The sequence below is a fragment of the Meriones unguiculatus genome, chromosome 11, assembly GCF_030254825.1.
Source record: "Meriones unguiculatus strain TT.TT164.6M chromosome 11, Bangor_MerUng_6.1, whole genome shotgun sequence".
Lineage (NCBI taxonomy): Eukaryota > Metazoa > Chordata > Mammalia > Rodentia > Muridae > Meriones > Meriones unguiculatus.
Genome location: NC_083359.1, coordinates 97,417,725 through 97,539,620, shown reverse-complemented (window position 1 = coordinate 97,539,620; position 121,896 = coordinate 97,417,725). Strand labels below are relative to the sequence as shown.

General features: G+C 44.6%; 2 protein-coding genes and 1 long non-coding RNA gene across 3 annotated transcripts; 2 read left to right on the top strand and 1 right to left on the bottom strand.

The window, feature by feature from the left end:
• The first annotated feature begins 1,788 nt into the window (after positions 1-1,788).
• On the top strand, positions 1,789-35,009 carry Adss2 (adenylosuccinate synthase 2). The gene is made up of 13 exons (XM_021643858.2): positions 1,789-2,246; positions 13,068-13,170; positions 13,871-13,939; positions 16,102-16,152; positions 21,691-21,757; positions 22,036-22,143; positions 23,221-23,302; positions 24,947-25,073; positions 26,476-26,630; positions 27,500-27,624; positions 29,311-29,408; positions 31,587-31,736; positions 33,891-35,009. Exons 1-13 carry the CDS (start codon positions 2,064-2,066, stop codon positions 33,941-33,943), a joined length of 1,371 nt encoding a protein of 456 aa, XP_021499533.1. The 5' UTR covers positions 1,789-2,063; the 3' UTR covers positions 33,944-35,009.
• A 6,637-nt stretch (positions 35,010-41,646) lies between these two features.
• On the bottom strand, positions 41,647-54,627 carry Spmip3 (sperm microtubule inner protein 3). The gene is made up of 4 exons (XM_021643855.2): positions 54,564-54,627; positions 48,189-48,284; positions 45,095-45,264; positions 41,647-41,822 (listed from the first exon to the last, which is right to left on the bottom strand). Exons 1-4 carry the CDS (start codon positions 54,617-54,619, stop codon positions 41,707-41,709), a joined length of 438 nt encoding a protein of 145 aa, XP_021499530.1. The 5' UTR covers positions 54,620-54,627; the 3' UTR covers positions 41,647-41,706.
• On the top strand, positions 50,105-63,338 carry LOC132646505 (uncharacterized). Its single transcript, XR_009584803.1, has 3 exons — positions 50,105-50,246; positions 51,158-51,275; positions 63,084-63,338. It is a non-coding gene; the product is annotated as an uncharacterized LOC132646505 (long non-coding RNA).
• Positions 63,339-121,896: the final 58,558 nt, after the last annotated feature.

The following is a 121,896-nucleotide window of genomic DNA, read 5'->3' as shown; positions in this document are numbered from 1 at the left end:
AACATTAGATCAGGTTGGAGAAGTGGCTCACGGCAGTTAAGAGCACTTGCTGCTCTTTCAGAGGATCTGGATTCCTTTCTCAGCGCCTTATCTCAGTGGGTCTCAACCTTCCTAGTGCTGTGACTTTTTAATACAGTTCTTCAGGTTGTTGTGACCTCCAACCATAAAATTATTTCGTTGTTACTTCATCACTGTAATTTTGTGCTGTTATGAATAGTAATGCAGATATCTGACAGGCAGGGTATCTGATATGTGACCCCTGTGAAAGGACTGATTGACTCCCAAAGGGGACCCACAGGGTAAGAACAGCTGTATTACCAGATGGCTCCCCAGGGATCGGAAGCCCTCTGCTGGCCTTCATGAACATGTGCACACATCACATTCACACCCCCTCCCCACACACGCACTCATGCGCCATGCATGGCCCCCCTAATATATATAAATAAGAGATAAGCCCACATTATATAGACAATAAGTTGCTGTGCAAGATTCACAAGACCCCAAAAGGCCCCAGGAGTCAAGTCTGTTGCAAAACACACGAGAATCTTTCTATTACAAACTATAGCTTGGGCTCACACACTTTTACCGCCATGGCGGTTGAGAGCAGAGAGCCTTGCGCTCAGGTTAGGTGGGTGATTTAAAGATTCCGGTCCCCTCCCAGAGTGCCAAAGCAGGGAAATTCCTGCCTGGCAGGCATCTATTAGATGAAACAGAAAAGGGAATGTTGCATTTTCAACTGACTGGCTATAGGAAGGTCCCCAAACTGTTAATGGTCTGGCTTCCCTTGTTTGTCCGTCCTAGGGGTAAAGGGGCTATCTGGGCCAGTTTCCTAGCAACTATATCCCTAGTGGGCAGGAAAAGAATGCAGTGAGGTTGTTTCCTCCTCATAGGTGGCTGGGCGTGTCTCCATGTGTCTGGCCTTTGTTCAAGCTTGTGCTTTAAATCAATACCCCCCCCCCAAAAAAAACAAATTTTTTATTCTTTGGTCTCTCAAGGCATTCTCTGGAACTACTGAGAACAGAACATACAGAAAGCACATTGGCTTACTCAGTCTGCAGAGACTGCCTGAGGTACCATTTCAACTCTCACGAGAAAAGTTGAACTCTATTAGTCTGAAGGTCTAGGCGGAAGAACTCAGTGGTAGAGTATTTGAACTCCTTAAATTACAAGGTTCTGATGATCTCCAATGCTTTAAGAAAGAAAAAACGAAAGGGGTAGAAGAAGAGGAATTCTTTTATAGAAACAATGTATATTATAAAATGCAGTAAGATTGTGGGGATCAAATAACCCAGGCGCATGACGTAGGCAACTGACTCATCCTCTGCGTCTCAGGTACTGCAAAAATGATATCTACATCTCTAGATGTCTTAACGTCCTCCACTTCTACTGGTTTTGAGTTTGCACTTTAAGCTCTTTTTCACTTCCAAATGTATTTGGCTCCATCCCAGCTTTCATATATAAATTCCAGTTTGCGTTTTGTAAGGACATTTCATTCCTTAACAAAACCAAGTCTTTAGACACAGAAAACAAAATTGGCTTTTAGACACCGAAACCCAGCCGACCACGACACCATGGCACTGCTCCTTGGCCGCAGAGCACTGCATGCTGGGAGTTGTAGTCCTACACCCCCCCACGCCCCTCACGGCTCTCACGCCCTTCCGCGCCTCTTGAGTTTGAAAGCACCAAAAGAGGCTGATGGGCGGGACACCGAGGGCGGAGCTCTCCCTAGGCCACGCCTCCTCCCGCTCTCGCGCGGTTCTGCGCTGAGCAGCGCGCCAGGCCGGGGAGAAGGGGTGTGGCCTCGGCCCTGGGGTGGCGGCCGTTGAGGCCGTGGCGCCTGCGGGCGGTGCTGCGGCTCCGGCCTGCGCGAAGTGGTCCCGCCCTGAGCGGGTAGCGGAGCGCGGGGCGGGGCCTGGCGAGAGGGTGGCGGCCCGCAGGGCGGGGGCGGGGCCGGCCTCTGCCTCCTTCTTCCTCCGCATGTGGCTGGCGGCCGCGCAGCAGTTAGGTTCACGCTCTGTTCTCCCGCCGCGTCTCCTCAAGGCTCCTCTGGCCTGACGGGAGCCATGTCGATCTCCGAGAGCAACCCGGCGACCGCCTCCCTGCCCAACGGGGACTGCGGCCGCCCCAGGGCGCGGCCCGGAGGGAACCGGGTGACGGTGGTGCTGGGCGCGCAGTGGGGCGACGAGGGCAAAGGGAAGGTGGTGGATCTGCTCGCGCAGGACGCCGACATCGTGTGCCGCTGCCAGGTGAGGGAAGCCGGGCCCTGGCCGGGGACGCCCGGCGCGGTGAGGTGTCACCTTGAGCCGCGCCCCTCGGGCTGCGAGCCGCGGGGGACCCCTGTCCCGGAGTCTCGGGTGATGCTCGGGTGGCTCCGGAGCAACCTGGAAGATGCGCGATGCTCGAGCTGCATTTCGGGGTCCGGGGACCCGGCTGGCGGTGCGCTGCGAGCGGAGTTGAGGGAGCTACCGCCCGAGGCCTGCTCGGGGCCCCGGCTGTGACCCGGTGAGGACCCAGCGAGACCCGCCCGCCGGGGCGGCCAGGGCCAAGGGAGGGTCCTTTTTTCCGAAATTCCCTGAAATCCAGATTCACCACTGCCCCACCTGCAGGCCTAGGGCATGCAGGACCTCGCCTCCCTCGGTCCACTTTGTTGACATCAGAAGCCGCTGCGGGGCTTTGGGACTGTTTGGTCCTCTGTTGTTTGTTTGTTTTACCCCGGATTCCATAAATTAATATTTAGGGGAGAGCTGTTTTTACTCATCGGTTCTTAAAGAAGGGATCCCCACCAAGTTGAAAAGTGAGCGTGAGGCAAGTAGATACAGAAATTTCTAATCGGATATTTAGAAATATTTGTTTCGGTAACATAAAAAGTTGACTTTCAGGAAATCGAGTGTTTCCTACCCGGAGACACGTGGTTTTTAGTGTTGGCTTTTTTTTTTTTTCTATTAGTCGTTTGCTTTGAAGCAGCCTAGAGGCTAGGCCTTTGTAAAAGCTCTCAGAAAACTGTCTCTCACTTTCAGAATTTAAAATAGATGAGCAATACCCACATTCAAAACAAGGTGCAGTGTTCGAAGTTAATGGCGGCATGTTTAGGTTGTAAGAATAGTTCTTTTTCCTGAAGGTACATGGTTTTGTGTGTTGATGCCTCGCGGTAGGTGGTGTAGGTTAGTCGTGGGACTTGAAGAAGCTTTCTACCTAAAATTGAATCCCATGCAGAAACCGGTCTGTAGAAAGGTGGATGCTTTGACTTGGGCTAGCTTCCTTTTTTAGTGCGGAAACCGATCCTGTCTGTTTCTTAGCTGAGCTAGCTATTGCACCACTACCGCCTTACCACCAATTCTTCTTTTCTGTTTATGTTTCTGGAGCTTGTCTGGCAACATGCATATTTAATGGTGCTCTCACAGGTGTTGGCAAGGAATCCTGACTCACAATGCAGCAGGAAGTGCTGCAACGTCCAGCCTGTACCTTTTCAGTCTTAAAATCAGATCTGGTATGCTGAGCTAGAAAAGCACGGCAAACTCTTGCTGAAAATAAGGATGGGCTTGAGGCCTGCTTGTCTTTTTACTTGGAAATGTCCACAGGTCCAGCTACATTGTAGGTTCTAAGGTTGTAGCCATTGTGGCATTTATCTAAATAGTTTTCAATATGATAAACCCTTTAAAAGTTATAGAATCAGGAGGAGGGCGAGACCGAGAGGAGATGAGGGAGGGGGATACAATCGGGATACAAAATGAATAAATAGTAAAAAAAAAAAAAAAAGTTACTGAATCAGTTTGTAGACTAAAGGTGTTACTATGTTACCAAGAAAGTGTTCTTAAGGGAGGTCATGTATCAGTCCAATCTGCTGCCTTGGAATTTCCAGAGAAATGATTGGGGAGAAGCCAGGCTTCCAAGTGTTAGCCGGGAAAATAAGTGACCAGACTTCCCACACTTATAAACTTTTTACTTACTGCTTAAATAATGCTTACATTTTAAAGAGCCCATCATTAGGATTCTTACTAGACTCATTAGCTGCAAGGAAGTAAAGAATAGACTTAAGCATTTCTCTCTCTTTTTTGGTTTAGTTTAGTTTTTTCGAGACAGGGGTTTTCTGTGTAGTCCTGACTGTCCTGTAACTCACTCTGTAGACCAGGGTGGCCTAAGGCCCACCTGCTTCTGCCTCCCAAGTGCCCTGTGTCACTCTTGACCCTGTAGCATTTCTTTTCTGTGGTGATTCATCTTTGTAATGATTTGACCCTCATTAGTAACCCAGCATCTATTTAATGATGTTCTCCTAGGTTATAACACTGAAGACAGTGTATAGAGTGGAGAAAGCCAATGGTAGGAAAGGAATTTTGAGCTTGGAATGATTTGAGTTTATTTGATAAGTGGAGTTTTAGCTATAAAGAACAAAATTATGTCCCTTTATAGGGAAATGGAGTTGGAGAACACTATGCTATTATTTTTTCATCCAAAGGGAAAATTAAAAAGGACATGAAAGTAGAACTGTCTGGGAAGAGAAAGGGGATTGGAGCAGAGAGGGTAATGAATGTGATCAGAGTACATGATATTCTGTATGAAAGTGTCATAATGAAATCTACCATTTTGTACAATTACTATATGCTAATTAATTATACATTCATACACTTTATATTAATAAAATATATTCTGTTATAGTTTATACACCACCATTTCTCCAGTGTCTGTCTTCTTTCTTTCTTTATATGTATCTGTCTGTCTATCTATCTATCTATCTTATCCACATTTCAAATAGAATCACAAAATAATTCCCTCATAAAATATAGATTGAAATGTAGTTTTAAAGGGGGCAGAGGGATGTTTCCTGTAATTATTATACATTTTAATAAGTATGATACTGGACTGAGAGATGGCTCAGCAGTTAAGAGCACTGTCTGCTCTTCCAGAGGTTCTGAGTTCAGTTCCTAGCAACCACATGGTGTCTCACAACCATCTATAGTGAGATGGTTTACATGCAGATAGAATACTTACATACATAGTAGGTAGGTAGATAGATACCTTTTGGGGAAAAGTAAGTGCAAAACTAATGGCATTTTCATTATTGGAGCACATAAGCCTGTCTTCCGATTCAGGATCATGAACAGTTATATATAAATGTATAGGTACTCCAGATTCATAAATAGGTATGTAGAAGTTGAATCAAAGGGTGGCCATTACTGCTTTGCTGCTTTTAGTTTTAAATCTTTTTTTTTTAACGGAAAGAAGAATAAGTAGAGAACCAGAAGCAGACTGATGATTCATCCAGGAAACACCTATTTTGTATCTGCAGGACAACACTTAGCTGTGCAGTGGAAAACCAGAAAGGCTGAGCCTGTGTCTACAAGAAACTCCTAGTCTAGGAAACCACTGCTGTGTAAACGGATTTGTTGCCAGGGCAGGGCTGAGGAAGGCCAGAGTGTGTGGGAACAGGACAGCACAGAGATACCTTGTTAGGAAACCTTTTACTGTTCCCACTTTCTCCCAGTAAAATACTGTTCTGTTTTGTTTCTTTTATTTTATTAAATAGAAACTACAGAGGTGAGCAGACAGTAGTAGTTTGTATGAGCCCTATTTAGTATTCTTAGGGAATGCAAGGGTGGGGAGCCTGGTTACCATGGAGACATGATTTGCCTATGATCAGGTAAAACTAGATACTGGAATTTGATACTTAGGGTCCAAAGCTTCTTAACTGCGATCCTTAAAGGCAATGCTGTTTCCTACTTTAATTGTGAGTTATTTCATAATGGAAATTTAAGGTATGAGACAAAACCCGAGACTGTCATTCTTTCCACATTTGTGTGTCTGAAACTGAAAGCAACCATAATGGTGAAAGGCTAAGTGGATGTTTTTAATCTTCCAAAGATTTCTTGAACACTTGGGCATCTTTGCTAAAAAGTAATGCAGATGCCTGCATGGTTTTTTGTTTCCCCCTCTCTAGTATGTCCGGTTATGTTGACTAGTTTAATCAATATACTAGTAGAAACTTAAAACAGTCAACTTTGGAATTACAAGCTAATTGAAACCAGTGCTTAAAATGGTGCTTATTGTTGTGAGTTGACAGGTGCATTAGATTTGGTAAAACAGTTCATCTGGAAAAGTGAATATTTGGTACCAAGAAAGTATCATTTGCAGTAAGCATTGACTCAAATTGCCAGGTTCTTGAGTTTGAACACTAGACAAGAAATAGCATTCTTTTTGTTTTTTGCTCTATTCCATAATGAGAAGAACCCCACTCCTTCATCCATTTTGAGCTCTGTTGATTATCGTCATGTCCAGGTATTCAAACAAAGACAAAGAGAAACAGACTATTTTAGAGCCCTAAGGGGTCTGAGAAGTGCCTCTGGGACTTGTGCATTAAATTGTTAGTCCTTGGTACTTGGTCTCTTGCTGTTGTAAAAGAAGATACAATTGTTTTGTGTTCATAACACCGCCAAGAGGTTGCCTTCATCTCTGTCACAGCAGGAACTCACTTAAAGACTTAAAAAGAGAGGAGTAATTTGAAGAAATAGAAAGGCCTAATAGCAAACTAAACTAAGAATGGAGTCATTTTTGCAGACTGATTTCATTTCCTCTCAGCTCCCCCTACCCCTCACCTTTTAAACTTCTCTAGGACCTTTACAGCTTCAGAATTAGAAACCTAGACATGCCAACAGTATTGGATCTGAACTTCTAGTGTCAAGTTTTCCTTGGTGGCTTCTGGTTTCGGAGAGCACAGAAAGAAGAAATATCCAAAGCATTTGTCTTCTGACTTTTTAAAGATCCAATTAGGAAGAAAGGGCTATTCATGGAAAGTCTGAGAACAGTTACAAGATGACTAAGGATTGTTATTGTATCCCTGTATCCTCTAGTGCAGTGCTATTGTCCTGGACACCATAGAAATGTTATTGAAATTCAGCATTTAATCTTATTATGTTTTTATCATTAGAGCAAGATATGAACTCCAAGAGCAAGGGTGTATACTTACTATCTTGTAATGAGCTTGCTTCCTGAATCACATGCATTCTCTGTTACAGATAATGGAAAGAAACTGTAACAAGCAAAGGGAGGTTTTGTCTGGTGGTGACCAGAGCTGCTTCTGGGATCTATCTCAGGAGCGTTTCATAGATTTTAGTACTTCAAATCCCAGCTCTCTGAGGTTGATTGGCTCAGGTTCAGTTACTGTACTTGTCTGGATCTAGCACTGTGGCCAGAGGCATGGTTACTGCAGTTTTGTAAAGGGGGAAGGGGAGAGCTGAACATACTCGCAAAGCTAACCTGGAGTTAACTTCATATGGAATACAAGATAGAAGAAAACATCCAGAAAATTCAGGATTGTTCTTGTTCATAAAATATTTTTTCAACAGTCTCCATAGATCCCTTTTTTGGAACAAATAGTTTTTGCAACCAAATTATTTTGTTATTTCACTTCTAAGGAAAATAAACAGCGAAATTTAGCTATGTATTTTTGTAAAGGCTTAAAAGGATTCATTAGAAACTTGGCTTTTTTACTTTGAGAACAGTTTCTGTTCTGGGTGTTTTTGTTTGTTTATGTTATAATGTTTAGTTATTCCATAGCTCTATGATGTGATACCCAAGTTACTAAGAAGCTCAATTTTTGAAAAAGTTTATTCTTGCTTGTTTTTTGAGTCAGAGCTTCAATCTGTGGCCCAGGCTTTAATTTATCTATCCTTTTGTCTCAGCCTCCTGAATGCTAGAATTGCAGGTTTTTGTCATAATGCTTGACTAAGATATGATTTTATTATTTTTCTGTTTACTTCATGAATATACATATGTATGGTGTGTACTATCTGTGTGCCTGGTACCTGCGAAGGTCAGGCATTGGATCCCTGAGAACTGGAGTTCTATAGGTTGTGAGCTGCCATGTGGGTACTAAGAACCAAGCCAGGTCCTCTTCAAGAATAAGTCCTCTTAACTTTTGAGCCACCTCTGCAGCTGCCTCAGTTACTTTTATCACGGTGACAAAACACCATGACTACTTAGGCAACTTATAAGAGAAAGCATTTAATTTGGCTTATGGTTTCAGAGTCTTTCCTTTTCAATTTAGCCTTAGGCAAATTCTTAGGACAAGGATAAAAGCAGCCACATTCTTTGCCAAAATCTCACAAGAACGCTGTCTAGCCCAGTTGCTGTTATTGTTTGCCCCTGGAACATATTGAGCTGGGCCTCCACACAGTCTGTATAGCTCTCAGCAGTACTCTCTTCCAGTACCCTTCCCATCCTTAATAGGTTAGCTCGTTAAGCTCTGCTCACACCATACATCTGCTTTCCTAGTCCAGAGTCTAAATATCTTCTACATTCTTTCAAAAAGCCACATGGTCAGGTCACAGTAGGCTAGTTCCTGGTATCAATTTCTGTTTTCATTACTTTTTTATCGCCATTACTACCCCATGACCAAAGCAACTTAAAAAAAAAAAAAGAGAGAGAATGTTTAATTTTTTGTATGGTTTTAGAGAGTTAATGTCCTTAATGTCAGAGTGAAGGACTAGCTGAGAGCTCACACTTGATCCTCAACCATGAGGCAGAGTCATGGGGATCTGCCGGATCCTGCCAGCAGAGTCTAACGGTTCCTGAGTGGAGAGTGAGGATTGAAATAATTAAAGCAAGTCACACTATATACAATCGCCTGGAGAGGGCTGTCAGTAAGACTGCAGCGCCAGTTTACTCCACAATTTCCTTTTTATAGGCAAAGCAAAAACAAGTCACATCAATACAAGAATAAAGTATGTTGGGGCTCAGACTTTTTGTTTCTTAATTTTTTGGAGGGAGTGTAGTTATTTCAGACATGCTAGGTTATGTTCAGGTTGGTATGGCCATGGACAAGTTTGTGTATTTTAAATTAAATCTAGGTTAAAAGTGAGGCCATCTGAGGCTTGTCTGGTCATGGAACAGTGGAGTTGTGTTGGAAGTGGCTCCGTGGCCTCTGATAGTTTGCCAGTGAGAGGAGAGGCCATGCTTGGGCAGTGGTACTCCCTTTCAGAACCTCTTTGTTTTGCTGTCTGCTGATGTATGTAGCCTCTCCTTGGATCATCACTATCTGTGTTTAAGGACAGTTGCCTGAGCTCTCAAGGTGAATTTTGCATTTTACATACAATCTATAAATACTTTAGGATAGCATCCAAATAGGCACTTCAGATCTGAATCTTCATCTGTATTTTGTGACTGTGACCTTGTACTGGAACTTATTTCACAGATTACCTCATTAAGAAGCCTCTTATGTGTAAGCTCACCTTACTGTGTTTTAAGATTTTTGTGTCTCAACCCTCTTAAATGGCACTTAGTAAGGAAATTCAAGATTATTCCTGATATTGTTACCATATTCCACATTCAGATAAATTTAAATAATTTACTGAACTGGTTATTTAAAATGGAAGTTAGTATTTCAGTGAGCAAGCTTTGCAGCAAAATGCAATTTAGTCTTTTATAATTGAGCTTTTCCAGCCCAAACTACATATTAACTTGGATGAATTTAGGGAGTAATCTAATTTATCTCCCTGAAATTATTATTCATAACCATCTGCCTTTAAAAAAAATATATATGCCAGTTTTCCTTTCTTGATTGTGGTTGATGTTATCATTACTACCTGTCATGGTAAAATATTAGCTAAGAGAGTAGGCATTTGGCACACAGCATGAACATTTTTATGTAATAATTATAATAATGTGTTTCTTTAAACAAATCATTGACTGAGTGGGGATACTTTTGAGACAGAGTCTTATGTAATATAGCCCAAGCTAGCCTCAGACTCACTACTGTAGATGAGGATGACTCAAATTCTTCTTGCTCTTCCTGCATCGACCTTTGGTTGAGATTGCTGGAGTGCACCACCAGCGGATGATGGATTTTTTTCCCCCATTTGTAAACATTTGTTCTCCTGAGGTGAAAAAGGCTTGCACCCACACATTGTACAGTTTTGCAAAATTACACAGAATTTGAAAATAAGGCTCTTTGTTCATAAATGCAATGGATCTTTGATAACCAGTAATCTGCTGTAAACAATGAAAACAAATTTAAACCACTTAAGAAGATTTTAGAACTCAGCAAATGCATTTCCTTAGGCGACAAAACATCGGAAGAGGAGACTACAGATAAGTGACATTTAGTTATTGGAAGGACACTTAAAAAATAAGTGGAAGGATTCTCCTGCCTACGATGGCTCCTGTCTTTTAATCTAAGTGTTTTAAGAGGTATTGAGATATAATTTACTTTACACTTAATGTCTGGATTTCTAATTGAGGTTCCTGCATTCACAATGTTTGTGACCCAGAGAGTTTCAAATTTCCGGCTTTTAGTTTGTGTCTGAAATGGAAGCTTCGTGGTGTGGAATTTTTCACTAATGGTATCATGCCAGCACATAGAACTTCAGGCTTGGGGGCTTTTGGGATTCAGAATGCATATGCAATCTAGAATAAATAACTGATTGCTTGTCTCAAAATTACCAATACATAGAACATGCAGTAAATATTTATTAAATAATTTAGAATTATTTTAGTAATTAGACAATTTTAGTAATGACAAATTAGCATTTTCTTGGGGATTTAGAAATTTTAATGTGCTTCCTTTTTTAAGAGATTTTTCTTGAAAATTTGAGACATGTTTTTTGAACCATAAGAATCATGATTTTTAGAAAGGCTTGTTGTCCTGTGGGCTAAAGAGATAAAAGTAGAAATAAAAGTTGTGTTATTTCAAAAAGACTAATTTATGATAAATAATGTTCTTTTGGAAATGTAATGTATGTCTTGGGATTCTACCAGAATGGTGACGAATTGTCCTGAGTGTGAAATAATATATACCAGGAAGTTTATGGTAATATTGTTTATAATGACAGGAAACTGGAAACAACTCAAATGCTTTTCATTGTGGGACCAGTTTAATTATCGGGTGTACAGATATAAAAGAATGGAATGTTTTTATTTGCAAGGTTATGGAATGGTCGTTAACAAAACGAAATAAACAAATGTAGTTACCTGTCAATAGATATTTTATTCATCCATAAAGAAGAATGACAAGATTTGCATATACATACATATAGTAATTGTTTTAAATATATGAGAAATAGGAGAATTGACAATTTGGAGAAAGGAACTGAGTTGGGGGAGAAAGTAGGGGAATGAATATAGTCAAAATACATGGTTTGCTGGAAACCCAGTGCTTTTGTTCAGTGAGTATGCAGTAATAAAGAAATTTAAAAGAATAAAGTGTCTGTGTGTGTCCATTAAGTTACTGTGGAGGCCCTGGGTTTGAGTCCTTACACCACAAAACAGCAACAAAACAAAATATATTTTTTTGTTTCTATGTATTTTTAATTCTTTATAATTCTTAATTAATTACAATTTATTTACTTTGTATCTAGGCTGTGGTCCCCTCCCTCTTCTCCTCTCAGTCCTACCCACCCTCCCTCTTCTCCCCCTCTGTCCCTTCCCTAGTCAGCTGATAGAGGAGGTCCTCCTCCCTTCTGTCTGACCCTAGCCTATCAGGTCTCATCAGGACTGGCTGCATCATCTTCCTCTGTGGCCTGGTAAGGCTGCACCCCCAGGGGGAGCTGATCAGAGAGCCAACCACTGAGTTCATGTCAGGGACAGCCCTTGCTCTTATTAAGGAACCCGCTTGGAGACTGAGCAGCTTATAAAAACTTGTGACTGCGTGTCAAGCAGTATATGAGAAAGGCTTCACAATTTTGTTGTGCGTGTGTGTGTGTGTGTGTGTGTGTGTGTGTGTGTTTGCATGCATGCTTGCTTGGTTATATGTTGTTGTTTCCTGTTAAAAAATATGTAATTTTTTGGTTATTAAGTTCACTTTTAGATGTTCTGAAAGCACACTAGAAAACAATGTGGCTGAGATTTGCTTTTTGAAGGTTTAGATTAGGTCATATTTCTTGGTTTGTTGTGGACTTATTGATAACAGTTCAGCAAAAAGTTATATATATATATATATATATATATATATAATATTTTATAATATATAAAATATTTTCTCTTTTTCCTCTTTTGAGACAGGATTTCACTACATAGCCCTGGCTGGTCCTATAACTCATTCTGTAGACCAGACTAACATCGAACTCACAGAGCTCCAACTGCCTTTGCCTCCCAAGTGCTGGCATTAAAGGAATGCGCCACTACCATCCTACCCAAGCAGCCTTGCGATCAGGTTCTCAGGCGGTAGTCCAGTTAAGCATTTAAAAATGTTACACGGTAGTGCTGCTATCTGTTGTAGTCTCTTTGCTGTTTATTCTTCAAAGTTTGTTGTACAATCAAATCAGTTGCTTTGTATTTCCTTGTCTTTTTAATCTGAAAGTTGGATAAATTATGTGGTCACTTAATATTCAGTCTTAATATCTAACTTTTGCAATTCAATATTTGACATGTTACTGTTTATTGACCGTACAGGCATAAACTTTAGAGTAGGAATTTGTCCTTAGCTTTTGACGTAATTCTAAGCATTAAGGAGTCCTCGATACAATGTCTTATAGACAAAGAAGGTTGTACGGATCTGGCACTAATTAAATGTTTAAGATTGATTTCTAAACTAGAGTCTTAGGACAGCCAGTACTGGGAGTTGATTCGGGGCACATCCTAGTTTAAATCCATCTCAGAATACAAATTCCAGATCCAGAATTGCTTGACACACTCAAAGGAGTTAGCTGAGTATTTATATCAATTTACAATAACTACCTCTCACTGTAGATTGTGTGTCTGTGTGTGTGTGTGTGTGTGTGTGTGTGTGTGTGTGTAAAGTATCATGAGTAATTAGATCGATACATGTCCTATATAGGGCCAAACACAGCCTAACAAATTAAATTAGTTGTGCTTTTTCTACCCTTTCTTTCTTAAAAAGGAATATGACTTTGAATTCCCCAAATTCTTGATACTTTCAGAGTAATCACTCAAGTATACTATAGTGGGGAAAGAAAAGAACCAAACAGTTATAATTTTTAGTAAATTAATATATATGACAAACATTTGGGTTTCCTTGGCTTGTATTGACATTTCAGCAAGAGTTAATTAACTCACTTTAGAAAGTTAAGCTATTTACCATATTTATTATCAAGCTCAATTTCCCCATTTTTCTCTTTCAGGGAGGGAATAATGCTGGCCACACGGTTGTTGTAGATTCTGTGGAATATGACTTTCACCTTTTACCTAGTGGAATAATTAACCCAAATGTTACTGCCTTCATCGGTAAGTGTTTAAACTAAACTGTTCATGGACAACCTGGTAGTTTTTCATTATCAAAACTGACTTCACTGACCAGATGATGGTTCCTTGATACCTCACTTATGGCCACGATACCTTATAGGACAGACCTGCTTATCACTTTCTCAGGTCTTTTGCAGAAGTGGGTCCCAGGATATGTACTTTGCAAGCACCTTTGAGAGCATTGTAGCCTTCATTCCATGCAGAAGCGCTGACCGTCCGTCAGTATTTCAAAGACTTTGAACTCTGACTCATTATAGAAATATTCATTCCAAACCCTTACACAATCTGATGATCTGAATTCTTTTGTTTTTAAAATACTCATGACACACTAAATTAATTTTGTGATCACTTGCAGAGTGTGATTCTGAAAGACATTGGTCTAGACCATAACCAGCTGAACCCTTAGCTTTTTTCAGAACATGATTCATTTGTTTCAAAGAAATTCTAAGATATTTTGAATGTAATTTTAGAGTTCTATATACCTTACCATTTATCCATATTATAAACTGTGAATAATTTCTATGGCAATTCCTTAATAAAATGCAATGGCCTGTTAATGAATGTAACGTGTTCTTCTGTTCAAAATTGATGGTTATTATAGATGTCTACATTTTAACATTTATATGTATGTCTATATTATAATTACAGGTGTTTAAGGTGGAGGATTATTTGTTTCTTTTAGGAAATGGAGTGGTAATTCATCTTCCTGGATTGTTCGAAGAAGCGGAGAAAAATGTTCAAAAGGGGAAAGGTACGGATGAATCAGTCTAACTATGATGAGTGTTTTATACAGTTTCATTAAGAGCTCATGCCAGATAAACTGAGTATTTGTCATGTACTTAGAATTTTCAGATTATTATAGTACACATTTTTAGTTTAAATTTCATTCCTTATAGTTACTATGTTTGTTTGTTTGTTTGTTTCCAGTTTTTTCAGACAGGTTTCTCTGTGTAGCCTTGGCTGTCCTGGACTTGCTTTGTAGACCAGGCTGGCCTTGAACTCAGAGATCCACTTGCCTCTATCTTTTGAATGCTGGGATTAAAGGTGTGCAATGTCTATAGTTACTACTTCTAAAACAAGGAAAACTTCCTCAAAATAAATCCTTGTGAAGGTACCAAGTCTTTGATGTGTTCATCACTTACACACTTGATCTTAAGGTAGCTAGAGTGACAATGTGCTTACTACCAGCTCTTGGAGTGCCAGAACGTTTTCTGGACCATATTTCTGCAGATTTGAGGAGAATTTTCTTTTTTCCTCCTAGCAAAGGAATGCTTTTCCTATTTGCACTGACCTGAAAAGAAACATCCATGAGTCCTGCTTTAACTGTCTATCAGTGGGTGTGCTCATTAGGGTGGGAGGGAATCAACAAGGCAAGTAATACAAAGTTAAGGAAAATCCTTACTACAGTTTCCCTCAAGATGAGCTCAGATTTAAAAGCTCTTTTTATCTTGTTTGAGATGTTGTTGAGTTCTAAACAGTCTTGTCCTTGTGTTCCTAGATTACAGTGTCTGGAACTCTGGCCCCCACTGCCTCTGTTGCCGACCCTCCCCTTTTTTAATCCATGTTCCAATCCCTAATCCTTGCTATCCTAATTCTCGAACTGTTCTTCATCTCATTGACTGATCTTGCCATGCCTGCTTATCACACCGAGTGATAATGAGATAGATATCTGCACCTCACTTGGTGAACCCACTTTTTTTTTTAAGTTTCTTTGTAATGTTTTTCTTATAATGTCCCCTATACCAGGGGTTCTCACCTGTGGGTTACAACCCTTTTTGGGGGGTCCGATGACACTTTCACAGGGGTCACTTTTAAGAAAACAGAGATATTTACACTACAGTGTATAACAGCAAAATTATAGTTATGAAGCAACAAAAATAATTTTGTGGTTTGGGGATACCTGCAACTTGAGGAATTGTATTAAAGGGTCACAGCATTAGGAAGGTTGAGAACCACTACAGCCAACTGAGAATACATGTTTACACATCGAAAGCAACTGCAGGGGAGCTTCTAGTTCTGGTTGGTCCTGAGCCCGTCACCTCTGGTACAGTACCTGCGGTGGTCCACTGCAGATGCCAGCCTTTAATCTATGCAGAATCGGATGGTGGCTGTTGTCAAAGGTAACGAGTGATTTTGAATATTTTGAAAACAATGTTTGAAACCTGATTTTTTTGTGCTGGAGACTGAAGCTAGATGCTTGCACATGACAGGCAAAGGCAGTATCATTGGGGTAGTTTCTTAGCTCTTGCACCTGATTTTAATGTCCACGTGTCAGTTTTGAAAGCATTTTATCCTAAGAACACATAATGTATTAATGTACTAGTATAACAAAAACTACTTTTGAATGTGTCAATTCCTCCACCAGCCATTTCCCCCTAATTTACTAGATGGTGAGACCCAGGCACGAAAGTTCACAGCCCCTGCTCTTGGTAGCTTATGGTTTCGTGGGGAGATGCATCTATCTCATTACTACTCAGGGTGCTAAGTGTAGTGATCTACAATACTTTGGAGAAATAATAAGTTTCATTATTTTGTCTAGTCAGATTTCATGACTCTTTTGGTAAGGGTGCCATTACTAGAACCAACTTCCTTTTAAATTTCCCCCTTGTACATACTGATCCCTCTACCTATGTCCTGCTGTTTTCTTTTGGGGGTTCTCAGGAGTATTTTATTGAATGTAACTGCCTTGAGACAGAAACCATTTAGAACAAAGCATCTGGAGATAAGAGCATGAATGAGCTGTGTGTTAAGAAGACCAGTGGCGGACTTGATAAGCTTGATGCTTCCCGTGCAGAAGAAAAGATACAAGCATGATTGCTTCAGTAAAAATGGTCTTAGAAGTTCCGTTCATAAAGAAATTAAGTCTTAAAAATTGTTACACCAAATTTGATAAAGTGTATCTTTTTTTCCTAGGTCTGGATGGCTGGGAAAAGAGGCTTATCATATCGGACAGAGCGCATATTGGTATGGAGGCCATGCTGCATTTATTTATTTATTTATTTATTTGTTTATTCATCCATTTATTTATTTATTTATTTAATAATTATTTTATTTTACTTACATTGGTTTTCTGCCTTCATGTCATATCTGTGTGAGGGTGTCAGATCCCCTTGAACTGGAATTATAGACAGTTATGAGCTGCCATGTGGGTACTGGGATTTGAACCTGAGTCCTTTGGAAGAGCAGCCAGCCAGTGCTCTTAACCACTGAGCCACCTCTTCAGCCCCTTGTATTTATAACTGCCTTTTAATCAAATGTATTAAGTGAAAACATTTAGTAGTGGATTATGTCTTATTTGTTTATGGATTGTAGTTGAAGTTAAAATACATAAGATCTCGATTTTTTGTTGTTGTTTTGACAAGGACTAGATTGAAATATAACTATTTCTGAAGACAATGGTAGCTAAGAGAATGAGTAACATTAGTATTCTGTGATAGCTTTAATCATTAAAGAATAAATCATATCAAAATACAAAGCATTTATTTGTATGTGTCAACATTCCTGTAAGAGGGCATTTGCTGTTTGACAAGTTTTTGGAATGACTGAAGATGTGATGAATCCTTCAGACTAGTCTTCTTAAGAGCGGTGGCTATAGACCAAGAGAGAGCTTTGGTACAGAACTGAAGCTGTTAAAATATTTTTATATGCTGAGAGAGTAGCTAAAATTTTAGCATTTTGTTTTTGTTCTCTCTCTTTCTCTTTCTCTGTTTCTCTTGTCTCTCTGTTTTTTGTTTAGTCTAGTCTGACCTGGAACTCACACTATAGACCAGGCCGGCCTCAAATTCAGAGATTCTTCTGCCTCTGCCTCCCAAATGCTGGGATTAAAGGCAGGTGCCCCCACCCTCTGGCTCATTGTTCCCTTTTTAAAAGGTCTCAAAGTGGAAATCAAGTGGTAGTGTCACTGCAGAACAGCCTTGTATTTCAGCCTTGTGCGTCACCTCAGTAACTCAGTAAAATAATGGTGAAACTGCTCAGCCAGTAAAAGTGTTTGCCTCGTAAGCCTGTGACCTGAGTTCCTTGGAATATGTGCCAATTCATGCATATTACACAAACATTAATAAAGTGAAAATAAAATAACTTTTTGATGAAAAACTATACTGAAGTAACATGAAGTTTTTATATGAAAAATATCATCTTTCCCATTATATTGTTCACCAAGGACTTTTTAATGTATAAAATCTAAAAAGAGCAAATTTGTGCTACTATTGTAAAGCATTTTATATCAATAGTATCCTGTATGTTTTTGAATGGGGCTCTTCTCACTATTCTGTATTTGAGACTTAAATAGCTCTTGGTATGACTAGTGCAACATTTCAATTACTTTGCTATTTTCAAAAGCTCAAGGTCGGGTTCTCTGCACAAAGCTTTAAGTTCATCACGTTGTCTGAGAGTGCAATGTGCATATTTAGTAAGTTACTTTAGTGCTTTAGACTGCCAGAAAAAAGTGGGGCTGGAAGAATGGTGCGAAGGTATCAGAGGTCCCTTCTTTTTGGCTTTGAATCAAAGTCTTGCTAAGTTTCCAGGTTGGCCTGGAACTCACTGTATTTTTCAATCCGGCCTCAAATATGTGCTCCTCCAATCCTTTTCTCTCACCCTTCTGTCCTAACACAATTTGCCATCAGATGAAATCTCAGGCTGTTCCGCTAGCATGCTTCCATTGGTTTGTCCAGGCTCTCCTGCTGTTGCCGTTCATGTCAACATTACACTATAAGCTGAATACAGAGTCAGCATTTTGCTTTTGAATAGTATATTTTTTTTCAAAGAATTTTGAAACTCTTTGAAAAATTTTAAAATGATGAAGATGCTATGCAGTTCTAAAAATACTGAAGCAGGGGCTGACGAGATGACCCAGTGGCTAAAGAGTGTTCATTGCTAAGAACCTGGGTCTGAATCTCAGCCCCCACATGGTTCAGAACTGTTTGGACCTTCCAGGGGAGTTGATGCTGTCTTCTAACCTTTGGGCACTAAGCATACACGCAGGCAAAACACACATTAAAATAAAATCACCAAATAATAATAAAAAAGTCAAGCAACTGAATGCAGAATTTTTTACATCATACTGACGTAGTTATTAATAAGAAAGATGCTTATTACAGAGTGGCCTGAGAAATGGCTAGATGACTTAAATATTATAGGCATCTGAAATCCAGATTTGTTGGTTTGTTTGTCCTTTTATTCATGTATTGAGTACCTATGTTGTGCTAGACATGATAGCAGGCGCTGAACACTCAAGAGTGTTAGAAAAGACAATATTTAAAAAACTTTTTAGTGGAGATTATAGTACAGTAGCGAACACAATGTATAGGATAAATATGTACTGAATGTGCTGTGGCAGAGTACTGAGTGAAGCCTTGTATCAGAAAAGCAGTTGGCAGTTGGGGAGCGGCAGTAGGAACAGGTTACTTTTAGATAAAGTACCTGGGAGATGAGGCGCGAGAACGCAAGCAGGCTGGATTTCAAGTTACACCGAATACGTTCTATCACTAAGTGTGTTGATAAAGCTTAATATAAGGCTGGGGGGTAGTTCAGTGGTAGAAGGTGCTGAGTAATTGATAGTATCAAATGCTTACATAAGAAAAACTCAACCAAATTTGTAACAATTCTTTTACAGTGGTGCTAATGAAGCTGCTAAGGATGTACAGCTAGTCTTTCATCTTAAAAAGTAGACTAAATTCTCAAGGTCATTTTTTTCTTTAATGTCTAGAACCATAGAAAACGGAAGCAATATTCAAAACAATTTCAGAGAGAGTAATCAAAAGTAATTGGAAACCATAAAGGTTCTACACCATGAAAGTAATCTAATTACACCAATAGCTTGGGCCTAGTTGCCTTTTTAACTTGTCTGATAATGGAAAATAAATATTTAAATGCAAATGCTTTTTTTTTGTTGCTTGTTTTGTTTTTTTGAGACAGGGTTTCTCGTGATCCTCCTGCCTCTGCCTCCTTCAGCAAATCCTACCGGTGTGCGCCACCACAACCGGCTGAGACAGGTTTCTCTATGTAACCTTGGCTGTCCTGGACTCCCTTTGTAGATCAGGCTGGCCTTGAACTCACAGAGATCCACCTGCCTCTGCCTCCCAGAGTGCTGGGATTACAGGCGTGCACCACCTGGCACAAATGCTTTTTTATGCAGAAGATATTGTAAGGCGTACTCGTAATACCTCAGTCATATTATAACTGATTTGCAAAATTGGGGTTTAATGAAACAACTCTTAGAAATAATTCTGGCAGGGCTGGAGAGATAGCTCAGGAGTTAAGAGCACTAGCCCTTCTTCCAGAGGTCCTGAGTTCAATTCCCAGCAACCACATGGTGTGGCTCACAACCCTCTATAATGAGATCTGGTGCCCTCTTCTGGCGTGCTGGTGTACATGCAGGCAGAACATTGAATACATAATAAGTAAATCTTTAATAATTTTGGCTCCTGAAATAACTTAGAAAGGCTATTGTTTGGGCAACAGGACAGGAACATGGTAATAAACTAATCATATGTTAGCAGTTTGAAGTACAATATAATATACACAGAAATTCACAGAAAACATATATAATATGCTCAATCACTATAGACTTTGAAATATAGAGGCTCCTAAGTGCCTGTAAAAATTGCTCTGATGATTTTTCTGAGTCATTATATGTTCCCATTGATGAAAGTGACCCCAGCTTTTACATCTCTTACTGATTAATTCTGACATTCGATATAAACCTGACTTTATTTTAAATTATAGTCTGTACTATCTTTTGCATCTGGTTGCCACTGAAGAGTCTGCCTGTTATGTTACAATTCTATTGTTATTACTTCTTGAAGTAAAAGTTTTCCTTTAAAAAATAATTGTTCCCTAGAATCCTATTATGAATATACAAAAACTTAATCCCCTTTACTATTGATGAACATTGAGTTTTTCTAGTATTGGCCTATTGAAAATAGCATTACTGTGACATTCTTACAGCTATCATTTACTATGCAATAGTCCAGTATAATTTTTAAGGATGCTCTGTGGTACTGAGACATGTATTTATTCACACTGCAAATTCAGCATCTGTGATATAACTCCTGTATAAAAAATTGTCAAAACTCACTTACTAAGCTTTCCAGAGAAAACTGGAAAACTCATACAAAGCTCTAAATTTACCTTGCCAAGCAGGCCCACAGGTCGGGCTACCCTTGCAGCTGTGCTTGTCTCAAGCAGGGATTAGGAGAACAACACTTCCTGCATAGCTTGGAGGCTCAGGCTAGTGAGAGGGCAGTTTCAGTCCAGGTTTTTATCAAAATTTTCTAGTTTCTATAACTAACGTGTATCTTCTCTTCTTTTGTTTTTTTTTTTTTCGAGTTAGGGTTTCTCTGGGTAACAGCCCTGGCTTACTGGAGCTCACTCTGGGACTAAGCTGGCCCGGAACTCACAAATATCTGCCCGCCTCTGTCTCCCAAGTGCTGGATTAAAGACATGCACCACCACTGCCCAGCTAATATTTATCTTCTGCTGCTTTTAAGTTGTTCTTTTACAAATGCTTTCCCTGATTCTGAAAACTCAATCATTGTAACATTTACATATTTTAACTTATTTATTTTGGAATAATAGTATAGTTGGTAGTAAGAAATAGAGGCATGATATGCTAAAATCTTCAAATTGTATACCTAAAACTGACGACTTTTATAGTCTGTTAATTATAAAGTTGTTTAAAAAAACAAAAACCAAGTAAATAAACTTGAGTCAGAAGTTCAGAGAGCAAAACCCTCCCTAGGCTTGCCAGTCTATAAGCTGCTTATACGGTCAGTTAGTAAATCTTTGAGCACTGTGCTGGTACAGACATGAACTGCAAACTGACACTGTCCTGCTCAGGGAGGGCGAGTGCGTGTGTAGGCGTAGTTAGAGGCACACTGCATGGGAAGCTTAGAGTTGTCAGGGACTGCTGGTGTCAGCACAAGAGTGTTTCCACGTAAGGACTTCTTAAGAATTTCGAAGACAAGGGAGCGGTGGCTTGTTTGTCTTGACAAGACATTTTTGGATGCATTTAAAGAATTTGGATTCCATGTCCAAGAGTGGAAAGAGGCATGCAGAACAGAGTGTGGTTTTAGTGAGAGGTGATGGGAAGAGGGGGTATCACAGTGTACCTTAGGCTCCTAGAGTCCAGAGTGGAAAGGTGTAGAGCGTGGCGGTGGCAATCTTTGTAGATTGGACTTTATTGAATTTTAGGTTAGGGTGTTCTAAAATTAGCCTATTTTCTTTTTCTTCTTTTTTACTTTCTTCATACACTTAGTAATCCAGGCTGGCCTGGGTCTTACCACATAGCCCAGGCTGGCCTCAAACTTGTTGAAGTCCTCCTGCCACAGCCTGTTTAGTGCTGAAGTAACAAGTATAAGCTGACATTACTGAGTTTAGAAACATATCTATAATTTGTCATAAGCAAGGTTGGAAGGACCTCTAATCTCAGTAATTTGGAGTGGAATGTTTTTCCTTGCATGTTATCTTTGTTTCAGTAACAACTGTGGTTTGATTTCTCCTCAGTGTTTGACTTCCACCAAGCAGCTGATGGCATCCAGGAACAGCAGAGACAAGAGCAAGCAGGAAAAAAGTATGATTGATAGAATATATGTTTTTATATCGTTTGAGTAAATCTACATCCTTATATATAAATTCTGAGCCAGAAATAAACAAAATAACACAAAAACCCGTATAAGAATATTTTGCTCAGGTATCAAAGAAAAACAGCTAAATTATGCAAATAAACTTGCAGGAAATTGCTCAAATAGGAAACAATCATTTGTAATTTTCTTCTTTGGAAAGATCACAAGACCACAAGACTTACATCTTCCTTGTGTAACTTGAAGCTTGTTCTGGTTTATTTTTAAGTTTGGGCACCACGAAAAAGGGCATTGGCCCAGTGTATTCCTCCAAAGCTGCTCGGAGTGGACTCCGAATGTGTGATCTTGTTTCTGACTTCGATGGCTTCTCTGAGAGGTAAAAGATTTTTCAAAATTACAAACAAACCCCAGAATTTTAAAACCCAGAGTATGAAATTGTAGCATCAGTATTTCAGATTTACCTCCCGAAAAACACCCTGATGATTGTGTTGGAATGGTACCCTAAGGAGCATGTGAGGACTGACATGTGAACTGGACTCCTGTGAAAGGAGATGTCACCAGTGTGCCATTCCTGATGTGCTCACCACGTGCTGGGGTCTCATCCCTGGCATTTCAGGTTCAGGGGCGCCAGTATGTCTCCACCCAGAAGTAATTAGCCTTCCAGGTCCTGGGAAATTTTTTGGATACATCTTTTAAAGTAGAAATGCTATACTGACATATTCTTTATAGAATGATTTTCATGGAAAATGTAGTTGTTTATTTGCACTGACAGGCCATGACACTGGAGAGTCTTAGGCATAATCGCTGCTGTCTAATGTCGTGTAGACTACTCGCTTTCATTTTCTTATACAGCAGGGTGTAATTCGAGTCTTTTGTATTTTCAGATCACACTTATTCTTTCCTTTTTTTCTCCCAACTATACACATCACCCTGATTATATTTTCTTTTATATGTGAAAATGTATCTTGAGTGTATAATTTATTCATGTTTATCTCCTTCATTAAAAAAATATATTTTTAAATATATTTTCAAAACCCTGTCTCTAAAAGCCAATATATATGTTTATATACATATATGTGTGTTTTTGAAACTCAAAAAGCCAAAATATACATACACACACACACACATATGGATATATATATGTATGTATATATACACATGTTTTTAAGACAGGGTTTCTCTATGTAATAGCCCTGGTTATCCTAGACTTTGTAGACCAGGCTGGTCTCGAACTCACAGAGATCCGCCTGCCTCTGCTTCCTGAGTACTGGGATTAAAGGTGTGAGCCATCATACCCTGCTCTGCCGTCAAATTTTATTTCTTCGAAAGTAACTTGTTTCACAACTAATTTGCTTTTAATGCCATTTCTAAGGCACAGACATCACTTACCTTGGATGATATTGTTTGAAGTATTCCTTAACATAGTTAATGCCATGATCTGTTTATTTCTCAGGTTCAAAGTTCTAGCTAACCAGTACAAATCTATATATCCTACTTTGGAAATAGACATTGAAGGTGAATTACAGAAACTCAAGGTAATGCTTTTTTAGCTAAGTGATGTGCCTGCCAAACTGAAGCTTGGGTTTTTCATATTTTGTGTATTAACTAGTGGCAAGTGATTCTTGGACATAGCATGTTTGGGTGATTTCACACAGTTTGATCTACTGGAATACGGGGTGGGGAAAGGAATGGTATGTGAAAATAGCCAGATCGTGGATCTCAGATGCACTTGCAGGAAACGTAGCTTTTGTTCAGGAGACCATGGAAAGATGTTGGAGAATTCTGAACATAAGAAAGCCGAGATCTGCATTATGAAGACACCATGCATGGCTACTGACATGTCGATCAGCAGAGAAAGGGACAGTGCAGTGACAGTGAAGTCACTCCACTTAGGATTGATAACGGTTTCTTTAGCATTTGTTTCTGAGACAAATAACTTGACTGGCCACAAGAGAAGCCCACCAGTGGTAACTATTAGAGCTAGTGGTGCCCAAGTTAGCAGAAACTTCTCAGTCATTGGTAATCTCATGTTTCCTATATGCTTGGTGATTACTTCTTTAAAAGTGCTCATTTTATTTCTAGAAATGAGTAAGACTCTACACAGCATATGTCATTCTGGAATAGTTGTAGAGGTTAGGTGTTTATGATTTTATCAGTAGGATATGGTGTCCTGTGTTTGTACTCCTAGCACTTGGGAGGTAGAAGCAGAAAGGTCAGAAGTTCAGGTTCATCCTCATCATACTGAGGTGGAACCCAGCCTGGCTTACATGAGTTCAGTCTTGAGGGGAAAAAAAGGAAAAAGAAGACAAACAAGATTTTCATAAGTGACCTGTATTGAACCAGGGCCTTAGAGAGGAGATTTTTTTTTTTTTTTTAGCCACATAGAAAGGACTGAAATATAAATAAACAAGAGAGTAAAGACAAGCACCAAAGAGGGGCTAGACAGACTTTCATTAGTGAGTGCAGTGTGTGGGTTTCTGGTAAGCAGCTTCTGGAATCACCATTCCTGGTGTCCATAGTCGAAACCAAGCTTTATGGCAGCTGTACTACAGTCCTCAGGGAAACTCACTTTTATTTTTTCCTTCAATTCTGAAGTTAAACATTAATAGCATCTCATGTTGGTATTTGATACTATTGACTGGTGGCATATTACAGTGTTATATTAAAGAAGAATGACAACATTCGGTCACTAACATTTGCATGCTTGGCAGGGTAGTTTGTGTCTTTTCCACAGTTTTGGTGTCACTGATTTGTAGATTGTTGGTTACATGGATTATAAATGCAGCTTTTCAAATACCTTTAAAATACCAGAAGTGCCGTCTAATATAAACAGATAGCTCTCTTTATTCTTCTTGAAAGCTAGTTTATGAAGCGAGCATTTGCTCCGTTCCACTGAAGTTGATATAGAACTTTTAAATGTTATAGTGTATATGTGTTGCTCAGGACCTCGCGTGTGCTAGGTAAGTACCCTGTCGCTGTGCCGCATCTCCAGCCGAGCTCTGCTATAATTACTCTTCAGAGACCAGAGCTAATCCAAATGTTGCACTAGGATGAACCTGTCACTAGCGCCTTTCTGCTCGAATTTGTCAGTTTCCACTGTGGAAGGCCAGGTAGTTTACACTTTGACTGGTGTTACAATTTATTAGTGCACATGGAAACTGGTTTTTGTCTTTGTGTAGGGTTATATGGAAAGGATTAAACCGATGGTGAGAGATGGAGTTTATTTCCTATATGAGGCCCTCCATGGACCACCCAAGAAAATCTTGGTAGAAGGTGCAAACGCAGCATTGTTAGATATTGATTTTGGTAAGTGAGATATGATTCATAGGGAGTTTGACTGAGCCCAAAGTACTTAGATATAAATATTAATGTTAGTGTTAAGGAGGTTATAAATAGTGCGTTTAGCTTGTGTATTCAGGAATGAGATAGCTTGTCATCTTATGGCAAGGCTTTTTTTTTGTTTTTGTTTTGTTTTTTAAGAATATCATGGCAAGCACAATACAAGTCTTACACTTCATTAGAAAAATGGAATCGTTTGGATTCTTTGGGTTTGGAGTTCTGCAGATTGTGAATTTCATTAGTTGGTTCATGATGTATTCAACTACTATTTCTCTGGAGCTATAAAATGATAAGATCAATTTAGGAAGAATCTTCCCCTTTAAGTCCTTTAAAATATAGCAATTGGATTAAACATTTATTCAATGATCTAGGAACACCTGTTTATGCTAACTCTCTGTTTATGAGACTTTCTGGTAGGCTCGGCATTACTTCCATCCTATGGTTAAGCCAAACTTATTCAGATGACCATCTCATTAGTCTGTTGGTGGTGGTTTCTAAATATATTTTCTTATGCTGTTAACAGTTCTGTCTGACATTTTTAAAAAATTGCTTATTTTTATTTTATGGTTGAGTGTATTGCCTGCATTTATGTTTGTACACCAGGTGGACGAAGAGGCCTTGGCCAGAAGTCATTGGATCCCCTGGAAGTAGAGTTATAGATGGCTGTGAGCCACCATGTGGGGGCTGGGAATCAAAGTGGGTCCTCTGGAAGAGCAGCCAGTGCTCATAATTTCTGAGCCATCCCTTCAGCCTCTTAACATCTTCTTGGCTTTGGATTCTAATGAATCTTTTTGGATTGAGAAGAAATATAGGATAAAAGGATAAATATACTAATTATAGACAAATATATTCTAAAGGATAAATATATATATTGTGGACAAATATAATCAGGGTGAGTGGTTAAACATGAAGGGGAGGAAAATGCACCCTTATAATTGTTCCTGGAATTTGAGGATTGCTCCAAATAGAGTTCTAAAGCTGGGAAAATGTTAAACATTACAAAATTACTGTTGCCCCAGGGAGTCATTTGTCTGGAATTAACAGGAGTCTGTCAAGATACATAGGTGGTTTCTACATAAAATTCTTCTGGAACTATTGAGTACATACTATCAAGAGCCGAGTAACCAGCTGCACATATGCTGGGGTTCTCTGTAGTTAAAATGCTCAGTGAAAGCTCTAACATTTTTAATTGTATTTTAACATTATGGACAAAGAGAAGCACTGAGCCCTTGAGAGAGGGCAGTGACAGTTATGTTCAAGTCTGTCATACCTGGAGTAAATTAATTTGCATGGTTCTAATGGTAATTCTGTTTTACAGTATATGTGTACACATGTTCATCTCAGTGGTTTTTTTCTTACTATTTTGTAGGAACTTACCCTTTTGTAACCTCTTCAAACTGTACTGTTGGAGGTGTCTGCACAGGTTTGGGTATGCCCCCTCAAAATGTTGGAGAGGTGTATGGAGTTGTGAAAGCTTATACCACCAGAGTTGGTATTGGTGCCTTTCCCACAGAGCAAGACAATGTAAGTCATTTCTCAGTAAGGAAATCATGTTCCCCTGACCTTAACCTTAACCTTAACCTCTGCCTCTCTGTTCATTTGCAAGGATCATTTGACTTTCAGCAAAACTATAAAGCTTTAGTTCTTGGAATGACTGGCCAGGTTTATCTGTTTAAATAAATATTAGTGACTTATTTGTTTATGAAATTTTCCTTTGTTGTAAAAATTATGTGAGAAATTTAAAAGATGTATTTTTGTTGTTCATGGTTTCAGTCCGTGGTTGCTCTGGTCTGTGTTTCTGGGCCAGTAGTAAGTACACTGTGGCAGAAGGGCATGGTGTAGGTAAGCTAATTACCTCACTCATGGCAGTTGGGACGCAGCAAGTGAGAGCAGTGTGCAAGGACTAGGCTGACCCTCAAAAACACACTCCAGGAACTTCTGTCCTCCAGCCAGCCCCTGCCTCCTCATAGTGCATGCAGCTGTGAGCTCATCAGTAGATGAGTCCCCTGATAACATTAGTGGCCTCGTGGTCACGTCAGCTGCTGAGGGCCAAGCCTTCAAAATGTGAGCCTTTTTGTGGGGCACATCTAGACCATAACAACTTATTCTTAATTGACATTTAACTGTTTTGTTTTCTGTCAATCTACCCTTGACCTATATATAACATTGTAAAAATTGCTAGCTTAAAAATTGTTAAATGAAATCAAAACAGAGTATTCCAAGTAATGTCATTTCTATGGAATTTTTGTCTTCATATTATTTCCCAAGATGTTTATCAAAAGAGACACTGTTTTATATATATTATATGTAAGACAATTATATATATATATAGCTATATATAATTCCCTAGATATATAGCTCTGATATTCTAACTCATAAATTCTATTATCCAGGAAATTGGAGAATTATTACAAACACGGGGTAGAGAATTTGGAGTAACTACTGGAAGGAAAAGAAGATGTGGCTGGTTGGACCTTGTTTTACTCAAATACGCTCATATGATCAATGGATTTACTGCGTGAGTGTTCTTCAGAAACATTTATTTCAGGAAATGGTAGACAGTTGATGACCACAAGTTTGATTTTGTAGAAAGTAAACTTGAGAGTTCCCTAATAGAAAAGCTTCACTCCTTTGCATCCAGAATAAAATCATAATCTCAGAAGTGGAATGAGATATAAGAGAAAGGACGCAGGAAGATAAACCCAACCTATACTGGGTACCCAATGTTTTAGTAAACCATGATCACTTTGTGAGTGTAAATGCACAGAGGGGAGTAAGGGAGGTAGGCAGGGAGGAGGGCGAGTGTATGCCTTGCTGGGTGGAGAGCGTGAACATAGTGTGCATATTCAGAAAGAAGGCGATGGCACGTGGAATAACCAGTGTGGGAGCAGATTTAGTATCTGACTTCCTGGGTTCAAATATCTGCTCCTGTGTTATGCTGATGTGACTGGATGTACTCGCCTTTCTGAGTCTCAGTTTCATCATCTTTAAATGGAGGTAATATTGTTGCCCTCGCAATTTGTTTCCGTATCATGGGACGTTTTGGAAGAGGAGGTGAGATGTGGACACGCTGTCCAGCTCATTGAAAACATGCTCTACAACAGAACCAAAATATCTGGGCCCAGGGGTCTTTTCTGAGACTGATACTCCAACCAAGGACCATTCATGGAGATAACCTAGAACCCCTGCACAGAGGTAGCTCATGGCAGCTCAGTCTCCCAAGTAGGTTCCCTACTAAGGGGACCAGGGACTGTCTCTGACATGAACTCAGTGGCTGGCTCTTTGACCCCCCCCCAGGGGGGTGCAGCTTTGCCAGGCCACACAGGAAGGCAGTGAAGCCAGTCCTGAAGAGACCTGATAGGTTAGGATGAGAGGGAAGGGGAGGAGGACCTCCCCTATCAGTGGACTTGGAGAGGGGAATGGGAGGAGATGAGGGAGGGAGTGTGAGATTGGGAGGGAATGAGGAAGGGGGCCACAGCTGGGATACAAAGTGAATAAACTGTAATTAATATAAAAAAATTAAAAAAGAACATACTCTAAAGTTACTGGCCTTTTGTAGTAAGTGTTTATCTTTATTAGGCTGAGCTTCTAACAAGTAAAAGGAGTTTTTATTTTTTAAAACAACAAAGACAAGATTTGTGGACCAAAATCCAAAACCTAGTGTTTTATTTAATTTCCACAGATTTTCTCTTAAAATCCTGTTTTCCAGTCAGTTTTCGGGAAACTTTGATGTATCATGAAGAGGTCGTTTCCTCACTCTGTCAGTTTCTGACCAGAAGGGTGGAGGTGATGTGAACCAGAGTGAAGAGCTGGGTGGTAGCATGTGTGGAGCTGTTGTTAATATCCTGTGATTATGTGGAACAGTGCGTTCTGCTGTGTCCCTCAGGCACAAAGTGCTTCCTTAACTCCAGGCAGCCTCCCACAGCCACTATTCATAAGACAGCTGAGCAAGTGTGAAGCCACCAGTGAAAATGTGTTGTAATTACTAGAAAGTAACTTTGGTGTATTATGAAGACTATACGTCAGTGTAGTGTCCTCATCAATGTGGTGTTTTATGTGTGGCACGCATTCAAGTACAATCCTAACCAGTTTTCAGAATTGCTTTGGAACTTTGAGCTTTGCATGAATTTCCCCTTAATTCTGCATCAATCAGACTGCAGTCAGAAGTCTGCTGTTTCAACAATGTCTTTTCTTTCAAAATTAGGTTGGCCCTTACCAAGTTGGATATTTTGGATATGTTTACAGAAATCAAAGTTGGAGTTGCTTACAAATTAGATGGGGAAATTATACCTCACTTCCCAGGTCTGTGCCTAAAGTTTATAAGATTGTTAATATTACTATTTAACTATACATTATGTATGATATATAATTGCTACTTATTTATAAGGTTATGCATCCTTCACAGGCTTGATTTTTACTAATAGTGCAGATATACTCAGCATTTTGTTGAAAACTGGTATTCACTTCAATGCTGAGTCACAAGCATGTGCTTAAACTCATAATGATTGGACCATGCTTCTTCAGGATTTCATCTTTTAAAATTTATAATAATTGACACAAGCTAAGTATGGTGGTGAGTGCTTGTAGCCCAGCTACTTAGGCCAATTGAGCTCAGGAGTTCAGAGATAGTCTGGGCAATAGCCAGACCATTCTCTAGAGCAATATCAATGTGGGGGAGGAAAAAAAATTTTTTTAAGTGAATGATTTCTATGGAGGGGTTCTTCTCTCTTCCTTGGGAATAAAGAGGTAAAAGAGAAGATCCTTGTGTCTTGTGGTGTCCTCTTTCTCAGTACAGTAACTTACTTCATCCTCTAAGCCCTGTGAGAGAGTTTCTCTAACCTCTCTGTCTGAAGTTCACAGGTGAAAGAGATGCTTACTTGAGGCAGAACAGGTTTTGAAGACTGTCTTAAGTCACAGAATTTCCTTACTTACTCAAGAGTTCAGCAAATGCTTTTACCTTTAGAAATGGAAATTGCTGGGTTTTCAGTTTTCTTAAACACCAAGGAAATGCCAGTTGAAGGAATGTTTACAGCTTTCATGAAACTTGGCAGGCTGAGAAGTTTTTATGACCCTAAGACTGGACATTTATGGAGAAAAACTTTCTGTCATTTTCCAATTTCTCTTACAGAAAAACAGGCATCTGTTAACATTTTAGGGTACAGTTACCTGGAAAACTGATTATTTAAGTATATATTATGTCCTGGTCATTAATGCTACCTCAAAGCTGTTTTAAGAGTTCTAATATAGCTTAAGTACCAAAGAAAATATATAATTGAATATAGTGACACTTGGCAAGGAGTATCATCAGTCATATAGCAAATTTCTTTAATTAAAATATTAAAAACTCATAAACACAAAACTTGTCATTTATGTTTTATTGTTTTAGTTTTTTTAAGCTTACTTGGGCCAGATTTCTCCAGAAATACTCCAAGAGGGAGATTTTCATCCAAGAAGTGTTTTGTAGGATGTTCTCAGAAACATTACTTACGATGAGAGCCTTGGTACACGGAGTGCAGCTGATTGCTGTTCCTGTTCCTCATGGCTTCCCTTGAGTATCACACATTACAGAAAGTAGATTAGAGAGACTCAAATGCTGTTGTCGTCCTCTGAGTACTACAGATTGTTACTTTAGGGGATCATTGAATTGATGGTTATCTTGAACTTGTATCCTTTGGTTTTCCATTTTGTTAATGTACTGTGGAAAGCCCAGTGTGTTTCCACAAACCTTTTTAGCTGGTATGTGGTATAAGTTATTCTTGAGACACTCCACTCTGGAGAGAAGCCTGACCATTGAACCACACTGTAGTGTGTGATCTGCAGCCTGAGAATCTGCTCATCAGTTGTAGTGCACATGCAGATTCCAGCAGGGAGATTAGAGAAAGTCATCAGGTGGCATAATAAAGAAAATTCCCGTCCCGCAGTAGATTTGTCAGAGGATTGAAGGTGTACCAGCCTTCTGTGAAGCTGATGTTGTAGACACAGAAATAATAGTATAGAAATTCAAAGTGCTCCAGCAACAGATGCTTGAAGTTTGGCCTAACTCATTTACTATGACTGTTAACTGATGTTATAACCATGTGATTTTTCCACTTACAGTGTATAGTCATGTTACTGAAGAGATGTTGACTTATAAAATACCAACCTAGATTGTGTGTGTGTGTGTGTGTGTGTGTGTGTGTGTGTGTGAGGGAGCACATGCTGGTTTTTTACCTTTCTAAAGGTCTGAAAATTCTAAATTCTGACACGCATCTGGTGTTGAGGATTTTGATAAGAGCCCTTGAACCTTATTTTGTTAGAGTTATTTGAACTGGGCACGCTTATAATCCCAGAATATGGATGGGCTGAAAGGAGGAGTATTGCCAAGAGTACAATACCAGCCTGGAAAGAAGAGAAACCATCTCTAAAAAAAAAAAAAAAAAAAATAACGGCATTTGACAACAGCCAGTGTTCCATAAACACACATACTTTCTTAACTTTTAGCAAACCAAGAGGTCTTAAACAAAGTGGAAGTTCAGTATAAGACTCTCCCAGGATGGAACACAGACATATCTAATGCAAGAACATTTAAGGAGCTGCCTGTCAATGCACAAAATTATGTTCGGTTTATTGAAGATGAACTTCAAATACCAGGTAAACACTTTATGAGCTGCTGTCTTTAATTTTCTGTTATTCTGTGGGTCTCCCCCCCTTCCCCCCCAGGACATTGACTCTTGTTATTTTTCTTGATAAATAATTTTTTCTGGCTTTCACTCTCATCAGAAAATGTTTTTTTGTTGTGGTGATGGTTGTTATTTTCACTTGGCCTAAGCTGCTCTTAAGAGTTGGAATCTTGGATAAACGTTAGGAATCGATGGAGTATAAAAACAGACATGTCCTATTAGGGTTTCTATTGCTGTAGTGAAGCACCCATGACCAAAGCAACTTGAGGAGGAAAGGGCTTATTTGGCTTACTCTTTCACATCACTGTTCATCATTGATATTCATTCAGGGCAGAAATTTAAACAGGGCAGGAACCTGGGAGGCAGGAGCTGCAGAGGCCATGGAGGATGCTGCTTACTGGCTTGTTTTGGATGGCTGAGAGCACTTGTCCATGGCTGGCACTGCCCACAATGGACTGCCCCTCCACCCCCAAGCACTGATTAGGAAGATGCCCTACATGCTTGCCTGCAGCCCAATCTTATGGAGGCATTTTCTCAACTGAGGACCTCCCTCCTCTCTAGTGACTCTAGCTTGTGTCAAGTTGACATAAAACTAGCCAGCGCACTTCATTAGCAAAAGATATAAAGCAATAATAAAGAATTGGTTTACTCATGTAGTCCTTGCTCATGGGAGGCAGAGGCAGGAGGATTGCTAGGAGTGCTAGGTTAGACAGGGCTATATAATAAACCCTGTCTCGATAAAACAAAAAACCCGAACAAACAAAAGAATGAAAAATGGATGTAACTCATATATCAAACAATTAAAACAAGATGACCAGGGTAGGGCATAATGAAGTTAGGTGGGCTTTCTTTTACATGATTGCTTTCTCCTTTATCCTGTTGTTTACATTGATGGGAACTAGAGACAGGAAAAAGTAGGTAAGGAGGTATTTTTTACATACAACAGTGTGTGCTTAACCCTCTCTCTGTGTGCTTCCTTTTCATTGATGCTGCATTTCAGACATGGTTCTTGTTTCTAGATTGCTGGGTCCCGCCCAATCAATGTCAAATTTAGCGGACATATTTGCTAATGGTTATTTTTTGTTGTTGCTATTCTTTTATTTGTTATCCTTGTTTGTTTGTTTGTTTGTTTTTCCCCGAGACAGGGTTTCTCTGTGTAGCCTTGGCTGTTCTGGACTTGCTTTGTGACTAGGCTGGCCTCAAACTCATAGACATCCATCTGTCTCCCTGAGTGCTGGCATTACAGGTGTGTGTCACCACACCCGACTTAGTTCATTATTATTATTATTACCAATATATGACAAATCTTACAGAAGAAAACTCTGAAGCAGAAATATTTACAACTTAATTTTATAATGTCTTAAAAAATCAAATCACTTCTTCAAATCACTGTGTCTAAAGATGACAGTTTTCCTGTATATTTTTGTCACATTTAGAAAACACGAAAGCACTCTAACACAGTGTATAGTTTTTCAATTTTAAACAGCTTTCATAACATTAAGGGTAACAAATAATGTTTATGTTTTAATATGCTAAAATCATATTACATGGAAGAACTCTTTTTAAGGTTTATTATTTTTGTATGTGTGCCTACACATATGTGTGTGCACCACATTTGTGCTTTGCCCACAGAGCTGGGAGAGGGCACTGTGGATCCTCAGGATCTGTGAATGTTTTGATTCTGTGCTAGGAACTGAACCAGTGTCCTCTGCAGGAGCAGCAAGTACTCTCAGCCACCAAGCCATCTTTCCAGAAACTCCTTTTGATGCTTAAAATCTACATTAATGCATATTTCTTAACCTGATTTAAAAGGTTTCTGTTATATACTAAATTATGGAATAACACCTACAGTTCTGCTTTGTTTTTGAGATTGAAGTATTCAGTATTTGTTATTACTGCCTTTAAGAAGTAATATTAACTTTTAAAAATTCATGCTAAATTACTGAGTACTAAAAAAAACCTGATACTTTGCTTTTTGAATCTTTACTTTTTAAATACAACATTGCTTTTATCTTAAAATGTAGATGTGGGAGTTTAGCTCTTGCCTCGTAAGGATTCTCCTCTCCTCATCCCAAGGTTAAGTGTCACAAGGGACTTGATGCTATTTTCTTGTTTTGTTTTCCAGTTAAATGGATTGGTGTAGGTAAATCCAGAGAGTCCATGATTCAACTTTTCTAAGGATTGCCAGCAATGCATGAGACACTCCTTGAAAGGAAGGGAAAAATATGCAAGCATTTCACTACGGTCTGCAAATTCACGAGTAAAGACATTGAAGTGAGTTTTAAACTGGCATTGGTTTGCAGTCTCTGACGGATGGCTGTCATGGATAGACTGGCGCCTTCCCATCCAGCTTCTCAGCTGGCATGGCTGCCGCATCTGTTGCTCCTGCTGCTCATGGTGCCACACACAGTTCCTTTCCATGTTTAGTAATTGTATAATCCTTGTTTGAAATCTAAAACTTCCACCATAGTTTTTCTTCATTGTTGTCATTGTGTTTGAGTTTTTACCCTGACTAGATGGTGAGAACAATTAATGCAGTTTTGCACAAATATTTTTACATTCTGATCATTCAATTCTGTCATTGTAATCTTTGCTGTTAGAAAGAAATGATGAAAAGATAGGGGTTCTGTCAACTTTTGTAATGCTATGAATTCTGTTTAAATTGTGAACTGCTTATTTTCTGCCGAGACCATTGCAAAATTGAGCTTTGGTTGGGTGGGGGGAGTATGTTCATGGGACCTTTAATTTGTACAGAACACAAAACTTTGTTCTCTCTGCAATTATTTAATACAATGAACTTTTAATTCTGTGTTTAAAAAGAAGAGATGTTTCCCTACAATAACAAACTTAATGTTAAAATATTATTAAAGAAAATCTGTTGTGATATGTGGTGGATATTCTTTCTTTGTTTTCAAATATGAGCTCAAATGTATATCTTTTTCCTTTTTTTTTTTAAGCATACTATTGTTTCTAAGAACAACAGGTTGGCTGTCAACATTGTTTCTGCCAGTATACCTACAAAATGACCCATAAGTACCCACAGGAACCCAAATTGTCAGCCGTAATTTTGATCATGCCTTCATCCCTCCTTTCTTAAAAAAAAAAAAAAAAAAAGACAGTTAGGTGTTATATCATGCTGTAGATTATCCTTCCATGAACTATTAAATGTTTAAATTAGGTATCACTTGGAATTATTTTATTACATCATCAGTGGCTGATTAAAAAGAACCAACTATTTCCAGTACGCTCTGTGTGTTGTTTTCTTGTGTTTGTAGAAATACTGGTGTGGAGGAGTGTCCCATGCTCTGTGGGACAAGGTGGGAAGAGCTCAGTGGACTCTAAATACTTTTTCACCAAAGTATTTTCATCAATATGTGCTTCAAGAAAAGTTCTAAAATTGCAGGTTCACTGGATTCAGTATATATTAAACGCAGGTGATCCCAGCAGCCCTTTTCGTCCGTGTAACATGTGGAAAGAGCAAATGACAATAAATCCTGCTTCTCCCTGGAAACTGAAAGGTCTTGGAAGATCCTTATTCTTGGCTATAAGCATTGCATCACTGAAACATATTTTCAGCAATAAACTCATTTTCATTCAAGTCAGGAATTTTTCCTCCAGTAGCCGGAATGTCTCCCATTGCTGTTATGTATTGATTTCAAGCCATTCTGGATAATTCGGTTTCTCTTTGACAAGGCTAAGTGTGCTACATTCTGCTAGATTGCCACATTCAGTAGGGGCAAGTGCAGTCTTACTGAAGCTTAATGGCCACTGCAGCATCCCAAACATTGACGTATGCTCCACTGAAGCAGTGCAGGGCGAAATGAATGGAACCTAATCAAAATGTGTGGCAAAGGCCAGGGAAGGCTCTTCGAGATGACCAAACATACTAACGAGATGAATGGGATGAGGGACCGTGTGCGGGGTCCAGACTAGAGAGATCTGCCGAATCGGAGAAATGGAACCAAACCAGCAAGGGGCTGGTGAGGTTGGCAGCAGGCTCAGGGATGCTCAGCTAGATGACCAGTACATGTTGATGTGAGAGGCCTGTAGATGTAATGCCTGCTACAACTGCTGAGTCAGAAAACCTGAGCTGGGGCCGGAAGAGATGGCTCAGCAGTTTAGATCACTTGCCTTTTCAGGGGACTAGAGTTCGAGTCCCACGCTGGCTGTCAACTGCCTGGAACGCCAGTTCTGGGGATCCGATGCTGTCTTTTGGCCTTCATGGACACGTGCATGCGTGTAGTGGGCATACATATCTTCAAGCCTACATTTTAAAATTTCATAGACTATTGAGGTGTCTGCAAGTGGGAGTCACCACAAGGTCAAGCTTGCCCAACTGTAGCACAGGATACTCGGCCAGGGAGGGTTAGTATAATTATTTGATATTAATTGAATAATAGAGAATTAGAAGGGCAGACATGAGACATTTTTGAAAAGATAATGGAGGGTGTGTCTGTGTGTGTGTGTGTGTGTGTGAGAGAGAGAGAGAGAGAGAGAGAGAGGCAGGGTCTTACATGGCCCTGGCTGGCCTGGAAGTCACCCTGTAGCTCAGAATTACCTTGAACTGGTATTTCTGGACTTGGCTTCCCATGTGTATACCACCACATCTGGCTTAAGAGGTCTGCCTTCACTAGTTGTCACATTACCAAGCTTATATAAGCAAAATATGTGACACTATCATGGGAAAAGATGATGGGGGAGGGGCCTAAGAACTTAATACAGACCCTTAAAATATGGAGATGCCACAAACAAAATAACTAGAAAAATGAAAAAAATCTAAAGAAAGAACAGATTGCACAAAACATGAAAATGTGCCCAAAGATCTTATGAAAGGCAACTGCTGACTCCTGGCATCAATGTTTTAATAATTTATGGTACTTGATGTATTTTATGTAAATGTAATTTATATACTATTACATTTATATTCAATTACATTTATATAATTGTGTATATACTTATATATAATTTATATAAGAGCAGTGATGGCTGCTGCTAGGACCAGAGGGTTTTTTTAATGTTATTTTTTAACTCTTTCCTTTTTTAATATATTTTTTAGTTTATTACAATTTATTTACTTTGTATCCCAGCTGTAGCCCTCTCCCTTGTCCCATGCTCCTCCCCCAGCCACTGATAGGGGAGGTCTTCCTCCCCTTCCATCTGACCCTAGTCTATCAGGTCTCATCAGGACTGTCTGCACTGTCTTCCTCTGTGGCCTGGTAGGGCTGTCCCCCACCCCTTACCTCAGGGGGAGGTGATCAAAGACCCAGCCACCAAGTTCATGTCAGAGACAGTTCCTGTTCCCCTTACTAGGGAACTCACTTGTAGACTGAGCTGCCGTGGGCTACATCTGTGCAGGGGTTCTAAGGTTATCTCCATGAATGGTCCTTGGTTGTAATGTTATTGATACCAAATTGGTATTAAATCTAGATTTGGGACATGAATTTGTACTTCAGTGGTAATCACTTAAAAATCTGAAGCCAGTACTTGGGAGGTAGAGGCAGGTGGATCTCTGGATTCGAGGCTAGCCTGGTCTACAGAGTGAGTTTCAGGATGGGCTACACAGAGAAACCCTATCTCAACAGCAACAACAGAAAAAGTCTGAAAGCACAGCAATAGAAATAAGTGAATTAAAGCACACAAAGAAAAAACTCATAAAAGGAGCCAATGATGGAAGGAACAATTATTTAAAAAGACAGGGCACATAAAAGGCAAATTGAAATGGTGGAAATTGTTGGCAATCTGTGTCAGAGAATTAATTTCAATTAAAAGGCAAAGATTGACAAAAGCCATTGTAAAAGCAGTCAAACTTCATTGTCTAAGTGATGTACTTTTGGCCCAAAGAAACAAATAGGAGTGGAGGACATGGCTGAAGGGGTGGGGTGCTTGCCCAAGGCCCTGGTACTGTCCGTGTGAAGGGGATCATGGTCTCGTCAGCATTGCCCAAAAGGTGTACTGTTATTACCTCTGGCTTCCTCCCAAGGTTCATGTGGGCTCTTGATACTGTCTGTGCGCGCCAGAGTAAAAGAAATGATTTCACCTTTGTGGGGGACTGGCTTAGAATTGGGTGGTTCCAGACCTGAAGCTGGCCTTGCAGAGCTTACAGAGACTGGGGTCTGTGGTGGTGTGCCTCAGTGCTGTCTCCTGGCTCTGAACCTGTACTGTAGTCTTTCAGTTCCAGAGTGACACTTAGCATCTGGAAGAAGCCCAAGTTGGTGCTTTGACCTGTGAGCCGAGGGGCAGAGGGTGGGCGAGGCCACCTGAGCTGCCGTGGGCTACATCTTCTGGGAAGTCATCAGAACTGCTTCTGCTTTATTGTTGGCTTGGAAGTGTTAGCACCATAAAGAATACGGGTTCCTCCCAGAGCCTATGCACCCCTCCCAAGGGTAGAAGATGTGAGATTTTGGAGAAGACAGATTGTCAGGGGCTTTCCTGGTGAGTCCCCAGTTGCAGCGGTGTGCTACATAACGATCCGTTGCTTAAACAGATTCGCACATACCTTGCTAGATGGCGTGCAACTTTTGGGGTGGAAAATGCCCTACCACAGCCATCCTGCTCCATCCCTGTTTGTAAAGGCCATTAGACTTGGCTCCTGCTGGCACCCTCACTGTCCTACCGCAGGGATGTCCTCACTCCAGCCCCATGTCATCATTTGCCTGGGAAGGATCCTTTATGCTGGCAGAAATGTGCTGGTTCGTCCTGCTAAGCAAGAAGTAACAACCACTTGAGGCTCAGTGCTAAGGCATTTATCAGTAGTTAATCCAATTAGACTTCAGCAGCCGTCTGTCTCAGTGAAGTGTCCTAGAGGGCAGTGGTGGAGGGCGTCGAGATGGCCTGTGGGCTCGTGAGATGGCTGAGAGGCAAGAGCTCTTGTGCAGGCCAGATGGCTTCAGTAAGGTCCTTGGAGCCACGTAAGGGTGGAAGGAGAAAACGGATTCCACAGAGTTGTCCTCTGACCCTCACAGATGTGCCGTGCACACAACATGCGTGCACACAATAAAATAAACAGCAAACTACAATAAAAAAAATAAAACTTACAAAAATATAGCCCTGCTAAAGGAAAAGTTAGGTTGTTGCCTATGGCCCCTCCCTCAACCAGAACAGGGGTGCCATGCCTGCTGGGCCTCTTTGTATTTTATACACCACCTATTCCTCACTGCTATTCCAAGCTATAACCTCACTGTCATTCCAAGCTGCCAATTTTGCCAAATGGTTGAAATAAGGGAATCCCAGTCTCATAGCCCCAGCGAACTACCAGAAGCTGATAGTTCTGAGTTGGGCTCATGACAAGAGAATGTGCCACAGGAGGGCCAGGCTCTTCTGCAAGCTGCCCCGCCACTCAGGTCACATGATCCAGTGGACTTGTCTGTGGCAAACAGGGATGCTGTTCAGAGATGTCGGCAGGCCGAGTCACAGAGCAGGCCTTTATTTAGAACACAGAGCCAGACCCTTCTGTCTTCCAGATAACTACTTTCCTTTTCAGATGGTTCTTCACCTGCCATTGGGCCTCAATAGAGACCGAATGTTTGACCTTCAGCTGCCAGGTTACCATAACTCAAGCTGTCCATCATGAGCTGTCACGTGACGCAGAGGGATAAGTGTCCTGGTGGAGGAGCGTGGCAAAGCAAGCAAACATGGTGGCTGGAGCAGCAAGCTGAACGCTTTCCTCTTGAACCCTGACCATAAGGGAGACAAGACTGGAAATGGTTTGTGGCTTTCAAAGCCTCAAATAACTGCCCCAAATGACATCTTTTCTTCAGCAAGGCCACATCTTTTAAACCTACCCAAACAGGACCAACAGTTGGGGACCACGTATTTAAATGTAGGTACTCGTTTGGACTGCACCAGGCCTTCAGACTTGGGCCAGGACTTAACACACCAGTGCTCTCCACGCCAGTGTTCTGGGACTGGAGCCTCAATCTTCATGGGCCTCCAGCTTGCAGATAGATAGCATATCACAGGGCTTCTTGAATCTTTGTAAGCACATGAGCAGGTCCTTTGTCATAAGCCTGCATATTTAAAAGTCATAATATTGACTCATATATAACATTCTATACAAACTGTACAGTTTCATTAGCTTCCTTTCCTTTCCTTTGTATCCCTTGAATTCTATTCTTTATGGTCTGGAGTCTCTTTTGATTTGGCCTTAGTCTTTCTTGGGTTGGCTTTCAAATCTCTTGGTGAAACCTAGTTGACCAATGTCCAGAGACTAAGTAAGGCAACTGAAACTATATGGAACTCCACATTCTTGGATGAAATTTATTAAGAGAAAGCCTTTACTTTGGGGGATTGGATAAGAAACCAACTTGTATGGAAAATAGGATTCCTTTCTTTGGGACTCTTTAAGTCTTTCCCGAGTTATCAAGAAGGGTGCTGTCGTACAGCTTTACTGCTAAGAGACACCATGACCGAAACAACTCGTATAAAAGAAAACATTTACTTTGGGGCTGGCTAACAGTTTCAGAGGTTTAGTCCATTGCCATCATGGTGGGGAGTATAGAAGTGTGCAGGTGGACATGGTACTGGTGAACAAATTGAGAGTTCTACACCTTGATCCGCAGGCAGCAAGGGGGAGCCTGGATGTGTTTCACATTGGGCATAGCTTGAGTATTTAAGACCTCAAAGCCCACCCCCACAGTGACACACTTCCTTTAATGTTGGGGGTTGGTCTGATGCTTGTAGTTTGGTGCTAATTACTGGCCCTCAAGATCTGGTATAACCCATCCTTGTGTAAACCTGTCTACGACATTATACCTGATTGGTTAATTAAAGGCCTAAAACCTGGGCAGGGCAGAATGGGGTAGGCATGGCTAAGGTTCCCGGGCTTTGGGATAGGAAAACCATGGGAAAGGGACAGATGGACAGGAAAGGAGGAGGAAGAAGGAGGCCACCATGGGTTAGTGTGGAGAAGGAACCATGTGGGTTGGGAGAAAGGACTCCAGTAATGGAAAGGCCTAGATAAAGAATACAAGCCAGTACGAGATTATGGATGGAAGGTAGACCAGATGAGGATGGTTAAGGAGGATGGCATTGGATAGGGGCTGGGAGGTGGAGGGTGAGGTTATTGAGACAGCATAGGTGGAATTATCTGCCCAGCCCAAGGTGTTTGAAGGCAGTTAGAAAATCTAATCGGTGTCTGTGTTTTATTTAATTGTGATAGCGGGTTAAATAATACTGATGAAATAATTATAGGGCTAATAATAAACATTATATAGCTCAACGTCATTTTTAACACCAACGATACTCTAACAAGGACACCTCCTAATAGTACCACTTCCTATGGCCAAACATTCAGACACTTGAATCTATGCGTACCGCCCCTATGCAGACCACCACTGATGTTAACCTTTCTGTAAACAGATTTTCATCATCCCCTCTCCTTATGGGTCCTGAATCCCACTACAGACTTAAGGTTGTCTTCTAGTCTTCTTCCTTGGCTAGTTCCCTCTGGCTCTCTCTCCCTCTCTTCCTCCTCCTCTGCCTCTCTTCCTCTCTTCCCCTCTTCCTCTCCCTCCCTTTGGGTGTGTATGTGTAATAAGGGCATAATTACAAGCACATGCCGCTACTGTATCTCATGGATGAACACTTTCTGAGAAGTTTAGGTAGTTAGAAGTTGGTCATCATCAACAACAAGATACTAATAGCTTGTGACAGATCATAACATTGACATCTTCATGTTCCTTTTATTTGGTGGTGGTGTAGGCAAATACTGCATTACAGCAGATGAGGAGTGTTCTCAAGGTTGGATCTTGATTCCTGACCAATTTTCCCTGAAGAGAATTTGCACCACAACATTTGTTTAGGGTTAGATCGATGTGTTTACACATTTCAGAGTAGTGCTGTTGACACTAAATCATTTAGTCACACACACACACACACAAAGCTCAAATTGTTTGTTTTTTTATTATTATTATTATTATTTTGAATGCCATGCTTACGTAGTTTTAAAAAACATTTCTTCTGAAGAAGTTTCTTTCATCACAATCACAATACCAGACTTCTGGTGGTGGATTAAGTGGTCTAGGATTCAATGAAACTGTGCACAATTGCTGATCCAAACCTGGAATTTAAAGCAGATTAGTGATTTGTTTTAGGACTACTCACTCTGAATTTTTGGGCAGGGGTTGTTCTTTTTGGTTTTTGGTTTTTCAAGACAGGGTTTCTCTGTGTAGCCTTGGCTGTCTTGGCCTCGATTTGTAGACCAGGTTGGCCTTGAACTCACAGAGATCCGCCTGCCTCTGCCTCCCCCTCACTCTGAAATTTTAGCAGAACTATCTTTTTAGTAACTGTGTACGATAAAAATGTATTTTAAGATAGAGATGCAATTAAAATACGGGTGCCAGGGAGATGGTCAGTGGGGAAAGGCAATTATGACTAAGTTTGACAATTAGGTTTGATCCTCTGCCTCAGACAGTGGAAGGAGAGAACAGACCCTCACCATTGTCCTATGACCTCTTCATGCTCATGTGTATGAGCACATATAAGATAAAATAATGCAATTTTTAAAATTTAAATATAGGGACTGAATCAAAGTTTCTTTCTTTAGACTCTAATTAATAGGCACAATACTAGATTATATTAAAATGTAATAGAAATGTGTTTTTTATTTTGATGTCCTAATTCTAGACTATTTTCCCTTTTCTACATTGTCTATAAGATAGTCTATGCCAACTTTGTATCTGTAGTTGTTGCTGTCTCTAAATTCATGTCCGCTGGAGCCCCTTCCCCAATCATAACACTTTATAATCGTGAGCAGGTGCTTGTATGTAACAGGAAAGGTCCAAGGAAGGCCTGGGTCACTACACAATGCAAAGTCTGGCGCATTTCATTGATGGCATTATAACAAAACTTCTCTGTGCTCTTAGGTGCTTTCAACACACTAGAGAAACAAACATGTCATGATATGAAGAATGAAAAATATTAATCTCGGGAATATGACTAGAAATGCTACAGTTTTTTTAAAGTATGTTTTTATTGCTAGTTAGTTAGAGTGAGTTTGTCTGCGCAGCCCAGCCCAGCCTTGAACTCGTGAAGCTTCCTGCACTTCCCTCTGTCTCTCAAGTGCTGGGACTGGGTGTGTGCCACGACAGCTGGCTAAAGATCATGTTTATATTTAAGAAGGTGTGATCCTGTCTGTAGTCAGTATCCATATGACTACTCAAGGCTTGTGGGTTTGAAGAACAGTCGTGGTCTTCCTGAGAATTGCAGTGTCCAATGGAATTACATTAGTGTAGCTTACATGTATGACGAGTGTTCAACAGCCCGCAGTAATTCTTACAGTAGGATTTACTGTGGGATTGTCACACACTCATTTAACCAGGTGACTTCAGCAATGAATGTCATGAGTGGATGTCAGCAAGCCACAAATATGCTCTTCAGGTTAGAGATATGTGGAAAGAATTATGTGAAATAATCTTTAATTTTTTTCTTCCTTCCTTCCTTCCTTCCTTCCTTCCTTCCTTCCTTCCTTCCTTCCTTCCTTCCTTCCTCCTATTCGCTCTCTCCTTCCTTTTTAAGATACAGTTTCTCTATGTAGCCCTGGCTGTCCTGGAACTCTCTCTGAAGACGAGGCTGGCCTCACAAAGATCCACCTGCCTCTGCCTCCTGAGTGCCAAGGTTGAAGGTGTGTGCCACCACTGCCTGGCTTCTTTATATTTTGTTACCACCTAGCAAAATGTAGTTTTTATATCACTTTGTGGCACCTTCTTTGGATGTCATTATTAAAAAATAAAATGGAGGACCTGAGGACTGCACTTGCTGAGAACCACTATTTATTTGTGTGTTGTCTATCCATCTATCTGTCCCTGACCTTGAATGAAGGATTGTCTGACCTCCACCTCTGCACTGCCGCATGGTGTTTATGAGATGCTGAGGTTGACCTAGGATTGAGTGCATGGCAGCATTTTACCAGCAGAAATACACATCCAGCCCATTGGCTGAGAACTCTGTATGTTCTAAACACTTTAATGCTATCATACCATTGTTAAAGTAGATAGCTGGGCCAACTATAGGAGGAGGGAGGCGGTTGTCACAGCATCACTTTGTGATTGGGCACACTCTGAGCCATTATTCCTTCCCTAAATGACTCTTAGCTCAGCCCCCAACCCCTTTCTTCTCAGACTCCATCTTCCTGAGTCTTCCAGGAGCCATCTTTGCCCTTGGTGTAAACTTTTGTCCTAAACCTCTTTTGATCAGTCTCCGGTCCCTGTTCCATTTCTCAAACTACCTGGCTCAACTTTCCCGAGTTCTGCCTATGTGATCCTTACTTATGCTGCTGTCTGCTATCCTGTGAGGACCTGGGTTTTAGCCTGGACGTGTCTTCTGTCCTGAATCTGACATCCCTCCAGACTGCAGGTGTCTTCTCTGGAGACAAGAGACAGACAGGAATTCCTTCCCAGTCCTGCCATTCTTCAGCTCATTGTGTAGTCCAGGTCAGCTATGAACTTTCAGGCCCTAACCTTCAGCCTCCAGAGAAGCTGTCTACATGAGTATCTCCAGTTTTCTGCTTTTCAGTAAAAAGAAAGGGAAACTTTTTAAGGAAAATTAGTAAGCTGTTAGTAGTATGGGTGACCTGACTATGACAGGCAGTACAGCTTCGAGATGAACCATGCTAGAGAGCAAAACTGTCTAGGTGTGAATGCTGCCTCTTTCCTCCTGGACGTGGGATTTAGAAATGGGTCCATGAGAGGCCTTGGAAATTTGGCCCTCCCTGTTTAAAACAGCAGCACTCGCCCCAGAAAGCCACTTAGGGATTAAACACCTGCCTGCCATAGTGTAAGATCCCCCTCAAAGGTTGGGGATCGCTCATTTAAAAACTATCAGTAATTCACTCAATGAGCCAAATTCCCTCAATGAGTGACACACCAATACCTGAGGCAACATGGGTGCTGTTTAAGTTGGGTGTCATGAGAATATCCATGATCATCCTTGTCTACCTCAGGACCCTCACAGAGGCCACAGCATACAGATGTGCTACCGGTGATGGGGGAGGTTGGAATTTCTGAACCGTGGTGTAAATTATTAATTGTTATCGGCATCTAAACTAGAATGAAAGGAAGGTTTCCTTAGCAGACCACCAGTTACACTCAAGAATTTGTTTCCAGTACTCAGAGGGTCAGCTCGCTAGGACACTGAAGGGTTTTCATCTTTTTGGTCTCACATGCAGGGAGCTAGAAAGGAAGAAAGAAGCCGGGCTCCCCTCTCAGATCTGCACATGTATCTCTGCCCCCAGACTGGCTGGTCCCAGTCATGCCCCCTGAGGCAGTAAGCCCCCTTGACACGCTGACCTTGGCACACGGGCAGCGTTGACCCCGGCGAGCTGCTAGCACTTACCGTCCTCATAAAAGGGCAGGGAATAGCCTCTTTGGTAAGTCGTTTCATTATACCACGTGTTTGTAGGCCTTGGCAATTTTTCAAAACAAATGTATCGAATGAGGGTTAGCTGGTCCAGTTGAGGCTGATATGGAGTTGTGCCCCGTGGCATTTCCAAGCCTATGAGGGGTCTACATGGAAAGAAAAATGGTTTTCTGAGCACCTTTGGACAACTGGTCCATCTTCTCATGAGTTGCAACCTAGGAGCCAACGCATCCTTTTAGCTAGACTAACCTCTAACCCGAGGCACATTTTGGTGTTTTGTACAACAGTTGTAACCTTCCCAGCCCCCCTCCCCCCAGCTATCCTCCAAAGATGAATGCAAGCAGAAAATCAAAACGTAACGGCCTATAATAGCTTCATCCACACCTGGGAGAGTTCATTCCCTGGCATGATGTGCTTGAGGCATGAATGTAAGTGCATTGGGACAGTAGGTGGCAGGTCCTGAGAACCTTGAAAATACATATTTTGTCTCGACAAGTCTATCAGTTAAGGATGTCAACAAAGAGAAGCAATGCTTATCAAGGGACTTTTCTGCTAATAGAAAGAACGGACACGCCTTCATGCTGAAAATAAGGGACGCTTTGGAGGTCATAGACATGTCCCTCCCACAGAGGTGACAAGCAAACTCACGATGCCCTTCATTGCTTCAGGATTCTTTTTTCCATCTTAGAATGACATTGGATATAGTCAATATATTTAAAAATTTTTCTCCAACAATGCACTAAATCAACAAACTACACACACACACACACACACACACACACACACACACACACGCACGATCCTAAGAACTGTATTCTTTTTGTGTTCATTGTATTTTATTTATTTATTTATTTATTTATTTATTTATTTATTTTCCTGGTGCTAAGCATCCAACCCAGTGCCTCCTACATGCTAGGCAAGCGTTATCACGGAACTACACCCCAGGTGCTTTCTTCTTGACCAGATGCACTAGCAGGGCCAATTGGAGCCAAGGAGCCTTTGGCAGAGCCAGCATGTCCTGGGAAGACTGCTCTTGGGCACTAGCCCTATAAGATACCGTGATAGGGGTAGAGTAGGGAGAGCGTTGGTGTGTCTAGCCCTGCAGTGGGCAACTGCCATTCCCTCTCTTACTTGTTTTCTAGCAGAGGACTTAGCTCTAAATAGTTTATTAAGTCATGCTTGGGGGTTCACATCTAAATAGTTCCCAGTGACTCCAAAAGCTGTGGTAGAAGGTTTCCTGAGCTTGGCATGAATTTTGACACCAGCCAGGTAATATAGTGAGACCTTATCCCTGAAAATTTAAAAACAGAAGCTACTCTGGGCAAATACTTGATTTAGTAGTAAGAGCCTTGAACTGGAGCTCAGAAACTATGGATTGAAATTTAAACCTAACACTTACAGTAATTGTGTGGCCACAGTTGAGTCATTGAGATGGCTTATCAGGCACAGGCTGGAAACCTGGGTTTGATCCTTGGGTCCGACACAGTGGGAGGAGAAGACCTTAGTTCTGAAAAGTCTTTTCTGACTTCCACACGTGTGCTGTGGCATGAGCAGGCAGACGCACAATAACTCAATTTAAGAGCTAAAGACGCATCCCTCCTCCGCGCTGTACTTCTGACTGGATCAGGATGAGCTCAAAGCTGCTTCCAGTTTCATAATTTAAGTGTAGACTACACCCTGCTCTAAACAGAGGTGGCGTGCCAACCGCTATCCTTGGTGAGGATAATTGGAGGTTGGCTGGATGGAAGTCACCTAAGAGAAGGGAAACTGTAATATACAGTAGATGGGGAGCTTCAAGTAACAGTAGTCATGCCAAGTGCTTAATATGCCTTACCATTTTACATCAGTTCTTTTATTTGGGAGTATGAGATTTAGAGAACATGAAAATTGCCCCAAATCAAACATTTTATAAGTTCCTCAAACACCTTTACAAGCTGGAGAGATGGCTCAGCGGTTAAGAGCACTGTCTGCTCTTCTAGAGGTCCTGAGTTCAATTCCCAGCAACTGCATGGTGGCTCAAAACCATCTGTAATGAGATCTGGTGCCCTCTTCTGCAGGAGTACATGCAGATAGAGCACTCACACACATTAAGTAACAAAATAAATGAATAAATAAATATTTAAAAATTTGATGCTTTTACTTCCTAGAGTTTATAGCTTTTCTGAACCAGAAAATGAGGTCAGCGTGTCTACGGTTATTATGTTTTTTTCTTTTCTTTTTGTGAAAGCCACACATAGATAGGAAGGAACCAAATTTATAACTCTACTGAGAATGAAATCAAATGCTACTAAGTTTAAGTTATTTGGCCAATCTGAAATTCTAACCTCATAATGTTTCTTAAATTTCATAGATGATTTAATTTTTAAAAAAAAAATCTATATTTATTGCTGATTATGGAAGTAACATTCTCCTCTGAGAGAATCTGTAAAATAGAGAAAAGAGTAAAAAAGAAAAAAGTACAAAGTACTAATACTATTACTACTTATGAAAAATAAAAGCAAATCCAGATATTGTCAGTGCTAGGGATGTAGCTCCCTGGTGGAAGCACATGCTTAGACTTGAGGCTTTGGGTTCGATTTCAGCACCCAAAAGTCCACCCACAAAACCAGTATCAAAAAGCCCCAACCTTTTTAATAGTTTTGTATATTTTCACCTCTCTTCCATCCATTAGGTAACACTTGTGATTAACATTACTATTATTGTTATTATAAAGATTAGGCAGCTATCTCTGGGAGTTTGAGGCCAACCTGGTCTGCAAAGCGAGTCCAGGACAGCCACGTCTACACAGAGAAACCCTGTCTCAGAAAACCAGAACAAAACCAAAGGAGACTGTGCAGCTAGGGACTAGAGAAATGGCTCAGCTCTTACAGAGAAACGGAGTTCAGTTCCCAGCACTCCCTGGGGCAGCTCCCTTCTGGCCTCCATGGGTACTCATGTGCAGGTGCACACCCCGCCCCATACATATAATTTAAAAATTAATCTCAAAAAAAGATTATGCAGCTCACTTTCCCCTACTTATCATGTTAACTTGGATGACATTCTTAGAAATTAAGATTTAGGGACTTCTCACCTTGTGTCCCTCTTCACGCCGTAATCAAAATGGACTCTTGCCAGTTGCCCAGGGACATAGCCTTTGATGTCCTTTCCTTGGCGATTGATAAATACACTGGAGGAAGTAGTCGAGAGAGAAGCGGTTATTACAGCCAGTTCCTTACAGAAGCATGGCAGCTGGTGTGTGATAGATAATTTATCCGGACTTTGTGCCCTGTTCCAAGCAACTGAAGCCAGTGGAATTTTCCAGCCATTTGGTTGTTATTCATAGCATGCGTCTTTCCACCAGTTCTGAGTTTGTAGTATTGGCTGGTTGCCCTTCCCCCAAAACCTCTAAAACTTACAATAGAATGCCATTTATTTCCGGGATTCATAGGGCGATATTTAGCATGTTATGTGTTAGGTCAAAACAGCAGGACAAAGAGAGAGGGTAATGGAAGGAGGATGGACAGAGGGAGGGAAGGAGGAAGGAAGGAAGAGAAGGAGGGAAGATAAAGTGTGAAAGTCAATGGCAAGACAGGAAAGACAGTTTTAGGCGCAGTTAACAGCACTGGCTGCTCTTGCAGAGGACCTAGATCAGTGCCGAGTACCCACATCTGACAGCCCACAACCTTCCGTAACTCTAGTTCTGGGGAATCCGATGTCTGGACCCCGAGGGTACCTGCACACATGTGGCACATACATATACACCCAGCAACATACACAGAAAACAAAATAAAACCCTTAAAGTCAGTGAAACAGATGTTGATAATTGCTGAAACACAGGAATAAAAAAGATGAAGATTATTTTTTACCTTTTGAAATGTTTATAAAATTCCATAGTAAGTTTTTTTTTTTAATTTAACTGCAATGATTAATTATATAGGACCGTGATGTCAAGGCACGTGGTACTGGAAAGTTGGGTGAGGGGTTCTAGCCTCACCTAGGAGAGCTGGAGTGTGACAGAGGACAGGTCTCTCTCTATGTCCTTGGCTGGCTCTGAACCACCTTCCTGCTTCAGTGCTGGGATTACCAATATATGCTACCATCCTGGTTGCTGTTTTGAAGCATAACATGAGCCACCCACAGGGGAACTGGGAAGAGGGATGTCTGGGGTGTGAGCATGAGGTGTGTTTCCACAGCTGGAATGCAGTGGTGAAGCCTCGGCCCCCACGATGGCGCTGCTGGGGAGTGGTAGAAGCTGTGGAGATGGGGTTTCGGGGAGGACCCTAAGTCATTGGTGATACTAAGGCAGGAGAATAGGATGAAGAGTGCAGTCCAAGAACCTTTCTATGAAAGCTGGAAGATTAAGATGTAAAAGAAGCCTACTGACAGATAGTAGAGGAAGAGCTAGCTGCTGAGCCACTAAGAAGAGTCCGGGATCTAGGGTTTGCATAGGATAAGAGTGTGGGGAAGAGTCTCTAGAGCAGGGAAACCACAGAAGCCAAGATGAAATCAGTTAAGTTTAGAGAGTGTGTGGATGAGTTAGCTTTTTGTTACCGTAACACGTATCAGATAAAGCAGCTTAAAAACACGAAAGGTTACTTTGCCTCACGGTGTCAGTCTGTGACTAGTTAATTGTCTTGTTGCTTTGGCCATACAGCACACCCTGGCAAGAGTGCAATCTTCCCTCCATAGCACCACTGGCAGGAGATCAGGCCTTCAACACACCTCCTGGAACCATTCAAGATCTGAATGATTGCAGGGGTCCGAGTGGGCCTGGCTGTCTAGTATGAATCAAGGCAAGTGCAAACAGATCCCAGAGAGATCTAATTTTCTGAATAACTACAGGTTGGCTGGTCCTGCCAAGTGACTAAGGTAATAGGGGTGAGTGCTGGGTTACAGCCGGGGATTAAGGGGAGAGAGAAGCTGGCACAGAAATGTCGAACGAGTGTGCGGGAGGCGGAGGTGTCGCTCAGGCAGGCCTGCAGTTCTGAGCCCTGGAGGTAGAAGGAGCCTCCTAGAGCCAAGCTACAGTTCGTGAGGAACCACGGGCATCCGGGACATGATTCTCAAGGTGTACTGCTGTCTGTGCAGCAGGCCGCTCCATCTTCTCTGGCATCATCTGGTGCCACAACCTGCTGAGGCTCTGAAAAAGGTCAGTGACTCTAGTCATTGCTTTGAGAATGGAGCCATCTCCTACTGGCCTCAGGTGGCACGGCCTGCTGTAGGTCCTGAGGCAAGAACCCACGGCTGGTTGGGCAGAAGTGGAGAGAGTGGGAAAGTGAGCGTTTTGGGGACGGGAGGCAGTGTGGAGGAGTGAGGCGATGTGAGGAAGAAAGAGACGGCTCATGTGGCTTTTAACTTTTCTCTCTTCCTTTTGCATTTCCTGCTGGCCACCCACCCGTATCTCCACTTTGTTGCAGCTGCCTGCTGATCCCAGGGCCTTACACATGCTAAGTGGGCATTCTATCTCTAAGTCCCATCCTCCCTTTATTTTTATTTTGACATAGGGTCTCTGAGTTGTCCATGCTGGCCCCAAACTCACAATCCCCCTGCCTCAGCCACTTGCTTGGGTTACAGCTGTTCTCCACCTTGCCTGCCCAGCTCCCAAGCTCTGGCATGTGACCTTAACCCGGAACACCAGAAAGCTTCTAATCCATCCATTAAAGTCGCGAGTTTTTTGTTTGGTTTGGTTTGTTTGCTTTTTTTGAGTCAGGGTTTCTCTGTGTAGCCTTGGCTATCCTGGACTCACTTTGTAGAGCAGGCTGGCGCCTGGAACTCACAGAGATCCACCTGCCCTGCCTCCCTGAGTGCCACCTCACCCTGCTTAGGTTTTTGTTTTTTTGAGAGAAAAAAATCAACTTAAAGAGAAACGCACCAGGCTTGGCTCTGGGCTTTGCAGTAAGTACTCAGCTTCCCCCTGGAGCTTTGGCTTGAGGGAAAGAATGAGTGGATGGGAATGCCCCCTGTCCAGGCCATGCTTACAGATTACTGGCTCCTGACTCAGTCTTAGTGGGCAGGCCAGCGGTGTCTGCTTACGCTGCATTATTTGTGTGTCCCTGACAGGTTGGCTCTCTGAAAGGGTGGGCTTGGCCTCCACAAGAGTAGATCTTGTCCCCTGGGAGGAAGGCTGTAACCAGAGCAGGATCTGGACTTAGCCACAGTCAACACTGAATATGTACAGGTGAGTTCAGGACTCTGTCTTTGCAGCATCACTGCCACAAGGATACCATCATGTGCCCTTCTGAGTCACCTGTGTTGGGCTCTCTAGCCTTAAAGATAAGCTCCCGTTCCATTCTCAGGCACCTAGCAAGGTAAACAGGAACTCTCCGTTTTTATAATGTATACCAAGACTAATGATGACATGTACTAAGGGCTGCCTGTTAACAGTTATACTAGGGATGAGATGGGCAGGAAATAAATCTTAAGAAACAAAGCAATGGAAGTTGTGATAAAAGAATTGAAGGCATCAGGTAAGGAGCACAGGAAAGCAGGAGAAGTCTTTTGCTGGCTGAGGTGCTCAAGAAGCAACTGTCTCACTAGCTGGCAAAGGAGCTGAGACTTGCTGTGTGGAAGAGGATGAGAGCACGAGGGAAATAGCGGTCCTGGGAGAAGGGAGAGCCTGCCCGAGGGCCTGGGATGTAAAGGAGCATGCTCCCCTCCACTCTGGAAGGGCCAAGAAGGACCAAGGATTCTAGCTGGTAGGAAGAGAAGAGCCAGAGCTGTGGGGGTTTTGTGGGACACAGCAATGAATGAGGTTTGATTCCAGGTGTAGTGCGTTGAGGGTTTTATTTCAGGGAGGGCTATGCTGCAGCTTACATTATATGAGGCTCAGGCTAGAGAGAGTGGATTGCTGGCGGATGAGAGTGTGTATGGGTAGAGATGAGCAGGGGAAGGTGAAGGTGACTTGGGACCCCTGAGACAGTGATCTGGGGACACAGCCTGGATATTGAATGGTCTCTAAAGGCCCATGTGCTTCTGGCTTGGTCCTTAGGCCATGGTGCTAAAGAGGTAGTGGAGCATTTAAGAGCTGGAGTCTGCTAAGAGGGAGATTGGTCGCTGGTGTCGTAACCTGACAGGGGATGTTGGGATCCCCTTCCCTCCGTCCCTCTTTTGCTTCCTGGGTAACGACACAAGGCTAATGATGGTTAATCTCGTTGTCAACTTGATGGGAGTCTAGGAGACACAGCTCTCTGTGTTCTGTGTTCTGTGAGAGTGTCTTCCAGAGAGGTTTAACTGAGCTGGGAAGCTCCACCCTGAATGCAGGCAGCACCTTCCAGCCCTCAGGCTGCGGTCCAGACTGAAGAAAAGGGAGAGTTCCAGCGCTCACCCCTCTCTGCTTCCTGACAGCAGACATACTGTGGCTAGGTGCTGCCAGGTCTTCCCTGCTGTGATGGCGGACTGTACCCTTAAGAGCCGTGAGCCCACATAAACCCTTACTTAAGTAGCTTTCGTCAGGTATTCGTCGCAGCAGTGAGAAAAGCAGCTAATACACTGCTCTTGCGGCGTTCTGTGCCTCCACAGCCACAGAGCTAAGCTGACTAGCATGCAAGCATTCTGATAGAACTAGCCTGGTGGCAGAGCGGATGGAATTTGCTGAGGGATTAGACTGTTGGTGGCAGAGAGCCACCTCACAGGGCGCACTGCAGTGGAGGTTGAGGCATTGAGTACAGTGCAAGTAAGTGGAGGGACACTCTTCCTCATGTGATGCTGATGAGAAGCAAGAGGGAGCAGAATACCGACAAGCCAGAGGCCCTGGGTGCTCTGCACACTGTCCTCCTCAAGCCCTTGTGCTCCCCAGGGGCTTGGCTCAGGGCACAAGTGATGGATGTAGTTCCACAGAGCTCCACAGAACAGCAGCAGCCAACACAAATGTTTCCATTTTCCCTAGGAGATGAGCTCACAGAAGACAAAGTGCTCTCACCCATACACAGAAGGACCAAGGACCTGAGGGGAGGAAGGGATGAATGAATGCAGGATCCAGTCCTGATTTCTCTCCATCCTGCTTCCTCCTGGTAGAGCTCAGAGACAGAAAGGCAGGTTTCTTGTTTTAAATATTTATTTGCTTATCATATAGGTGTTTTGTGTGTGTATGTGTGTGTGTGTGTGTGTGTGTGTGTGTGCACGCGTGCACGTGTGCCACCCTTGTAGAAGCCCAGGCTGGCCTCAAACTCAGAGATCTGCCTGTCTCTGCTCCCCAAATGCTGGGGTTAAAAGTGTGAACCACCACTACCTCTTGAGAAGGGAATTCTTAAAGCATCCAGGAAGGAGGTACCCTTCTATCCACTCACCCCTTTTGGGAGCAAAAGAAAACTTTTCTTCATTAGCCAAACACTTAAAATAACTAAAGGAAAGTAAAAACAATGACCTTCTCAAATCTACCAGGCTACTGGGACTCCAAGAGGCTGGCCCCAGCTATGACATGAAAAGAGGTTTAAAGGGATGGAGAGAGGGTGCAGTGGGGGAAAAATAAACTATTGTATATTTTCTCTCTTACAGAGAATCATCTACTACACGTGGCATGCAACCAGAAAGGGGACTGTTTGCAGGGAGCAAGGGGACCAGTGAGAGTTGGGGGAAGAGGAACAGAGAGAGGTAGACAGGTGCAGTGATTGATGTGTGTGGAAACGTCATGAAGAAACCCATTTATTTTTATATAATGACTCAAGAATAACTTTTAGAAGTTAAAGAAACGGAACAGTCCGGCCCCCAGGGTATGAGGCTTGCTGCCCCGAGCTTCCAAATCTCTGTGGATCCCATTAGAGAGGGCTTAGGACTCACAGATGGTACCTGCTGTCTCCCAGCAAGATAAATCCAGCACAGTAAAGCATGCTTATAGGGCTTATTAGCCTATGTGATAGATGGACTTGGAGAATGAATGCAAGTCCCCTTTGGTCTCTGTACAGTCAGCTTTCATATCGCAGAGAATCAGAGGTGGTTAGATTTACCCCAAGGAGAACAAATGTTTCTGGTTCAAAGTTTGGGATTGAGTTCTTCATTCTTCCTGGTGGAGCCCTTCCCAAGAGAAAGGCCAACATTTGTCTCGTATTTTGGGTATTTAGTGTTTCCCGCTAGCTTGGCTTCTACAAAGAAGTAATTTCTTATCTTACAACTTAAGCTAGATATGGGGCTGCAGGTTGGTTCAGTGGTTAAGACCCCTTGATGCTCTTCCAGAGGATCCTGGTTCTGTTCTCAGCACACCAGGCAGCTTACAACTACCTGGAACTCCAGCTCCAGGGCCTACTATTCTTCTGGCCTCCAGAGGCACTTGCAAGCATGTGGTACGCACGTGCATACACACACACACACACACACACACACACACACACACACACAAACCTACAAAACCCCCAACTTTCTCTAAACTCAAGGGCACTTCACTAGACCCCTCCGGCATCGGTTGGGTGATTCCAGTCCCCTGGGCTCCTGTCTTCCTCAGCCCTGGTGGTTTCTGTATCCAAGAGAGCCTTACCTAGGCGGACCCAACGGTCGTCGATCTACAAATTCTCGTAGTCGGATGGCCGTCATGATGGATGGGAATCTGAAAAAGTTGTGGAATGAAATTTCACACTGGCAATTTACATACATCTCCGGGCACTAGCTGTTGCTACAGTTTGGATCTGGATTGTCTCCAAGTGGCAGGCAGGCCTGGGATGGTGAGCAAGGTAGCTGAACCTGAGCCCTTTAAAGCAAACCAGCAAGCAGGGTTCCACCGTGGTTTCTGCCTCAGTTTCTGCCTCTAGATTTTTGTCTTGTGTTCCTGCCTTTGCTTTCCTTCATGATGGTCTGTGACCTATTAAGATAAATAATCCCCATCCTCCCACAAACTGCTCTTAGTCAACGTCTTAACCATACCATCCAAGAAGTAAACTAGTCTGCAGGGCAGAACCTTTCAGAGGCCCTCTGTGGCAGGCTCCTGACTTGTTCCCTTCTGGTGGCTCTGCCCTGCAGAGTATCAAAGCAGATGCTGAGACTTATGGTCAACCTTTGGGCAGACTGCAGGTAATCTTATGAAAGAAGTGGGAAATAGTAAGATCTGGAGAGGACAGGAGCTCCACAAGGAGAGTAATGGAACCAAAAAGTCTGAGCACAGGAGTCTTTCCTGAACTGATACTCCAACCAAGTACCATGCATGGAGATAACTAGAACCCCTGCACAGATGTAGCCCATGGCAGTTCAGTGTCCAAGTGGGTTCCATAGTAATGGGAACAGGGACTGTCTCTGACATGAACTCAGTGGCCTGCTCTTTGATCATCTCCCCCTGAGGGGGGAGCAGCCTTACCAGACCACAGAGGAAGACAGTGCAGCCACTCCTGATGAGACCTAACAGAGTAGGATCAGAAGGAAGGAGAGGGGGACCTCCCCTATCAGTGGACTTGGGGAGGGGCATGCATGGAGAAGGGGGAGGAAGAGAGGGATTAGGAGGGGAGGAGGGAGGGAGCTACAGGGGGGATACAAAGTGAATAAAATGTAATTAATAAAAAAAAATGTAAAAAAAAGAAGTAAACTAGGCCATCCCCGAAACAGCTCCCTGATGTTTGTGTGGTTGTCCTCCAAGATTCCTCCAGCCCCACCCAAACCTGGCTTTCTTTTCTTTAAGCACCCCCTTCTCAATATTGAGCCGTTTTCTCTTTTCATACCCACCTTAAACTGTGTTGTTTCTTGTTTTAATTTTTACATTAAATCTGATTATTTACCGGAAAATGTGGCTTGCCATAAGCAAACCAGTATGTTTAAACATTCATGTAAGTCATAGTGGGGAGAGAGAGAGTGACTGGGTGGGAGGCTGAGGCAGGAGCGGGGCCTACTGTTTCTGGAGTCCCGTTGGGTGCCCTAGAGACTGTTCGCACTGGGTTAGGCTGTCTACTCTTTGTATACAGAGGGGCTGTCTCTCTCATTTGCATGAACATGGCAACCCCAGGAAGCCAGAGGACCTTGGATGGAGACCCTTGCGGCCTGGGCGACTTATTTCTCACCTCTGTGTGTTGATTGTAATACCTCTCTGTATGGTTCAGCTAGGCTGTAATGTGTGCGGGCATGCTCTGTGAATTACAGGCACACATGAGAAAGGAGAAATATGAGTTTATTTGTCAGCCTGTGAGGGGTGCCAAGTAGCATGCTGTTTTCTCAGTGGGTATGCAAAGCACAGTGACTATTTTATGCAAAGAGAAATCATGTATTCAGAAGGTAAGTAACTTATGTGAGTTATAAGGAAGCCAGGGCTGGAATCCTCAGACTCAAGGACCATCCATCTTAATTACTGAGTTACACCAAAGCAACCCAGCATACCAAGAGACCTCATTGGAAACAAAACCAGGGCTATTCAAAAGGAGGCACAAGGAAAAAAGTAACCGAGAGAGAGAGAGAAAAAAAAAGGCTTGGGGAAAATGAGGCCAAGGCCTCCTTCTCTTCCTTTTATAGTCAAGTTTGACTCACTCTCAGGCTCCCTGGCCACTCTATTTTACATCCCTGTGTTTTTCAAATCAACTTGAAATTTCTCAATAGCATTACACTGTAATAATTAGAGTGGTTGGTGATATATCACAGGAGCCTGCTTCTTGCATACTGTATTTTTCTGAGATACCTACTTTAGAATATTTAAACAGTGTTTGTTACTTGTACATATTAATGAGGTTCAAGGTGCTTTTTTCCTACCTGCATACAGTGTGGGCTCAGCCAGTCTAACCCCCTCCCTTTCTGTGCCTGCCCACCCTCCCCTGGCTCTATTCTACTTTCAGGTCAACTTTGGTTCTTTCAGAGGGGACATTGTTCTTACCCTCCTGTGTCTGGCTTGGCTCACTTCATACCATCCCCCCTCCCCCAGTTCCGCCCATTTTGCTGCATGTTTTATGATTCTGTGGGTGTCTAAGGCTGAAGAATGCTGCCTCGTGTCCACAGGCCATATTTCTCCACCCGCTCACCTGCTGCTGAGCACTTAGGCTGAAGGGGTGTCTCGGCTGCTGTGAACATGGCTGTGACAAGCACGGGCATGCAATGGTCCCTTCTACATGCATTTTGGCCTTTAGCACTGCTGTGCTTTTGTGAATGAGCAAAAGAAAATGTAGATGAATGTAGATGCCACTGAGCTCTTGAGAAATCAGACTCTGGAAGCTGACTGTTGAGGTTTTGACGTGCTCCGTGTTGTACACTGGAGAGAAAGCCAGCGTTTAAGGAAGGCAGCTCTGACACGTTGCCCTCTTCTCTCGAGCTAATGCTCGGTACCTGGACACTGTGAATCCGTGTTATGGGAGACAAACTTGTTATGGGTTGTCCCTCTTTGACCAGGCCACTCAACTAAACATTTTTGGAAGAACACATTAAAGTCTTCCAGTTACTGGGGGCCTGTGAAGAGAATCTTGAGACCATGGCCTCATTTTCATCTCTCTCCTTTAGTCCTAACCACCATAAGGCACACAATCTTCTTTTTTTAAGCTTTATTTTTATTTATATGTATGTGGGTGTCTGTGGAGGCTAGAAGAGACCAGATCCCTCTGAGCTGGAATTGCAGATGGGTGCTGGGGACTGGACTTGGCTCCTCTGCAAGAGAAGCAGGCCCTATTGCCGAGTCTGCCATCTTTCCAGGCCCAAAGAACATAGCTCTGTGCAATCACCGTTTGCCACCAGAGGCCCCAAGCAAGGAGGGCAACCTGTTACAGATGAAAAGCTTTGCAACTGTTGAGTGTCTTCGTTAACTCTTCTATGCAGTGAGGAGACATCACGACCAAAGCAAATCTTATAGAGGAAATCATGTAACTCAGGGCTTGACTACTGTTTCGGAGGGTTAGTCCAGGACCAATCATGGCAGGTAGCATGGCATCAGGCAGGCCGGCACAGTGCTAGAGCAGGAGTGGTGAGCTCATATGCTCCTCAAGTTGCAGGCAGAGAGAGAGAGAGTGTGTGTGTGACTAGGCCTGGTGTAGGCTTTTGATATCTCAAAGCTGACCCCTTGTGAAACAGCTCCTCAAACAAGGCCACACCTACTCCAATAAGACCACGCCTCCTAATCCTTCCTAAGCAGTGCTACCAGCTGCAGACCAAGTCTTCAAACACATGAGCCGATGGAGGCCATTCTCCTTCAAACCACCACCTCGAGCTAAAATACAATGCTTTGTTTGTTGAGAGAGGATTTCTCTGTGTAGCCTTGGCTACACTTTGGTAGACCTGGGACTCACTGACCGCCTCTGCCTCTCTGAGTGCTGGGATCACAGGCGTGTGCCACCACACCCAACCTCTAAAAACCAATCCTTATGAGTTGATTATTTCATTTGTTTACAGTAATGGATAGCCTACTCAGACATCATAAAACAGTTTTTAAACTGAAATCATACTAAAAAAAAATGCCACACTAGTGAAAGCATCCAGAATCAGACCTAATTTCATATTCCATAAATGCATATGTGTGTACATTTCTGTATTTGCAGCTGCATCACCTAGTCTCTTGAATAATCTTTGGTTTTCCTTTGACGGCGTCATGAGGCAATTTCTACATTGCCACAGTTGCCTTAATTCTAATGTTAGTGTTCCTTGGGGTGGCCTGGTGAGGCCTACCTATCACCATATTTGTTTATTTAGTGCTAGAAACTGACTCCAGGACTCGTGAATACTAAAGTTCATCTTTTATTACTAAGCTGCACCCCTATTCTGATCACCTCATTTAAAACATGTCTGCCTCCAGACAGCCCTGCAACTCTATCCCTGCTTTATGCCCTGACCCCAAATAAAGCCTGTAGGAATACATGTGATTGCTTCAGAAGATCCTGGGCATTTTAATGTCAGGCTCCTGAGACGCGTTTTTAAATGGAGACAGGCTTTCTGAGGACTTCATTTTAAAAGTGATTTTTAAAACCAGCATTGTCTTCTATCACTCACAAAAAAAAGTTAAAAAAAGTTAAAAAAAAAAAAAAAGAAAAAGCAAACTCATGCCTTAGGAAACAGTTTCACCAAATCCTAGGTTGGGGCTTAGAATGGAATCAGTGAGACCTACTTGGCAGGTTTAACCTATATATGAGTAAGTGATAGATGAATAAACAAGACGTTATCAGTTAGTCTGTTCAGAAGAGGCAGGGGTCATGGTCCTAAAAGTCTTTGCTGGTGTTTAGCCACCCAGATTTGGCAATCTCAAAGAGCAGTCAGTACAGTAGGTTTTCGTTACAATAACAACATCCCTGAGGCTAGGTAATTTATACGGAGAAAATATGTTTCTGTATCTAACATTTGTGGCTGTTCAAGGGTACGGCGCTAACATTAGGCGGACTCTGAAGAGGGCTCATGGTGGAAAAAAAAAATGTATGAGGAAGAAACCACACAATGAGACAGGCAACTGGAGCGCTTGGTGGGCCGGGAGTTTTAAACAGTCTTAACTCAAGGACTCTCTTGAGAACTGCCTTCATCCCGGGGGTAGGCTCTTATGCCCACGGCCCTCCCTCACAATTCCGCAGCCTTCCCAACACCTTCTAACACAAGCACCCCTGGGTGGCCGACTCTATCCAAACCATAGCAGTCAGGGAGGTCCTCCAGCACAGAGGTTTTCAGACGTGTGTGAATAGTACCTGTTGATAACTAGAGATATTTTGTAACTCTCTCTGTCCTCGGCAGAGTTGTGTCTGTACAGGCTCAGGACATTGGAGCTGTTATAGAAACAGCTTAGGGTGTTAGGCTCGCTCAGCTCCCAAGGCTGTGGAGTGATTCTGCAGCTGGGTATACCAAACCTCATTGACAATTCTTAAAATATTGAAAAAACTCAAAATATCCCAAGCAGAGAACTGCTCACCTACCGAAAGACTTTTTAGGGCCGGAGAGATAGCTTGATGGTTACAATAACTCGCTGTTCTTCCAGAGGACCAGAGTTCAAGGACCGGAGTTCAATTCCCAGCACTGAAACTACCTGTAACTCCAGCTCCAGGGGATCTGATACCATCTTCTGGTCTAGTTGTGTACATACCCACACACAGAGGTACACACATACATAAAATCTGGGGCAGTGGAGGGGCAGAATTCTTGGCTTTGCAAAGAATTTCAACCATAAAGTTGTAAGTTGTGAGCAACTATTCAAAACGTGCCGGGTAGTGGTGGTGCACACCTTTTATCCCAGGACTGAGGAGGTAGAGGCAGGCAGATATCTGAGTTTGAGGCCAGCCTGGTCTACAGAGAGAGTTTCAGGACAGCCAGGACTACACAGAGAAACCCTGTCTTGAAAAACAAAACCAACCAACCAACCAACCAAACACAAATAAACAGCATTGACTTAAAGAAAGCAATCCTCTGGTGAGAAGAGAGAAGCACAGGAAGAAACAGCCTTGCTGGCATTACCGGCTTGGGCATCAGAGGGCAGAGCCTCCTTGTTCTTCGAAGGGGTCCTACGCTGAGGGCGGCAAGTCTCTGAGTCACCTCCGTGTGCGGGGTATGCGGTAGAGGAACATGGCACAGCTATGAGACTTGATCCCTTTACATCACTCAAAGGGAATTATGATGCACTGTGGGGTGGAGAGCTTTGCTAACAATGCCTTTCAGGCTTAGAGAAAGGGTGCTTTGAACATCCCTAACAGAAAGCATAGCTTCACATTAAACCAAAGAGCAGAAATTGATGTCAGAGGAAAAACCAAACAGGTAACTGACTCAGACTATCAAATCGCTGGAACCTGCTTTTCTGTAAACACTGCTTTAAGGGTAACATAAGGTCAAGGGCCTGGTGATGTGTATGCCCTTTACAAGTTAGAACTGGGAAAGTGGGGTTGGCACAGGGACAAAGGAACCCAGCACTGCCTGGTATAAAAGGACACTAGGTTCCAGAAGCCCGCTGCTACTAAAGCCACCAAAGGAGGGTTTTAATTGTTCATGAATATGAGTCAAACCAATCTGCAGACCATCATAATAGCACGACTACACGGCCTGAGAATAGCATGGCTGCAGAATGGACGTTCAGATCCAGCCATAGTAAAACGAAGACCAAAACAAACACTGGCATTGTCTACCCTGAGTTGGCCTGGAAACGGGGCATTTCTCAACCAAATAAAGTTTGCAAATAGGAAGTGAACTATTTCTCTGAGGCTCCACATGGCATGTAAGGGAGGCCTGGGCAAAGGCTGGGCTCCCCCCTGGGAGCTTAACCCACATCATCACAACAAATCTAAACCCAGAGCCTTGGTGACACCGCATTTTGTTGAAAACAGGCAGCCACAGAAAATGTCAACACAAAGCACCATATTGGGGCCCAGGGGAGTGGAAGTGATGTGCTGCATCTCATTTGGGAGAAGAACCCTCAGTGTTTCAGCTCCTTGACACCTAACCGTTCCAGTCCCTGCCATGACCCGAAGAGCCAAGTGTCTCCATTTGGAATAAGGGCCAAGAGAAGCTGAAGAACCTACCAGAACTCATTACAATCAGGAAGTCAGGAACCTAGGATTTGAATCCAGATCTGTCTGAGTTGTAAGCCCAGGTTTAATTTGCATTTTAACTGAAACACATTAACTTTTCCACTGTTTGAGACAGGGTCTCCTATTATCTCAGGTTGGTCTTGAGTTCACTGTGTAGCTGAGGATGACTTCTGATCATCTTGCCTCATTTCCTAAGTTCTGGGATTACAGGTGTGTACTACTGCATCTGGTTTCTGTGGTACAAGGCTAGAACTTAGAGATCCCTGGGCATGGAATGATCTCTCTGAATGGAACTACTCCTCCAACCCCCCAACTTTCCATTTCAAGAATAAGGATTCATGCTCTTCATCGAGGAAGAAAGCAAGTAAGCAATAACGATTAATACTCTCCCATTCTTCATGAAAATGCACCCAGTGAGACAAAGACGAACCAAGAAGAAAGTTTTAAAATGAACACACAACGATAGCCATGGGGTCTTTTAGTCAACAGTGACCTGGAGGCAGAGGCAGGCAGATCTCTGAGGGTCTGAGGCTAGTCTGGTCTACAGAGTGAGTTCCAGAACAGCCAGGGCTGTGAGGTGAGACCCTGTCTCAAAATAAAACAAACAAGCTGACAAAGCTCACTGGTCATAAATGATCCTCATGAACAATCGGTGACTTGGAATGGACATAGCCGTGAGGCAGTCTTACAGAAAGAGATTTCTAGAAAAGTGGGCTCATTCTATTTCTATCTACAAAATGCACAAATGTTAGGAACTCATGAAGCATTCAGTTAAAGAGTCAAGCCCCAAATGATCTCTCCAGCCCAAGAAGCTGTCTGAAGTTCCTTTCAACAATAGGTGATGGTTTTGCATGGAGATGTTCACTGATGTACATTTCTTCCGATGCCACGTAGGGACCTTTCATACAGAGCTCTTGGTTCTCTTTGCTTTAAAATGTCCTTCAAATCTCCCTCTGGGATTTGTAAGTGGTGGACCAATGTTTCACTAGAAGAGTTGATGGACCTGAAAGATGTGACCATAACCTGTTCATCTGTCTGTCTACCATGTCATCTTGTCACTTGACACTCTCAAGAGATGAAAACATCCAGGTCTGTGTGATCAGCAGCCAGGAGAGTAATGGCATTAGTTATTTTTCTCATTGCTGTGGCAAAGGACCAGATAAAAACAACTAAGGGAAGGTTTATTTTGGCTGATGGTTTGAAGAGGTACAGTCCCTCATGGCAGGAAGGCTTGGTGACAGGAGTGCCAGATTGCTGGCCACATTCCTGTCAGTTGTCAGGAATCAGAGAGAGATTAATGCTGTGCACTGCTGATTTTCTCCGCTTTTTCTTTTCATTCAACCTGGGACCCTACCCTGTGGAATGATGCCTCTCACATTCCAGGTGATTTTCCCATCTCAGTTAAGCCTCTATGGAAACACCCCCTTAGTCATGCTCACGGCTGTGTCTCCTACGAGACTGAAGTTGACAACGAAGATTAGCCGTCATGACAGTTATCACTTTTCTTCTTCAGATTTTCAAGTTTGGGAATAGAATCATTAAGTAACTCCTCCCCAGCATTTGCTGCTAACTCGCTAGCTGGGGACATCACTTCATTAATGTCTCATTTCTTCTTTAAGTTGACAGGATGGCTCAGTGGGCAAAGGCACTTGCCACCAAGCTCGAAGACCTGAGTTCCATCCCTGGGACCCCCGTAAAGGTGAAGAAGGACCTGATTCCTCTAAGTTGTCCTCTGACTTCCACGAACATGCTGCATGCCCCTCTTCCCCTCTAAAAACATGCGGAGGGCTGTCTTAAAAACAATCTGTGTCCTTTGAATTCAGGCAGTGTAGAAAAATGGAACATTAGAGTAAAACAACCTTCAACCCAGATAGTCCAAGCATGCATATATACGATCATTAATTAAATCATGGCTGCTATTAGGGCAGTGTGCAGGGTCTTGGTGTCAGAATTCCTTCTAGATGGAGCAACTGTGTTGATGTGAGGGTCCAAGAATCGCTGAAGGAAGACCACAGACTCAAATAGAATGTAAGAGCGAAGAGTGTTTATTCTGCAGAGACAACCAGTATTCAGGGGTCTACCATTCATACAAATGGTGAACCTCACAGGCTCTTTAAAAGGCTTTTAGGGGAATTTCAACTGTGGCTACATGATTTCCATGGGAATTGGCCAGTGCCCATGGAGAGATGTATTTGCACAATTTTGACTGGTCTTCTCTTCATCTTGGGGAGAGAGAGAGTTATCTTAGAGGGACTTTTCTTTGTTTGAGTGACTTAGTTTCTGGCTAGATATTGGGCAGTCTCTGATTGGTGGCCCATCTCCTATGGTCTTCAGAAAGGGAGAAGGGCGGTGAGAACCAGCTTTAGGCCCAGTCTCAAAAAGGAGTTAGTCAGGTTATCTTACTGAGAATCTCTCCCCTCCCCCCTCTCCCCCTCCCCCGCCATCTGCAAATATTCCTTTTATTCACAAACTCTGAAAACATGGCCAGTCAGCCACAGCAAGCTCTTGCCACTACTCAGGCCTCCACACCAGCTTCTTGGCCTGCCTCACGTAAAGGTGACTTTCAAAATGGAGGAGCCCCTAGACACAGGAACAGGGACCCTGTGCAGGAGAGCACAGTGGATCTGAAATCTCACCTTCAGCAATGGGCTATCTCCATGTCCACTGAGAGAGTGACCTTGTTAGCCCATAGCTTCCCTGGGCCAAAGAACACTGGAGTCAAAGGTTTATGGCCCCATGAGCAGGCTGTCCCCATGGAAAACTTGCCACATGAGGAACTCTTTCCCTCCCCTCCCTTCTCCTCCCCTTGCTTACAGTGAAGCTATGAACACATTTACTCTCCCTCCTCCCCCTCTGCCATCAATCTCCCTGCCTCCCTACAAGTCTCCCTCCCAAGTTCGTTTCTGTTTGTTTTGCTTAGGAACCACTGAGTTTTTGAAAACAATCGGCCCTTGGAGATTGTTTTGTAGCCAACTGTTATGTCTTCTCTCTCTTGGGTCAGTGTCCTGGTTTGTTTTCTGTGGCTGGGGTAAACACCCAGAACCAAAGCTGGGGCTGAGGGAGGGCTGACGGAGGAGAGCTGCACCTTTGTGGGAGACTGAAGAGATGAAGAAAAGTTCTTCTGGGGATTCAGCTTGATTCTCTAATTTCTACTGTTCTGAAATCTCATATTCAAATCCAAACTTTCGAGGCTTCCTTAATATAACAGTCTTTGTCTCAGGTTTTAAGTAATATGTGGTGTTCACAGAGACCCTGTCAGGTGTTCCCCAAGCTCCTGGCCAACTGAGGCATGAAGAAATCCTGGGACATGGAGCCAAACAGGCCAAGGCTTGGGACCAGGGCGGTGGGGTTGGGATGGGGGGGGTGTTCCTCAGGGGTAGGTCAGGTGCTTCATGCAAGAAGACCTGGGCTTCTTCCCTAGAACAACAAGCAGCAGCAGCAAAGCCACAAACTCCATTGCAGCCTTGTCTGTGACTTAGAAAGCAGGACAACAGGCCCACCATGGGCCCACTCACCAGGACTGGGTGGCCGCCTGTGTCTGCTGACACAGTTATTATGTGTTACAGTCACAGAAGACAGGCACCTCAGAATTCCCACAGACTGGAGGTCTCACTCCGACGGAATGACAGAAACCTGTCCTTTGGCACAGAGGTTATCTTGAACACACTCTCCTTATGTTTTATTTAGACAATGTCAAACTCACAGAAGAGTTGAAAAGAGACAGTGAAAAAAGTGCAATGAACACTTAAGTGCCCTTGACCTACTTTCACCAGCCTTTAATATTTTTGCCACATTACACAATTTAGTCTTTTCACGATGGAGGGCCAATCCAGGCTCCCCTACACGCCATGCATGCGCTGTAGCTGTAGCACTGAGCTGAATTTTCTAGGCTCCCCCCCCTTTTTCATTGTTTAGATTAAACTTATCTGACGGTTTCATACATATATGTGCTACATTCTGAGGATATCTATCTCCAACCCTCTCAGCCCTTCTCTCCCCCTGCACATCTCTCTTCCACTTTCATGTTTGTTTTTGTTTTGTGAAGCTACAAGCATGTACTTAAAGAGTGTTTTGTCATCAGCTGCTGTGCTGTTTTCAGGGAGGGTTATTACAGGGTAGAGGATTCAGCTTTCAGGGGATCTCTACAGACAGAGGCCGGTGTCCTGAACCACCCAGATAAAACAGGAAAGTGCCCCTGTCTGACTCCACTGTAAACCTTTCTGTCCTTGAACTCTGCTGAAAGAAGAAAGGAGACCTGAGTCGGTCAACAGTAACACACACAACCAGCAAGCTGAGCCCAGAAGGGCGGATGCCAGCACAAACACACCAGTAAAAAGAAAAACCACGACAGCGCGTCTTCTCCAAAAAATGATCACGCCTACAGTAACTCCAGCGAGATCCCCCTGAAGTGAAGCTTTAGGCAAAGAAATGAGGACACTTACAGAGGCTGGAGGCCGGGGAGAGGGCTCAGCAGTTAGGAGCACTCGCTGCTCTTACAGAGCAACTGGGCTCAGTTCCCATCACCTGCATGACAGTTCACAACCGAACTACAGTTCCAGGGAATCTGGTGCCCTCTTCTGGCCTCCTCCTGCCCCGGGGAAGGCACGAAGAGCACATACGTAGGTGAAACACTGTACATGTAAACAAAAACACAAACAAAAAACAAACAAACAAAAAAGGACTACTGTGTCCCACAGGGGTTGGGTCTGGAAACCTGACTGGGACAGCAAAGGAATGAAGAAAGGGCAGACACACAAACATGCGTACAGAAAAGTCAGGGTCAGAAGGGTTGTCCGTATGCTGAGGGAGTGTGCTGGGCATCTCAGCGCGGGGGGTGGGGGGGGTGGGGGGGAAGGGTAGGGAGGGAGGAGCTAGCTGGTCAATGTAGGTTTCTGAAGGCCCGAGGAGGAAACAGTTGCTCTTCTTCGCACACACTGGTCAATCACTGGTTAACACCACTTGCACACACTGTCTCCATCAGCACTTGCACCAGAGGAAGCCTTTACCACTGTGGAGCTGACCCACGTGGAGAGAGTGCTGGTTTCCCAGAAGGCTGAGGACTTGGACCTTGACAGGACTGTGCCCAGGTCATCCCTATGCCCTTCCTCAGGACTTCCTCAGTTGAGAAAGAGGAAGAGGGGGTCACAGAAGGCTTCTCTGACACCCCTCCCCCATGGTAACAACCTAGGCAGAGAGCCACCGAAGAGAACCCTTACAAGTTGTCATAAGGATGCTGAAGCGTAGCTGTCCACAGCTGATGGCTTCTGGTGGGGGGTGAGGGTGGGGAAAGACCCAGTTTTCTTTAAGGGGCTGGCCACTGGGAGTTTGATCATCCTCCGGTGAGTATAGGGGCAATACAAATCAAACTTTCCCCCCTCCTTCTCCTCGTCCTCCATCTTCTTCTCCTTTTCTTTGATAGGAGGGGACAGGCATGGAAGAACTGGGAAGTCAGTGTGCTTGGGCTCAATGATGTGAAATTCTGAAAGAATCAATAAAAACATTATGGAAAAAAGTACACGGAATGTCAAATAGACAGGACCAGAAAAGAAATTTTGCATGGGCAGGGTGTTATAACGCACGCCTTTGATCTCAGCACTGGGGAGGCAGAGACAGGTGGATCTCTGTGAGTTTGAGGCCCATCTGGTCTACATAGCAAGTTCCAGGACAGCCAGCCCTATGCAGTGAGACCCTGTCTCAAATAAACAACAACCCCCCAAGTGAAGAAAGCAACAAAGAAGAAATTACACATGATCTCATGGTTAAAATGCTGAATATACAAAGCGAAAAAAACAATACTAAGAACTGCAGGAAACATCAGGTTCATAGGAAGGCAAGCCCTCAGAACGATAGCTGAGCTTTCAATAGAAATCTTAAAACCAGAAGGGCTCAGAGAGATGTGTTTCCAGTTCTCAAGGAGATCGTAACTGCCAACCATGTCTGTTGCATCCAAAGGCGGCTATGTGTGTCTAATCACGAGCAAGATCTGCATCTCGGGGTTCTATGCCACCTGTCAGAGGCTTCAGACCTTGTGTGGGGAAGACAGATAAAATGTGGGGTTCAGGTGGTACTGGGAGGGTGTGATGGCAGCCACGCCCCTCACAGTGGTAAAACAGCACGTTTAAGGACGGCTGCCTCCCCAGAGGCCTTCCCTCTGGACTCTGTAGCAGATGGAGGGGTGAAGAAGCTTCCATCTTGTTATTGTGGAGCCAAACCCGTAGGTGTGCCCAGCAGGATGAGGCCACTGACCTTATGGGGCAAACCTACTTTTTGGGACTTTCCCCCTCACCTTCACTCATTCAAAGAATGAGTGAAAAAAATCTTTGAAAAATTTCTGGCATTTTCTACAAACCCTTTTTTTTTCTTCTTTTTTTTTTTTGGTTTTGTGAGACTGTTTCTTTGTGCAGCCCTGGCTGTCCTGGGACTCAGATCCCTTTTTCTGTTTCACATTTTGGCCCTGAGGTGAAAGCTGCCATTTCTACTCACTCTTGGCCGAGACATGCGGATCACTACAGGCCCCACAGCAACAGACCGACTGACCACGGGCTGAAACCTCCACACTGTGAGCCAAGAGGAACCTTTTCCCATCGTAGGCTGGTTATGTCAAGAATTTTGTCGTAGTAACCAAAAACTAACACAGCTCTGAACGCACCACTGTGTGACCCTCAAAGACCCTCTGCCTCTGTGGAACGTTCCTCGGGATCAGTGGGAAGGCTGTGGGTCAGAAATGCTGAGCTGAGTTTCCGGCTTTGCTCCTGTTTTCGGGCTTCCTTCAGTGAGGGAGATGGTTGCTGTACAGTGGAGGCATCCAGCTTCTGGGTTTCCCACTGAGTAGGCTCCTGTGATGATTGAGGAATGTGGGGACACTTCCTGGGGGGGTGGAGCAGTGGAAGAGGGAGTGCTGGGTAGGCTCTGGTGGAGAGGGGAGACTGGAGGTGAAACAATGCTCTAACCCTCCTGTTCTCATGGGGTGGATGGGACCCTTTTGTCCCAGAGCTTGGTGACTGCACTGGCAGGGGAGAGCCGGCTGGGGCTGAAGTTGCCGGAGGAAACTAAACAATCCTTATTTACCAAACTGTCAAAATCCTATCATTGCAATTAAGGAGACGGGCAATTAACTGTGTCTTAATTACAGCAGCTGCCACTTCTTCTGAATGCTGTAATTTACGGAGAGAATGGGAGGAGACTCTAAATTAATGTGTGTCTTTAAACAATGAAAAACATTGATGAGGCCTGAAGGAAATTGTCAGCGGTGGTCTTGGGGCCCCTCCTGAGAGGAGGCATTGTTGGGAGATGCCTCCAAGAGCAGCCACGATTTCCAGAGCCTTTGTTGCCTGCCGGCTGCGTTTTTGATAAATGCCCAGTGACATTGTTACATCCTACTTTGTGTACAATGCAAATTTCTACAGCGGCATCATCTGTGGCAGCCACCGGGAGCACCATCTCAGTTTAGTTGCTTTCAAACTTAGCCTTTAAAACAAAGAGATTTCAACAACGAGCCCAGCTTTTCCATGGATGCTTGTGAGGGGTAGAGCATCACACTGCATTTTGTACAGGAGCATACAGAGGCTCAGAGAAATGAGTGCCAGGTCACAGCACATGCTATCCGGTGGCCGGGTTGCCTTGAAGCTCAAGTGTAACACCCAGAATTTGTTCCTCTCCAGAGGCAGGTTGGCACCACGGTGTGTAGTGAGGGACTCCAGACAGGAGAGATGGCAGAGCCTTGACACTGATGATGGTGAGCAGCTCTGGGAAGCTCCTCAGCAGGGCTGGGACTCTCTAGCCTAGTATACTCAACGTGCTGAGGGCTCTGTGTTTAGTTTGAAGTATCAAAGAGAGAACAGGGTGGGGTTAGAGCTTGGTGGGTAGAGGGCTTGCCTACCATCCACAAAGTCCTAGGCTCCATCTCCAGCACCTGTAAGCTAGATGGGGCACTCGTGTGAAATTTCAGCACTTGGGAAGCGGAGGCAGGAGGATCAGGAGTTCAAGGTCATACTTGGCTACCTTATGACTTTCAAGTCTAGGGTACATGAGATCCTAGAGAGAATGGGTAGAAATGCGGAGGGAAAGGAATAAGGGAGGAAGGAAGAAAGGAAGAGAAAAAACAGGAAGAGGGGGGGAAGAAGAGAGGCAGGGTTACAAAGTGGCAGGAAAGGTAGTTGGAAGCTGGGACCCTGTCTCAGTTGCAGTCTGGAGCTACGAGGCTACAGTCCCCAGAAGGCCTGTCGGCTTGGTGACAACACAGTTCTGAGGAGGGACTGGGCAGGCTTCAAACTTGTTCTCTTCCTGATTTCCCAAAGCCCAGTGACTTTGGGAAAATCCCTGTTTCTGAGCCAAAGGAGCAAGTGACCTTTCACCTGAATATTGAGAGATTGCATCAGCCTCTCACAACCAATGGGGAGATAAAAGGACGACACAGCCCAGGGCCTGGAACAGTGAGTGGCATGAGGGCGGCCATGGATGTATGCCAACACATCATCTTGTCTTTCCTAGAAGGTAACTGAGGTCCTCAGATACCAGGACTGTGCCGGTGACCCCCCCAGGGAAGAGAAAGATGCGGGTGATTTTGACGAGGGCTAAGTACATGTTGGGGGAGGGAGACTCAGTCTTAAAGACAGGGTGGGTATTAGTTGTCATCACCAAGGACCAGACCGGTCCTTGGGATAACTGAGGCCGCAGACTTGGTGCTGAGTCCTGGAGATACAGCCTTTGAGGCTGTCCAAAAGAAATTCCAGGAGCTGTGTGAGAGACTAAGTAGCTCAGATGCATGGAGAGGAGGGCTGCCTTGCTGTGGAGCAGGGCTAGTTCCAGTCCAGGATGATGTGGAGTGGAAACTCTCCTTATTGCTCTGGCAGCCCAAAGCAAGCCAGTGCAAAGCACAACCCTCCTCTCTCTCCCCCTTCCTCCTTCCCTCCCTCAACAGGATTTCTCTGTGTGGCACTGGCTGTCCTGGAACTAATTTTATAGACCAGGCTGGCCTTGAACTCAAAGATACTCCTACCTCTGCCTCCAGACTGTTGGGACACCACGCCCGGCCTGCAAAAGGACAGCTCATACCTCAGAGGGAAGAAGAGAGGAATTTATTCTGGAGCCAAATATGAGTGGCCATGTCCTGGGAACACAGATATAGGTTATCCCAAATACCACATTTCAATTTGGGGACAACAGTTTCATGAGGCTTTCATAATTAGAGAATGGAAGTCATAAATGAAGGAATTTTTCAAATACTCTTGTGGAAACACCACGCAGACAGGTTACTGCAATGTCGGGGAAATCGCTGCAATTTCTAATGCTCGGTAATCTAGACAGCCTTGTAGAATTTGTAGCACAGGTGAGGCTTTTCTTTGGGGACCTTCATCACACAAGGGAGAATGAAACCGAATGGAGAGCACCTCAGTGAGAGGGGTGCAGCTCTGACCTGCCCGACACTCCTCAGGTTGCTACATTTTGGATAATCTAGTTGAGATCTGTCTTCTAGGGCGATCAGCTGATGCCTGTGCAAACGTTTACCCAGGGTTGACTAACCCGATAATCCACATGATAAAGATAAAGCCAGCCAAGGGGGCAGAGGCTCTGAAAGGGCCAAAGCTAACCTGTAAGCCCCGTTTGCCTAAGAACAGATTCTTCCTGAAATGCCGGAGGCTGTTGTTCCTATAACAAGCCACATTTCTACTTCTCTAAACAAATTTGGTTGACCCAACTGTATCGGATGTCCTTGATCACATGTGTCTGTGTGTGAGTGTGTGTGTGTGTGTGTGTGTGTGTGTGTGTGTGTGTAGCACCTGACTGACCTAAATTCAGGGCCTTTCTGCCGAGTATTAAATAAAGCTTGCTTTAACTGGATAATGGTGGAACTGGTCTCTCTCTCCGAGATTCTCAGGTTTGACATGTTTGTTCCAGGCTTCTGTGATCGGATATACAAGTCTGGGTATTTCATGAGGAACAAGTTTATTTGTTGGGAAGTCTGAGATCAAGGCACAGGCATCTGGAGAGGGCTGCTGTCTTCTCCCAAGATGGTGGCATCCTCTGGAGGCCAGGAGCTCCACTCTTACATGGCAGAAGGAAAAGGGCAAAGAGGGACATTTGCTGTGGGACTCCCAGCAGAGGACAGAAGACAGAGGGGTAAAGGATGATGATGGCGCAGAGGACGGAAGGCAGAGGTGGGTACCCAGGGGAAAATATGGGTGTACCCCACCATTTTACACTAATTCTTTTTTTTTTTTTATTTTTAAAAGAAATTTAAAAGATTTGTTTATTTACTTTGTTTGCACATGTGAAGGTCAGAGGGCAACTGTCAGGAGTCAGTGTTTTAGGGTTGGGGTTAAGGTGTGAGATCCACCGTGTGACCACCTCGGGTTGCCAGGGTTGGTGGCAAGCACCTTTACCTGCTGAGTCATTTCCCTAGCCCCAGGGGTGTTTTTCAATGCTTTATCACTTCAATCTCATTTGAATTTTCTTTTGTTTCCTAGTCGATAAATTTTGTTCATCCATTCACTTAAATGGTCGTCGAGTGTTGAGGACATGATTACGAACAAACTGTGGACTTGTCCTCTGGAGTTACCATCATAGATGTGTGGCAAGCTTTACTTAGCTAACCTCACCTACTCCTGGAATGGGTCCAGTGACCAGTAGATGCTCCGTCATGTAGATTTTTCATGCTAATTGTTTTTCTTGTCTTTTTCTTCCCATAAGTTAATGCCTTTTCTGAGAAACGATGCTGTGCAGAGGTCAGAGGATGACCCAAGGGAGTGGGTTCTCTCTTTGCACTAGGTAGGTTCTGGGCTTTGACCTCGGGTTGTCAGCCTTGATGGCAAGCACCATGACCTGTTGAGCCATTTCATTGCCAGAGTTCAGGTTCCTTGCTGGCCCCACTCCATTTCGTCTAGACACTGGAAAGCCCCCGGCAAGGCTCCAGGAGCTGCAAGTGAGGGACTAGGTCCTTGGCTGACTCCCTCAGAAACAGTATGGTAGAGAGATCAAGGCAGTTATAGGCACTGGACAGCTGTATAAAGGAAGAAATATACCTGTTAAGGACTGAAATACACAGAGACCCATTGCATGTACTCTGAAGTCATGTGAATAGGAGAGTATACTCTTACCTGTCCCATGGGTTCTGAAGGGAAGAGTCAGTTATGATGAGCATTATAGCTTGAATCTAAAGTGTCCCAGAAAGCCCAGCTGTGGAAGGCTTGATCATGAAGTGTGTGTGTGTGTGTGTGTGTGTGTTGGCTGAATCCTTAGAGTTCTGACTGAAAAAAAGGATTCATTCATCTGTGGATTCATAGTTTCACACGCTTAGAGGGAAGGGCTACTGAAAAGGCATGACAAATGAGTAAGATCTTCATACATTTCAGGGAATATTAGAATTTTCTATATGGTTCTTCATAAGAATTTTCTGTTTGTTTTTGTTTTTCAAGACAGGGTTTCTCTGTGTAACAGCCCTGGCTGTCCTAGACTTGCTTTGTAGACAAGACTGGCCTCAGGCTCACAGAGACCTGCCTGCCTCTGCCTCCTGAGTGCTGGGATTAAAGGTGTGGGCCACCATGCCACCCAGCTGTAAGAAATTTTTAAACTTATTTTGACTCCAAATGAAAGTTACAGTTTTGTAAAAAAAAAAAAATTAAAATATAGGGAGGTGTAAGCATGTAATAATTATAAATGGCAGAGAGGAAATACATGTCTCCATGGTCTTGAGAGCTCCACATGTTCCTTTATTTATGTTTGTTTCTGTGTGAGGGTACACACTTGTGTATGCGTGGGTGCCTGTGGAGGCACAGCGGGTGCCACATTCACTGGAGCTGAAATTACAGGTTTTTGTGAGCTGACTGTTGTGGGTGTTGGGATCCGAACTCTGGTCATCATGACTCAGTAAAAAACCTTAATGGCTGAAACTTGTCTCCAGCCCAAGATGTCTATGTTTTATGGAACATAATGCATATTAATTGCAAGAAAATATAAAAAGTTAAAGAAATCTATTATCTGTCATCTATCTATCTATCTATCTATCTATCTATCTATCTCTATAATTATCTACCTACTTACCTATATGAATTCCTATGGCAGTCACTAAAAAGTGAAGCAAAGAATTATAGCTAAATTCTGCTGCAGAAAATCAAACCATAAGCAAAGCTCTCCCTTTGCTGGTTTCACTTTCTGCATTTTCAGTTACAGTAAACCAAGCTCAAAAAATGCCAAATGGAAAGTTCCGGAAGTAATCCGAATGTTTAAATATCATACTGCCCTGTTCTGAGTCCTCTGCTCTGTCCTGTCTGGGTCCGAATGATCCCTTTGTCTGCATGGCCAAGCTGTGTACTCAACCTCTCCATTGGTCAGCTAGACTTTGGTTACTGGACCAGCTGTCTCAGCATCCTCCTGCTTGAGTGCAGATAACCTTTATTTCACTTACTAGTGGCCACCAGGAACAGAATAGCGACACTGGCGGTTTAGATAAGCCAGGAGGAAGTAGTAGGCATCGTTCTAAATAAAAAGGCAGAAGTTCTTCACCTAACAAAGAAACTGTTAAAGTTGTACATAACATGTCGGAGAGTGGAGGTTAAGAGCACTTGCTGTTCTTCTACGTGGGTCACAACCCCCAGAACTCCAGCTCCAGAGATTCAGTGCTCTTTTCTGACCTCTGAGGACACACACACACACACACACACACACACACACACAAATAAATAAAAGTACTAAATTAGGATTACTAAAAATCTGTGTTCAAAATGAATCTTCTTTAGTCATGAAGTTGGTGAGGGAAGAGTGATGACCTGTGGTACATTTGCTGACACATTCGCTTGTCAAACTGCAAGTTGCAGCTACAGGAGCTGGATCAAGCTTTGTCAAGATGGGAAAGGTACTGAGTATCAGGGCTCAGGACTATTTGAGGTTTTCATCATTCACTAGGGGTCCGGAACCCTCCCTGTTGATAAAGGAATCTCACTCCCTCTAAAAGTGGGTGAAATGCAAGAGGAGAAGAATAATAAATAGATGAAAAGAAAACACACACACAAATAACATATATATATACACACACACACACATATATACGTATACATGTATACATTTTATATGTTAAATATTAATGGACTAAATAAACACTAGTGAAAAGGCAAAGATTATGAGATAGGAGTAAACCACCATTATCTTTCTTATTTTACTTTCAGATACAGATCATTTCTATGGTCACTAAAATGGGTGTGGGTTTTCCCCTACCAACAACCAGGTTTTGAGGGAAGTTCTTCGTTGAACACCAGCTTGGTATCCTGTTATCCAGTTCAGTTGTAACACTACCAGAGATAGTATCAGATCCTGAAGGGTGAGGCCTCAGTCCCATGAGACTCCCCTACTTCAGACACCACTTACACTTAATAGGTTCTCGCTGTGAAAATGAAAGAAAATTTACAGTGGCAATAACATGGAAAGAGCTTTTCCGATGGGGCCTGGAGGCTGTTAGGGCCCAATTTGTGGAAGATTCCTGTTGTGAGGTAGGAATGTGGAGTTGCATGGCCTCTAGCTTTTGACTGCAGGCAACTGGGATCCACAGGAACGACACGTCTAGGAGATCAGGATGCACATTGCATCATCCTCAGACCCTTGTTTTATGAGCTCTTCACCTGGTGCAGACATTACTTTTTCCTCTTCTGTTGTTCACCCGGCCTGTTCCTTCTTAACATTCAACAGACCCCGTAAGTCCCCCACCTTTCCTGCTGACTCTGGGAAATGGACTCTTTGTAGCACCCCGTGATCTTGAATGTCATAAGTTGCAATTCCTAAGACCGGCCACCTCCAGTAAAGTCTTCTTGCTTTGGACAGTTTCTGACGTTGGTTGATTGACATCACCTACACTTCTGCTCAGCTAGCTGCAAGTTGGGATTTCTATCAATCCCTCCTCAGGTTTCATTGATTTGTTAGGTCAGCTCACAGAACTTGGGAAACATGGATGTATGCGTGTTGACTTATTACAAAGGTTTTTATAAAACACACAGATAAATATCCAGAGGGAGGAGCAAGGCCTGTGGGAAGGCTGACAGAGCTTCCATCCCCTCTCCAGGCCCTTCCACCACCCCCATCCAGCTATATAGACACTCTCCATACACTTTTGTGTGTGTGTGGAGGTTTTGCTACATAAACACAGATGATTTTATCATTGACCTTTGATGAGCCCTTCTCCTTACCTGACAGTTTGGAATGGGAGCTGTGTGAAGCCAGGGCCCCACTCACGCGGGATTCCCCCTGGTCACAAGCTCCCATCCGGTCCTATCCAAGAGTCTCTAGTCTGGAATTGACTCATTAGCATACAAAGACACAAATTAGGGATTCCAAGGGTTTTAGGTATTTGTGAACTGTGGTATTTTCTCTTGTTCTGAAACACCTGTCAGAAGCAGAATAAGGAAGGAAGGGTTTGTTCTGATTACAGTTTGAGGCTGTAGTTTATGATGGTGGGGAAGGGCTGGCAGCAGGAAGGTGAGGCAGGAAAGGGAGAGAGAGAGAAAGAGAGAGAGAGAGAGGAATGCCTCCCACTCTGAGGATAGAAATGCCTTCCCAGACCTGCTCAGAGGTGAGTTTCAAGATGATACTGAAGACTGAGTATCACAAGAGACAAGAAGCAAAGATCAAATATCTGTTCCACAATATCAGAGGAAGAAAACACAACTCTACTCTGAGCGCTTTACAGGAGACTCTCCCTTAAATATAAATGCAAAGAGAAAAGCAAGAGCCTATAAACACATACACCATACCACCAGTTAGCATGAAAAAGGCTAAAATAGCCATGTAACTTCAGATAAAGCAGATTTATAAAGCCAAAGTGTGTTATCAATGGTGATAATGATAAGAGGGTTAATAAATCAGAAAAGATATTTGTATATGCTTTGAGTAAGTTTCAAACACAGGAAGCAAAAGGCAACCGAATGAAAACAATCCGTAGGCAATGTGAAAATTGCTGCTGGAGGTTGCAGTATCTGTCTCTTGACAGTTGAGAGAACAATTAGTCAAAGCCATCAGCAAGGACAGGAGCTCCGACAAACGCTGTGATCTACCCAGTTACTACTGAGAGAACCCCACATCTAACAATGCCAGGATAAATCCAAGAGCAAAGGCTGTATTTAGCAAGATTGTCCAGGTTGGGATGGGGGGGACGGGGCAGCTTTTTGTCACTGTGACAAAATCCTGTGATAAACTAGACACAGCTCAGTGTGTGGTTCAATGACTTCACTGCAATGGGCTCCAAGTGCGGTAGAAAGCAGCAGAAGTGACCAGGAAGGGGAGAGAAAACTCACTTGAGCCCAGGAGTTGGAGGTGAATCTGGGCAGCACGGCCAGTTCCTTTCTCAAAAGAAAAATGACAAAAATAAAACTGAAATGTTTGAAGTGGAAAGAAGGGAGAAAAAAAAAAGAGAGAAAGAGCCCTTTTTTTTTTTTTTTTTTTCTTTGAGTGGATCTATTTTCAAACACCTGTAAGGCAGCTGTAGATCCCATCCCGGTGGTGCTAGGAAACCAAAACCTTGTGCATGCTAGCATGACTCTGTCACCAAGCTACATCCCCAGCCCTGTCAATGTCAATCTAAAGCCAACAACCCTCTGACTAAACCTTGTATTGAGTGCCCTAGCCAATGTAATCAGGTAAGAAAAGGAAACCAAAGATGACCATATTGAGCAAACAGAAATAAACAGCTGCTAAAATAAGACAACAGCTTCTGGAAAGGCGGACACAGGCTGAACATGTGACCTTGCAATTGACCTGTAGTTTTACCCTTTGGTATCTACTCAAGAGAAATAGCAAAGTATGCCCACACAAAGATAAGCTCATGAATATTTATGATAGCATTATTGATAGTGGCCCCAAACTGTAAGCAACCCAGCCATGATTTCAAGGTGAGATGAACAACAGAAGTATATTGTAGAATGGACTGTGGCTGAGCAATGAAACGGAATAAAATATTAACATGCATGACAATAGAGATGAATTTCAAGGACATTAAGCTGATTGGTCTTGAAAAGGGATTACCCAACAAAGAGGCATCAGGAAGCCCTGTCTAGGGAGCTACAGTGTTGATAGTGGTGGTGGCTGCACATTTGCTAAAATTGATCAGGCTGCATGCTTAAATACGGGCCTTTTCCTTTGTAACATTTGCAGTAGCAAAAGGAAAGGCTCGCCTCTGCCCTCCAGGTGTGCCCTGAAATGAACTGTGACTGGATGGACTTCTCCAGATCGACTGGAGAAGACCATGTGCAGACATGTGCCGGGAAAATGTCACAGCTGGAGAGCCAGGCACAGAGTATGTTTCTCTCCAAGGGCCGGAGAGATGAGGCTCAAACAGTTTCCAAGTCCCAGAAAGGGACAGAGGTGTGGCTGGGATGAGTCTGGGGTGTCCGGGGACAATCTGTGGGAAGAACAAGTTACTTCTCAGGGCTGGACAGATAGCTAGGTGATAAAGAGCACTGGCTGCTTGTTCGGAGGACTTAGGTTCCATTTCTAGCACCCACAGGGTGCTCCACAGCTGTCTGGAGCTTCTGTTCCAGGGATACCTTTCTGTCTTCCATGTTGACAAGCACACACACGATGCGCAGACATACATGCAGAATAAAACCTATACATATTAAATTAAAGTTAAAAACGAAAATGCCGGTTCTCTCCTTCCACCATGTGGTTGCCAGGGACTGAACTAGGCTGTCAGGCGTAGCAACAGAGTGGCCTTGGACCTCTGAGCCATCTTGCCAGCTCTGAGCCCTAAGAGCTGTTAATTAGAATTCCATGTTTTGAAGTAATGGGTGCAAAATTTGTTCACAACAGACTTGGTTTTTCTCACCTCACGCTGGAAAACTTAATCTTTTAAAGTTTCTGTTTTCATTTGGGAAAAACAGAGACGTAAGTACTGAACTTACCTTTTTTTTTTTTTGATGAATACACGGGGTAAGTAAGTACTTGCTACAAAATAAGAGTGTGAGGCGCCCTGGAGAGGAGGGATACAGGAGCAGAGAGCATCAGCCGGGGAGAGGCAGAGAAGCCAGTCAGCAAGAACCTAGTAGGAACCTAGAGAGAATTGAGGACGGCAGGGCCAAGGGTGGAGTCATCTAAGGTTCTGTCATCCACACAGCTGAGGATCATTGGGGGCTTCTGCCCGAACTGATGAGGCTCCCTGAAGGCTGGCAGTGAGTTTAGATTTTTGTTTGAAGTCCTGAGAGTAATAAAAAAAAAGACAGCACAAAGCAGTGCATCATGGGACTTGGGAGGCTGGATTTGAATCTTGTTTACATTACCAAACACAGTGGGTTTGTGTCCTTGATGGGCATAAAGCCAATGTGTACAACCAAATCAAAGGGTGGGTGGAGAGGATGATTCCCAGCACACTGTTTCCCCAGTGAAGGAAAGCTGGGAGCTTTTACCAGGGAAACCTGCACAGATTCACGTAAGAAAGGCTTGTTGTCACACTCCTCAAGAGGTAGACACATCCCTGAGCACCCTCAGTGGGAGAGCGTGCATTGCAGTTTCAAAAATCATGGCAGAATAGAAACTCGCTGGGTGGAGAATTTTACACTCTGATCTTGTTTTTAAACAAAAGCCCAAATGTTCAATTTTACCAATAAGGACGCAGGAGCCAGAGGCTGGGGCGAAAGCCTGCTAGCTCAGAGAGGCAGAGAAAGCACCCAGCTGACCTTCCTACTCAGCCAGCGTACCAGAAGGAAAAAGCCCCTTCTTCTCCACACTGTCCTCACACCGAATGCCTACCCCTTTCTACTTCCTGGGCATCTCTCTCTCTCCATCCTCCCGACTTCCTCTCCCTCTCTATTGTGTCTTCTTATGTTTACTCCCCGTCAGCTGGTTGCTTGCTCCACCTCCCGACCTACGGTAGACTTTATTTATAACTATTTAAAGAAAGCTCTTGGATTAAAGGAGATGCTAGGGCTGAGCCATACCACACCACAACTAGAAAACAGGTTTTCCCAGTATACAGCCTCTGCGATCAAATATCCCACAACACTGTAATGATCAAAACTGGCTGTAGATCCCCTAAGTAAGTTGGTTGGCCCCTTGTGAGTTGCTGTGTTTGAACTGGAAACAACTCAGTGCAAAAGGGAAACCTATGATGGGACTGGAGATGGCTCAGTTGTTTACGGTGCTTGCTGCTCTTCCAGAGAACCACATTTCAGTACCCAGCATGCACGCACACACACACACACACACACACACACACCTGAAGAACAATAGAGGAAAACATGGAAGCTACATGGCGTTGACTTCCAGCATCCATCGCATACACATGAGTGCACATGTGAATAACACACACATACGTCAAACACACAATAAATAAATAAATAGACTTTAGAAGTTGGGTTCTGATTTATAATGTATATAAATATATTTTAAATGTAAGAAATATAATATACTCTAGTGAGTAGAAAGAATAGCTGAATAGTTGTGGTAAGAGCTGTTAATCAAGGGCACATATAGAGAGCAATGAGAATGGGGGAGGTCTGGCTTTTGACACTCTGTTGCCCTGAGTGTCCCGGAACTCATTACACCTTGAACTCATGGTGATTCACCTGCCTCTGTATCCCAAGTGCCACATCACCACACCAGGTGTTTTTTTTTTTTCCTTCTGTTTTAAACCAGAGCCACCCAGTGCCACTCCAGCGCTGAGGACCTTCATTCTGACTGGAGATAATCTGAGCAGCTGAATAGGCATTTGGAATATAGAACTGTCAGAACACAGAGATAGGAAGAGCCGAGCCAGGTGCCCGAGGATTCCTTTTCCAGGTCCACATACCAAAGTACCACATCTGAGGACTTGACCAAGGGACGCTTGCCATTTCACAGTCCTAGACGCTACGGCTGGAGAAACAATGTGGGCAAGACTGGTCCTGACAAAGGCTGCTGGGGAGAGTTCGCCTGACCTTCCCTGGGGGAAATTGAAAGAATCAGCTATCTGCTTACACCCTTCCACATAGTGGGTACTTATATACCAAAGACAGGATTCCCTGCCAGTCCATATGGGTGTGCCTGAGTTTACTGGGGTTAATAGCAAGTGTGGCTGGCTCACAGGTACCTATAGGGAGCTTCCTGAGTAACAATTACACCTCCAATGAGTCCACCCCAGTCAGCTGTTAACCCCTTTTATAGCTTTGAGAGGTTTTCCTAAGGACTGCACGAAGGCTCATGAGTGCCATAATTTGTAAGTCCCCCCTCCTTGAGGGAATATTAATGAGTGGTCACAGCAGCACTGATTCAAGATGCCAGTGGTCACACCCAGCCTAGAGGAAACTGTTGCACAACACTTAATAGACATGCCACTTTGAGCTCTGCCTTCCTCTTCAAAGGGTCTCTTCTCAATCTCTCTCTCTCTCTCTCTCTGTGCATGCCCCTATCTCTCTTCTTCCTCCTCTCCCCCTCCCTCTGCCTTTGTGTTCAGATTTCTCCTTTTAATGACGCACGCCATCTTAGATTAGGGGTCCACCCCACTAACTTGCTCTATCTTCAACAGCCCGTTGCTAAATGAGGCCACATTCTGAAGTATTTTGAGTTAGGACTTCGACATGTACATTTTTAAGGGACACAATTTATTTCGTGTCACTATATGTGGGACACATGGTGGGGCTGATATGTGGGATGGACGAAGAGAAAGAAGTCAGGCCAAAAAGCAAGACCTTGGTAGGCCTTCAAGATGGTGATGGTGATGATGACAACGATGATGATGCAGGTGATGACGGTGATGGCTGCAAACATTGATCGAGCAGCTGTTTTATAGCAGATCTTATTCTCAGTATCTTGTATGATTTAGAATAGTCTAATTTCTTTGTTTGGAACAGGGCATTGCTATATTGCCCAAGCCACTGTGGTTCTCCTGCTTCAGTCTCCAGAGCACCGAGTGGTAGGCATACACCATCACATGAGGCGCTAATAAAGCATTTAATTCCCGTCTCCCCACATCTGGTGCTGATGTTGGAACCCAGAGCCAAGTTCATGCTCTGCCACTGAGCCACACCCTCAGCCCTGATCCTCAGTGTTTTTATAGATGGGGAAGCTGAGGTATAAGGAGCTCTCTCAGTTCAACTTTGTAACTCTCCAGACATCCCCCCACAGGAATTTCCTTTTCTGAAGAAGAGAGAGAACAAAGAACACGCTGTCCAGTCACGTTTTTTGTGCTGCAGGGAAGCTGGTTAAATGGGACTTCTCACTAGCCATGCTGAAAGTTGATTGGTCAGTGAGCTTTGATTCAGGATTGAGTCACAGCTGTGGTAGGTTTTCCTGGCAGAAAACAAACTCTGTTTTTTTTTAAAGTCCCCCCAAGGGAAGTTTTAAAGGAAGTTGCTGCCCTCTGGTCATCTCTGACTCATGACTTCTGACTGTTTCCCACTGTTTCCTGATGCTCCTTACACTCAAGGCTGTCTTGTCCTATCTGCTTCAGTATGTGCCCTGTCCCCTCCTTGAAGGTCTTCTCAGTAGCTAATAAACTGTTGATGTTCTGAGCAGGGATTACTGTAGCTCTTGGAACCTCAGCGGAGGTGGTGGATGGTGGTTGCCGGCGGAACTTACTCAAAGCACAGGGATTGGATGATTGTGAAGTGCTCAGCCACAGTAGGACAATTATATCACCCTCTGCCCACCACATCCCCAGCTCCCAAGGCTGAGGAACCACTTTGGAAGAGGTTGTGGAAGGATCATAAGAGCCAGCAGTTTGGGAGAACAAGAATGAAAGAAACAGTGTCTTCTGGACCCGACAGGACAGATGTACTCACAGCAGCTGGCTTCTTTTTCCTGCCCACGATCCTCACAAGATCAAGCCAGAGTCTATGAAAGTAGGGGGTCCATGAGCTCCTACCCAACTGAGGAGCTATGGACAGGTGATGGCTTCTAGGGGAGGTAGAGTCATTTTCTACGAGATCGTGGCTCCTGGTCAACCATGCTCTAGTGATGGTTCAACATCCATGAGTATGTGGATAGCGCAGATTGAAGCTAATTGGCTTCTAACAAAAAAAGACAAAAGGGGGTATAGGGAGATGGGAGTGGATCTTGGAGGAATTTGGGGGTGAATATGATAAAAATACGTTGTATGAAATTCTCAAATAATTAATAAATATATATATATTTTCTTAATAAATATATTTTTAAAAATTTACTAGAAACTCCAAAGGTGGTCAGATGTTTCAACTGGCCCTTCTGCAAGACGCAAAAGCAGAGTCAAGTCTGAGATCATTTTATGACTATTGATACAGGAGTTCTGGCTTTGCATTAATACTGGCTCAGGTCTGAGTCGATCCTAAAAACCGGAAAGTACTGCTATGCTTGAGAATGGACAAAATGCAAAGGAGGGAGGGACAGAATTCTAGGTCCTCTGTGGATTTTAAGATTTTGTTTCTGTTTTTTGAGACACAGGAACATGACATCATGATATTAATGAAAATAATGGATCTATCAACCATCCATATAATAATTTACTTTTTTTGTGCTGGGGAGGGAACCCAGGGCCTTGCATACAGTAGGTAGGCACGCTACCGCCAACCTATACTCCCGGGACTTCGCTTAAAATGAAGATCTTGGGCAGCCTCTTCAGTGTAGAACTGTCCATCCAATGACACAACCTCAGTGAGTCACAGAAGCACAAGGTAGAAGCAGCTTGGAGATCAGCTGGTCCTTTCTGCCTCCCCACGTGTTAAGGGGACAGAACAAGGAAATAACAGTGACTGCCCAAGGTCACTTTGTTTATTTGTTTATTTATTTATTGTATGCATAGTTTGTCTGCATACATGCATGAACCAAGTGCCTGCACGGTACCCTAGGAAGCTGGAAGATGATATCTGATCCCCTGGATCTGGAGTTACAACTGGTCATGAGCCATCTGCTGGGAACAGAACCCCAGTCCTCTGCAAGAACAGCCATTGCTCTTAACCACTTAGTCGTTTCTCCAGACTGTCAGATCCTTCTGTTTCTGTCTGAATTTAAATGTCACGGTGGAATGAGATTTGCAAACAATAAAGCCTTAGGTCTGTGAGATCTTTAAACAATGTTTGTTTTCCATGGGAAAAAGATCATATCTAGACAGTGGGAACAGCACCGAGGTATTTAGGAATCAGGCTCTCCCTGGATGCGTTTGAATATAATTTGCTATTTATTTATTTACTGAGGGGAATTTTATGTTTTTAGAGGATTTGTAGACTGAATGTCATTGTTTTATGTTATTTTTTATTAAATTTTTGTTTTTTAATGAATGAAAGAAGGGAAGAAGGAAATTTGGTCTTGTTATATTGCCCAGGCTAGACCTGCAATCCTGGGCAGGTCAAGAAAGCCTCTTGCCTCAGCCTCCTTAGTAGCTGGATCCTGCAGTCAGTTTTCGTTTTGCTTTGTGGTGCGGAGGTGGGGCCCTGGGCCTTGAGCACCCTAGGCAAGTTCTCTGTCAGTGGTCTACACCCCTAATCCTTCAGTCATTGTTTTACTACTGTGGTTAGTACCCGGATGGGCCTGTTGGGACATGCTGTGCTGCCCCACGAGGCCTACAAGCACTCGTGACTTGGGTGCCTGAGGACCTGCACTGGGATGGTTCTGTCTCTGCTGTGACCAGGACCTTCCTTCCTGCCAGGCCTCCCACAGAAAGTTCACCATGATAGATGTTTGCCCAACGTTTTCAGTCCTACAATCACAGGTCAACATTAGTGTCCTTTGCTCACTGGACACCAACATGCACACTTGCCATGTTTCACCCCTAATTCTCTCGGCTGCCTGCCTCTGCCAGACAATTCTGTTGTTCTAATTTGTCAGATAACTTCCTCTGAAAGTTTATTTTGTTTCCTTGGGCAACCATTTTTTGGTTGTTTCATTTAGTGTCTCTTTGTAATGCCTCCCTTTTCTTGAGACTTTGGGCTCAATTGTCACAGAAAGTCGCAATGCTGCTCCTTTGTAAAACCAAACAGCTGCTCTTGAAACTACGGCAGAGTTGTCAGGAAAAATACAGGTTGGCACAAAATAACTAGGATATACTTGTCCTAAGAACTGTTTGTTCCTTACCTGGCACTCATGGCTGCTTCAAATTAAACTCTAGCGTCTGTATTTTTATTTGCTAAGCTAGGTCATGCTCCCATCCCCCACATAAAACTGCACGGGGCTCACGTGCAACCCAAGCCTCAGTTTCCTTTCTCCTGTTGAGAATACTGGAGAAGCTAGATTTTATGTCACAGATCTATAATCTCAACTGTTTAGATTCTGAGCAGGAGGACCACAAGTGGAAGGCTTGTCTGAGCAACTTAGTGAGGGGCTGTCTCAAGGGAAATGAAAATGAAACATGCTGGGCCTCATATTCAGCGATAGCTCATTGTAGGACTATGAGGGCTAAGATCCCCTGTGCCACATTATGGCAACTTTGAAGAACCGTCTGTGAAGGCTGGTTTTTAACTGTCACCTTGCCACAATCTAGCATCACTTGGGTCTGTGTCTTGATGAGGAACTGTCTAGATCAAAATTGCCCGTGCTTGTCTGTGGGGGCCTTGTCTTGATCATTAGCAGATGTAGGATGAGCTAGCCTGTTGTGGGTGACACTAGTTCTGGCAGGGCATCATCCTGGACTATATAAGACAGGGGAAGGCTAGCTGACTGTGAAGAGAACAAAGCAGGAGACAGGGAGGAATTTATTTCTTTACTGTGGCTATTATGTAACTAACTACCTTGAGTTCCTGCCTTGACATCTCCTCAGTGATAGATAACATGGGATTGTATGCTGAATAAACCCTTTGTCCCTAAGCTGATTTTAGAGCGTTTTATCACAGCAGAAGAGAGTAAATCAGAGCACCATCCTAGAACCAGAGTGTCCTGTAGAGTGAATAAAATCTTTGGCGGAACCACAGTACGGCACAGCTGCCCTCATGTCCACTCCCTGCCCGTTCTCCAAGTGTGTTAACCTCAAGAGCTCTGTAACAAGATTGCCTCATGTCTGTCTTCATCTCAGGGAACCCATCTGTAGACATTGACACTGAGAACAGCCAAAAAACGCAAGAGATGCTGAGACAAAGTTCTGAGGTGAGCCGCCTGCTCTTGGGCTGATAGTGAGGACCCCATACCTGCTTCTAGATGGACACAGCTTAGGCCTGGTCAAAAAGCAGCAGCACAGTCTGCAAATCTTTGCCAGGAGTGAATGTCGACTGTGATTCAGCGGAAGGAAATGCAGTAGCAGGTGATGCACTTTAGGCACTGGGAAAACATGACCAGGACTAGGAATTAAGATAGTGGGATTCTTTTGTGACTGTTGGAAAAGGCAATTGATGTCATCACACAAAATTCCAGATAGGTGTGAGAGCCAGGTTGTGTAAAAGGAATCTCCATCTCTAGTAGCCAAAGAATAGACAAAGCTTGGGGTCAAACTTAAGATTTCATCATAAAATGAGAATTCTAGAAGGAGTTGAACTATCAGCCTAGGCGGGGGACTCATTCCCTAGTCAGGGCTCTGACTATGGAAGAATGGACATGAGCACATGAGACTTTTGAGCCCACTTACTTCAAAAATCCTCACTCCCTGGCACCCTCTAAGACAGGAAAATCAACTCCTCCCTCCACATCAGCGGCCAGCATCCATCTGCTGGTTGAGAAGACACTGCAGTGGCCATGTTCCTGAAAACAACACACATCCTAGTCACAAACTGCCCTCTTTTGCCTTTTGAGCCAATTTAGGCCGATTAGTACATACAATAGCTCAAGGGGGACGTGCTGGACCTCCAAGGAGCCATGAGACCAAGCCAAGGTCAGCTTTATAGAGCCAGCACAGAGCACATAGGCCTGGGTGAGGGGCTGAATCAGAGTGGGGTAGATAGGGGGAGGAGTTATGTTTATTATATATTTTCTTATCTTTTAGGGGTTTAAGTGTATTTCATCCCCTTCTGTCTTCGTCTCTGTCTCTCTCTCACATGGTGTTGGGCCTGAGGAGCTGTTTTACTTCTTCTGTATATTTTTCTGTGTGTACATTTGTGTATGTGCACATGTTGTGTGTGCATCTGGAGACCAGAGGTCAATGTCAGGTGTCTTCCGCAGTCTCTCTCTCCTTGTTCTTTTAAACAGCATCTCTTACTGAACTTGGAGAGCATTGAACCTAGAGCTCACTGATTTGGCTCGCTGGCCGACTGCTCCCTGAGCTGGGATCATAGGTCTGCACTGCTGGACCTGGCCTTTATTATGGGGGGTGGGGTTGGCTTTTTGGACGCTGGTGCTAAACGCAGGTCCTTAGGCTTGTGTGGCAAGCACTCTATTGACTGAGCCATCTCCTCAGCCCCCCACTCTGTCCTTTGAAACGTCAACCTGGAGAGACTACAGAGGAAGCTATCTTTTAGTGATAGCAAAGCCCTCTGGTAGCACGGCTGTAATACGCAAGCCAACAAATCCAGAGCCCGATCCCTGAGTCATCTCCTTCATAACACCCTAACGCATCAGGTCAATGTGCCCCAAACCATCCCAGGGCCAGGAACTGGACAGCTAGGAATCACCCATACATCCCAGAGCCTGCTGATGTCATTGTCATGACCGCTGTTCCGTCCACACTGTCCCTACCCTCTCCTGTTCCTTCCAGAGAAAGGCCCAGTCACATGGTCTGGAAAGCCCTCCCCTTACCCTGCTGCCTCTTGACACGCCTCTTGTTTCTTGAATTGGTGACAAGAAGTTTCTTACTTAGTGACAATTGTTACCAAGCTTGACTCAAATGAATCCTGGGTATATTTTTAACACAGGGTTGGACTGTAAATTTGGACAAAGGAGTACTTTTTTTTTTTTTAGCTATCTGAACATCCCCCTAGGATATGATTGGATGCTTTGGAGTCCAAGGGGGTATGATAGTTGGTGAGCCATCATGTATGCACTGGAGATCAAACCCAGGTCGGATGGATGGTGAGCCATTATGTATGCGATGGAGATCAAACCCAGGTTGGATGGAAGAGCAGCCTCTCCTCTTCACCACTGAACCATCTCTCCAGCTGTGCTCTGAAAAGGCCCACCTCTGTGTCAAAATAGGATTTCACATATGTGTCTCTTAGAGATATTAAATTTGACTGTTGTACTGTGCTTTTGTGGGGTTATTATCCAAGAAGGCTTGAAAATCTATAGCATGTATAAAGTGTGTTTTCTTCTGGGATCTTACAGATGCCTAACACATACTGCTCCCCACCCCCAGAGGGTGTGCCAGAGGTCATAGTCTCTCACCTTGAAGAGGATTCTGGGGACTGAACTGAGTCAGGCTTGTGCCACAAGCACCCTCATGGGTTGAGTCATCTATCCATCTGAAAAACTTTCTTAAGAAAACATTAGTCATTAGGACGGAAGTGGAGCTAACGGTAAACTTTCCATGACTCAATGACTCAGGGAAAACTGCTAAGTATGTTCCATTTTTGGAAAGAGAGAGAAACGAATTATATAATATTACAACAATAAAGTGCTTAAATCCTTTTCTGTAGAGGTTGCTGGCAGCAGTGACTGGGAATTCAAGAGACAAAGGCTCAAAAACTCTTCCTGCTGGTTTCTAGGTTCCCTATTTATTTGCTCCTTGGTGCGTTGTGAATCCCAAGGCCATTAGGGGAAAACCTGTGTAGGCCAGCAGGGTGGGCCTTGAACACGGACCTTAACCGGACACTGTCTCTCTGTCTTTCTCTGTCTCTATTTCTGTCTCTGTCTCTCTTTCTGTCTCTCTCCCGTGTCAGGTGCTTCTCCATGTCGCCTGAAGTAGGAGTCATCTTTCCTCACAGAGCTGCTGATTCCCAAGTCTGTTGCAGGACAGATTCCAGTGGCTAATCGGAGTCAGGGCTGCCTCCTGCACACCCTGGGAGATTTCATTACTCACATGCCCGGCTCCCAAGCGATGCCGCGCAAGCCCAGACCTGTCCAGGGTCTTAGCACAGCCATCTCCCCGAAGCCCTTGGGCTTCGGCAAACAGCAGGCTACTCTCTCAGCGGCACTGAGGTTTGGTTACCCACCACAGGCCTTCAGCTTTGGGGACACCACTTCTGAATTTGAGGCTCGCTGCCTCTAGGTGGCAGCAGTGTACCATTCTGCGCCGCCGAACCTGCTCCGAGAGCATTTCTCTCCCACACAGTTAATTTGAGAAACCGGCGCTCAACTGAGTATTCCAAAGCGATCTCTCTTCTGTGCTTAGGCGCCTCCGAGGCTTCTTATAGTTCGCTGCCGGAGCGGAGACCCACTGTTTGAGTCAGCAGAGGGTGGGAGGACAGGCTAGTTGGAGAGAGAGAGAGATGAGATGGAGTGACTAGGGGAAGAACGCAAGCAAGAGAAGGTGATGGTGAGGACGCAGCCCCTACAGGCATCGGTTTCTGACGTGGCCTTTGCAGAGGGAATGGGTGGGAGCTGCAGCTCCTCACAGAACCTCCGGGGCTCACCTTGGTTTTCGTTGCCCAGGGGAACAAAATGTACCACGAGGGAAGCAAGGGGAGCTTTACCCTCGTCCGTGACCTGATGCCAGGCTGCCACACAGGGGCGACTGTGGCTCATTGCAGCTCTCAAACGGCTTTACAGACAGGGCACAGAACTTGGGAATGCTCTTTGTGAACCTGTGATACACGCCGCCTCCTCACAGCATCTCACGGGGCTTGGAAAGGCTTTTTAAAGTCCGAGCCTCCATGAAAGACGTCAGATGAAGAAGGGAACAAAGCAGGGTCGGGAGGACCGTTGGGCTGCCAATCTACCCTTGCTTGCTGAAAACGTGGTAGCAGCCTTCTACGCTAGCATTCTGGGAGGGCTCATGACCCAAGTAACTCAAGACCTTAATAAAGCCAGGCTTGCCTAACATTTGTGATCTTATGGTTGGGAAATAGCTTTATCATTACTTGCAATAATTACTTATTTACCCTGCCCCTGTTTCCCTTTATCTTGGCTGTGAGTGTGTGCTTCCCAGGCTGATAACAGAAATCGTTCTCATTGGCCTTTCTACTTTGTTCACTAAGACAGTGTCTCTCCACTAAGATACAGAGTCTAGTTAGCCAGGATGGCCCCCCTTCCCCTGACATTTATGTAGATTTGGGGAACTGAACTCCTGTCCTCATGTACAGTAAGCACCTTAACCAAAGAACCATCCCCTCAGCCCCCAACTTACTTAAAGAAAAAAAATACTTATTTTATTTGTATGAATATTTGTTGGTTGGTCTGTGTGTGTGTGTGTGTGTGTGTGTGTATACCTTGTGAGAGGCCAGAGGAGCGTGTAAGATCACCTGGAGCTGGAGTTACAAGTGATTGTGAGCCGCTGTGCGGGTTCTGGGAACTTTACAGAGGTCTTCTGCCCGAGCAGCCAGAGCTCTTCACAGCTGGTCATTTCTCCAGCTGCCCCCATTTACTTTTTGAAGAGACAGATATGGCCTGCTGTGCCTGACTTTTTAATTGAACTGATTTTTCAACCATTGCCTTTCAAATTATTTCAGAGATTATTTCTCTGTTTTAGAACAGTCTCTTGGGCAGGGTCTCTACCCTCTCCAGTCACCCAAGCCTCTCATTTGCTTATTATTGAACTGCTCACTGTTTCCCAGGCTGGCTTTGAACTCCTAGGCCTGAGCGACTCCCCTTCCTCAGCCTCCCGAGTAGCTGGGATGGCAGGTCTGTTGGCTCTCACTTCTGAATCTGAGAAGAGAGTGCCATCCCTTGAGCCATTCTGGCTGCTTTGCTGTGTAGCTTCGCTGGACCTGACTTTCTGAGAGGGGTGTTCCAGTGTCTGGGCTGAGATGAGCAGACAGTCCCCTATCTCCGTCCCTAAGCTTCCCGGTTCCCTCAGGAAACCGTGACCTGGAGATTCAGTCCTGCATCATGTCACACCCCTGCACGACTGTGTGCCGTGTGTCCTCATGATCCTGACTCTTTGCCTACAGAAGGGTGTCCTCTCCGAAGCTCATGTGTAAATATGGGTCCCTGTGTGACAGGTGTTGATGTCACTCGTGGTTAGGGAGCAAGAGGCACAAGTCCATCCATGCTGTTGCCTGGAGCAGCCCGCAGTCCTTTTCAGTCAGGTTATAGAGCTCTGACTCACCTGACACTTTGTAGAAATTCAGCCAGGCCTTGAATTTATCCTCATGTCCTGCCCCTGCCTCCCAAGTGCTGAGATTATAGGAGTAAGCCGCCCTGCCCTGCCAGGCCTCAGGAGTTCTTTTCAGAGCTCTGCACTCAGGTGAAATGAGACTCTTGATTTCACTGCAGGAAAGAATGAAAACCCGGTATGAGGCAGAGCTGGGGCTTACAAACAGAGGAAAGCACACAGCACACCAGAATGTGGGAACGGGCCTTTCAAAGGGATGTTCATCTTCCAGGATGTTCATATCCAGGATTTTGGGGGGGTAAGGCAGTTCCTGGGGGGGGCACAGACAGCATTACAGCTGATAGAGTAATCACAGGTTTGCATGGGAAGCTAAGGTGTTCTCATTGTAAGCAAAAGTTAATGGTTTGTGAGGTTCCCAGAAAATCTCTGGGAAAGGAGAAATGCTGTACTAAGGTTAGATATGCTCAGCCTTAAGCATGGTTTATTGCTACTTTAGCATCCTTATTTGAATAAATCTATATACAATAGCCTTATTTTATATCTGTATATGAGAGCAACAGTGGGATCTGTAGAGATGGCTCAGTGGTTAAGGTCACCTGCTGCTTTTGACATTCGATCTCCAGCACCTGTGTTGGGTGAGTCACAGCTACCTGTAACTCCAGTTCCAGGGGATATGCTGCCCTCTTCTGGCCTCCGTGGGCACCTGCTCTCACATGCACACATCCACACACAGACACCACATACATGCAAGTGATTAAAAACAATAAAATATCTTAACAAAGCAATATTGTCCCTATGCCAGCAGCCTTCATAGCAAATGTTAATTGTGCTGGGGTTCTTTTTACTTTTCCTTTATGTGTGTGTCTGTGCACGTAGTATGTGCATACCTGTATGTGTGGATATGTATGTGGTGTGATGACATGTGTAGGCATGTTCTCACATGTGTGGGAACGTGTATACAGGTGTACTATGGATACATATGTGTATAGGTATGGAGGCCGGAAGTTGATGTTGAGTGCCTTCCTTGATTGCTATTCACTTTACTTTCTTAAGACAGGCTCTTGCTGAACCAGGTGGGTTCTGGGATTCAAACTCCAGTCTTCATGCTGTGCTGAGTCATCCGCAGTCCCCCTTGCTAAAGGTCTCCATTCTTAAGGACCGGAGGCTTTAGCCAGATTCCGGAATCCTGAGATATTTTCTGTACTCATGCCCCCTTCTACCCTGTGGTTCCTTACTGAGGTGATCAGTTGAGAGGGATCAATGCCACTCTCATGGGCTTAGATTAGTCACCCTGAGCAGATATTTAGGAAGCAAACCATCCTGTGTTTGTCCATTTGCTTCTCTGCATTTTTGCCACAGTATTATGACACAGAAAGTGCCAGTGGCCAGTGTGGCTACCTGGTCTTGACCATACAGCCTCTAGAAACATGAAACAAAGAAATCTCAGAGGAAACAGAACTATGAAAGGAGCCCCGAGGAGTGCAGGGAAAATGAGACAAATGTTTGTCTCTTGTCCATTTTCTGAAGGACTAATGGATTCCTCATGTCTCCCATCAGTTTGTGCGGAAAGGCTGACTTTTTGTGGATCTCGGAAGCTTTGCTCCTGAGCTCAGTGGCCAGCCTGAGCACCCACTCGAATGCCTGGCTTGTGGAAGGAGCCTATATCAAAACACGACTCTATATCAAAACAGCCAGAGTCTACATTTGTGTTCAGCCTTGTCTCAAAACCAAACCAAACCAAACCAAACCAAACCAAACCAACAAACAAAGAAAAAAAAACCCATAAGACAAAGTCTAAAAGGAAAGAAAGGATGCCCACAGGTATAGACAAAACCCTTCTTCATGCTTTCCCAGATGAGGAAATCTTGCAGATATCTTTGTGCTTTAGAGACAGACCTGAATGGCATTTACTGGCTGAAGTACTTACAAAATTCATATAAAACACTTATGCTCTCCTTTGAAAACACTTAATTTTACCTTTTAATTTTTCTTTCTGGGATCCCTCATATAGCCCAGTTTGTAACTTATTTTTAATATCCTGACAGGAGTTCCTCCTGACAATAACATAAGGCACCTGCTTCCTACATTCCTATCCTAGATATTAATTAGTAGCCAAGATTCCCCCAAAGATGATTTCACAAGGCCCTGGATTTGATTCCCAATACCACACACACACACACACACACACACACACACACACACACACACCCCTTTACAGCTTAAACAGACACCTAACTGAAAACAGGAATTATGAACAGCCGATTACCCTGGCTTCCCTCAGGGCTTCCACCTCTCGTGATGAATGGCTTCCCCTAGCTCGCTGCGAAGGTGGAAGAGACAGAAACTTTGAGTTGCAGACAGTGTTCATTTTGTGCGTTTGATGTAAATGCGACCCTCATACATGCAGATCCATAATGGATGGGAAATTGGCTGGAAGTAAGCAGACAGAGAACGAGCCGGCTTGCAGAATAGGTGGGAGAAGCGAAGCATGCGGAACAGCCAGAGGAGCGGCTCAGAATTGGCTGGGTGCTCTACGGGGCTCACAGCGGGCCTGGAAGAGACGGCTTGACAGGTGAAGCCCCTGGGACATGCTTGGGGTCAGGGAGGCCTGGGGACATCCAGCCTTGGGGGTCTCAGGCAGATGACCGAGGCATCTGGGATTCACTCGGTGACCAGCTCAGAGGAGGCACAAATCTGCCAATGACGTTGGAGGTCACTGTGGCTCCATGGGCTCCAGTGGCCCAGGACACACACACACACACACACACACAGATGTTCCAACGCCTGAATGCACCAATTTAATGGAGGTGGGGCCCAGACTAGATGCATTTTAACAACTTTCTTGAGCTGTAGTTTATATGCCATAATCCAGTCCTTGAAAGCGCAGAACTTGCCAGCAACCATCACCTCTATCTAATTTGAGAACGGTATCACCACCTTACAGAGAACCGAATGTGCCCATTGGCGGTCACTCCCCATTGCCCTCTCCACCAAACTCTAGGCAACTGTTAATTTATTCCTGTCCTTGCCTACATTTAGTGTAAATGGCCAGATAACACACATTTCTTTGTAATTGGGCTTTTTTTTTTCTTTTTTTAACTAGACATAAGACTTTGTGGTTTTTTCATGTTGTAGCAAGTGCTCATCAGTGGTGAGACTGGTTCTGTAGGTGCGTATATTTGAGTGCTTGGTCACCACTTGATGGAACTGTTTAGGAAGGGTTAGGAGGTCTAGCCCTGTTGGAAGAGGTGTGTCGCTGGGGCTGGGCTTTGACATTTGCTGGAGCCCGCTGGCAGAGTCAAACAGTACCTGAGTGGGGAGTGAGGATTTAAAATGATTAAAACAAAACACACTCTACACGGGACGGCTTGAGAGGGCTGTCAGTATGACTGAAGCAGCAGCCTGGGTTTATTCCAGGGTTCACTTTTTATAGGTAAAACAAAGACAAGTCACATCAGTTCAGAAAGAAAAGGTTCGTGGAAACGCCCAACTTACATTTCAAAAGCTATCTCCCTATAGCGGATAAAGTCCTACTCTAAAACTAATTCCCTAAAGCAGTTATGGTCCAAGATCACACAGACAACCGTTTAAGGAATTTGGAACATGCTTTTAAGGAATTTGGCAAAACTTCCTCCTTTCTTTGTCAAGGTAAAGGCCAAGATGAAAATATAACAATGCAGTTTAAGGAGCTGCTCTCCACAGACTTTTCAAAAGTCTTCTCCATTCCCAGTTAGCCTTCTCCCTCCCTCTCCCTCTCCCTCTCCCTCTCCCTCTCTCTCTCTCTCTCTCTCTCTCTCTCTCTCTCTCTCTTTCCCTCTACCTCCCTCCTCTCTCTCTGTCTCTCTGTCTGTTTTTTTTTCTCTCTCTCTGCCACCCCCACCTTCAACTTATGGGTCAGGACGTAAGCTCTTAGTTACCGATCCAGCACCGTGCCTGCTCCCCATCGTGATGATCACAGACTCTAACTGGTTGTGAGCCTTAAAAAATATTTTATAGATTGCCTTGGTCGTGGTGTCTCTTCACTAAAATAGAAAGTAAATGACACAGTCTTTCTTTCCTTTGTACGGCCAGCTAACATTCTCTCCTGTGGAATAATTTGACTGGCTTTGGGATCTCCAAGGAGACACACTTGTGGGCGTGTCTGTAAGGGTGTGTGCAGACAGGTTTAACTGAAGAGGGAAGTCCCACTCAGGTTGTGAATGGAACCATCCCTTGGGCTGGGGTCCTGGAGTGAATGAAAAGGAGAATGTGAGCTGAGTACCAGCATCCATTTCTGTCAGCTTCCTGGCTACGAACACAATGTGACCTGCCGCTCCATGCTCTGGACACTGTGCTTTCTCTGCAGTTCCCTCAGACTGTGAGCCAAAATGGACCATTCTCCCCCTAAGTTGCTTTGTCATGTTTTATGTCACATCGACGGAAAAGGCAGCCAATACAATAGTTTTAAAGCATCCCAGAGTTGGGGATGTAGCTCCGTGGCTGAACAATTTCCTAGCATGTGTGGGGCCCTGGGTTTGATTGTAAGCACCAGGAAAAAGATTCCAGGAAGTTCTAATGTGCTGTGGTAATACAGAACCACAGATGGTTCCACTGAGCTCCTGATGGGATGTGACGATGCAATGAGGCACCAGAGAAGGATGGCGGAGTGTGAGGTCCCAGGGTGAAAGACATCTGGGCCAGCGCAGGGGTCATGAGATTGCAGTGCATTCCAGAAGTCTTTCCGTGGCATAGAACAGGAAGAGAGGAGGAAGAAATGGTTCTGTGGTGGCCTAGGCATGGCTCTCACTGCATAAAAGACAGATGCAGTCTGGAGCAGGATTTCTGGAGAAGCCAGGAGGGCGGAGGGCAGAGGGCTCCGGTACTCTCTACCTAGCCTCTCCACCTGCATGGGCAGAAGAGCCCAGCTGGGTCCCAAGCAATTAGGCAGGTTGACGGTAACCCTCAGAAAGCGCCATTTGCCGGGTAAGGCAAGATGGGCCCACCTGTTCCCATCCTGTTCTCCATCTTTATTGCACCGTGGGGCGGTTCAGCAGCTGTTTAGGCCATCGACAGGAAGCAGGCAGACACTTCTGTCTCTGTGGGTTTTTTTTCCCCCTTTAACTTGTGAAGAAACTGATTTCAACAGTGACATAGGACCGGACTTCGACGACGAGGGGCCTAAATCCACAGCAGTGTCTGGGCTGAACTCACCGGCCCCATCTTCTGAGGCCTCATCTTCTGAGGCCTCTGGTTCTGTCCAGCATCCTTACACTGGCTGTTGATTCACGTTCATGATTTCTGCCTCAGTTTCCCTGTCTCTTCCTGACACACCTCTTCCTCCCTCGTGGGGGAGGACGTGGGGGTCTGGCCTCACTTTTCAGGTGGCCTGGGATCCCCTCATCCAGCCGGATGCTGCTTGTGGCTTCATGTCTGCTCCATCCCGTGTTGTTCAGGCCACTTCTCCTTCACTAGCTGGGAAGCTCAGTTCTTTCCACTATTTCCTGGCTCAGAGAGTCTGCCCGGGATGTTCTCAGGCTGCTCGTTGGGCACTGTGAGTGTGGCTCAGGGGTAGATCGCTTGCCTGGTACTTTAGAGACGCCATCCTTGCACGTCTGGCCACGTGTGCATGCACGCACACAGACCGTAGTCGCTGAAGGAATGGTCATCCTGGATGGCTGGAGGGGTTCCTGCAGCCGTTCTTGTGTCCCTTACCAGCCACTCACGGGTGCTGCCCACCTTCACCTCTCTCCGCAGCCTCTCCGACATGCCTGAGGCATCAGCTGACTGACCCTGGTGCCTTTGCCACCGGGAATACTGGCCCCGGATGTGCAGGTGGCAGTTACTCTTAGACCCTGGGCTTCCCATGAGGTAAGGGAGCATTCAGTTGTTGGTGGATTTTTAAATAATCTATTTTACTGAGGTTCTTCTCTACCCCGATCCCTTCTAACACCCCAATACCAGGAAGGAGAGACAGAAAATGAGTGAGGAGAGGGAGTGTTGAGATCTTTTTAGGCTACTTCCTGCTGATCAGGGACATTGAGTTTCTTGGGGGCAAGTCCGATCAGGATATCTGCATCATCTTTTTATTGTCTTTTCTCATGACCTCTCAACAAACCCCCAGGAGCAGCAGCAGGAGGAACAGCCGAGCCTCCTCTCTTGGGGCTCTGGTCTTTTTATACCCTCTCCAGAGGCTCCAGAATTAAACTGTCTTCAGCTGGCGGAATCACGCCCCTGCCAGAGCACGCACGAGGCAAATAGTCTGCTGCTGTGGACAATCTGAAGCAGCCCCATACCCCGCATCTGGGATTAAAACAAAAACACGTCCACATGATATAACTGGGTTTCTAAAGACAGTAAAACTCTCCCTCCACGCAGAGAAGTGAAGCATCCTGCTCATGGCCACACGGCCAGTATGTAGCAAAGCCAGGACTCAAGCTCATGTTTCCCCGACCTGGGCACCTCGGCTCTTTTTCCATGGCCTTTTGTCTCCAGAGCATGACACTATGGAAAATAGTCGTAAGCGAGTCTAGGGACACATGGATGGTCAGGTAGGGGTCACAGCCCACACAGACACAAGCTGTCTTCATCAGGAAAATGGGGTACGGACGTTGAGAGCTGCCGGTAGCGTGCCCGGTACTTTTGTGGGGATTGATTTGGGGGAGCTGTGAGGGTCGTCCTGGCAATAGAATCTCTACTCAAAGACCACCATAACTCTAACCATCCCCTCCCACCCTGTTTAGCTCTCAGGCACAGAACTGATTCAGAATAATCCTTAATTCACAGTGTGTTATTATCCGTGTCCCTACAAGACTAGATTTATTTAATCTTTGGGGTGTTGAGGATGGAATCTGGGTCGCGTGGGTGCTAGCAAGCTCTCCACTCATCGAGTAACATCCATAGCACCTAGAATAATTATTCTCCCCCCCCAGTCCTCCACAATCCCATCGCCTCCCACCCAACCCCAGAAGATCTAGACTGACAGCTTAAGACAGATTTTTTTTTTCCAATCCGCCTTCTACTACACGAACGCATGCTCGTTGCCTCAGTTTTGCATAGTTGTGTAGAAGTTGTCACGAGTGCTCTTCTACTGTGGTGTTCTGTTTCTCCTGCGTTTGGCCTAACATAACTTTGAGGTTTGTGAATGTTTGCGTGTGTTGTATCTGTGTCTGTGTAGATGAGTGCACTCATGTAAGTGAATACATATGGAGGCCAGAGGTCAACAAGGGGCCGGGGGGGGGGGGATGCTTCCTCAGTCACTTTTTATCTTATTCTTTAAGACAGGGTCTGTTGTTGAACATGAAGGTCACTGATGGCTAGGCTGCCTAACCAGCAGGCTTTAGGGGCCTGCCTGTCTACCCCTCCCCCTCCAGCTCTGGGGTCATAGCTGCCGCTGAACCTGGGGTGCTGGGATCCCCACTCCATCCCGCAGGCTTGTGAACAGGAACACGTTGGGCTGAGCCAGTTCCTCAGCCTGGTTTCCAGGTTTTCTGTGCTCAGGATGGTTCTTCCTTCCGTCTGTCACGAAGCCTCTTTTGTCCGTTTTTCTAGTAAGGACCCCCTCGTTTGCCCCAACTCTGGTGTCAGTGCGCTCAACTCTGCAATTCTCTTTGCGCGCATCTCCTTGTAAGCTTGGATAACCTCCCCAGGCTGTCTGCCCAAGAAGGCTTTTCTGAATCCTGCAGGGGGGGAGGGGTACTCTCCTCAGCACTGCTCTACCTAACACCCCCATCAATAGTGTCCAAAAATCCAAACGTCCCCATGTTCTCATCTCCCACCTATAAATCATGAGCAGTGTTTTCAGAGGGCAGCAGGCCACCCCCGTCTCCCTTCTCCCCTCAGAAACAGACCAGCCTGTGGAAAATGTGGGTGGGTTTGGTGAGGAATACTTGGGGCTCCTCATAGTCACTGGCAAATCCCAGCTCAGAGAGGGCCTTAGGCTGGGGCTGTTGAGCTCACCTGTCAGGTGCAACTGGGTCTCCAGCGTTTCCTTCTGGTAGCTGTGGGACTGGAGCTATTTGCATTTGTTTTAAGTCTCAGGCTTATCCTACAGACTTCCTCCTAGGATTATTGTGGGGGTTAGATGAGGTCGCCGGTGCAGGAACATCACCCGTTCAATTCATGCAAGCGGAAGAATTGTATAAGAAGAGCTGCGTGATTTCCTGAAAATATTAATATTCCTAATGGCTGTGGAGGGTGTGAGTCCTGGGAGATGTCACAGCCCGAAGAGGCGGATGTGCGGACAGCTACATCATTCAGAGTGCTGAGACCCCAAGTGGTTGGGAATAATCTTGCCAGCTGCCCTCCCCGTCCTGCTGGCCAGTCTGGCAAAGCACCAAGAGGTGAGGTGTCCAGGCCTAACTGGCCAACCCCTCTTTTGCTACAATCTCTTGGTGAGCCCAGCACTGGAGAAAAATCCCTGCTTGTTTAAGGAGGCGTAAGTGCTCAGGACTGAAATGGACGTGGAAAGGAAAGCAGCGGAGGCCCTCAAAACAGATCTGGACCCGTCTCCTCACTGGGAAGCTTTTGTTTTGCTTTTAAACTGGGTTTTCTGTAGCCCGGGACGGCCTTGATCTCACTCCGTAGCTGAGGCCGCCTTTGAACGTCTGAGCCTCCTGCCCCTACCTCCCAGGTGCTAGCTTGAGTGGAGTGTACCGTGCTGGCTGCTCTGAAGGTTCTGAGGGGCCCGTGGCCTCTACTTCCCGCACTGTATCCGTGGTTGACTATTTTGCTCTTGGAGAGCTGCAAACAGTTGTTTGAAGGGTAAGGAGGTTAATTGTTTTAACTTGAGCCGAGCAAACTTGGAAAGTGAGAAATCTTCCCCTTTCCAATAGGTCTCTGGTCCAAAACCACACCTGGCCTCGCATCCTTCTAATGATAGTCCCCACAGAGTTCCAGGTGTTCAGCCCAGTGACTGATTACCAAGCCTGAGGAGTTCAGAGGGACAAGATGGAGGCTATATATAAACCTCCCAAAGTTTCAAAAGGTAAAAAAGATGCGTGACTGATTACGAAAGCTTACATGGCTCCTCCGGGGGAAGATTTTATTTCTGCCCTGGTGGAGTCCTTGTCTTTGTTCCCTCTTGGAAGACGAGGGGATCCTGGGGCCACAGTTCCTCATCTGTGAAATGGGGTGAGATTATCCACCCCGTGGGAGCTCGTCTGTGCAAGGCCCCATGGGAGGCCCGGGGCCTAAAAGCCACCTCAAGCTGCAAACGGTGTGCCAGTATTCCCAGTGGCGAAGGCACCGGGGCCAGCTGATGCCTCGGGCACGTCTGAGAGGCTGGAGGTGGGCAGCACCTGTGAGGGGCTGGCAGGGTCGTGGGCACGGCTGCAGCCCAGTGACAGTTGGGGGAGAGCGAGGTCAGCAGGCAGCCCTGCGGCAGGCAAGGCTGTGGGGCTTGGAAGGCGAGGCCTGGCACGCGGCTCCGATTCGTCTCTGTTGTATTCACTGAACCAGGCAGCCCGGCAGAAGGAGGCTAGGGCAGGGTGATGCCAGGAAAGAAACTTGCAAAAGTCAGGCAAGGTGAAGCAGCCTCCTCTAGACATGGCAGTCTCTTCGACGAGGAGGCGGCCTGTTAGAGCTTGTGATGCCCCAGCCGGGGAGGCAGAGACAGGAGGACAGGGGCTCGCTGGTTGGCCGGCCTGGCTTATATAAAGTGAGAGACCCCATCTCAAAAACAAAACAAATAAAAAAAACTGCACAAGGCCCAAAGAATGACACCCGAGGTTGTTCTTCTGGCCTTCACACTCCAGGTGTATACACACACACACACACACACACACACACACACACACACACACACACGCACGCACGGGGAGGAAGGATACGTGTGGATGGGACTTTATTTTAGCACACAGCTTGAGTGCAGTCTGTGACGGCAAGGAAGTCCCCGCAGCCGGAGTCTGAGGCAGCTGCTCTCAAGAAGCAGAGAGTTGGGGCTGGAGAGATGGCTCAGTGGTTAGGAACACTTGCTGCTCTACCGGAGGAGGACGGGGCCTGGGGGTGGGGTGGGGTGGGGTTGGAGGTGTTTCAATTTCCAGCACCCACGGGGCAGCTCACACCTGTCTGTAACTCCGGTTCCAGGGGGTCTGATGCCCTCTTCTGGTCTCTGTCGGTACTGCACGTGGTGCACAGGCACAGGAAAATAAAATCATGAAAGAAGCAGAGAGCAGTGAATGCTGGTGCTCAGAGTCTTTTCTCCTTTTTATTCACTTCCAGACCCCAAGGAACAGTGCCACCGTAGCTAGGGAGGATCTTTACACCTCAGATTCGGTCTAGAAATTCCCTCACAGACATGCCTGGTGGGAGGGGTGTTCTCCTAGGTGATCCTGGAGCCTGTCAAGTTGACAGCAATCACAACACACGTCAAACTTTCAGAATTTACCTCCCTCCCCTCGATAAAACTATCCAAAGGAAGGGTTATGGCTTTGGCATGGTGCGAGGGAGGGGGACCTCCGTCTTCGGGGTGCTTGCCCTCTCCCTGCAGCTGTAGCAGCTTTTAGTAATGCTCTTGTATGCAACCATGGCAAGCCTGACTTCACTCAGCCTCCCTCCACCCTTCGGGAGCATGGTGGGAGGGGTGCCTCCCTGGGGAAGCAGAGCCTTCCAAGGTCCTGGTCCCACCCCCTGCTGGGAGTCACAGCGGTACCTCGTACCCGCTGGCTGCTGAGTATCATCAGGTCCCTTCGTTCTGACCTGCAGTCCCCAGACCAGATATGTGCAGGAGAGTAATGAGGTTATTGAGAGAATGAAATGGAGTGACATCAAAAGGATAGCCAGAGTTGGACTGGGGAGATCCGTCAGTAAAGGGGCCTGGGGAGTTTCATTCTGTGAACTCACTAAAAAGTAGAGGGAGAGAGAAATGACTCTACAGAGTTTTCCTCTGATCGTCACATGTGAACCGTATGTGCCCACCACACATCATACACACATCATCCATGCACCACACACGTCATACACATGTCACACCACACACACACACACACACATACACACACCACACACACACGTACGTTCTCTTACTCTACACTTAAATGATTACAGTCTGTCGTGCTCAGAGGCATCCCCAGGTCCCCCAGGCTCTCTTGACACAGCAAGGTGCTAGAACATGAAGGCATGGCTGCCTTTACAGGACTCCTCAGGCACAAGCAGTGTTACATGTGGGGGATTCTGTGTGGTGGCCTGGTCTCCTGAGTTGCCTGTGTGATGTTCTGGGGCTGTTATCCTATTCTTTGTCAGTCTACACTGAGGAGACGGACTCGGATGGGGGTGGGGGTGGGGGTGGAGGCGTCTGTGATGGGTCACTAACTGGATATACTGCCTGGCTGACCCAGGAGGTCTGACAGAGTTTCCTCCTCAAATTTTGGATCATAATGTATCACCAGGCCTCGCTCCGCTTTAAACCCGGCACTGGGAAGGCTTGAAAACCACCGCATTGTCTGTTATGACCCTTCATCAAATTTCTTTACTTTTTGGGAGACTTCAGACGGGGAGCCAGAGTTCCTAATCCACTCGTCTTTATTCACACCAGGTAATTTATGGACAACCCAGAGGGTGGCTGCTACTTTCTACTACATGTTCACCCAGCTGAGTTCTCCCCAGCATGGCTGTCACACACGTCTGCTCGCCAACCTCCACCTCTCCCTCCTGGTAAAGAAAACTAAGAGCATGCAAAGTTGAAATAAGAAGAAATGACCTAGCAGCTCCAAGCTCGTTGCAGAAGAGACAAACCACTGTTTCCAGTCTCTCCTTGCTCTTTATTCCCCTACCTCTCTTTTCCTGTTTTTGTCTTTTTTCTTTCCCTCCCTGTCTTCCTTCATTTCCCTCTTTCCCCCCTTCCTTCCCTCCCTTTCTCCCTTCCTTCTTTTCCTCTAACAAGACCCAAGATCCCCTAAAGTGGTAAACAAATTTCTGCTAAACAAATGGTGGCCGTGTCCAAACAGGTCCAAATAAGTTCTAACCAAACATGGCCAGAGGGCAGCGTCCCTCCTGCTTATCTCTCCTATAGCACTGCTAAGTCAGCTTAGGCCCAGACAGACCACACTCCCACACCCCAAGTTGTGGTGGTTTGGAATGTTTTCTCATGGTAGAGGGGTCTGAGATCACGTGGAAGCAAAAGTAGGCAGAGAATAGGGGCGGGCTTCTTGGAATGTTACAACCGGCCGTAAACTGTAGCCTTCTTATCCTTAAGAACACTGAGTTAAAACAAAACAAGACAAGACAAATGAACAAAAAACCTAGTGTTAACAGAGACATTTTGAAATTCTTTTCTTTTTTTGACTATACAACAGGAGTTTTCCCAGGCCACAAATTAATTCTTTGAAAACCCAGTTTTTATATATTTATTATGCTATATTTTTTCTCTTTTAGTGGCATGTTGGGTTTCATTATATTATCATATATAAATGTATATATATGTGTGATGATATTCTGTCCTTATTGCCCTCTTGCCTCCTTTCCCCCTCTCAGGCATTTACTTTTAAATTAACACACATATTTATGGACATATTTATAGGGTACCAGGTGATTTGTTGTGGCTTGTTTTTGAGACAGGGTCTCACCATGTAGCTCTGGCTGACCTAGAACTCAGCATGTTGATGAACTCAAAAGATCTATTACCTGCCTCAGCCTGCTGAATGTTGGGATCGAAGACAAGAGCCATTATATCTGGCCCACATGATATTTTTGAGACACACATACACATTTTGAAATGTTCAAATCAGAGGAAACACATGTCTACTCAAGTATTTGTCTTCAGTATGAAAATATCCAAAACCCTTCTATCTTTCTTTCCTTCTTTTAACTAGGAAGCACACAGAAATGTAAATTTCTCTTTCTTCCCTCCCCCCTCCCCAGGTTGTTTGAGGGAGGGTTTCTCTGTGTAGCCCCAGCTGTCCTTAAACTCGACCTGAAGACCAGGCTGGCCTCAAACTCACAGAGATTGACTTGCCTCTGCCTCCATAATGCTGGGATTAAAGGTGTGTGCCTCCACTGCCCAGCTACTGAAGGAGCTGTGGATGGAGCACAGGGCTTTGCAGATGTCAGGCGCAGTGGCCTGCTCCTAGCCCTGAGGACGTTATTTTATGCTGACACTGATTCCATAGTATCTCTTTGCTTATCCCTTCTTCGGTTTATTTACTGGATTCCCACTGTTGTATATATGCAGTGTCGTGTGTAATTGTCTGATAAACACTCTTGTGGGTCCTTTCCAGTTTTAGATGTCACCCGAGACTGCCCAGGTGACATTCTCTCAGGCCTCCAGTTCTGGGCTGGTGGGAAGCAAGGAGCCTCAAGCCGCTGCCAGGGGACAGGCCTGACGGTGGGTGGGTCTCCAGGCCTCCGCTGCTGTGGGCCTGCCTTGTGCGCTGTCTCCTGGGCAGTGTCCACCCTCGCTTCCTCTGCCTTCCACACAGGGTGCAGAGGTGATGGGAAGCCCTGGGATGGGGCTGTTATGTGCCTCTCCCCACTTCCATGGCCGCTCACAGCTGTCCAGTCTCCCCTGCGGTTATACAGAGCTGTGACCTGTGAGGCCGCTTGACCCCCAAGTCCTTAAGAGTAGAGCTCATCTGCACAACCGGTTTTGTTTTGTTTTATTCCTTAACAACAACAACAAAGAATTGTGCTGACAATTGTAACTTCTCAGGCTTGGAAGAGATCAAAGTCAGAGAATGACCAGGTCTAAGGAAGAGGATACCAGGCCCTGGGAGGAGCTAAAGGCCAGGAGTCAAATTTGGGGATAAGAATGTAATAACATTCCAGGCATGGCGGTGTAGGCCTTTAATCCCTGGACTTGGAGGCAGAGGCAGACGGATCTCTGAGTTCCAGGCCCTCCGGGGCTACACAGAGAAACCCTTCTCAGTTGCATATAACAGTACAATTGTTTCTGCTGATAGTGCCAGACTTTATTATTTTTTCCCTGTTTTTATTGGGAACAGCCAACCCTTGCCTATCCACATCGGATATATATATATATTTTTTTGCCTTCTCACAAGTTTTTATTTTTAATTTTCATTGTACTGAATTACATAAGGACGTTTTCAGACAAGCATATAGTGTTCTTTGAACATCTGTCCTTCATATCTTAATACCTTCCCCTTTGCTGTACTTCCTCCCCCCCCCCACCAGGCCCCTATACAGTGTGGTACAGGAAGCCCGGCTTGGAGGGAAGACGGCTGGAAGTCTGAGTCATCTGTCCCCACCACTCGCCCAAGGATCTGGTGTCCCTTTGGCTGGTGTGCGATTTTTCTGTGTAAAACTATTGATCTTGCTGGCAACCTCATCCTCAGCTCACAACGTCTACCAGGGAGATGAGTGATAAATTCAGCGCTTAGAGGACACAGAAAAGGCCATCGCCGGGGGGAGGCTTTGTGCTCCGAGGGTGAGCGACCTGAGGAGACACTGGCCACAGAGGTAGAGGTAGACAGGTGGACGTTAGCGCGAGGGGAGGGCTACAAAAATGCGCATTTCCTCACGAGGTCCCCAGCCTGACAGTGGGAGTTCTTGGCTTCCTCCACACATCTGCAGAGCAGCAGTAGCCAAGTGCATCCTGTGTCTGATGAGTCATCCTGCATCACCCTTGTGGGACACAGACACCCAGGAGCTCCTGGGGCTGCTGGGCTGGCCTCTTGCTTATCCCACAAGAGGACACAGAGGCAGCCCTTAGTGTACGCTCAGCACCTCCGAGACAGAGGTTTGATGTCCAACACCCCAATCACGCCAAGGCTCTACTCCCAGCTCTGGAGACAGAAGACAAGGAGCCAAAGTCTCAACCCCACTACCCATCAGGCCCCGTGTGCTATTGTGATTTAACATCTTCCCGAGACTCCTATGCATCCCTCACGGTTCACTTGCCGGCCCTGGGCAGAAAGTCCAAAGAAACTGGCTGTTCTTCCATCGCAGAAACATGAGAGAGAGAGAGAGAGAGAATTTGGCAGTAGGTATATTTAGGAAAGCATATGACTGCGTGAATTTGTTCTCTTTATCTATTCCGAGGCCAGGGCTTTCTGCTACATCGGGGTTAGGCATCAAAACAGGTTTTGAGTTTTTGAAGAAGTTTACCCAAGTGCGAGTACAGAATCTACTTCTCTGGGGCTCTCTAGTGTTCTATGTCTATGTGCCTAGAGGGTTGAAATGTCTTTTGTTTGTTTGCTTTGTTGTTGGTATTGAAAATCGAGCCCAGGGCCTTTCACGTGCTGAACCTTCATCTAGCATCAAGCCAGCCCTAGTTCCTCAGAGCCTCTCTGTATTTGCCTCACCTTATGTGAACCCCAGAAAAGTATGATAATCATATTTATCATGAACTCCATTTTGTAGGTGAGAAACCAGCCACAAGAATGAAGTGACTTATTCAAGTGAGAGAGATGAAGAGTTGTTTGGTGGCTAAATATGGCCCCGTGTGAGTTTCCCCCAAGATATGTGACTTCCTTCCCGAGATGTCTAGGCAAAATGCTGTGGAAATATTTTCCCAAAGAACCTTTCAAACATTTTCTGTAACCTTCCCAGCATTTTATGAGGGTCCGTTTTCTTTCTTTCTTTTTTTTTTTTTTTGTCTAGAGTTGCACATCCCCAACATGGCCACAAGATGTCAGGTTAATCTCGATCATTGAGAAACTTGACCGTCTTTGGGGGCTCCGGTAGAGGGCTGAAGGTCCTCTTTTGCTGAAGATAGATGAAAGTCTTATGTAAATAAAGAAATAAACGACGAAGCTGAGGAATAAAGAAAACACACGGGCGCGCACACACACACACACCCCCCACACACAAAGCACACACACCCTTAGCTGGTTACACAGGTTACTTTCTTCTCTTTCTGTTTGGAATCAGGCCGTTGAGAGTTCAGAGCAGTCTCTGAGTCCGTTGAGAGTTCAGAGCAGCCTCTGAGTCACCTCTGTTTGCTCTCCGAGGCAGGAGGTCAGGACTTGGGCCAGCCCCTTAGCGCACATTATTCATCTGCCCAGCTCCAGCTCTGGAACAAATGTGAAGAAATGAAGTCGCTTCAGTGGAGGGGAGACAGTGTTGTTTTTGTTGCTGGTGACGGTTCTATCTGCCAACAAGCATAAAAACATACTTTGGAACCCAAACAGGCTTGTCAGAGGGAACTTTTGTTCCATGTTTGGGCTGGGACAGATCCAGGGCGAAATCAGGCTGGCATTTGAACTTCAGGAGGCCAGGAGAGAGCTGTGCACAGCAGCCACTGACCGGAAAGGCCGGCCCTCAGCTGCAGTTTTCATCTGGCTGTTATTTGACGGCAGTCCATGCAGCTTGGGCTGCTGACTGGGGTCAGTGCTCTCAATGAGCACTAAGGGGCGGGGAGCCAGGCTCTGTGGTCCAGGATGGGGGACTCGGCCACAAAAGGGGATAAACAAGCTTAGGAGCTTGAGCTTTTGGAAAGCTGGTCCTCACTTTAGGGCTTTGGAGACAGAAAGTGGTCCCGATTCTGCAGGATTTATCTGCTGTCGGGTCTCAATTACCCTGGGATCGCTGGCAGCGCCTGCAGGATCCCTTTGCTACACGGATTAACTGCCCTGGGGACAAAGCCACCTTTGCTGGGTGTGCTGAGAGTTTAGGGTAGGGAAACTCATGGTAATGCCAGCCTCAAGAAGCGTAATTCAGAAAGCCTATCTGCCTTTTTTTTGCTACTGTTACATAATTCAAGCTGAAGGTCCCATCCGCAGCTGTCGGGGCGCCTCCTCCCTCTGCAGATGGGAGAAGCTCGCTGGATGGACTGGCTTACACTAATCTATCTATTTGGAAAGCGAGGTGGTGATAAATTACGACCATGGCGAGTGTCATTAAAATGCAATAGAGCCAACAGCACTTTGAATGCGAATTCCCGGCTCTCCCGCACAACTCTGCAGGATTGCCTAGGACACCACTGGTCATTTTAATTTCACCTTGAGCTCCAGGGATGGCAGACGCTTTCAGAGACTCCAGAGCCCAAATGCCCCAGCCTGAAAAGGCAAGCTCCCCGAAGGAGGAGCCTGAGAGTTTCAGTAAATGGGATGGTCCTCTTAGTTTGTAAATAAAGTAACAGCTCAAGGAAATGAAGTGATTGCCCCAATTATACACCTAATTGGTGGCAGATGAGGGACAAGAGCAGCTCACAGCTCAAGAGTGCCTTCTCCTATTCCACTTTTGCTGCCTTGAATTTAAGAACTGCTTTTAGCTTTGCTTTAAGTTAATAAATTAGTTAACTTACAGCAGTGCTGGGCCTGGATCTCAGGTACCAGGAGCGGGCCAGGTAGGCCCTCTACCACTGAGCTGCATGTCTTAGACTGGTTTACTCGCCTTAAAGAACCCTATTTCAGCCTCCAGGTTTCTCTGTACATTCAAGCCAGAGGCCACCCAGAGCCGTCTCTGTGTCCAGCCTCCAGATTGACTCTTGTCTCAACTACAACTGCCGTTCCCTGTAAGCTTTAGCTGACCCTCAAGCTAACAAGTTAATTTTGAGTATTTAACCTTAGATCTGTGGGCATTTAGGTTTCATTGTGAGCACAGTCTGGCCAACGTTTTTCTAGAAAGAGCCAGCATTTTGGGTTCTGAGAGCCACACCTTAGACAATTTTAGATGAAGATGCCTTTGTCATAACTACTCAAATCTGAGTTCCTAGCAGGAAAACAGCCCAAACACAGGAGGCTTGTGTCTATAATCTCAGTACTTGAGGCGGGAGGCATGGGAGGATCATGAACTCAGGGTCACCCAGGGCTACACAGTGAACTCAAGGCCAGCCTGAGCTACACGAGTCCCGGAGTCAACAAAGCGATAAACAAACAACAGAAAAAAAAATGGCTGCCCAAGACGTGAGGTAAATGAGCACTGCTTCCTGAGAATAAGTTTGTTCTTCAGGACAAAATATGCTACTTTTTACAGTAATAAACCCCAGTTTTGAGGTTGTTGTTATTGTTGTTTTTAGCATGTGGTGGTCTTTATGTAGATTATGTTTGACCTGGGCTTGTGAGAGCACGTCTAAGTCAGCTTGGGCTGCTGTGACGGAGGACTGGTACCTCAGACACCAGACATTTCCCACAGTTCCAGAGGCTGGGAAGTCCAAGGCAAGGTCCAGTGTCAGGCAAAGACCCTGCCTGGCCTTTTAGGTGGCTGGCTAATTTATGTGCCCACATGGTGTGTGGTGTGTGTGTGCAAATCCTCCTCCTCCTTTTCTTCCCCTTTCTCGTCCTCATTTGGTTTTGAACATACACAAATTCTTGTGTAGCTCAGGCTCGCCTGAACCACACAGTTCTGCTTCAGCTTCTCAAACGCTGGACTTGCAGACACGAGCTGCCGCATTCAGCATCTGTGTCTCTTATAAAAGGATGTTAACCCCGCTCAGGAGGGTCCCCCCATCTCTACATCCTTTCGCGTGGAGGACACAGGCTTCAACATGAATTCGTGATGGAGGACAGACGCTCAGGTTCACCCCGAGGCAGATAGAACTTGGTAGCAAAAGTTGAAGATGACGACCCGGAAAGGGAGGAGCAGAGGGAGATGAGAATCTGAGACCTTGGCTGACTGTCTAGTGCGTGTCAGACATCAGCGTGCTGGGCCTTGGCCCACAGCATCTTTTTAAAATCCTCACAGCATCCGGGAGATAACGCACTCGGGTTAAAAACATGCTCAGGTCATGTTGGCAGCGCCTTCCCCTAGCCTGGCTCTTAAGGAATCTGGGTGGAATCTGGGTAACCCGTCTAGGCTGGACTCCCCCTTCCTCACTTGCTGCCTACTACATGCTCGAAGGGATAAGAACTTTCACCTAATGTTCGCTTTAAAAAAAAGTAACTATCCGGAGGGGCTAGGGATTAGCTCGGCGGTGGAGCGCCCGCCTAGCAGAACCGCAGATCAAACCACAAAACAGAAGAGGAACTTTCCACCCGTGTCGTGTCTCAAGTCAGCGCGTGGCCCAGGCTGAGTTACTAGGTGCAGACGCCTCCTCATTCTGTAGGACGTCGTGGGGGGGGGGTCCCCGGTGGCAGAGTCCTCCCCAGAGCAGAGACCTCGGGCGTGGCCTGCCTTTGGGACGAGCCCGGAGAGGCCCCTCTCTGGGAGGGGCGGAGGTGTGACCAGCCGGTTTGGAGAAGTCCCCTCCCCTCTCAGTTTCACTTTCCCGAGGGAGGAGGGATCGGACAGTCCCAGCCGCCTTCCAGTTAGAGGAACCTGGGCTACCGTCGGCCCCCCTTGGTGAAGTCACTAGCTAAAAAAACGCGGGCAGGACCAGGCTTCCAGGATGGCCAGGAGGCCTCCCCGGGTGTGACTCCCCTGACCCTGGGCCACCACTTCTCCTTTAGCTGGCGGGGCTCAGTTCCTCAGACCTCACATAGGGGTCCGCATGAAAATTCCCCAACAGGTTTGGAAGCTGCAGTATGCGCCGGAGACCGCAGTACCCCCAACCTGGTAGTGACAGTGACTGTCTGTCTTCGTGGTGCTTCCTTTCATGCCTGTAAACTGAGGCCAGGAAGCGACCTTTTCAAAGGGTCTAGGAGTTGGAGGGCCAGGACTGGCTGTTTTGGTTTTTGCAATATAAAAGCGTTAACACACGTGTTTCCGAGTTAGCCAGCTAGGCCTTTTGTTTACCTTTTCATGTAATTACACGTTTTTACATACAGATCTCTTCATGTTGTTGATTGCAGAAAAACGTTGCGCTGGCGATTGTTTCAAACTTTTTAAAGGCTTGCACAGATTTTTCCTTTCTCATGTAGGGATCTGGCATGCATGCATTATTTTTAAGGTTTTTCTTCTTTTTGAAAACATTTATTGGGCTGGTAAGTAATAAACTATTAGAGTACTTTCCCACCGTTTGGGGGCACCTGAGTTCAATGCCCAATGCTACCGTAAAAGAACCCCCAGACACCTTTATTAATGTGTGTGTGTGTGTGTATGATGAGATGTTAAAATGCCACAGTGACCCCTAATTCCATTTCTTTCCCCAGAACCAGCCATTGCTTAGAAGTGCTGCATGAATTTTTCACGTGCTCTCTGAATTTGTGGCACGCCTGTACACATGTATGTACATGTATGTGACAGTTTTGTGTATACTATGGAGTACTTCACAGCCTAGTTTTTTTCCCTAGCTCTTGGTGATCTTTGCATTGCAGTATACCTAGCCTCATGGTATTATTTTGTTATTTTGTTTTTTGAGACAGGGTATCTCTGTAGCCTTGGCTGTCCTGGACTTGTTCTGGAGACCAGGCTGGCCTCGAGCCCACAGAGACCGGCCTGCCTCTGCCTCCCTGGTGCTGGGATCATAGGCACGCATCACCGAGACAGGTGCATCATGGTGTTCTTAACTGAGCCATATTCAGTGCTTTCCTAGACTCACTGCGGGGTAACATACTGATGGAAGATGAAGAAGCATGTCGCACACACCTAACCTTCAGACTATTGAAGCTTTCTCAGGCACGCAGTGAATGGGCTCTGCCCCGGAAGGTGCCTGAGGTTCACCTGTATGCCTGGGAGGCTGACTGGGTCCTGGATTCCGCTGCTGAGTGCTGAGTGCTGGAGACAGTGTCATCCCAGATGCCCAGGAAAGGATCCAGGGGCTTAATGTGCATCACCTCTGCCTCACTGTAAAGCGCAAAATCGTAACTCAAGCCTTTGTAAGTCAAGGATAGTTTGTGCTGTAACTTACCCTTGGCTTCCATCTGAATTTGTTCAGTCAATGCTGTGAGATCAGGATCCAAACCACTTCCTGCCTCCAGACAGCCATTTTCCAGGCAGCTGCCCATTCCCATGTGTGGAGGCGGGGAAGTTTTCTTTTACAGCCTGTTTTCTAAGTTGGCACAGCTGACCAAACATGCTAGGAACAAGAAGAGCAAAACTGATATGTCTTCTCCAACCTAAAAGGTAATTTCCATGTGCACCTTCATTTCAATTGCACCATTATGTCTAGGACATGGGACGTTTTTTTTCCTGTTTTACCTGAGTAGTTAAGGTGGGAAGTGAGAGGTCATGGCTCCTCCCAGGCTCCACAGCTAAGGATCAAGGCCGGCCTTTGCCTGCATCCTGACCAAGAAAGGAGAACCCCTGCCTCTCTCCCTACCAATGGCTTTCCCCCTCTCCTTTCCCTCAACAGTTGCTTATTAAGGTCCTACTATGTGACAGTTGTGTGCTAGGGTGAAGAAGATGGTAAAGAAGTCACATAAGCTCCAGCTCCAGTTTGAACCCGCTTGTCCGAATCTGTGAGGTCCATTTAAGCCTTCTGTGTCTGCCAAAAAGCCTCATTTGTTTAACAGAGAAAATGAGTTCACCAGGGACTCTGTTTCCTTGATCGTTCGCTTAGTATCAAGGATTTGCTGTTCTGTTTCGAGAACTTCATAGAACCCCAGCCCTCAAAAGGAGTCTGTATACATGGTCTTTTGGTCGGTCTGGCCTCGTAGACAGTGAGTGATACATTTTTAGAGAAACACCGAAATAGTCTTTCTCTTCCCCTGCTATTGTGGTAGATTGGAAGCAGCAAACGTTTCTGTTCACTCAGTCTTGGTGGGTCAGGACTCCCAGCATGGAGCTGTCCATCTCAGGATCTGGCTGCTGGCAGGTGCCAACCTGGGTCTCTGCGCAGAGCAGTTCACAACATGGGGACTGGCCGCGTTCACAGCAAGTAGGAGAGGCTGTGTCAGGATTGCCTTAGCCTTTTGGTATTTGCCAGGAAGTGAGGTCCCGTCACCTCTGCTGTCAGAGGTGAGGACCACTGAGAGTCATCACTGAGGCTGTCCACAGTACAGGAGCTCTGCCCATCAGCCGGAGTGTAGAGAGGGCAGGAACTTAGCTGAGTTAGCCCAGGTGGAAGGATGCTGGATGACAAGGCTGCCAGTCTGAGCGCAACACCATCGTGCATAGTGCCTGTGGTTAGAGCGGGAGGACAGACTTCCTGAGCTGGGAGGATCGGGAGGCCTGGGTCACACGGTGGAATCTTTGAGCACAGCCGCCCATCTCAGCCTTTTCTTTCCCATTGCTAGTATTGTACACTATGATTAGATAAAAAGCCTTTTTATCATTTATCATTAGATAAAAAGCTACTTAATTGCTGTAGGCGGTGCGGTGCCTTCCCTTTGTCTTAAAGTTTTAACACGTGCACAGAAGTGAAGAACAGCAACAAAGAACACAACAGAAATGCGAACGAGGGTAAAGCAAAGCGTATGCCACACACATCTGTCCGCTAATGTATTAGTCACGTTTCTCATGGTTGTGGCAGAAGCGGCTTCAAGGAGAGAAGGTTTATTCTGGCTGGTGGCCTACCCTCCAGTGACACACTTCCTTCAGCCCCTAAAGGTTACACCAACTCCTAAAACAGCACCATCAATTTCATGCTTTAACCATAATATCTGGGCATTTCCCCCCTCAGCAGTGGCCTCCAAGAACACTTTTTTCCCCCTGTATCTTTGCAGAAATACTGTACACACATATAAGTTTGTAAGAACAACTTTTTATGGTCTTTAGAACACAGACACAAGAGCAAAAAGCAATTGTTAGTCAGGCTTTTCTAAAGGAGCAGAATTGATAGTGAGTGAATGTATATTAAAAGGAGGTTTTCTATGTTGGCTTACATGGTCTAATAGTCCAAAAGTGGCTGCCTTCACACTGAAAGGCTGTAGCTACCCAGTCTGCGAGGTTAGATATTTCAGAAGTCCAAATCTGTTACTGAAGACCCAGAGGATTCATTCTATCAACACCATCAATAAATGGTGGTGGCAGCAGCAAGCTGCAAGCGGATTAGATGAACTTGCCAGCGCTATGTGAAGGCGAGCAGGCAAAAAGCAAACGTCTTTCTTTCTCAGGCTTTCTTTTTCTGGGTTGTCGAAGGAAAAAGCTCCATGATTGGGTGGGTCTTCACACACCAGTTCAACCGATTTGCTCAATGGCCTCTCTGGTAGTTGATTCTCGATCCAATCAAGTTGGCAACCTCGATCATCCTCGCTACCCACAGAGAAGATAAGGACCCAGCGTGTAGTGAAAACAAACAAAAACACATCCTGTTTGCCAAGGAGAAAGAGATGGGCGACCCATAGCGAAACCTGGCAGAGAAGAAAGCAGACACCTCCAGCTAGGTAAACATCATGGAACCCACAAAACCATGGGATGCCGCCATAGTCCACAGAGATGGAAAACGGTCTCTGGCAATGGGAGGCACAGCCTCTTAACGCACGGATCTGTCCCTGCGTTTTCTTTCAGGCACTCTTGTGGGTGTGCAGCGATGTTCATAGTGCTGCCAATGTGCTTCTCAGAGCTAATGAAGCCTAACGTCCCCTCCGGGGCCCGTGAGCGTCTGTAGACCCTGGCCTATGGAATGTCCTCCCATGCCTTTTTTCCCCCCTAATGTGACCAGATTATCTGCATGTTCCACAGTTGAGTTTGGAGAGTTCGTAATGTCCCAGAGAGTCAAAATGCCTTCGTGGGGAAAGTGCTGATATAAATTCCCAGCCTGATTCTAGCTTCTGGTCTATCCTTTTCTGTTTGTCTACCCATGCCTACCCCATTCTGTTGCAAGCACAGTAAGTTCATAGACATCTTGAGCATCTGGCAACACACCTGTTGTCCTTTTTTAGCTCTTTTATTAAAATTTGAATTAAAAAAATTCTACATTAATTACAGTTTATTCACTTTGTATCCCAGCTGTAGCCACCTCCCTCATTATCTCCCAACTTCTCTTCCCATGCCCCTCTCCAAGTCCACTGATAGAAGAGGTTCTCCTTCTCTTCTATATGACTCTAGCCTATCAGGTCTCATCAGAACTGGCTGCATTGTCTTCTTCTGTGGCCTGGTAAGGATGCTCCTCCCTCAGGGGGAGGTGATCAAAGAGCCAGCCACTGAGTTCATGTCAGAGACAGCCCCTGTTCCCTTTACTAGGGAACCCACTTGGACACTGAGATGCCATGGGCTTCTTCTGAGCAGGGGTTCTAGATTATCTCCATGAATGGTCCTTGTTTGGAGTATCAGTCTCAGAAAAGACCCCTGGGTCCAGATTTCTTGGTTCTGTTGCTCTCCTTGTGGAGCTCCTGTCCCCTCCAGATCTTTTTATCTCCTCCTTCTTTCATAAGATCCCCTGCACTCTGCCCAAAGTTTAGTTATGAGTCTCAGCATCTGCTTTGATGCCCTGCTGGGTAGAATCTTTCAGAGGCCCTCTGTGGTAGGTTCCTGTCCTGTTCACTTTTTTCTCCATCTTCTGATGTCCATCCTGTTTGCCTTTCTGAGTGAGGATTGATCATCTTACCCTGGGTCCTCCTTATTGCTTAGCTTCCTTAGGTGTATAGATTTTAGTATGTTTATCCTATATTATATATCTAAGTTTTCAAAGCTGACCTCCTCTGGTCTTGGTCCTTTGCTCTTTTGTATCTGTTTGGTTTTGACCAGCGTATTGAGTCTAGTATAAGCAGAACTGTGACAAGCTTGTGGAAAACTGACATCTATGGATATGAGCTAATTTTTTACATACTTAGAATTTCTTTTATGCCTTTGGAGAGTATCATGTAACTTTCTGTTTCAAAGGATTCTGCAATGACTTAGCATTCCCAGAAGGCTGTGTGGTGAAGGCCTGGCTCCCAGCTTGCCTTTGTGGGAGGTGGTAGAAAGAGAGGTTTACAGGTCACAGAGGGCCTGCCTTTCAAGGGCATTATGGCTCTCAGCCCCTTCTCTTTAAAACCTATTTACTTACTTGTTTTACAGTTTTGTGTGTGATGTGGTGTGTGTGTGTGTGTGTGTGTATACAGTTTTTGAGTTAATGTTTACCCTCCTCCATCATCCTCTCCTATTCCACCTACCATGAAATGCTCTCTTCTCAAGTCTCCCTCCTCTGTCTGTCTGTCTGTCCCTTTCATGGCCCCCTGCCTTTAATTAGGGTTGCTTATATGAGCATGGCTGAAGGTTATTAACTTGAGCCAGGGCTACAATACTGAGGAATATGACTCCCCTTCTTCCAGCAACCATGAATTGCCTACTGCTCCTTGTGGGGTGTTGGGGCCTAAGACCCTCTCCCCCACCCACAGTGGAATGTTGCTGGGGCTAGTCTCCTGCAGGTCATGCCTGGGTAGGGACTGTGGCTGTGGGTTCATGGGCACAGCAGCTTTCTCTTGTTCAGAAGGCAATGACTGAGGGTAGTCCTCCAGCTCTCACATTATTTTACCCTCTCTCCTGCCATGTTTGCTTTGGAGGGGTGACATAGAGGTCTCAGGCTGAGCACTCAACAGCCAAAGAAACCCTGTCCCCCCCAAAAAAAATCAAACCCAACCAAACCTAACCCAACCAAACTAACCAAATACTTACCCCCCCCCAAAAAAAAAGAAAAAAAAAACCAGGCATGGTGGCATGAGTTTATAATCTAGTGTTGAGGAGTTGAGGAGGTAAAGGAGAGAGATGGATTCCTGGGGCTCTCTGGCTAGCCATTCTAGCCTAATGGGTCACTCCATGGTCTCTGGCTCAACAAAAAAGAAAAAAAAAAAACAAACCAAAATCAAGTTGGAGCAGCTGGAGAGACTGTGGTTAAGAGCACTGGCTGCTTGGCGGAGGCCGGTGTGGCGGCCTTCACCTTCTGTAACTGCAGCTCTAGGGAGCCGATGCTCTTTTCTGGCCTCTGTGGGCGCCAGGCACATATGTAGTACACACACGTCCATGCGCACAAGACACCCAGACATGTGACATAAGCAAACAAAAATGAAAAAGAATGAGGTGACCTGCCTCCGAGAGATGAAATCTGAGGCTTGCCTTCAGCTGTCACGTGTACGGACATACATACATGAAACAGGCACAGGAACGCACAACTGAAGATTCGTGCAAAGAGCACGCATGACCTTCTTGTTTACGTTTTGCCTAATATGCTCTACCTCATTGCCGACACACACACACACACACACACACACACACACACACACACACACACACGTGCATCTAACTTCTTTTCCCAGTTTTAGAAATCTTTACAGCAGCGTCGATTTCCGAAGAACAATGATGTCTTCCTAGGTGACGTCGATTCAGTAACAGAAAACTAAACACTAATACTGCCTCGGTTTTGAGGATGTCATGTCTCCCTCACGCTTGTGTATTTGAACATTTCGTTCCCAGATAGTGGCACTGTTCTGGGAGATTGTGCGGCCTTTAGGAGGCGGGGCCTAGCTGGAGAAAGCGGGTTTACAATGGACAGGCCTTCGGGTTATAGCACGGACCTGTTTCTGCCCAGGGCGTTTGCTCAGCTTGATCCACTGAGGTGTGAACAGACAGCCTCCCACTCCCACCATGCCTGCGTGGCACCTTTCAGCCAAGGTGTGCTGCGTCCCTCCAAGCATCCGGAAAACCCCTTCTCCCCTCAGGTATGTCTTCTAGGTATTGTTTTCAGAACAGTGAGAAAGGTTAATTGCTACAAACAGTGAAATGTTCACATATGCAAATGCTAAGCCACCATTGTACTCTCAGAATAAACTCATTGAACATGATAGCTTATCCTTATTGTAATGTTCTAGCTTTAGATTTGTTAGGCCTCCTTCCCTCCCTCCCTCTCTCCCTCTCTCCCTCTCTCCTTCTCTCCTTCCCTCCTTCACTCCCTTTCTCCATTCCTCCCTCCCTCTTTCTTTGCCCCTTTCTTTGTAAATCTGTGTTTATAAAGCAAGCTTGGCCCTCTTCCTTCTTAGTAGTGATCTTACTCAGTCTTGAATGGTAAACTGGGCAGTAGTCTCTCTCTTTTCCTGGAAGAATTGTGTAAGATCCTACTACTTACTTCCTAACTATTATAAAGAACTCACCTCTAAAGGGATAGGATAGCTGTAAGGCTGTGTTTATTTTCTTGTGTATCTTTCACAAATAATGCCTTGAAAATTGGTCATTTAACTCAATTATCCTATTTATTGTAAAAAAAAAAAAGGCTTGCTCATAATAGTATTCAATTTTACGTTTAGTATGAGTCATGTTCCCTTTTTGTTCATGTTCCTATTTGTATATTCTTTCATGATTAATCTTAATGCTTAATTTCCTTAGAATTTTCAAGTAATTAACTTTTTGCCTTGCTGATTCTTACACACTTGCTTTTCGTTTTATTAATTTATGTTCTTATATTTTCACTTTCTTCATTTTATTGCCTTCGGGCTTAATTTGCCATTGCCCCTACCTTCTGGAGACAGATGCTTACGACATCAATATTTTGGTCCTTCTCTTTTCTAATGTATCTATGTTTTACAAATTTCTCTTTACGTATATACTCTAGCCATCTTTCTGAAGTTTTGAGTGCTGTGTTCATAATTTCAAAGTAATTTTAACTTTCTTCGGCCAGCTACTTCTGAGCATGGTGACTGTCTGGAGTGTGGTAGGTGTTCCCAGTGAGACTCCATCGGAGGAAAGGAGGGAACGGATGTTTCCCTTCCCATCAGGTGGAACTTCAGGTCCCCTGCCCCTTCCTAGTGCTGGGATTTCGTCTGCTTTGAAGCCGTGCAGGTTTTGCTGTCACAGCCTCTCTCTCTGAGTTCATATGTGTATCTGTCAGGCTGGGTCTGGAAGGGGCTCTTTCTCTGGTGCCGTCCACTGCCTCTTACTCTTACAGCTGAAATGGCCTCTCTGCTCAACTCTTAAATAATGTAGCAGACTATGATGTGACTTTTAGGTATTTAAGGCAATGGTTTTAGTTTTTACGCGATTGATTTCTAGTTTAGTTTTACCGTAGTTAGAAAATACTCTGTATAGGACTGCCATAGTTTCAAGTTTCAAGGACTTGCTTTATGGTGAATAGTGGTGAAGGCAGTAGGCATACTGAGACAGGGTACAAACCATTCCTTAATTCTTGACTGTAATATTAAAAATATGTTAAGTAGCTCATTTTTAATCATATTTTCAACACTTTTATATTTTTATCATTTTTTCCCTTATTAACCAAATCCTAGCTAGGGAAGAAGGGATATTATAGTTCCTATGATTTTGGTTTTTGTTTTCCTTACAAATATCAAATTTGGCTATCTGTATTTGGGTTTGTTATCTGCCACACAAATTTTGTCCCCATAACCGAAACTTTTATTCATGGCTGAAAAGAAACTAATCTGATTGCTTCTATCTATCTATCTATCTATTTATCTATCTATCTATCTATCTATTTATTTTTATCAGGTATAATCAGATTTTACATTGTGCTATGCTGTTTCCAAGCTTTCATCTCCTTGCTCCTCACCCCTATCTCCACTCCACCCCCACTGGATTCCTATTGGGAAGTTATCCTCCCTCCTACACCATTTTTCACTCAGCTGGCTTGGAAGTCTTCAAATATCCACCCATCATGCTCACCACTAGCTTTTTTTTTTTCCGCTATAATTTTGAACATTAGTTTTATCGTTTAAGTAAGTAAAAAAAAATGGACTTTAAATTTTAACTCTTCATAGTTGATATTCTGACAAACCAAATATGCTCATTTCCCCCATGATTAATAGTTTATTTATTTATTTATTTTCAGAGTGGGGATACGTGTTCTCTGTAGTGCTGGAGCTCAAACATAGGGTCGCGTGCATGCTAGGCAAGTGTGGTACCAGAGCTGCCCTTTGTGTGCCTTCTAACAGCTTTACATCACCCCCGTTGTTAAAGGATGCTTCAGTTCAATGCATCATTAGCCTGATCTTTTTCCTTGGCATTTCAGAGCTGTTATTGCCTTCTGCTTCTTCTGGGACTAATAGAAAACATGCTAAGGACTCAACTGCTATTTCTTTGTTCTTTAGTTTTCCTTTCCTTCTTGTACCTTGCAATATTTTCTCTTTGTGTAGTTTCAGAGTTTCACTATGATGAATGTAGATGGAGACTTACACTTAGAGAGGTGAACAGTTTCGTGATTCCATGTCTTTAATTATGGAGACTCGCTGGACACAACAGTGCTCGCCGGTAATCCCAGCTTTCAGAGAAGCAGAGGCAGGTGGATCTCTGTGAGTTCGAGGTCAGCATGGTCTACAAAGCGAGTCCAGGACAGCCAAGGCCACACAGAGACACCCTGTCTCGAAACCTCCCCCCTCCAAAAGTATGGAGACTCTTAATTCACAGCATTATAAAGATGAATGTGTTCCATTCCCAAATGTTCATTCATGTTTCCGAATTGAGTTTATGAATTTCTTCATCTAGGCACTATATCTCTTAAGCGCTGTGTGGAAGAAAATTTCAGTAATATATATGTGTATATATACTTTATGTTTTGAGTTTAAGTTTGCTTTTAAATTATTTGCTGTTGAGACTTATCATTTTAAGTAAGTATGTATGTATGTATCTCTGTGTTTGTATGTGTATGTGAGGTCAGGCGTCCTCAGAGGCTAGAGATATCAGATTCCCTGCAGCTGGAGTTACAGGCAGCTGTGAACCACCTGAACCAAACCCGGGTCTTCTGCAAGGGTAATGCATGCTCTTAACTGCTGAGCCACCTCTCTAGCCCCTTAGATGTACTCTTAAGTTTGCTATAACAACAAAAATTGTGCTTGGTTACGGGGTACTTTGTGATGTTTAATGGCCTCAATGTTTAAATAATGTTAATCATTTATTTCTTGACATACGCATAATTTCTTTATGGTGAAAACTTCAAAATACTTGTAGTTCTAAATTTTTTTAAAATTAAATATTTCTTTAGTGTGTATGCGTGTATTTGGGGTGGGTGTCATACGTGTGCAGAGGCCAGAGGACAACTTGCAAGAGTAGATTCTGTCCTTCTATCATATCGGTCCCAGAGGTTGAATTTGGTCATCAGGATTGAAGGCATATCTACTCACTGAGCCATCTTTCTAGCCCTCATCTAGGTTTCTGAAATATACACTGTATTTTGTTATCTATAGCATATCTATTGTACATAATGTACATATATATATATATATTTTAAATAGTTTGTCCAGTGCCATGTTCTGGAAATTCTTCAGTACTCTGTTTCCCTGTATTCAGTCTGAACTGGACTCACAGAGAGACTTAAAAATACCTTCCTATTTTAAACTTTCTGGTTGACTTCTTATATGTATCTGTTCTTCTGTTGCTTGCCTCTCCACATAGCCTTTGTCTGTTAAAATGAAAGTTATTGTTTCATCTCTGTCATTATCAGTTTAATCACTCTATGAAACTGGTTTAATCAGAAATCAGTTGGCACTGAGGTTATTGATTTCATTATCATTCCGTTTCTCTTGGTTTTGGGAAATGTTTTCTCTGTTCTCTTCACCTCTTTTCCTTCCGCATATTTCTCTCTCTTTATCAGTGATTTCACAGCTGCATATAATGGCTGATAACTGTCTCTAGAGAAACAGGGACGGTCTATACAGATTTACAGAGGTCCTTGCTGCTATGAGAGACAGCAAGGCCCATGAGTCACTATCCGTGGAGCTGAAGAGCAAGGATGCTGCTGAGAGGAGATGAACACCGCAGCTCAGGCAGAGGCTGCTGAGAGGAGATGAACACCGCAGCTCAGGCAGAGGGCGTGTCCAGTCACCCTCTGGTCACCTCTGTTCTCCTCGGGTCCTCAGTGGATTGGCTGTGGCCCCCACACAGAGATGAGAGCCACATCCTTCACTTTTTTTTCCCAGTTGCTAATTCCTTTTGGAAACTCCATCCTAGACACATCAGAAATATTTCACCAGCTCCCTATCTATCCTTCAGCTTTATCAAGAGACACGTAGAGTTAACCACCACATTCCGTAGCGATCCTGGAGCTATCTTATCCAGTAAGTTTAATTCAGTTTCTTTGCCACAAAAGCTCCCCCTGGTCTTCTTTCTCCCTGGGCTTGAAGTGGAGGACCAGGAGACAGACTGACCAGCAGCTGAGGTTTCAGATTTCTTCCCTGAAGAAGATTCATTCCAGTCCCTTCCTCTGCCAACAAGAGACTCCAACTCCTCTGCCATGGAACACGACTAATCTCCCCATTGCTTAGAAGTCAAATTCTGGAACATTCCCACCTGGGGATGTGTGACTCCTGTTGCTATCATGGTCAGTTCCTATCCTATTTTATTTATTTATTTATTTATTTATTTATTATGCTGGGAACTGAACTAGGGCTTTACATGAACTATGCAAACACTCTACCACAGAGCTATATTTAATTCCCAGCCCAATCCAAAATTACCTTAAGCCCGGCTTCGTGGCTTGTGTTTGGTTTTGTGTCCATCATCACTGTGTTTTTGCAGGAAGGATGTGTGAAGCAAGGCGGGAACACACTTGCCAGGCCAGGACTCTTTTCCTCACCTTAGAGATCCGATTGTTCTTCCTCCTCTAGCAAATGCACATGCTTGTCTTGTAATCCAGCGTGCTCGATGCTGGGCTCTGATTGTCACTCTCATCTCCCCAAAGAGACTGCTGCCCATGAAATGGAGCATGAGCACGGAAGGAGATGTCAGCTGCGAAGACCATTGTCTACACTGTAGGTGTGGTGCTGGTAGAGACCAGGTGGAGGGGTTGGATTTGAAACATCCTGGAAGGCTCACATGTCAAAGGCTTGGACTGCAGTTACTGGTGCAGTTGGGAGGTGGGACCTAGGCTGAAGAAGTAAGTCATTGGGATCATG

Coding starts and splice junctions, on each gene's coding strand:
- Adss2 (XM_021643858.2), top strand. CDS start 2,064: ATGTCGATCTCCGAGAGCAACCCGGCGACCGCCTCCCTGCCCAACGGG. Junction 23,303..24,946: donor GTGAATTACAGAAACTCAAG/GTAATGCTTTTT, acceptor GTCTTTGTGTAG/GGTTATATGGAAAGGATTAA. Junction 25,074..26,475: donor ATTGTTAGATATTGATTTTG/GTAAGTGAGATA, acceptor ACTATTTTGTAG/GAACTTACCCTTTTGTAACC.
- Spmip3 (XM_021643855.2), bottom strand. CDS start 54,619: ATGACGGCCATCCGACTACGAGAATTTGTAGATCGACGACCGTTGGGT. Junction 48,285..54,563: donor CGACCGTTGGGTCCGCCTAG/GTAAGGCTCTCT, acceptor TACTTCCTCCAG/TGTATTTATCAATCGCCAAG. Junction 41,823..45,094: donor CCTGCCCTTTTATGAGGACG/GTAAGTGCTAGC, acceptor TTTAAATTCCAG/GTTTGGATCAGCAATTGTGC.